The sequence below is a fragment of the Macaca thibetana genome, chromosome 11 (assembly GCF_024542745.1).
Source record: "Macaca thibetana thibetana isolate TM-01 chromosome 11, ASM2454274v1, whole genome shotgun sequence".
Lineage (NCBI taxonomy): Eukaryota > Metazoa > Chordata > Mammalia > Primates > Cercopithecidae > Macaca > Macaca thibetana.
Genome location: NC_065588.1, coordinates 64,999,066 through 65,143,244, shown reverse-complemented (window position 1 = coordinate 65,143,244; position 144,179 = coordinate 64,999,066). Strand labels below are relative to the sequence as shown.

The window sequence follows — 144,179 nt, the reverse complement described above, 5'->3', positions numbered from 1 at the left end:
CACCTGAGAGCTTATTAAAAATGCAGAATCTTGGGCTGTATCCCAGACTCGCTGAATCAGAATAAGCATTTTAACAAGTTCTCCAAATTATTTGCATGTACATTAAAGTTTAAGAAGCCGTACTAAATTTTCCAGGCATGCAAAATTCATGTTTAAATTATTGGCATTTTAAACATGGTCCAAAAGCATTGCTCTGGCCATTATTTTGTAACCACCCAGTGGGTTCATCTTGCCCAATGCCTAGACAGAGCTGATTTATCAAGACAAGGGAATTGCAATAGAGAAAGAGTAATTCATGCAGAACAGGCTGTGTGGGAAACTGGAGTTTTATTATTACTCAGATCAGTCTCCCGGAGCATTCAAGGAACAAAGATTTTAAGGATAATTTGGTGGGAGGGGGAAGGTCAGTGAATTGAGAGTGCTGATTGGTTGGGTTGGAGATGAAATTGTGGGAAGTCGAAGCTGTCCTTTTGAACTGAGTCAGTTCCTGGTTGAGGGCCACAAGATCAGATGAGCCAGTTTATCGATGTATGGGTGATGCCAGCTGATCCATCAAGTGCAGGGTCTGCAAAATATCTCAAGCACTGATCTTGGGAGTAGGTTAGGGAGGGTCAGAATCTTGTAGTCTTCAGCTGCATGACTCCTAAACCATAATTTCTAATCTTGTGGCTAATTTGTTAGTCCTACAAAGGCAGTCTAGTCCCCAGGCAAGAAGGGGGTTTGTTTTGGAAAAGGGCTGTTGTCGTCTTTGTTTTAAACTATAAATTAAGCTCCTCCCAAAGTTAGTTCAGCCTACACCCAGGAAGGGACAAGGACAGCTTAAAGGTAAGAAGCAAGATGGAGTCGGTTAGGTTAGATCTCTTTCACAGTCTCAGTCATAATTTTGCAAAGGCAGTTTCAATTTCATATTGCTGGCAGCAATATACAGTCTGATCTATTAGCAGTTTCTATGTAAGATGAGAGAGCACATTGTTAGGATTTTACCAACTTATATTTTAAAGGTTTCACTTGTGATCTGTTTATTAGAAAACAGTTAATCAGGAACTGATTGGACACAGTTATAATCCAACACCAATTTGGTGGTATTGCAATGACCAAAATGCTGATATCCTTAAGGATTATTTTACATAGTAGAACCTCATATCCAACTCTGCTTCATTTAAATGATATATGAGGTTCTTGTGAACTCCAGAGGAACCCTATCATATCCACATCTAGATCCCCTATAGGGCCTAATAAAGTATTTTGGAGCAGAAGTATAATGACTAAGGTTACGAGCTTAGAAAACAAGGCTGTGCATGTAGAAGAAAAGGAGAATAAATAATGGTGGGGGAAGGGAGGCAAGCAGAAAAAGATGACCTGGATTTCATTTATCTGTAGCCCAGGTGTGATGGGTCCTTCGGAGCCATCTCCTCTAGCTTTGAAAACAGGGTTCAGCCTACATCACATCTGCGCCAAGCAAAGACTGTTCATAAAGCTTCAGAGAACAATGTCAATCTTATCAGATATTTTGTGGAAGACAAAAAGATGGCTTATATCACATTGATAAAAGAAAAACTTCAGCTGAATTAAATTTAAAAGAGTTTAATTGAGCAATGAATGATTTGTTAATTGGGCAGCCTCCTAAGCCAGAATAGGCTCAGAGACTCCTGCACAGCTACTTGGGGGACGAAGATTTATGGACAGAAAAAGGGAAGTGATGCAAAGAAAACAGATGTGAGAGGCGGAAACAGCTGGATTGGTTACAACTCAGCATTTACCTTATTTGAACACGGTTTGAACAGTTGGCTACATTTGATTGACCAAAACTCAGTGATTGGCACAAGTGTAGGCTACAGTCTGTTTACACCTCCACTTGTTATAGTTTATGATGTACAGAGAAACCTTTAGGCTGAACTTAAATATGTCAGGAGGCAGCTTTAGGCTAAACTTAATTTAACAGTTCTCCCCTTTTGATCATCTTTTCAATTTTGAAAGGTTGACCAAAGCTTTAGTCACTGATGTCACTATCACCATTGTAAATGTACTTATTTGGCCTTGGTATTAGTCCGTTTTCATGCTGCTGATAAAGACATACCTGAGACTGGGCAATTTACAAAGGAAAGACATTTAATGGAGAACTCACAGTTCTGTGTGGCTGGGGAAGCCTCACAATCATGGCAGAAGACAAGGAGGAGCAAGTCACACCTTACATGGATGGCAGCAGGCAAACAGAGAGCTTATGCAGGGAAACTCCCCCTTATAATACCATCAGATCTCATGAGACTTATTTGCTATCACAAGAATAGCACAGGAAGGACCTGCCCCCATGATTCCATTACCTCCCACCAGGTCCCTCCGACAACACATGGGAATTCAAGATGAGATTTGGGTGGGAACATAGCCAAACCATATCATTCCACCCCTAACCCCTCCTAAATCTCATGTCCTCACATTTCAGGACTAATCATGCCTTCCCAATAATCCCCCGAAGTCTTAACTCATTTCAGCATTAACTCAAAAGTCCACAGTCCAACATCTCATCTGAGACAAGGCTTCTGCCTATGAGCCTGTAAAATCAAAAGCAAGTTAGTTGCTTTTTAAATACAGTGGGGGTATAGGCATTGGGTAAATACAGCCATTCCAACTGGGAGAAATTGGCCAAAACAAAGGGGCTACAGGCCTCATGCAAGTCTGAAATCCAGCAGGGCAATCAAATCTTAAAGCTCCAAAATGATCTCCTTTGACTCCATGTCTCACATCCAAGTCCCCCTGATGTAAGAGTTGGGTTCCCATGGTCTTGAGCAGCTTTGCCCCTGTGGCTCTGAAGGGTACAGTCTCCCTCCCAACTGCTTTCATGGACTGGTGTTGCGTGTCTGTGCTTTTCCAGGCACACAGTGCAAGCCATCAGTGGATCTACCATTCTGGGGTCTGGAGGACAGTGGTCCTCTTGTCACAGCTCCACTAGGTGGTGCCCCAATAGGGACTCTGTGTAGGGGGTCCCACCCCACATTTCCTTCTGCTAGAACCTCCAAACAAGCTCTCAAAACAATGGCCTCCCGTAATTTTGCTTTAAAAAATTCCCCCTTTTTGATCAGTTTCTTACTTAGGTAAGAGAGTGATCAAAACGTAGAGCCTCAGCGGCACCCACAATTTTGGGTTTCTGGTCTCAGCATGTTATTCATAGGTTATGGTGCCCTCATGTTCACTTACTCCTTTCAGCTCTTGTCATTCCAGTTAAAGAGAGACCATTTGACATTCTTGAGATGGCTTCATGCAAACATTTAAAATTTGTGCTGTATTGAGGGAATACAACACACCAGGGAGACTACTATTATGACTATCAGGAGGATCATACCAAATGTCTGGAGTGTGCTTCTTACCCAGGGTCCACATAAACCAAACCACCTAAAATTAAATACATCAAAGAATGAGCTAGATAAAGAATTGACTCACTTAACTAAGTAGTCTCTTCTTTAATCCCCTACAACTGAATCTCTATAATCTACATTTGATGTATGTTTTCATAGACCACTGAAGTGCCAGCAGCTGCACAAATACTTTTCCATTTAGCCACTAAATAATCTGGAGCAATTCTGTTATTCAGCGTAACTTTCACAAGATAATTTAAAGTCTGTTGTGTAACCATAGCCTTTAGAGTAGAATCTGCTATAGAGCCTACCATGAGGGATACATTTCTAATCATTGCCTCTTTTATTCCAAACCATGGAAAAGGGGACTAACAAATGATACCCTTCTAGAAGATTGAAGGCCTTCAGGCAATGTTCTCTTTAACTCATGGTATGGATTAAGAGGAGTGAACCAATGTTCTATTTCTGACTGATTATGAGGCAACACAGGTACCATTAGCTTTTCATCTACATTGGGCCTTAATATTTCATCTCTCAAGGTATGAGGTTATCCATGTATAAGGCTGGCTGCAAAATCCTTTACAAATGAAAGTATATCCCGTGAGTGCACACAACAGACCCCTCTTTCACTTCTATTGTCCACAGAGTCATAACTAAGGAAAAAATATCTAAAGATAAGAGTCTCATGATAGTAGAGAAGTTGTGATTTGTGATCTTGGGAAAAGCTGCTCACATCAAGGATGCCATCTTCTTCTGGGGAGGAACTTCCCTGGTTAACTTTATCTAAAGGGTTCCAGTGGGTATACAGTTCCAAGAGTGTGGAGGGATCCTTCTTAGTTGTGAGATTATGAACATGAGGTTCAAGGTCCTGAAGTTTTGCTGCAGTGCGGATGGCAAGGGCAGGCTTTCTCTGATGTTCCCAGAAGATCCAGTCTTCAGGTTCTGGATTGTGAAGGGGTTGATTGTCCTCAGTCAGTAAACCATAAAAAGTTTTCTTTACCTAGTGAAAAAATACTGTGGTATAATAACGTATTGTTATAACATCAGCCCTCTTGCATGGGAGACCTTTTATAAAACCAGAAAACATGCATTGAAAATGACAGTTGAATGAAATTCCTCTATAAATGTTTAAATGGCCCATCAGGTAGCTGAATGTACCTGAAGCTTTGATTGTCTTCCCAGTAATATGGGTTTGACAAACCAAACACTGGTCATAAACTATTTTAGTAATTTAGAAGTCACCACACCAATATATATTTAATTTGGATCATTGTATCTTTCCCATGATGAGTCATGGAATGCAGAACTTTTAATAACAAAAGCTTTGAGAACTCAGGAAGGACGAGGCAGCTGTCCTGGTTCTCTGTGATTCCATGCTTAACACTGGACATATGTCCTCTTGAATACCAGTTGTTTCTCCAACTTAGGTGCACAGCACTGAAAACTAATGGGTTATCATAGCTAATTTGACTTAGACCATGGAGTTCATTCAAATTGTATATCTAAACAATTTCAGTATCAGCTGATTTAGCATGAAAATCTGGCAAAGTATTTTCTTGGTATTCAATTAATTTTTGTTCTACTTGGGTTAGCAGTTTTGTAAACCAGTCACTCTTTTCATTAAAGCTCCAAGAATTCTTACCTAGTCCAGATAATATGATTCTAAAGTTATCAGAAACCTGTATTCAAGAGTAATTTTCAGAGTCCTTTCCATTCTTTCATGAATCTCCTAAAATATGCCATATTCTAGGATTTTGCATGCTTGTGAAGTTTTCAGAAACTGCATCAGCATTAAGCAATTAACTGTGGAAATGACTTTAAGTAGTCATAGTTAAAAGACACAATTGACAAGCATATTTGGTTATTTCCATCGTCTACAATAATTTAACATCATAACCATACTTATGATTGATAGCATATGTTCAAACATATTAGAATTTTAGAAATCCCATACAATTTTGGAACATATATTAATAACATTCACTAAAATGTAACCTGAAGAAGGTTGAAACTTGTTTTTAATTTTGACAATGCTTCCCATGTAACTTAACATGTTAAATAGTCTTGTTTACCTCTCTTTTGGATGCTTCAGGGGCCCTCTGTAGTATCCCAAAGTTAGAGGTCAGAAAAGACCATTTTGAAGCTGAAATTTGATTTTGGGAAGCCTGTCAAATATGTTAAAGGTTTAAAACACTTGATATTATGAGATAGAATTCCTGGTCACCATAAGTCATTCATTTAGCCAAAATGATGACTCAAAAATTTTAAAAAGGCAGAAACCTTTACTAACTAAGACTTAGTTTTCCAAACAATCTGTCTCTTGTGTTTCTCTTCTTTTTCCTGTAGCTTATTCAAAAGGCAAACAAAAATATTTGATTATCCTTCAATATCATGCGAAAATCTTGTTCAAAAGAGAAAGCCAAATTTCACCCTTGCATTAGCATACTATTAATGTCAACCCCAATCTTTAATAAATTATATAGGCAAATTTATCCAATCTTAGTCAGCTTGATCATAAGGTGAGATTCTCATAAATCTTTTATAACACTTTACAAATATTTGTTAAAGAGTAGATCAGTGCTCTAAGAAAACCCTGTTGTGTCTTTATTTCAATGTCCAACTTACAGAAAAAACAAGTAATAACCCTTTAAAAGTAGCCAATATGTTCACACACAGAATTTTCTTTCTTTTTTTCTTTTTTTTTGAGATGGAGTCTCGCTCTGTCTTCAGGCTGGAGTGCAGTGGCGTGATCTCGGCTCACTGCAAGCTCCACCTCCCAGGTTCACACCATTCTCCTGCCTCAGCCTGCCATCATGCCCGGCTAATTTTTTGTATTTTTAGTAGAGATGTGGTTTCACCATGTTAGCCAGGATGGTCTCGATCTCCTGACCTCGTGATCTGCCTGCCTTGGCCTCCCAAAGCGCTGGGATTACAGGCATGAGCCACTGTGCCTGGCCAATAATTTCTTTTACAAGATTAATTTTTCATAAATCTTCCACAATTTGCTCATACCTTCAGCTTTATCCTAATTTAAAACAATCCTTTAAGCCTCTAAACTAGACAAAAACTTACCTTCCTGCTCCTTCTTATAATCTTTTGCTAAAAGCGTATTTCACTTTCCTCACACACCTTACATGTAAAACGGTTTTTTCAGTGGTCTCAGTTACATGTTACAATGTTAACTCTTAGCAATTTTTATTTTTGGTGAAAAACCCTGGTAAGTAGGTGATTTTAATTACGTACCAGGTGTGAAGCCTAGGACACCAAACAGAAGTATAGATAAAGTCTGACTCTTTTTAGCATAGCCAGGGGGCTTGGCTAACTCCACATGTCCTTAGAACTTACTTCAAATCTAAAGCAGGCCCCAAAGCAGGTACGTTGAAAAATTTTCAAAAGTCCAAGAAGCAGTTTATTACCTTAAAGTATTTAGCAAATCTAGGCCGGGTGCAGTGGCTCACGCCTGTAATCCCAACACTTTAGGAGGCCAAGGAGGGTGAATTGCTTGAGGTCGGGAGTTTGAGACCAGCCTGGCCAACAAGGTGAAACCCTATGTCTACTAAAAATACAAAAATGTAACTAGGCGTGTAATCCCAGCTACTCAGGAAGCTGAAGCAGGAGAATTGCTTGAACCTGGGAGGTGGAGGTTGCAGTGAGCCGAGATCATGCTACTGCACCCAAACCTAGGAGGTTATTTAGTGAATCTAATATGTGACCTGCCTAACTTAGACCAAATGTCTTTATTTATTTCTCAAAGCTTACTAAAGTCACATGAACTAAAAGGCATTACAGTTTTAATTTTTCTTACAAAATTTTTGATTTAAGTGTTTATTATTTTTAAACCAGTTAATCAGAGCTCTTTTATACACAAATGTCACACACAGAACACATATAAACACATAGAAACACAGAAGATCCAGTAGTTGTAAGATGTTTCATTTGCCAGTTTTAAGTTTCTTAACTGGATTACTGGATTCAGGGTGGAGTCCTTGGAGGAACAGGGCTAAGAAAACTTTCAGTTTCTAGGTCCTAATAAGTAAGCACAGCTGGAAGACAAAACAGATCTCCAAAAATACAGGATCCCAATTTTATACCGGATCCTGTATCCTTTGACTGTGCATTTCATTGCAAAGCCACCCAAAGCTGATCAGCCCATTCTGTGATTAGCACACCCCAATGGGAGTCTTATCCTTGGTAGGGGGTGGGGACATTTCCATACTTTCCAGGTGGCCAAGATCATGCTTCTCTGATCCAATGTGCAAAGAGCTGAGTGTTTCCCCAACTGCCATTTGCCATCCCTAAAAGTATACTTAGCCTTAGATTTTGAGAGAGATCTATCTGCTTCTAATTCCTGGGGTTTCATGAGGAAAACAGAGGTTTTTCCCAAAACGGGGTCTGTGGCACCTCCTCTGTTTTTCCCAAGGAGTCCTAGACTGTTAGAAGTTATCTTAGGTCCTCTCATGTATGCATCAAGAGTGGCAAGAAGAAAAAAATGGAGAAAAACAATTCAGTTGCCTGAAAAGAAAAAAAAAAAAAAAAGATCCAAAAAGAGAAAAAAACCATAAATGCCTTTTAACTATACCTAGGGCTTGAATATCCACTTTTAACTGAGTGTTTTGTTTTGTTTTGCTTTTTTGGGGACAGAGTCTCACTCCGTCACCCAGGCTGGAGTACAGCAGTGCAATCTTGGCTCTCCTCAACCTCTGCCTCCCAGGTTCAAGCGATTCTCTTGCCTCAGCCTCCTAAGTAGCTGGGATTACAGGCGCACACCACCATGCCTGGATAATTTTTTTTTTGTATTTTTAGTAGAGATGGGGTTTCGCCATTTTGGCCAGGCTGCTCTTATACTCCTGACCTCAAGTGATCTGCCCTCCTCGGCCTCCCAAAGTACTGGGATTACAGGCGTAGGCCACTGCACCTGGCCTACGCTGACTTTTAACCAAATATTTTTTTAACCGGATTCTAGCTGGAACAAATAGCAAATATTTCTGGCTTTTGAACTTTACCAAAGGTAACCTCCCAGGTGCTCAGAGAAAGAAGAATTCAAGATGGGAAGTCAAAAGGAGAGGAAGAGAATCAATAAATAGCAATAGCCACTTAGATATCAAACCAGAAAGGACTCATCCCCTAAGCCAGGAATTGAATCCTGGCTGCCATTGAGAAGAGACAAAGCCTTCACCATCAAGCTACAACATTGGGCAGTTTCTGTTGTTTCTTCCCAGAAGGAGCCTAGAGCAGTCAATTTTGAGCTACAATGGCTTTTAAATGTTCACAATAATTTTTAGAACTAACTATCACATGAACGCCCAAATTCCTGTTTCCTGGATGGCAGAGGCCAAGAGAAAGTACCACCCTGTGGTTACAAGTTCAAGCTCACAAGAGCATGAAACAAGACAAGAGGGAAACCTCATCCAGTTTGTTGTTGTTGTTGTTTGTTTCAGGGACCTGCAGCAAAGTTTATAACTGACCAGTTTGCTGGGTTGGCTTGAGCAGCAAGCTTATGGGGCCTAGGCCTGCATTCCATCTTATGGTACCTCTTTTTATGACTGAACGATGCAGAAAGACAAATTCATAGCACAAAGTACACCAGATTTGCTACAGCTTAAGATCAGCCTCATGAATTCTTTCCACATTAATTAAAACTTCACAAGAGATAGTAATTTTTTACCATTCCTACAACCACTTTGCACAGAGAGAGAGGAAAGGAAAGGAAAGGGACAAAAGCATTGCTTGCAGCAGGGTAAAGAAGGCAAGCCACTCAGAGAGGCCAGAGTAAGACCCACCCACTGTAGCGACGCTGAATCAAAAGTTCAGATGGCCACATGTCAGTTGGAAAGGGATATTTTCCAGCAATCCCATCAGCCCTCAAGTTTCCCCCTTTGGGGAGAAAAAGTTTCCCCAGGTCCCATGATCCTGTACACACCTAATTCTGTCACCCACTGTCATCAGCAAATAGTGCAAGACAGATTAATCCAAAGAGAATAACAGTTAACAGCCCATAGTGCCAAATCCATTCTTAACCAAGAGGGACTTTACTGAGGGGAGGGCCTCTAACTCAATCCTCTAACCCAGCACAGGTAAAATGTACTCCACTACTTAGTCAAAGTCAGCCAACTGGTGCTGCAGTTACTTCCTTTGGATTAGAATAGTAACTAAGCCAAAAGGTTAGCAGATTTAATTTTTTTAATCAATTAGTCATTTAAGCTTTTAATTTGCCTTTTATAAAGCCTTCAAATAAAAATACTGAAATATTTTTACAAACTTCTGCATATCAATACACATCCTTAGATGAGACTAATTTGGAAGCCCTCATTTTCTAACACACTTCAGTGCAATGTTGTTCATTTGGAAAGTTCCACTGTAATTTATCTTTAGTAAGATTTTGCCATTTCTTTAAGACTTTGTTGCTTATAGGGCCTAACACTTGTGCATGTATAAGCCAGAAGGAACTCAGTTCTTCAGAAATTAAGGATCTCATTGTTACCTCAAATATTGGCTTTGCTTTCAGGTTCCCTTGATCAACCTAACCAGTGATTTTTTTCCTACCTAAGTGCACAAGAAAAATGAACCAAAGGAGTAGAACAAGAAAATCCCCATGAATTTCTAAAAGCCAAATTTTACACCCCCTGCAATATTGTCATTTACTACTGGTTTCTTTCTGACCCAGTCAGATGCAAGAAGCCTCTAGCTGAATCCAAACCAGTTAATTACTGGACCCAGTCCAGTTTCTTGTCACAACTTCCAAATCCAGTTTGGATCAGAAGCTTGCTCAAAGAAACTCAGAGAGCTAAAAACACAAATCCGTGGAACTTTGGAATCTGAGAGAGAACTTACCACAATCCCCAGCTGCTCCAAGAGATCAATGGACACAATGGGTCCAGAGAGTTCCTCACTTGGTCACTCAGTGCTCCTAGGGGATGTTAGAAACTCTACTTTGGATCCCACTTCTGACACCATCTGATAAAAGAAAAACTTCAGCTGAATTAAATTTAAAGGGGTTTAATTGAGCAATGAACAATTTGCGAATTGGGCAGCCTCCTGAGCCAGAATAGGCTCAGAGACTCCAGCACAGCCACATAGGGGAAGAAGATTTATGGACAGAAAAAGGAAAGTGACGTACAGAAAAAAGAAGTGAGCTACAGAAATAGCTGGATTGGTTACAGTTTGTTGTTTGCCTTATTTGAATATGGTTCAATTAGCTACATCTGATTGGTCAAACCTTGATGATTGGCACAAGTGTAGACTATGGTCTATTTATACTTCCACTTGTTATAGTTCATGATGTACAGAGATACCCTTAGGCTGAACTTAATATATGTAAGGAGGCAGCTTTGGGCTAAACTGATTTAATAAATTTTAAACAGGAAACAACCTAATAAGATTCCCCATTAGACCTTTCTATTATCCACCAGCTCTGGGCTGCCCTAGAACATGTCGCTTAATACATTTTCCTCCCATACTCCTAATTTTCCACATCCCCCCACCCCTTAATCCTTTCCTGTGAGAATAATATGACTGTCTCAAATCTTTCAATTTTGCATAACTCCACATTACTTATACTGTCTTTAAGAAGAATGCTTCACTTTGCAGTCAGGAAAAAAATGATGCTCCAAATGCTGGGCTCTACCTTCCTTATGGGCTGCAGGAGATCAAAAATATTAAATGACTCTGCAGTCTAACCTAGCAGTTGAAGGCTTTGGTTCTGGTGTCAAGATTCCATTCTGTGACCTCATGTAAATTACTTGACCGCCCTCTAAGCCTCAGCTTCTTAATCTGTAAAATGAAATGTCGACCCTGAGTAATAAAGACTACATCTTGGGTAATAAAAATAATGCCTACCTTATGCATTTGGGGAGAGTCATGTCAGATATTATATGACAAGGACTTCTCTAATCCCAGTGCCTAGCCCAAAGTATTATAATAATAATTATTAAATCCCTCCCAATCTTAATCATTCTAAGTATTTGACAGTTTACTAATTGAACTCCAAATACTCATTTAATAAGCATCCATTTAATGACTACTTTTTAATATGTGCGTAGTACTACAAAAACAAATAAGGAGGAAGGAAGTAGGGCAAAATAAACGTCCACTGAGAGCCTTCTACGTGCCAGGCACTTTACAAATCATCTTGTTTACTCCTTCAAATAACTTGAGAAAGCTTTGTGTCCTCACTTCTATGGATGGCACAGAGCTATGAGAGGTTATATAACTTGCCTGTAAGGCACAAATCTGAGCTGGCATCCAGGTCTGTTTCACTCAGGATCCCTTTCTCCTCCACAAATTGCTGTGCCTCACAAGTAGAGTGTATGTCTCAAACTGACCAAACCTTAAATTCAAAAGGAAAAGGGAAGAAAAGAGGGGTCAGATGAACGGAAAGTGGAGGGGAGAAAGAGGGAAGGATAGGAAGGGGGAAGACCGGAAAGAGAATCAGATGCTGAGGAAGAGAAAATGCAACAACAGGGGGAAGCCAAGTAGCTCCCCCACTTCCATCCATTGCAGAGGCTGGTGGAGAGCCAGCCCACTGAGCTCATCCTCATCACCTTAGGTGACGTGTCCCTGCCAAATGAACCAGTGCCAAAAGGAAATGCATCATGTCTGTGATTTCCCACGAACTCCAGCTAACAAAAGCTGATCTCACCCTCTCCTTTTGGAAGCTCCAACAAAAGCTCTCTAGACTTCTAGGTAGATTCTAACTCCCTGTCTTATTTACAATTTAATTTTGTACTGATAATTGTCTCATGTGGGCTCATCTTATTCTCACACCCAAGCTATAAAATATTCAATGCATGCATTTTGGTTTACTCCTCTGTAAGAAGACGGTCACTGATGAAAGCACACTACAAAATTTTATATGACTTCCCTGAGAAGAAACTGAAAAACTCTGCCCAGAGCTTGGGGTAGGCACTCATAGATTACTTGTTGGGGTAGAGAGAGTTACTTAAGAGCGAATAGCATAAACTCTGGAAATATACTGCCAGATATTATGAGGTTATCCTATTGGTCCCATGATGATGGGAGTGTCTGCTGAAGGGAATGAGCCCTTGTCATTGGGAAGAGGTCAGTTTGAGAGTAGAGAACGGAGACTCTGAAAGGAGCTTACCTGGTAGTGGTAGGAGGAATATTTTCTTTGCTCTAGATCTGGCCAATGCTTGGCAGCTTCAGTGTCATGCAATTGCCGGAAGCATTTCTGTTGATGGAGGGTGGCTTTCCTTGTCCCTGGGAGATTACCTGCGAGAGAGCCTGGGAATGTGCCAAGGAAAGGGCCTCGGGCTGGGTCCTGACTCATGTGTGTCTGAATTATGCTCTGTGCCACGTGTCCTTTCATCATCAGTACAGCCTGTCCTGCATTGGATCAGGGAGGGATCCACACCCACACCTGCGTCAGGACGATGCAGGGAAATGCTGGACCCTTTCCCTGGAGGTCAGGTGATGGTGCCAACAGAGGACAACAGGGCTCAGCGGCTGCCGGAGCACTGCCTAGGGCTGTTACCTTGTAATATGAAAAGAAGCAGTATCTACCTCTCGGTTGTCACGAGAATTAGGGGAAAGACACGCAAAGCCACTGGAATTCATATCCTCATTCAACGTTTATTCATCTCATCACATGTTGTAGTTACTTCATGCCAAGATCCAGGCAATAGGAACAGAGCAGTGAGGGAGCCGGGTCAGGTCGCTGCTCTCTTAGTTTATTTCCTCTTGAGAAGTGGGGACAGACAGTAAGCAGATAAACTGTCAGGGACTGGGATGGGGATTTGGGTGCATGTGATTTATGAGGATGTTCTCCTCAGGAAAACCTGTAAAGGGTGAGGAGATCAGGATGGGGAAAGGGAAGAAGCCAAGTAGAGGGGTGCTGTAGAAAAATTTAGCCTGGGCCTGATCCCTCAGGGCCCTGAAGTGCAAATTTCACCTTCAGAGTTGTCCTTGAAGGCAAGAGGGGGGAGCTTTTGTACCCATCTCTGTCAGTCACTGGCCACCCCAGGGTGTTGCAGTAGCCTCCCAGGTAAAGAGGCTCCTTAGGCAAAAGCGTTTCTTAGAAGAAGGCCATGGGTATAAGGCGTTAGCTGCTGCGTGCACAGGAGTAGGGCACATGGGCTGGTCATGGGGCATGCGCAGAGCATCAGCAACATGGGCTACATCTCTTCAGAAGGGGAAAGTCAGGTAGTGGGAACTGCTAGGAGAGGTGGAAATTCAGCGACAGCAGAGAGACTGTACCGTTGCTTTAGACTGCGTGACCATGAAACGGGTGGATTTAGATTTTATAGATTTTGAGACTTAGAATTTGGAGGGACCTTTTTAAAGTAAAAGACTATGAAATCATGAATACAAAGCTAGTACAAACGTGAAAATTTATTCAAAATGAGAAGACAAAGAATTACAAATAAAAGCTAACAAATAAGCATCACAAAATCCAGAAAAAAAAATTAATATTGAATTAAAGTTAATTAAACTTCCTGACAGACCTCTACAATACCTTTTCCTGCATTATTCGACCATATATATTTTGATTACCTCCTTATGTGATAATGGCTTAGTATTTGCTTTTTAGTAAGAGACTAGAAAGACATTTTAATCTTTTCCTTAAAGTCGTAAACCATTTATTGTTAATACTTTTAAAAAGTTTTTGAGCTTCACGACTTGTTATTTGGTAAAATTATGTGAATTTTGAGGATTATTATCAAGATTGGGAAAGCCTCAATTAAGCTTCTTTCATATATGAGCTATAAGCTTTGAAAAGATGCCCCACAGATAGCTTCTGACTCCACACATTTCAAACTCACTTTTGCCAGGCACAGTGGCTCACACCTGTAATCCCAGTTATTAAGGAGGCTGAGGTGGGAGGATCCCTTGAGCCCAGGAGTTTGAGGCCATTCTGGACAACATAGTGAGATCCTGTCACTTAAAAAAAAAAATTGGCCAGGGGTGGTGGCTCATGCCTGTAATCCCAACACTTTGGGAGGCCGAGGCCGGTGGATCATCTGAGTTCAGGAGTTTGAGATCAGCCTGGCCGACATGGTGAAAACCCAACTGTACTAAAAATACAAAAAAATTAGCTAGGTGTGGTGGTGGGCACCTGTAACCCCAGCTACTTGGGAGGCTGAGGCAGGAGAATCGCTTGAACCCTGGAGGCAGAGGTTGCAGTGAGCTGAGAGTGTGCCATTGCACTCCAGCCTGCGCGACAAGAAACTCTGTCTCAAAAATAAATAAACAAATAAAAATAAAAGAAAAAGAAAATAAAACAAACTCACTCTCCTCCCATACTATCCTTGTCTTCTGGTGCTGAATGTTGTAGGACATTTTCATATTGAGATACCTTCCTGTGACGATAATAGGTAGTCGGCAGTGAGTGATGAGTATTTCAGGAAATCATTGCTGTACCAGGGTACCACACAAGGAAGTGACTGCAAAACACTTACATACTTCCCCTCAATTCAATGAACCCCTAAATCAACTTCCCCTTTGCCAGGTCCTCCAATGCCAATGGAAGAGAGGCATGAGGTAGAGAAAATTGGAATAAAAAGAAAAAGTAGCCTTAAGTTTTAACTGATAGTGGTTAAAATATTTTACTTTCACAACATTTACAAAAACACACATACATATGAATAGATCACTAGGGTCCCTCCCAGAACTTACAAAGGACCCCTGCAAGTGAGGGGCTCTGAAATGTAAGCCTCATTGGTTTCACCATAAATCCACCTCTGTCAGTGAGGGACTCTTTGAGGAGGCAACATGTAGCTGAAAGCACTTAAATGACATTAATTGGAGACTCATGGGAAATCTACGGCAGTCTTTGAAAGCAGAGCTCTCTTGCTCCATCCTGAGTCTCAGACTAACTTATACAAGGACAGGAATACAGCACTTCCCCAGGAAGGCCTCTTTAAAAAATAGAAGTTGCCTGTGCCAGAGACCATCCCAAAATTACCGCACTTTGGCCATCCATGCATACAGGGAATGCCTGGTAACGGTCTGAGTGTCTCTGCAGCATTGGCTGGAATCTATAAAGATCTGAAATCAATGCATTGTTTGGCTGCAATTTGCATCCTCTTTTTCTTTGCTGGCTCTGGGTCTCTGGGGGAGGGAGTCCCTTGTGCCTGCCAGGTGCTCTTGATTAGAGTTTGGGGCTCCCATCATTGTAATTATTTGTTTACCTGCCTATCGCCTTTGCAAAAGTGAGCTGTGCCAAGCAAGGGCCCTATCTTATTTATGCTTGCATCCCCAGGGCCTAGCACACAGAGGGCACTCCATTCATGTTTCCAGATGAATACATAATTGCCTATCCAGGAATGTATGAAAGAAAAAAAAATCATTGCACCCATTTCTTTATTTCATCTCAAATTCTCCAAAACAGGTAAGTTAATACTTTGTTCAATTTTGTCAGTAATACAATGCTTGACCCCGAATCACTTAAAAATATTTCTATTTTTCAAATCGTTTGCAGAAGGCATGAGCAAGTTTACATAAATAATTTTCACTGTTTGATAGAAAGCATTCACAAAATCAAGGAGAAATAACACACAATATGCAGTTTTCATTCTGGGTGCTCTGCACTGAAATATGCAACAGATTCTCTTTCTTATTTTTGAGAAGGACAAGAGAGCTGCTTGTCTAGAATCTCTGTTCCCTTTGTCAATAAATAAAAGGTCTTTGTATTTGCAAGGATTTCACATGATGTTACAAAAAAACAAAAAGAAAGAAAGAAGGAAAAGGCGTGTAAAGTTTTCCATAGCAAGTGTGCTCACAAAATTTGCCTGTACCGCTTAATTACAGAGGATTCAGAGGGAAAACCCACAGTTCTGCGTGGTGCTGTTAGAAAGGCTTCAGGGTGTCTGGATGTCTTCCTTGGGGTCTCCTCTTTCCTCTCTATCTTTCACAAATTAAAAAAAAAAAATGTTAATTAAAGCTGAACAGTTGAAGCTGATTTGCAAGGGACTGACAACATCTGACACCAAGCTGAATTAATAGCAGAGAAAATATTTTTTTCCTGTATTGAACTACCAACAGTGTTTAGCAAAAGTGATTTAAATCCTTTATAAAGTTTCTAGAGTTCTTAAATAAACACTGGACTAAGATAAAGGTCTAGTTAACTCCAAATATTTCAAAGGAGTTAAACAATATACATATTTTCTTAAAAGTTAAAATCGAGATGAATCTCAAAACTAGTAAATGAAGATTAACTCTGGATATATAGAAAAGATCTTTATCTATAAATATGTACATTTATAAGGCAAGAAGAGCCTTGGTTTCATTAAGGAAGGAATAGCAGGGGCTGGCAAATGGAATTTTGTCACCAACTGCCCTACTTCTACAGATAATCTTTAATGATATTAAAAGTTTTTGTCTAACTCCACTTAGTTATTTCTGCCCACTGTTGTACAATGTATGTGAAAACCCTGGCATCAGGCTCATTTAGCTCTGCTAAAATAAGTTAGTTCTTATTAATCATTAGTACCTTATTGAACTGACATTTGCATTAGCAAGAATATGAAAGAAAGAACATAGAGTAGGTATGTGGGCTACAGGGGTCAGGAAGGTTGAACACATAAAATGGTATCCTAAGAGCGGTAAAGGCAGCTGTCCCTGGGAGAGAGATCCTCTCCCTGGTCGTGGAACTTGTAGAATGAGGTGGTTCTGGAAAGACCCCCTGGACTGTGGTCATCTCACCCAAGTCATGCCATCCTGAAGGCTTTTCAGGAGATGCCGGATCACCTTCTCCAGGGCCTGTGTTCTCTTCTCTCTCAATGTGGCCTTGCAGTCGTGGTCAAACCCATGGGCTCTGCAACCAGACTGAGGTCCATTGCTCAATTACAATTTCAGCTGTGCCACCTGGGAGGGGGTACTTTTTTGTTTATACATGTCTGCCCCATTAAAATGTAACTTTCTTTTTTTTTTTTTTTTTTTTTTTTTTTTTTTTTTTGATACGGAGTCTGGCTCTGTCGCCCAGGCTGGAGTGCCCTGGCTGGATCTCAGCTCACTGCAAGCTCCGCCTCCCGGGTTTGCGCCATTCTCCTGCCTCAGCCTCCTGAGTAGCTGGGACTACAGGCGCCTGCCACCTCGCCCGGCTATTTTTTTGTATTTTTTAGTAGAGACGGGGTTTCACTGTGTTAGCCAGGATGGTCTCGATCTCCTGACCTCGTGATCCGCCCGTCTAGGCCTCCCAAAGTGCTGGGATTACAGGCTTGAGCCACCGCGCCCGGCCATAAAATGTAACTTTCATGAGGGCAGAAGCTTTCATTCACAGTCATAGAAGAGGGCTCAGTGCGTGGTGGGTGCTCGATACTTAATTTAAATGTATTAAAAGAATAAATGAATGATAAGTGAGTGAGTAGATGAAGTGTGTAACCTCTCTGGGCCTAGTTTGTTCATCTGTAAAACGAGGGTAATAACAGCACTCAGTATGACATCTACACAGGTAGCAACCGGTGTCAGAATGCAGCAACAGGGTTTACCTAGCCAAGGGGTCCTTTATGTTCTTCCTGTTTAGGGAGAATGTGGTTTCAGGATGTGCAGCTGCTGGCAAAAGGGTGACAGCTAAAGCAACTGCAGGTGGGTCCTGTTATGCGTTGTTTAATCATGTTCACTTGGAAACTCACGCTGCTTTTTCAAGAAGGAGATTTGGTCATACAGACGACCTTAGGTCATGCTGTTATTTTTGTTTTCACAGGACAGCCATTTATATTTAATGAAATAAAAGAAACTCAAATAATATGTAATTGAAGAAGGAAGAAGGATAAGAGTAAGACTTTCCAGTTATATCTCATGGCTCTCATTCTCATTTCACCTACACGACTTGGGTGGGAAAATATTTTTAGAATTCAGTATGCTCAGTTGCAAAATAAGTGTATAAACATTGGTATCTTTCCTACATATGGCTCTGTTCGGTTGGAAAAAAATAATGAATATTGTTTTGCAATAGCAAAACTAAATATTAAATACCCATGAATAAATTTGACAACAAATATGAAGGCCTATGTAAAGAATCCTTTACAATTTTACTCAGAGACAAAAAAGGAAACAATTAAATGAAGTGACATAGTTTATTTCTGAATGAAAAAATTCACTCTTATAAAAGCATCAATTTCTAAGTGAATTTAAAAATTTAATGTGAAAATTTCCACAGCATGTTTCTTGAATCTATTCAAATTAATTTTAAACATTATCTGAAAGACTAAACTTATAAAAATAACCCATATCATTTAGAAAAATCAGAAGGATATGGTTAAGGAAGAACTTGTCCTATTAATTACTTAATAAAACATACCATAAAGCTTTAGTATTTAATGTATAATAAATAAGATTGCTAGTCACAACCTCCTAAATTATTTCATAGCCTACTAAGGCTCAAGAACGACAGACTAAAAACATTGGTTTATAAATATCCAAAACTGAGCAGTTTCATTAAATATATTATAATACAGTCATAATGCAGAATATATGCAGTTATTAAAAATAATGTGGTAGAACTATATTGGTATGGAAGGATGTTGACAATACATGGGTGAAAAACTTTACTAGAACAACCCTATTTTGAAAGGAAAAAATATCATATATTTTTATATATGCAGAGAAAAAGCATATGGACAGAAAAGTACCAATATATTAACAACAACCCATTTGTCTCTAGCTGCTGGGTTTATGGGCAAGTGTAATCTTCTTTTTACTGCCTATAATGAATATGCATTAGTAATTAAAAGATGAATTTTAAACGTTTTAGACTGTTACATAATACATAGATTTTGTTCATTATTTTCAGTCTAATGTTCAGGAAAAATGCAGATTTGGTCCTCAATACATAATTAATATCCATTACACGATTCTTTAGCAAAGATATTATAAAGTTATAGTACTTAAAGTATAATAAATAAGTTTGCTGGTCATGACTTTCTAAATTATTTCATAGCTTACTGAGGGTCATGAACTGCAGTTTTATTATATTTTCTGTCATTTGCTTTGACAGAAAAATACGATAAAATGAAACATTCCTAATTTCTTTAACATTAAGTTTGCAGCAGTAGGCAATCCTCAATCAAAATAATCATATTTTTAGCTGCAAAATAGGAAACACTTCTTCCATTTCCTGTCATAGAACTTCTCTAAGAATAAAACAGCTGCTTAGCTATCATTGCCTTTAAAGGAAAAAATGCCATCATTAAACTGCTGCTTTGGGTATTTGAGTCGAGGTGCTCTAGTGGCTATCATGTAACACTGTGCCTCCTGTCACACTACCAACCTCCTGGGCTTGAGTGGGCCATCCAGGCTTGGAGCTGGCTCTAACCAACACTGGTAGAAGTCAAGATTTATTTATGCCGGGGCTGCTGAATAAGGCAGTTACTCATGAGGACATTTTTAAACTGGTACAAGTAAACCCAAGCAACCTTTAAGGGGAGAAGTCACAAACAAACACATGAAATCTGGAGTTGGACATGTGTCTTGGGAGAAGAGACACGGGTGAGGGAAGATGATGCTTGCAGATTTCCAATGTGCACCTCCCTCTTTAGCTGTGGCTGGTAAAGTTACCTAAGTCATTGATTTTCTCCCCTCTAGATGCTGTCCTGAATTTCACTTTTGTCTGCTTTCATAATTGAGTGACCAGAGTAACAGTCTGTCAACCACTCCTCAAAATATTTGCCTCAAGTCAAAAATAGCCTAGAAGAGTTGTTGGTGAATACAAGGCCAATTTCATGCTCTCTTAAAATAATGACACTTCCAAGAGTAGAAACTGAATAAGTTTCATAGTTCATGTCTCTTGTTCTAGACTTCTACATCAGGAAATGTTACAATTTTCAAGGCATATAGATTCAGTGAAAACGAAAAGAAAAGAAAAGAAAGAAAGAAAAGAAAGCTTGAACTCGGGAGGCGGAGGTTGCAGTGAGCCCAGATCATGCCACTGCACTCCAGCCTGGCGACAGAGTGAGATTCCCTCTCAAAAAAAGAAAAAGAAATGTTACAATTTCGCTGTTTTCGGAGTTCATTCATTCTGAAATTTTGTACATCTATAAGTTGAAAGAACTAGATGAGATGGTTTTAAATAGAAGTACTGAGTAAGAACATTCTCTAGCACATTATCTGGCAATATGAGATGTTGTAATACAATGTTAACAGTATACAATGTAAAGACACCAATGTATGCTGTTAACACTGCAACAGTACACATTGCCTCATAATATTAAAAACTCTTATAAACTTCATCTTAATGGCAGAATAATATTCTAAGATGTGATTAGGAAACCATTTTGTAAACCTCATTTCCAATTTTTTTGTTATTTTAAACAATATTATGATTTCTAACTTTATGAAAAAAATTTTCCAAATTTCAGGTCGTGCCTTTAGGATAGATTCACAAAGTAGAATTACCATAATAAGCATTTTAAGGTTACATTGCAAAATTATTTTCTAAAAGGCTTGTAGCAATTTTCATCCCTACCTGCAACGTATCAGTAGCCACTTCCTTGTTCCCTCATTCATATTAGGCATCTCATTTTCAAAAATGAATACATACAAAAAAATTTTTTTAAGTATTTGATACATTGATAGGTTAATAATTTTGTTCACTGTTGTTTTAATTTGTTTTTATTTTTATTTACAGTGAGATTAAACACTTTTCCGTATGTTACTTAGTCATTCGTATTTCCTCCTTTGTGTATTGTTGCACATGCCTTTTGCCTGAAAAGGACCATTTCCATTTCAGTAATAATCAACATTAACTACCATGACGGCTACTATGACAGGAGACCTGATTCAGCTTGGGCTTGGGGGAGGAAGCAACAGAGGTCTGTCTGCTGGAAAGTGACCTTTGAGTGGATATTCAAATGATGATGGTGGGAGGTAGAGAGATTGGGCAGTAGCTTTCCTGGCAGAGGGACAGAATCATTTGTTTTGAGGCAGGTCTGACCTGTGAGTCCAGGGCTGTCCAGAGAATAAGAATGCTGGCTTTAAGGGACATGGGCATTCTGGTCAAATGAAGAACATTTTCATCCATGCTTTGATGAGACAGACCTCAAACTACTATCATACTACTATGATACCATAGATGATGAGTACTATGATATGATTTTTTTTATTATACTTTAAGTTCTAGAGTACATGTGCACAACATGCAGGTTTGTTACATATGTATACATGTGCCATGTTGGTGTGCTGCACCCATCAACTCATCAGCACCCATCAACTCATCATTTACATCAGGTGTAACTCCCTAGACAATGTAGTATAATATAATCTCGTATCAAAACTCAGGGTCTAAAACCTTCTCCCATCTAAAGTGCTACCTTATCATAAAACAATGAATGGTTTTAAGATAGCTAAGAAATGTAATGCCCTACAAATTTATTATAATCATTTCTTGCCAAAGACATTTTCATTTATGCTGATACTTCAAATATAAGGACTTTTAAATTTCCTCTTTTTCCTAAATGCCATAAAAGTAATTGTAACTAACATGTTGGGCCATTACTTTAAGAAATTTTATTTACATAGCATAAAATTCCTTTATGAATGAACAAAATATTTTTTAATTGGATTGTATTGTGGTCCAAAAGACCTTAAAAAAATAAAAGAAGTTGACTGAGCTGAAACTAATTCTTGATCTATTTTCAGGCATCAGTAGAACTATCACATACTTATGGTGTCATAGAGAAGGCAGTCATTACTTTGTTTTCATAAGTTGGGTATTTTATTAAGTAAAAGTACTTTAAATCTGTGCTTTTGAAACTGTGAATCATGATCATGACCATTAGTGAGTCATGAAGTCAGTGGATCAGACTGGCTTTTTTTTTTTTTTTTTTTTTGAGACGGAGTTTCACTCTTGTTACCCAGGCTGGTGTGCAATGGCACACTCTCAACTCACTGCAACCTCCACCTCAAGGGTTCAAGTGATTCTCCTGCTTCAATCTCCTGGGCAGCTAGTATTACAGCCGCACTCCACCACGCCCAGCTAATTTTTGTATTTTTAGTAGAGATGTGGTTTCACCATGTTGGCCTGGCTGGTCTTCAAACTCCTGGCCTCATGTGATCCGCCCACCTCAGCCTCCCAAGGCGTTGGCATTACAGGTGTGAGCCACTGCTCCCAGTCTTTTTTTTTTTTTTTTAAATGAAATAGAATGGAAGGGAAAAGAGCATTGCGTATAATAAAGGTAAGTATTGCTTCAAGTGGGTGTGCCACGTTGCTATGTAAAATGCATCCCTACTCTAAGGCTATGGTCAAACTGGTTTTAAAAGCACTGGAATTCAGGCATGGTGGCTTATGCCTGTAATCCCGCCACTTTGGGAGGCCAAGGCAGGAGAAAGGACCACTTGAGAAGCTCAAGATCACTCTGGGCAGCATAGTGAGACTCTGTCTCTACAAAAAAATAAAAATAAAAATATAATAATAAGTAAAACTTAGTCTAGCATGGTGGCACACACCTGTAGTCCTAGCTACTCAGGAGGCTGAGGTGAATGAATTGCTTGAGTCCAGGAGGTTGAGGCTGCAGTGAGATGTGACTGCACCACTGCACTCCAGCCTGGGTGACACAGCAGGACCCTGTCTCTAAAAAATAATAATAATAATTGTTTTTTAAACATTTTAAAGCACTAGACTTTACATAATAGCTGGTACACTTCTTTTTTAAAAAAGTCTTAAATTATTCTATCCTCACCCCAGCGATTACTCTCCATTAACATTAGCCTTTAATAAGGTAAATTTAAAGTTAAATGTGCTGCTACCATGCGCTAGGCACTGTTCTAGGCCCTGAGGATGCAATGGTAATAAATTGAGATCCTAGCTCTCACACAGTTTCCATAAAATTGGGAAGACAGATGAAATATATGAAATACAGAGTCAAGTTGTTCTACAAGCAACAGAAAAAGATGAAGTGTAATGGCAAGGCAATGACTCAGGTGCAATTTTATGTAGGATGGTCAAAGAAGGCATCATTGAGAAAGTGACATTTGAACAGAGTCCAACATTTAAGTTTTTAATCTAGCATTTTAATGTTATTTTAAATTTAAGTGAACATTTTGATAAATAATAGGTAACAACTGCTGAGATTTAAGATTTTATAAACTATTTCATTCCCTATTATGATGCTTAACTTTTTGTTCATTTGTATATTTAGTCATTTACTCAACAAATATTTATTTTGTGCTTAACCAAGGGCTGGTCACTGTACTGAGCCTTGGGGATTGAGCTGAGGAAAAGACAAACTTATTTCTTGCTCTTAGAAGTGTCTGGCCTCCTGAGGTGTACACTGAGGCAGGAGAATTGCATGAACCCTGGAGGTGGAGGGTTTTTGTACACTGGCGTGTACCAAAAAAAAATAAAGAAAAGAAATTCCCAATTCCAAAATGATAAGTGGATCATTGGGTAGTATAGATTGCAGTTCCCTTCTTGGAATATCAGAGAAGACTTCCTGGAGGAATAATGATTAAATTGAGTTATAGAGGGTAAAATTAAATTAAATTTCAAATTTTTGCACACATCCTCATTTTAAATTTTAGTCGAGGCCACAGGCTTTTAGTGGTGTTTAATAAGAAACTTTTGAGTTGTGACAAAAGTACTTTTAACTTCACTGGATTAGTCATTACTCCCTGATTTTAAAAATACAGAAGTTTAGAGAATGTTTACACACTTGTTACCATTAAATTTACATTAAATCTATAATCATTCTGTACCTTGTAATCATAAACTTAGATTTCCCTCTCTTTACTGAAAAGGGCAAAGAGTGTCCCTGTAACATTCAGAGGTACGTTCTTGCAGTTTGAAGGACGGTTGATTTATAATCTGGAGACTGCAAATGTTGGTACTGCAGAACTGCAGTCTACACTATCGAATGTTGTTGTAGAGAATTGTGTTTGTTCACTGGAGGTTGCAAACTGTGTTTGTCATGTGAGGTTAAACTTGCTCACCAACCCCATGATAATTAACCAGTAAGGCCTCACTGGTGTTGTTTTAATGAACTCAACCACTATAAAGACCTGTGGGTTTTCTTGGCATAAGGAAAGTATTTGAAGCTTTTTCCTTGCATAGTTTATGCAAATAAAAATAAATAGGTAAGGCTAAGCCAATTAATTTCAAGCACAACCCCAAATCTCATTCTTCCACAGGAGTTAGCATGCAAGGTGGAGCAGAAGTGTCTAGTTTTCCAAATCAAGGGAACGGAATGCAGCAAAGTCCTCAAGGCCAAAACCGGCAGGTTTGTTTCAGGAACTTGAAAGTAGTTCAGACGCGAAGCTTCCAGGTGAAGAGGGCAGGTTGAGTAGATGCGTGTTTTCTCTCTCCCTCACCCAAACTTAATCCACTGACGCAATGCCCTCCAAAAATGGCATTTCATAACCACCACCACCCAATTTTTATCCAAAGCATTTATCACTTTCTAATATACTATATATTTTATTTCATTATTTTCTGCCCCCAACCCATTCCCATGGCCATTAGAATATAAGCTCATGGAGTACAGTAATTTTGTCTATTTTCCTTACTAATGCTCCAGATTGAAGATGGGGGAGTAAAGACTGATTGGAAGTTCAAGGCTGAGGCTTATTAATTTTGACCTTTACTCTAGGTCCAAGGTGCTTTGGGTAGACTATTTTTTGACTTCCCTCATCCCCACCCTTAATGTCCATGTTAGTATTTAAAAGTATTTCCCTTTGGACTGGTTGGAAATATCCCAGAGAAGAGTCTTCCAGTCTCCTGCCTGGAGGGTAAGGTATGGGAAACTGTCAGATTCTGGGAGCTGAGTGGGAGAGAGGTCTGGAGTACCTGCACCATGGGCATTAAAATGCAAGTAGACACTACACCTCTGCTTTCCACAGAGGGTACCATTCCTTCATCTATGTCTGGTATCGCTCACTCCAGAGACATTATTTTTGCCCTCTCTAGAAGATAAACCTCCAGTCTTCAAGGGGCTGTAGCCTCAGCCACCCAGTGATCTGGAGTGGGGCAAGAGGTGAGAGAGCCCAGAACTCCAGAACACAAAAGCCTGCCTGCCTTCCTGGGAGGGTGAAGGAGAAAATCACTTTTCCTTATTTCATTGACGAATCTGATCCAACAGTAAACCAGTTCCAAGTATATTTCTATTTTAAATTATTACTCTATACCCTGCCACATTAGCTAATGCCAGTGAAATCCAGGGAAGCTCATTGCTTTACGATCCATTAAAAGAGAAGAGCTCCACCTGCCTTCATAAACATTTGTTCTCTTTTTGATGTGCTTTTTAGGGCATACTAAATAAGAGGCCCATGGTAAGATATTAAATGTTAAGCTAAGCATTGAACTAAAGGCTGAATCTGTGTTCCCAATGGGAGGAGAAGGGTTTGGGTTTAAATGTTTGACATCTTACACTTGTACAACATTCTTGTAGCACTCTGACAAGTATACTAATTATATTTACGATGGCATTATGAAAAATTTGTATTATGTCATCCCATTACTGGGTATACACCCAAAGGATTATAAATCATGCTGCTATAAAGACACATGCACACATATGTTTATTGCGGCACTATCCACAATGGCAAAGACTTGGTACCAACCCAAATGTCCATCAATGATAGACTGGATTAAGAAAATGTGGCACATATACACCATGGAATACTATGCAGCCATAAAAAAGGATGAGCTCATGTCCTTTGTAGGGACATGGATGAAACTGGAAACCATCATTCTGAGCAAACTATCGTGAGGACAGAAAACCAACCACCACATGTTCTCACTCATAGGTGGGAATTGAACAATGAGAACACTTGGACACAGGGTGGGGAACATCACACACCAGGGCCTGTCTTGGGGTAGGGGGAGGGGAGAGGGATAACATTAGGAGATATACCTAATGTAAATGATGAGTTAATGGGTGTAGCACACCAACATGGCACATGTATACATATGTAACAAACCTGCACGTTGTGCACATGTACCCTAGAACTTAAAGTATAATAAAAAAAGAAATATTTGTATTATCTGTGTTTAAGGAAATATTTGTGAATTTGAGGAGGGTAGCTCATTCTCCCCACCCCCATAACCCAGGTTTCCAAACCTTCTCTGAGGAGGTCAGAGGAATTAGAAAAGAAACCCAGGGCCGGGCACAGAGTTCACACCTGTAATCCCAGCATTTTGGGAAACTAAGGTGGGCAGACTGCTTGAGCCCAGAAGTTCAAGACCAGCCTCAGCAATATGGCAAAACTCCATCTTTACAAAAAATACAAAAATTAGCAGGGCATGGTGGTGAGTGCCTGTAGACCCAGCTATTCGGGAAGGTTGAGGCAGAAGGATCACCTGAGCCTGGGGAGGTCAAAGCTACATTGAGCCACGATCATGCCACTGCTTTCCAGCCTGTGTGACAGAAACCTTGTCTCAAAAAAATAAAAATAAAAAAGAAACCCATTTACTTAACAATTTCCCTGGGGATGTTTCTGCACAGCCTCAACCTTTGCTCAGCCCTGGTCCTGAGATCTCTTTTGAAGAGGACCCGTTTGAACTAAAAGTCTACTCAAGTCTTTCACTACTTAAGGTCCAGGACCTCAGCTAAGGACAGCTGTTATGAGGTGAAAGTATTCATAGCTTCAACTGAAAAAAAGGTTCTAAGTCTTTTGGAGAAGCTCTTAAATACCAGTAGATACTAATGTTGCTCTGTTTCCTGTCACAGTGACAGTCTATATGACGCTGCTCCTTGTTGCACCACCCCGTAGTCACCCAGGGAAGCAGCAGAGTCAGAATATTAGTCATTAGCATTCAGCAGATTTATTATTAACTTTTCTACATTGCCTTTCAGACTCAGGAGCAAATTTATGTCCAAGTTAGCTCAGCTCAAGACACAGAAGCAAAAAGCTGATTATTTGTCCTGTCTTCTCTTTCTATCTATGCTTCCAACTTCTGCTAGTTCCCTTCAACAGTCTGGCTGGTAGTGGTTAGGTCCCATTCATCAACTCAAATATTAAGCTATGGCTGTTCACTTACCTAAGTCTATAATATGCTCCATATGGATCTCTGGCTTCAGACATCCCCTCTCTTTCTTCTTCATCCTTCTACCGCAAACGAACCATACCTTCTCTTCTTATTAATATTTAGGACAGGAGCTGTCTTATGTAGGATAGGTCTTATTTATTTCCTTTACACAAGGCAAGCAGAAGCCTCACATAGTGACTGAAGTCACATGTATTTCTGATGAAAGAAAATGAGGTAAAGGGGAAAGGAAGCAAAGGAACTCACAGGAACATTGGAGCTCCATAACAGCATATTCAGTATGTTTACGAAAAGTTTATGGACTCCCTTAACTCTAGCATATGTATACAAAGATTTCATTTGATGAACTTCATTGATCCATGAAGTCATATTAGCAAGAAAAAATAGCCTTCAAGATCAAATCCTTCTTTGCTGGACCTTCCACTAATTCTTCTGGTTCCAAGCTACCAAGTTGCAAATGAGTTGCAATGACAAGTCAAGATCACTATTTAGCCAGCATTTGCAGATGGGGATTCTGGAACTCTCAGATAGATGAAGACACCCTTCTGAAATAATGGTTGATTATTTACCTAATGCTGGTTTAACTTGCTTTTTTAACCTGGCAGCCAAAACACAGTCTGCTGTTGGTAACAATGAAGAAATTCTATTCCGTAGAATTCCTTTTAGGGAGAGCACTGCACTTGTTTCAGATGAATGTCTTGATAAGACATTTCGGGAGTATTTTTAAAAAGACTACCAACCCAAGTGTCCATCAATGGATGAATGGAAAAACAAAATGTGGTGAAGGGAACCAGATTATTCCACCCCAAAATATGCCACTTTGGCATAAGAATTATTTTGAGCTAAAGACAATCAAGAAACAGCAGACAGAAAAACAAAAACTCTCTGCCCTCCCCCTATCTGGCTAAAAGCAGGACATGACTTTCCATTTTTAATGGAAAAACCAAACTCTGCAAAATAGTTTAAAGAGATTTTTCTGAGCCAACATGAGTGGCCATAACCTGGAGAAACACAACCTCAAGTAGTCTTGAGAAAGTGCGCTCATGGCCAAGCACAGTGGCTCACACCTAGAATCTCAGCACTTTGGGAGGCCAAAGCAGGTGGATCACTTGAGGTAAGGAGTTCAAGACCAGCCTGGCAAACATGGTGAAACACTGTCTGTACTAAAAATGCAAAAATTAGTTGGGCATAGTGGTGGGCACCTGTAGTCCCAGCTACTCAGGAGGCTGAGGCACGAGAATCACTTGAACCCAGGAGGTGGAGGCTGCAGTGAGCCGAGATCATTCCACTGCACTCCAGCCTGGGCAACAGAGCGAGACTATGTCCAAAAAAAACAATCAGAGAAAGTGTACCCAAGGCAGTCGGGTTATAGTTTGGTTTTATACATTTCAAGGAGACAAGAATTACAGCTAAAGACATAAATCACTTCATGGAAGGTAATATCAGTTCAGCCCAAAAAGGCAGGACATCTTGAGGTGGGGAGAAGAGCGCTTACAAGTCATAGGTGGGTTTTTGGGATTCTTTAGTTGGAAATTGGTTGAAAGAATTAAGCTTTGTCTAAAGACTTGAAGTCAGTAGAAAGGAATGTTTAAGTTAAGGAGGTTCGTTAACCAATACACTGGGTCAGAGTGACCTGTAGGGATGTGACTTAACCTTTGTCTGGCATGGTAATAGGTCCCGTTTATAATTTGTTATCTTACTGTCACAAAGAGTCTGTTTTGTCAGTCTTATGATCTCTATTTTAACATTAATACTGGTCAGTTGTGCCTAAACTCCAGAAGAGAGGGAGTATAACAAAATGTATTCAACCTCACTTCCTGTCATAGTTGGAAATTCAGTTTTTAAGGTTTTTTGGGTCTCCATGGCCAAGAAGGATCTTGTGTCATGTGGGCTTAGGATTTTATTTTTATGTTATGCATTTACAAAGGTGTCCTCTCCCTTGCCAAGGAAGAGAACAACTCTTAACACAGTTGCCTGATGGGTTTGGTCAGCCCTCTGCACAGACAAATCCAATTTACTGAGATTGTATTATTGCAGTAAAGAAAGAGTTTACAATTAACGCTAGGCTGGCCACATGGAAGATGGAGTTATTACTCAAATCAGTCCTCCTGAAGGCTTGGAGGTTAAGGTTTTTTAAGGATAGCTTGGTGGTTAGGGGACTAGGGAATGCGTGTTGCTGACTGACTGAGGACACAATCATAGGGTTGTGGAAAATGGTCCTCATGCACTGAGTCTGCCTCTGGGTGGGGGCCACAGGACCGGCTGAGTCATGAGTCAGTAGGGTCAGTCAGTGGCCAAAATGCAAAAGTCTGAAAAACATCTCAAAAGACCAATCTTAAGTTCTACAATCATGATGTTATCTATAGGAGCAATAGGGGAAGTCACAAATCTTGTGACCTCTGGCCACGTGACTCCTGAGTAGTAAGGGATTATAGAAACTATATTTTAGCAGAATTTAGGCCCCTCCCATAATTCTAATCTTGCAGTCTTTCATTAGTTTTACAAAGGTGGTTTCAGCTCCTGAACAAGGAGGGGATCAGTTTTAGGGAGGGACTATCATCCTTGCTTCCACATTAAACTAGAAACTAAATCCCTTCCATGGTTAGCTTCCTATGCCCAGGAATGAGTGAAGACAGCCAGTCTGTGAGGCTAGAAGCAAAATGGAGTCAGTCATGTTAGACTCCTCTCACTGTCATAATCTTTGCAAAGGTGGTTTCATTAATCATCGGGACTCTTCATCACTGGAGATGACTCTAGATTCTTTTCAGCCCAAAGACCTGGAAAGGAATGTATATAACCAGCCTTACTAAACCACTCTCTTTTTCTATTTATTTCCCCATATATTTCCTTCCCACAAGTTACCACCCTTAGGAATCCCCCTTTTCCTTTGTCTTGTCAGTCTCTGCAATGTATCAAATGTACCACTCTTTGTCAAAATGCTGTGTCACCTCTTAGGTCTAACTGCTTCTCTGCCCCTTCACTTTTCTAGGAAGGCCCCTGTATATACACGTGATAAACCTTTCCTCCTGCTAATCTGTCTTTCATCAGTCTGATTTGCAGGGCCCCAGATACTGAACCTAAGAAGGTAAAGGAAAACATCGTTTTTCTTCCCCCACAGTGGTATATGCATACCATGAACTATTATTATTTAGCATTTAAAAGGATGGAAATTCTGACATATGCTATAATATGCATGAACCTTGTGGACATTATGCTAAGTGAAATAAGTCGGTCACAAGAAGATGAATACTATATAATTCCACTGGTGGGGTGTCTAAAATAGTCAAATTTTTAGGGACGGAAAGTAGAATGGTGGTTGTCAGGTGCTAGGGGGAGGGGGAAATGAGAAGTTGTTGTTTAATAGTCATAGAGGTTCAGTTTTGCAAGGTGAGAATGTTCTGGAGATTAGTTATCTAGGGGCCAAGGGAAAAGTTCCCCTTTGCCCTGTGAAGTTTCACTGAAAAATCAACTCACAAAAGGCAGACTAATAGGAGAAATAACATACAAATGCATTTAATGTGTACATGGGAACCTTCAGAATCAAGACAGGGGAAAGTGCACATTGTTATGTTTAGGTTCAACAAAGTATGTAGAGCTGTGTAGAAATATGACTGGACAAAAGGGTATGATGTAACTTTAACAGATGGAGTAAGGAAACTCAGCAAGGCCTGTCTGTCTAGATTCTTGACATCCCTGAGCAGCATTTCTTCCTTCTGGGTATGGGACAGGACCCTTTCTGGAATGGAGGTCTTATGACTTACAGTCAAACAAGGTAGGTCTGATCATTTCCTTATGGCCAGTTTTTATACATAATGTAAACCAAAAGTATCTGAGACAGGTCCCAAGCAATGTAGAAAGTTTATTTTGCCAAGGTTAAGGGTACACCCATGACACAGCCTCAAGAGGTCCTGCCTCTGTGCCTAAGGTGATCAGGCCACGACTTTGTTTTACACATTTTAGGGAAACATGAGACATCAATCAATACATGTAAGATGTGCATTGGTTTGGTCCAGAAAGGTGGGACAACTGAAAGCGGGGACTTCCAGGTCATAGGGAGATTTAGAGATTTTTGATTGGCAATTGGTTGAAAGAGTTATTATCAATGGAAAGGAATGTCTGGGTTATGATAAGGGATTGTGGAGATGAAGGTTTTATCATGCAGATTAAGCCTTCAGAGAGAACAGATTGTAAATGTTTCTTATCAGACTTAAGAAGTCTGTTCTATCAATAATTCTAAAAGGGAGGAGGGTATAAGGGGGCATGTCTGGCTCCCCCTTCCCATCATGGCCTGAACTTGTTTTTCAGGTTAACTTTGGGATGCTTTTGCCAAGAGGAGGAGTCCTTTCAGATGGTTAGGGTACTTAGAATTTTATTTTTGGTTTACAAAACAGGTGTATGAAAAGTTTGATAATATTTTTAGGTTTTATAACTGGCTTTGAGGAAAAGGGGTTTTGGTTTCTAGGACCCACCTGGGGAAGAGGGATTCTAGTTTCTATGGCTGCCCTGGGGGGAGAGTGGGACTGAGAGACAGGAGGCAAGCAGGAGAAGATCGGAGAAAACCTTTCGCTTCTCAGGCTGCTTCTGAGGCCTTCATTTTAGGGTATTGTTTTCCACGTCCCAACAGTGACACAACAGTGTGACTGTACTTAAGACTACTGAACTGTAGGTTTAAAAATGGTTATGATGGTAAATTTTGTGTTATGTATATATTACCACAGTTTTTTAAAACCTATTTTAAAAAGACCACGAAACACTTTAAACATTAAAAATAATCAAATATTTTTTAAATTACTGATTTAAATATACTTATGATGGCTTTTCAACCTACACAGTTGTTGTTGGGTTTTTTGTTGTTGTTTGTTTGTTTGTTTAGTAGAGATGGGATTTCACCCTGTTGGCCAGGCTGGTCTCAAATTCCTGATGTCAAGTGATCCACCTGCCTTGGCCTCCCAAAGTGCTGGGATTATAGGTGTGAGCCACCATGCCTGGCCCATTCAACTTATACAGTTTTTTTTTTTTTTTTTTGAGACAGAGTCTTGCTCTGCCATCTCAGCTCACTGCAAGCTCCGCCTCCCGGGTTCACACCATTCTCCTGCCTCAGCCTCCCGAGTAGCTGAGACTACAGGCGCCCGCCACTACGTCCAGCTAATTTTTTTTTTTTTGTATTTTTAGTAGAGAGGGAGTTTCACCATGTTAGCCAGGGTGGTCTCGATCTCCTGACCTCGTGATCTGCCTGTCTCGGCCTCCCAAAGTTTTTTTTTTTAAATAAAAAATACATAAGCCAGGCACAGTGTTGCACACCTGTAGTACTGACAACTCAGAGGTTGAGGTGGGAAGATTGCTTGAGCCCAGAAGTTCAAGGTCAACATTGGCAACATGGTGAAACCTCTTCTCTAAAATAAAATATATATAATAAAAAATTTAGGCTGGGCACTGTGTCTTGCATCTGTAATCCCAGCACTTTGGGAGGCCCAAGGAGGGTGGACCACTTGAGCCCAGGAGTTCAAGACCAGCCTGGGCAACATGGCAAAACTCCATCTTTACAAAAAACACAAAATCAGCCAGGCATGGGTGGCACGTGCCTGCAGTCCCAGTTACTTGGGAGGCTAAGGCGGGAGGATCGTTTGAGCTCACTGGAGGTTGCCATGAGCTGAGATCACACCATTGCACTCCAGCCTGGGTGACAGGGCAAGACTCTGTCTCCAAAAAAAATGTTTTTTAAGACTACAGGTATTTTCATTATTTTTCTCATGACTCTTCTCATCCTTCTGATATTTGTACCTCAATCCTCAGACCACTGTCCCTGTCACCAGTAAGTGGACATTAACAAATTTCCTAGTTTTTTACTGGGGATGACAGTTCCCAATGCTAAGTTGCATAGCCTTTCACCTGCCTGACTGGTATACTAAAAAATCAACTCTCAGTTGTTACAGGCAATCATCAAGATTAATAGAAAATACGTTACTCTTTTCACCTGTTCAGCAGATAGGACAAAGTAGGTGCAGAATGGTTAATTCACCTGAACAAGTCATACCGAAGGTCTCAAATGAGGGCTTATACAGGGTCAGCTTTCTGGGCTTGAGACCTGTACAGTCACAAAGGTTGCCACACTTAGAGGAGCCCCATGCTTGTTTAATGTTCTGCTGTTATCATCTTGACATTCTATATATATATACACCCACACACACACATATATATATATATTTTTGTTTTAACAAAACACTCCATATTTTCATTTTGCACTGGGCCCTGCGAATTATCTAGCTGGTCCGGGACTTAGGTCACTGATCTCAAAATATGATGTTCTAGGCTCAGCAGTGGGAAGGGTCATACAAGTAAAGAAGCATTATCCCTTTTATCCAAGATTCAGCGTAGCTATTTTATACACAATGGACATACAGATTTTGCTGTAGAGCACTGCAATACTAACACTAGAATCCACCATTTAAAGGGAAGTTAGAGCCCTCAATAGTTACATCCAAGTTTCAGAGAGAAATCCCCACAAAGACGGATATAATTTTCCCATAAATATTTACAAGTTTTAAATAGTTGGATGTTAGTCACCCCATTTATCTTGGTGTTTCCTTGTGAATGAAGCCCATCCAATGTCTACATCGTATTGAGAAAAATCTATGAAGTTAATGCAGAAAGAGGAATCAAGAGTGCCAAAAATAAATGTTTCCATCCTGAGCCAAAGAATGAATCCCTTGTGCATTCATATGTTATAGAAAATGTGATTCCTTTTTTCCAGTTTTACAAGGCCAACACCTATCAGAAACACAAATTCTGACTTTTACTGACTTAGACTAGGTCTCAAAAGCCATAAAAAGGCTGTTCATGGAAATGAACAAAGAATGTATTTGTATCTTTATCTGAGAAGTCATGCCAGAATCCCTCTGAAATCAGCAGGGTAACATTTGCTTTTACATTTGTATGTTTTAGTGAGTTTTATAAACCCTGAAGCTAACCGACTTTTCTTGTAAAGTAGAGAAGTAAACTGATTTGGGGAGAGATGCCTGGGGATACAGCAGAGTTGAAATGTTTGTGCCTTGTTTATTAAACATGATCATCCTCACCAGAAATTACCATAGCATCAGGTTTCCCAGAGGTTTTGAGGGCTAGAGTTTGTGCTTCACTTCTTCCTTATTCCTAAGGCACCTAACGCGACGCTAGCATGTGAGAAGTACCCAGCAAACCCTCTCTTCACCCTCCCCCCAATTTTGGCCTCTCGTGGGAAAACCCCCTCCTTGCCCATGATGTTTCACCCACATCTGTCTCGACTCGGCAATGCCCCCATGCAGCCAACTTTTCATATTCTCTCTTTCACACTTTCATTATAATGTATTTGTCCTTGGTCCCGCTGCCTTTGATTTCTAAGATAAAAATGATTTGAAAACTAACTCAGTCTTATGTTTTGAAGAATTAGTGTATTAACAGCATAGCACAAGACCTCTATTCTCCTTTAGGTAATTTTTTTTTTACAATTACAATGATATTTTAAGACAGTGACCAATGCAATGAATCTAAAAGTTGGAATGTCTTATTAGGCAATGGGGATTTTGAAACACTTCTGAGTCTCATCATTTAGATTGCAGTCTATGGAGAGGACTGGCTCTGTTTTTTTTTTTTTTTTTTTTTTTTTTTGAGACGGAGTCTTGCTCTGTCGCCCAAGCTGGAGTGCAGTGGCGCGATCCTGGCTCACTGCAAGCTCCACCTCCTGGGTTCACGCCATTCTCCTGCCCCAGCCTCCCGAGTAGCTGGGACTACAGGCGCCCGCCACTGCGCCCGGCTCATTTTTTGTATTTTTAGTAGAGACGGGGTTTCACCGTGGTCTCGATCTCCTGACCTTGTGATCCGCCCGCCTCGGCCTCCCAAAGTGCTGGGATTACAGGCGTGAGCCACCGCGCCCGGCCAAGGACTGGCTCTTTCTAAAACATATTCATTCATTCATCTAATCATCAAACATATCCTGAAGACTCACTCTGTGCCAGGGACTGCTGTGGGTGCTGGGATGGAACACTGAACAGGATGACCAGGACCCTTTTCTCATGGCACTTACATTTGGAGGGTGGTGGTGGCAGGAATATATGAATAAGGAGAAAATATTTAATGATAGTAAATGGTATGACGAAGATAAGACAGAGATGTGCAAGGAAATGACAGCTGGGCTGCAGGAACTGGGGGCTACATCTAAGTGGTCAAAGGTCTCTCAAAGAGGATGGCATTGAAGTTGAAATCTGAATAAGAAGGAACCAGACACGGGACAACTTGGAGAAGAATGTATCTGGCACAGGGCAGAGCTTGTGCAAAGGCCCTCGGGTGAGAGACAGATCTGTGTGTTCAGGGCACGTGTGGCTATAATGTAATGTTACCAAGGGAGGAGAGGCAGGCGGGGCTAGTTCATGTAGGGTCTCAGGGTCCAGGAAGGAAGAGGCTTTGGGTTTGATTCTGAGTGTGACTAGAAGCCCCTGGAGTGAAAAGGACATGTTCTGATTATGTTTTAAAACACCCCTCTGGCATCTGAGTTATAACTAGACTACAGGTAGCAGAGAGGAAGCAGGGAGGGGATTGGGAGAGAGACGATGGCATCTCAGACCAAGATGGCAGCACTAGAGGAGTCACAAACAGCATTAGGAGATATCTTGGTGATGGAGTTAACAGGACTTCCTGATGTATTGCATTGGCTGGGGTGGGTGGAGAGTCAAAGACTCCTGGGGTTTTGCTTTGAGTAACAGTGTAAGGTGGTTTCATTTCCTGAGACAGAAAAGCCGAGGGTGGAGGGGACTGGGTGGAAGGGGTTTGAGGGGAAAACCAAAAAAGTCATTTTAAAAATCCCCTTTTTAAGTCAGGAAACAACAGATGAAGGAGAGGATGTGAAGAAATAGGAAAGCTTTTACACTGTTGGTGGGAGTGTAAATTAGTTCAACCATTGTGAAGGACAGTGTGGCGATTCCTCAGGGATCTAGAACTAGAAATACCATTTGACCCAGCAATCCCATTACTGGGCATAGACCCAAAGGATTATAAATCATGCTACTATAAAGACAAATGCACACGTATATTTATTGTGGCACTATTCACAACAGCAAAGACTTGGAACCAACCCAAATGTTCATCAATGATAGACTGGATTAAGAAAATGTGGCACATATACACCATGGAATACTATGCAGCCAGAAAAAAGGATGAGTTCATGCCCTTTGCAGGGACATGGATGAAGCTGGAAACCGTCATTCTCAGCAAACTATCACAAGGACAGAAAACCCAACACCGTATGTTCTCACTCATAGGTGGGAACTGAACAACAAGAACACTTGGACACAGGAAGGGGAACATCACACACCGGGGCCTGTCATGGGGTGGGGGGTTGGGGGAGGGATAACATTAGGAGAAATACCTAATGTAAATGACGAGTTGATGGGTGGCAGCAAACCAACATAGCACATATATACCTATGTAACAAACCTGCATGTTGTGCACATGTACCCTAGAACTTAAAGTATGATAATAATAATAATCTCCTTTTTAGTACCTAACATCCAGTTAAAAGAGAAGTCATGACTCAATCCTCAAGAAACATGGTTATATGGAGTCATTGCCTTATGTGGGCACAGTATGCATTTAGGAAGGAAGAGTCTGTCTTCTGGGAAAGTGTGGAAAATCCAAATTGGACAGAGCTCATTGAAAAATGCAAGATTTCAGTCACCAGAGCTGTATTTCTCAACTGCACTTTGGAAACTTTTGCCAGCACATTCTTAAGACAGGGAGCTTGGAAGGGAATTTGAATCGTGGAGATGCTGCTAAAGGAGCAGTATGGTGCCCCCTTAGCTGAATACAGAATCACCAGAGAGCTGTGTCCATGACCACTTTGGTTTTTATTTTTTATATTTTCTGAGAATCACTTCTTGGTCACAACACATCATAGACACCATTTCTGGAATACAGGTTTGAGGATATCGTGTCAGCAGCTTCAAGAAGAAGAGACTTTCTTGCCAGCACATAAAATGATACTGTCCTCTGGGAACCTGCTTTGAATAGTGGGATTCAAGGACATGAGACCTTCTTGCTGGATTTTTATGACACAATCTCTTCATGATTTTACAAATAAAGGAATAAAATCTAGATAAGATGATGTCTACCCTTCCTCGGGGTGCTCTGCTGATTGTCTGGCGATGGTGTCAGGGCAACCAAAGACAGGATAAAGGCCGAGGAGGGTGTTTGTGCCCTTATGTTTTTAGCACCATTGTTCACAGGACTTGTGAGAGGATTCTGGAACCAATAAAGGGGTAGAAACAGGTACCTGATTCATAGGTGAACTGGAACAAACAGGAATGTGCCAGACCTGTGTTGAAGCTAAGCCATATTTATTGCAATGTTGAAGATTCTCAGAAATCAAATTTTATGTCTATCCATAAGTAAAATGGAACTGCCATTAATAGAGCTTTTACAACGTAACATGTGAACAGTGATTTGGTGCTCTGAAAAAACACGGAATGAAGAGTGGGAAGGAAGGTTCTAACCTTTGGCTCCTGATAACTTGTTCTGTGATGTGGAGCAAATCATTAACCTGTCTGTTTTTTACTGGGCAAATGGGGATAATCAAGCACAGGTCCTTCGGCCAATGGGTTGTGATGATTAAACAAGGTAATTTTGTGCAAGAAGTCCAGGTTTGGGAGTCAGACAGACCTAGGTTTGAATCCAAGTGCTGGTGATGGCAGCGGTGGCCTGTCTGGAGTGGCTGCTGCCATGATGCCAGCTGTAGTGGGGGAGGCGTGGCTGGGGCAGTGGGCTCCATGGAGCCAGTGGGAGCCGGGAGCAGGCCCTTCCAAGTGGGAGGGATGGGAGCTCCGCCCTCCTGGGTGCAGCTGCAGCCGCCCAGCCCCGGCTACAGACCCTGGCATCCCTGCACTCTTGGGGCCCAGGAATTCCCCCTGACCCTGCAGGCTCAGAGGTGACTGGTCCCACTGCCTGGCCTCTCCCCACTCCTGGCACCCGTTCCAATTTTAGAGCAAACTGTGGCCAAACCTGGGTGCTGTCATGATTTGGCCAAGTGTGCATGCTCTGAAGCACTGACATGCCAGCACCCTGCCACCTGGGACCCTCCAGACTTTGGGCACTGACGAGCATTGGAAGCAGGCTAAGAGGGGACTGGGTGTGGGTCTGCAGGAGCCCCTTAGCAGGAACAGCCTGGGCACTGTGGGTGCTGCAGAGGGCAGGTTGATGGTGGCAGGAGGCAGACAGGCTCCTGGGTGGAAAGCGGCAGGTACCCAGTGAAGCCCCACCTCCAAACTAGGGATGGCCTGAAGCCTGGGGGCTGGGCTGTCAGTTCCACACACTGGAGTGAGAACTTATGGTGCTTTTTCTGGGACACCCATGGCCACCCATGGACCAATCCATACACACTTCCTCCCCTCTAAAGCCTATAAAAACCCCAGACTCAGCCAGACTCAGGCAGACATGGGACGACCTGCCTGAGGATAGGAGATACCTGTTCCAGGTCTCTTCTCAGCTGAGGGTTGCACAGACCTCAGGACAACCTATCTGCAAATGGGAGCTACCCACTTCAGGTCTCCCCAAGAACTGTTCTACCACTCAGTGAAGCTCCTCTCTCCCTTGCTCACCCTCCAATTGTTTGAGTACCTCATTCTTCCTGGATGCAGCACTAGAACTCAGGACCCACCAAGTGGCAGGACTAAAAGAGGTATAACACAAACAGGGCTGAAACACGCCCCCCCACACACTCACCATGTTGTAAGCAGCAAGAAGAAGAGAAGAGTTGCAGCCCTTCGGGAAGCGCAGACCTAGGGGTTGCTGAACCCAGGACTGTGACACCCAGGGTTCTGCGGTTCCTGGCATCTCTAAGCTTCCAGGTACCACTATGTTCCCCTCATCCAGACAGAGGTGCCTGCAGCAGAAGCCATGTGCAGTATGTCTGGTCCAGCCACAGCCTCACATGGAGCTAGCACCTGTGCCAGTGCCTGGAGCTGCCTGCCCTGCAGTAGCAGCCAGCGTGCCTGGCTGTGTGCAGTGGCTGGACCCTGCGCTTGCTTGCCCACACACCCCTTGCTGCTCCACACCTGGCTCATGTTTGGCAGGTGTGGAATCTGGGCCAGTAGCACAAGCTGAGCCTGCTGGTCTGAGTGAGCAGAAGGAGCCCAGCAGGCCCAAGTAAAACTCAGGCAAAGGTGCCGCCGGCCACAAAGGCTTCCAGCAGGAAAAGTGACACCCCTAAGGATCCTGGGACACTGACACTTACTCGCTTAGTGATTGTGGATATAATTTTAAATCTTTGTGAAGCTCATTTTGAAAAAATTGTAAAACAAAGTACTTAGCATGCTGCCTGGTGCATAGAAGTCCAGTCAGTGGAAGCCATTATTATTATGTGAAACATTTCGAAAATGTACTTTTCAACTGTAATGTAACGTGGTATTACTGTTTGAAAATTAGAGGCAGTAGTTTGCATTTCTCATGATCAGAAGCCAAAATATAAACACACACTACCTAAGAAAGCTAAAAAAAAATTATTTTTTTAGATGTTGAGTTTGAGAGGCCTATTAAACATCCAAGTAGAAATGTCAAGTGAGCATTGAGATATGTCAGTCTGGGGCACAGAGGAGAGGTCAGGGATGAAAATTTAAATCAGGGGTCACTGGCACATAGATAGGAGTTAAAGCCAAGGGACTGGATGAGATTATCTAAGGAGAGGGGAACACAGAGAAGGCAAGGAGTCAAGTAGGCCCTCACTTGGGGAAGGAGAGAAGTCAGCAAAGGAGCCTGAGAGAGATAAAAATCCAGACTGTGTGTGTCTCAGAAGCCAAGAGAAGGTAGTGCTTCACGGAGAGGGAGTGTAAACTATGTCCAGTACTGGTGAGAGGCTGCCGCAGAGGCAGACAAAATATGTGCTCCTTGGAGGTCTTTGGCAACCTTGAGAGGGCGGTTTCAGAGAGATGGGAACAGAATGAGGGGACTGAAGGAATGTATGTCATACGCTTCCAGGTTGGGCAATACCCCCCAAGTTGTGCTAGACTAGCAGCATACAATGTTCTTTAAAGTTTTAATTTTTTTTCTGAATGATGTGGCACAGAGAAAATACACAACGAAAACATGTCGTGACATTTTTATCACCACCTACATAGCTCATGAATCTTGAAATGTCATGAAAGAGCTCCTAAATTAACCAGCATGAATAACTTTATGGGGTGGCTCTCCAAGACATCATGAAGGAATAACTAATAAAAGCAATTGTAAAAAAGCCTAACAAAAATAGAAAATCTGGCTGGGACTAACTCACGCCTGATGCATTTCTATGTTGTAATGCTGACAAAGCCACCATAAACACACAGCAATGACTTCTGTGGTGAAGGCATTTATATTACAACCCATCCCACAACTAACAAAACATTTCTCTAGAATTGTGACAGACTTTTATTTCACTCGTCACAAAGTGCAGCTGGAATCGTATCATGTCCCATTTAATTCAACGAATATTTTTGTTGAGCAGATAGTAAACGGAAGAGGCTGTGCCTGCCACTGAAGGAGACACACAGATGAGTCACAAGTAGCCCTTGACTTCAAAAAGCCAGTGAGAACTCTCTTTGCCTCCAGGCTGCACTACCACCAGGGCAGGGACGGAGCCTGTCTGGATTGTCACTGTTACACAGCACCTGGGCAGAGAAGGCACTCACGGCAATGTTTGTGAATGAATAAATGAATTCAAAACAGAAAATGATAAGTATATCGAGTACATAGTAGGTATTTAATAAATTATGGAACAAACATCTTAGGACATGTCACAAAATAAGGAAAAAATACATACAGGGATATAGGACTGTCAGAAAAGATTACTGAAGAGATTGTGGCTTCTGAAATAGGCCCTGAAAGCAAGATAGAATTGCAACAGAAGAGTCAGGAGGAAATATATTCAATGCACGGAAATAAGAAAGAACTGCTTCTGTAAGATTTTTAACCACAAAAGGAGATCCTTGGGTTCTACCATTCCTGCTTAAAAAAAAAAAAAAGAAAAAGAAAAAAAAACATAACTGCTGAAGGAGGCTCGCCATTACCGAGGCACATGAAGTGTACTACTTTGAGCTCCTTTCTAATGTTGAGCCAAGTATTCTGTAGGAGCAATGGGTATGAATGTCCCATGCTGGCCCCCACAGTTATAACTTACAGGGAAGGCTATTCTCTACGAGCCAGTACCTGCCTCCCTGGCCTGACATTAACTTCTTGGGAAATAGCGATTTTGGTTAGGTCACCTGTAAATTTTGGATGAAAATATTCTACCATTCAACCTTAGCCAGAATCACACAGATAGGCCAGGGTGTATGTAACACAGGCAACAGAGCTCAAGCCTCGTGTTCTCCAGATCCACCTGTAGGCACAGGGCAGGGATACATGGTTGGCCACAAAGGGTTTCTCTTTCTACTTGCTTCTAGGAAGAAACTCAGGCAGGCATCAAAGACATCTGCAGAACTAAGCAACAAAATGAAACCTCCATGGAATCATGCGCTGTCCTCCATCTTCCCAACAATCTGGAGAAGGCAGAGACCCTGTGGGAGGCATGAAAAGATTATAAATAGGACATACTAGGGGAAAGTCTCTATCTCTTCTCTCTTCAGCTGGTGCTGTATCTCAGAAATGTCCCAAATAGGCGCTGGGATGAGGGGAGGGGGGTGGGCAGAGCCAGCTTCATAGGTGTGGGGCCTGCCCGATCACTCAGAGCCCTCTGCTTAGAAGGGCCCCATGCTTTTAGTGCAATGCTGTCACCACCTTGAAATTCTTAATAATTTCATTTTGCACTGGGTCCCACAGATCACGTAGCCAGTCTTGGAGATGTGGGGCTGGCAAGACCTAGCCTTCAGAGAAAAGAAAGTTCAGACTAGACTCTCACCTGGGCTTTAAACTTCTCTTTCTCTGCCCAAGTACTCTCAATGCCAGAACAAAGTAGCCTCGTACTGGCTAACCTGAGTCTAAGGGAAGAGCAGGGAACAGCTCTCCCCAGCGGAGGCATTTCCTTGAAGGTTCAAATTTATCCTAAGAAAAAACCCAAAACATACTTGCATTCTGTTCTATGAAATATCTATTAGGTACATTTTTAAAATAAGATAGACTTTCCCCCAAAAAAGCAATCCTTAAGTAGCATTGATGCTTCAAAAAGATATACCCTTATTATCACTTGGATATGAAGTCCTTCTGGCCCCCAGATAATCTCAAATGCCATAGCACAACATGGCATAGCACAGCATGTCCCGGAGAGGAGAGAGGAAACTCCAATTCAGCAAAAACCCACCCACGGATTGCAGCTTCCTCCCTCCCCTCACATGGTTCCCCATAGCCTTTGCTGGCACATTGTGTAACTCATGGCATCTGGCTCCTTTCTTTCTGCCCTTCCTCCTTTCCCTCTTCTTAGGAAGTCATGTTTACTTGCTAGAATACTGCCCTAAAATAGGCTTGCATTTCCATTCCCAGTCCAGGGTGTGCTCATAGCCAGTCTAGGTGGTTCCAAGAGGCCTCTGGGCTCCTGGTTGCTCTGCTCCCTGGGCTCTGCCACCTCCCAGTTTCCATGCCTCCTCCCTGCTCTGGACACACGACCCGCTCGCTGGTGGTGGGGGCTGGCACGGCCAGCACTTGGCATCTGCAATGTGAACCCTAACGATGATGAGAACCTCCAGGCTCTCCCTTGCCTCTCAGCTTTGCACACACAATAACGTCTTCCTAAAATGACAGATTTCCATCTGTCCCCGGGGCCCAGTGTAGACGCCACTTCCTCTGGGAATCCTTCCTTGACATACTCCTCTCCCCTACTCACCACCAAGATGAAGCTAGTCTTCCCATGCTACTCCTTCTTTTCCTTGTAGGAATACTTACCACACTGTACTTACTACACTCTGGTTAATTTACCTGTATCCCCAGCTAAACCCTAAGCATGATCGGGTCAGGGACATGCTTGCCTTGTTCTCTAGTATATTCCCAAAACCTGAGAGCCCCAGAAACGTTGTTGAATGCTGCTGAAGTTTGAGAATTGTTAAGTGATTTTTATTTATTATATCACAACAATCCTAAAAGGAAAGGATTAGTGTTCTCGTTTAACACTTGAGGAAAGTAAGGCTCAGAGAGGTTGAGTGAGTTTCCCAAGATCACACAATTGCCAAGCTGTCAGACTTTAAAGTCCATGTGTTTCATTCCATGTTCCAGAATTCAATCAGAGAAGCAGAACCACTGGGAGTGATATAGACTAAGGGATTTGTTTTAAGGATTAGATCTTATGCAATTGTGGGAGCTCATTAAAAGTTCTGTGATACGGCTTCTGCACCTGGTGCTTGGGTCTGCAGTCTGCAGGGAAGATAGTTGGCAAGGAAAGATGGACATGAAGTTGGAGAAGGTAAAGACAAACTAGAGCCTGTGGGGATGAACTGGGCCTCCAGACAGACTGGAACCCAGGATGGTATCTCCCCACCTCCAGGCCTACCACTTCCACATAAGGATCACTTTGAAGAACAGCGGCACCTTAGTCAGGAATAAATACATACCTGGCCTGGGGGTCGCGGCAGCTGAAGGAGGCAATCTGGCAGGATCTATAAGAGCTGGTGGACCCAGCTGCTGCCCCATGCCTCTCAGGTGAGCCAGCAGAGAAGCAACAATGTGTGTGAGCTACAGTGGCTCTAGTGCCCTGGACTGACCTTCTGAGCATGAAAAGAATAGGCACTTAACTCCTACCTTCCAAATCTTGGACAAAGCTTCTGTGTGACCCAATCAATCCACAACCATGCAGGGAAAAAAATTCAGGGAAACCCAGTTCCAGTTTAGCTAAATCAACACAATATAAATCTATTTCCCTTTCCCTCCTACTTGCTTTACTGTTACAAACTACAAAATAAGATTTCCATTCCCTGAAATCCAAGATTTATAACACTAACATATAACATAATGTAGTATATTAATTATTTCCTACCTTTTTCAATACCCTGTTGGCGTGCATTGGGCGAATGAAGATATACCTTAATGGTATATCTTCTTGAAGCGTCAATGCTACTTTATATTAATTATTTACCACCCTTCAAGAGCTATCTTTTTCTACACAGCAGTTATTCACCTTCTTTTAGAACATGCACCTTAATTTCCCTCTGAGGAACCAGCCCTGCCTCCACTCTTAGTCAATATGGTTTAGGAGTGGCTGTCTGCCCCCTCACTCCAGGCATGAGCCCGTGAACAAGGCCCAAGCACACTGCATCCTCTGGCCTCAGAGGGTGGCTCAGGCACAGGTGCATAATCTCCATTCACCCAATGCAAGCCAACAAGACCTAGCTGACGCTTTGATTTGACTTCGAGGGAAGCAGACTCTTTCTTCCAGGTCTTGACCTGGAGAGGAGAGGCTGTCTGAGAATGGAGCAAACACAGTGAATGCAATGCCAGGATCTGAAATGAGAGAAACCAGGTCTGGGTGCTATCATTTGAGTTCCTGAACATGCCGTTCTGAAGCCAGCCTCACCTGCAGTTTTCCATTGCTGTGCCTCAACTGTGTTCACTTACTTGTGCACCACCAGCATGATCCATAATTCAGCAACCTAATATACCTTCCTTGAACACTTACTGCAAAACCTCCATTGATAATAGCAACATTTACTGAATGCCAGACACATTGTTGAGTGCTTTATGTGGACAATCTCATTTAACCCTCGCAACATCCTTATGAGGTAGGTGCTACCAATTATCCACATTTCTAAAGAAGAAACTGAAGCTTACAGGAGTTAATGCCAGGAAGAGGATGAAGGTGGTAAGTGGTGAATTCCTGATTACAACTTTAAACACCGAACCACAGTCATGTTGGCACTCAGAATTTGAATCCTTATCTACTGGGCTCCAGAATCTGTACTTTTTAATTTATTTACTTATTTCTGAGACAGGGTTTTGCTCTGTTGCTTAGACTAAAGTGCTGTGGCACAATCACGGCTTACGGCAACCTTGACCTCCTGGGCTCAAGCGATACTCTTGCCTCAGCCCCCTGAGTAGCTGGGACCACAGGTATGTGGTCCAACTAATTTTTGTATTGTTTGTAGAGATGAGATTTCACCATGTTAGCTAGGCTGGTCTTGAACTTCTAGACTCAAGTGATCCACCCACCTCAGCCTCCCAAAGTGCTGGGATTACAGGTGTGAGTCCAGAATCTGTACTTCTAACAAAAAAAAAAATAGTTTCTAATACATGCAAAATACTTGATAGGCCTGATGAAGGATAAAGGAATAAAGTCTATTTTGTGTCTTCAGGGAGCTTACCATTTAGTGGAGGAAATATGTATTCCCACAGATAACTGTGGGGCACCAAGTTCTGAGTACTTTTACCTCCACTCCAATCTGCCACTGGCTACTGAGCAATGGTCCAAGGTTTGAGCATCATATTTAGCCACAGTATATATTGGCATGTTTACTGGGTTGTGTGGCAGCAATAAATGGCCCGTGAACCAAAAGATGCAGGATTCTAGCAAGACTTTTTACTTCTGGAGCAATTCCAGGCTTCCAAGTCCTTACTGAATTACCCTTCATTGCAATTTATCTTATTACGGAGATGATGAGAGTCTAATCATTGAGACTATTTATTCCTAACTTTGTAGCTATATGCAGGCAACCAAGCTTCATTCTGACTGGGGGTTACACTAAATTGGATTTTAAAACCCAGTTCTGCAGTTCAAGAGAGATGATAAATGGAGTACAGGGACCTCCTCCCTACCCTCCCCCCAAAACCCCAAAGCCTTCCCAACTCCCTATATACTCTAAAAGACAGACCCTAGAAACTGAAAAACACATAATCTGATGGGCTGATCAATAATGCATTAGTTTTATTACCTGAATATCTTGGGGTTATTTTTTCATGCCAGTCTCTTATGTCAAAAATTCTCATTTCCCTAATGCCTACCCCCTCAGGCCCTCATCTCTCTTCCATCTTCCTCACGAATGATAATTTAAGGTCATAAAACAGATAGTTTCAATATGAACTTTCAATATAAACTCCAAAAAATAAATTGTTAGCAGTATTTATCTGATCCCCATATTCTAGCTATTACAGTCAGATAATAAAATCCAGGGTGCTCAAGGGAACAGATTAAGGGGACAATTAGAAATTACTTAAGTTTCAATGTTGCTGTTGACTCTGGTAAGGCAAAACTAAAATAACTCATCTATAGCCTGAATGTCATTCCCAATAGGAGTCAGATAAAAGCCTATCTTGGCAAAGCCGGAGGTCCTTAAGGTTTGGGTCTTGTTTGTTAGACTATTTTGGATCTTGAGAGTTTGCTTTAGGATGGGGAACAGCTATTAGAGCTGTTTGGTGAGTGGGGATGCTAGAAATGGGTTGAAATTATGACATTAGTATAAATTTTTATAAAAATCGAATTTCCAGACTGGGCAACATAGCAAGACCTTGTCTCTACTAAAAACAAACAAACAAACAAACAAAAAAAGCTGGCCATGGTGGCACACACCTGTAGTCCCAGCTACTTTGGGGGCTGAGGCAGTAGGAGCCCTTAAGCCTGGGAAGTCAAGGCTGCAGTCAGCCCTGATTGTGCAACTGCACTCCAGCCTGGGCAACAGAACAAGACCCTGTCAAAAATAATAATAATAATATAGATAAAATAGTCATTATATAAAATTTATTTATTTATTTATTTATTTATTTATTTATTTATTTTGAGACAGAGTCTCACTCTGTTGCCCAGGCTGGAGTGCAATGACACAATCTTGGCTCACTGCAAACTCTGCCTCCCAGGTTCAAGTGATTCTCCTGCCTCAGCCTCCTGAGTACCTGGGATTACAGGTGCATGCCACCACGCCTGGCTATTTTTCATATTTTTAGTAGAGATGCAGTTTTGCCATGTTGGCTAGACTGGTCTTGAACTCCTGACCTCAGGTGATGTATGCATCTTGGCCTCCCAAAGTGGTGGGATTACAAGCATGAGCCATTGCACCCAGCCTCAAGATTATTTCTAATGTGTGCAAAGATATACGATAAAAACTACCTGAATATGTAAAATAAAACATACTATTTCCTCTGCCTGGATTTTCTATTTCTTCATCCTTCAAGTTTCAGCTTAAACAAATCCATCTTCTGGAAGCTTTTTTGACCTCCACTTAACCCCATTTCAACTCAATGAGCACCTTCTGTGCTCTTGGATGCAGGTTTCTGATGACTTTGGAGGTTGTGCCACTGGAATAGAGGGGAAAACTGCTAGGACTTTCATGGAGAGCTTATGTGTTCAAGAATATTGAGCAGAACAGGAGTTACTTTCATGGACTGAGCAAATAGAAGACCAAAATAATATTTTTATGATTTTTTGCTTAAAACGTTGCTTATTCTTTGTGTTTTTCAGAGTCAAGAAAACTTTTTTATTTGGAGATATTTATAGCTTTTAACAACTGAGTAAAATATACTCCAGTGAGCACAATTTGGAGCACATTTCTTTCTCTCTACCTTACTTCTCTATAATTTGGAAACTGTAAGTATACTTAATTTACGGTAACATAGCTATTTGCATACGTTCAGTAAGCATCTGTTTTCTTTTGTAACAGGACACTATTAGAGACACTAGTTATTTTTCCAAGGCTTTGACTGGAATGACATGTTTTCAGACTTTTCAGACTGCTTTGAGGAATTGGGGTTGAGCTCTAGAGCCGATAAAAACCCCTTGGAAAAACTGGCCACCTTGTTTTTACAAGGTTCCTAACCCGTGGTAAGTAAAAATGTCCCTTTCTGATAGGCCTAGGAATCCCAAGTTATTTTGGTACCTCCAGAAAAGAGGAATTCATTCAATTCATACAGGTATCTGCAGGCACAATGAAATCTTTGTCTGGGCTCGAGATGATTTTAAAAGGTCTAATCTGAGATTCCTTATGAAAAAAAAGATCCAGCAAAGCCAATTTTTAAAAAAGATCTATATAACAAATAGTTATTCATGCTATGTTTTATGCAAACAATTAGGCCTAGTATAAATAAGACTAAAGCTTATTTTGCAAATAAATTGGTCCCGCTATGATTTGTCTTTGGTAAAAATGGAAAACTGGAGAGAGAAAAATTATGTCTCAAAAAAAACCTATAGCATGCCTGTTATTAGATTCTAGCCTTGGCTGGGCACAGTGGCTCACACCTGTAATCCCAACATTTTGAGAGGCCAAGGCAGGAGGATGAATCACTTGAGCCCAGAAGTTCGAGACCAGCCTGGGCAACATAGGGAGACCCCATCTCTACAAAAATTTATTTAAAAATTAGCTGGGTGTGGTGGTACACACCTGTAGTCTCAGCTACTTAGGAGGCTGAGGTGGCAGGTTCACTTGAGCCCCAGAGGTCAAGGCTTCAGTGAGCTCTGATCATGCCACTGCACTCCAGCCTGGGCAACAGAGTGAGACCCTGCCTAAAAAAAAGAAAAGAAAAGAAAAATTCTAGCCTTGTCCATTGTTTTTGAGCCTATATTAATGACTCATATCTGATTGGTTCTTGGGGATATTCACCTGAATCCCTCAAGGCTTCAGCTCAGTTCTGCAAGGACTCCTGAAGCTAAGACTTTCACACCTTACATTAGGTCTCTTGTAGTTTACTGTTCTCTTAAGTGCTATACTAACGATGTGGATAAGAATACTAATGTTACACCACGGAATACTATGCAGCCATAAAAAAGGATGAGTTCATGTCCTTTGTAGGGACATGGATGAAGCTGGAAACCATCATTCTCAGCAAACTATCGTGAGGACAGAAAACCAAACACTGCATGTTCTCACTCACAGGTGGGAATTGAACAATGAGAACACTTGGACACAGGAAGGGGAACATCACACAAATAGGGCCTGTCATGGGGCGAGGGTGTGGTGGGGAGGGATAGCGTTAGGAGATATACCTAATGTAAATGACGAGTTAACAGGTGCTGCACACCAACATGGCACATGTATACATATGTAACAAACCTGCATGTTGTGCACATGTACCCCAGAACTTAAAGTATAATAATAAAAAATAAAATAAAAAAATAAAGTGTTATCAGTTTAAACGAGTATTAATTTAAAAAAGAATACTAATGTTTTTATTATACCAACACTGGGGACCCAACAAGGCACCTGGGAATATATACAGAAAACTGCAAAATGGTTTCACTCCTCTTCCCCTGGGGGCAACCCTTGCCCCAACTATACCCCTGTCAACAGGAAGAAGTTAGAGCCGCTGTCAGCCTTTTCCCACCTCCCCAGCTCACACCTCAGGACTGAGGTGTGCTGAAGCACAAGGGAGGGAACTGAAACCGTCTTTGCAAAGATTATGACAGCAAGAAAAGTCTAACATGACTGACTCCATCTTGCTTCCAGTCTCACAGGCTGCTGTCCTTGCTCATTCCTGGGGGCAGACCGAGCTAACCATCAGAGGGATTTAGTTTATAGTTTCACCTGGAAGCAAGGATGATAATAGTCCCTCCCTAAAACTAATCTCCTCTTTGCCCAGAGAGTGAAAACTAATGAAAGGGCACAAGATTAGGGTTATTGGAGGGGCCTGAATTCTGCTAAAATATAGGTATAATTTCATAATCCCTTACTGCTCAGGAGTCATGTGGCCAAAGGTCACAATATTTGTGACTTTCCCAATTGCTCCTATAGATAACATCACTATTGTAGAGCTTAAGATTGGTCTTTTGAGATGTTTTTCAGGTTTCTGTATTCTGGCCATCAACTGATCCTACCTGGACTCATGACTCATGACTCAACTGGTCCTGTGGCCGCCACCCAGAGGCAGACTCAGCTCTTGAGGACAGTTTTCCACACCCCTGTGATTTATTTCCCAACTAATCAGCAGTACCCATTACCTAGCCCCTTGCCCACCAAACTATCTTTAAAAATCCTAACCTCTGAGTTCTCAGAAAGACTGATTTGAGTGGTAACTCCAGTCTTTCTGCTCTGCTGCCTTGTCATTTCTTTACTGCAATTAAAAAAAAAGAAAAAAAGAAAAAACAAGACGAAGGAGTCAGGCATGGTGGTGTCTCATGCCTATCATGCCTGTATTTTGGGAGGCTGAGCTGGGAGGATGACTTGAAGCCAAGAGTTTGAGACCATCCTGCACAACAAAGTGAGGCCTCATATCTACAAAAAATAAATTAGCTGGGTGTTGTGGCATGTGCCTGTAGTCCCAACTGCTTGGAAGGCTGAGATGGGAGGACTGCTTGAGCCCAGAAGTTCAATGCTTCAGTGAGCTATGATTATACCACTGCACTCCAGCCTGGGCAACAGAGCAAGAACCTGTCTCTAAAAAGAAAAAAAAGTAAGCACGTTCTGATAGTATGTCTCATAATATCCTGTAATTTTCTTTTTGTAATATGCATCAAAATGGTAACAGAGTGACCGCTTATCTCTGTATCGTCTTTCCCAATACAATATGAACTCTATCAAAGTGAGGACTATGTTTCTCTTTTACACCATGGTATTCACGGTGCTTAGCATATTATTAGATGTTCATTAAATAATTGTTAACAGAAGGAATGAATGAATGAATCATGAGTCATGAGGAGACAAAAGAATTTGTTTGGCTATTGTCTGAGTATATTTATAATTTAACTTTCCAGAGGTCATTGTTGAATAGATATGATACATGCTGTTTTCAAAAGGGTCATTAAAAAGTAAATGATTAGAGGAACTTACAAATTATTAACTATCTTCAAACAGTCTCTTTGTCACTCTGCTATATATACATTTTTCCCTTCTTCCCACACTCCCCGCCCTTTCTTTCTGCTACAGGTGCAGAGTATTAACAAAGATGACAAATTCTTTCTCAAATATACAGTTTTTTAAATCTAAAAATAGTTTTCTCGACATTTGAAACAAAGCTAGAAAAGAAATAAATTTCAGTAAGTATATTGTTTCCTAAAGAGACAAGAGTATGACTTTCATCTGTTGTTATGTCAGATTGTTTGATATCACAAAATCCAGATTAAATGCAGCTAAATAGGACTGCCTTTGCTTTGGAAATCGGCCTTATTAGAGCCAAGAAGTTTTCTTGCAAATCTATAATATAAACAAAGTATAGTAGGAGAAGTTAGCATTACTTTTGCACTCAAAGATCATGAGTTGAAGAGAAAAAGTCACTGTTGTAACAATTGCTTTGTAATTGTAAATTATCACAAATTTATCATTGATAAAGATCTATTCTACTATTGGAAATATGTTGGAAGGAGCTGTGATGTGGAAATAAATAAGATAAATGTAAACATATACTATCTGTTGTTCCCTTTCTATCTTGTTCATCTTCACTAGATGGTAATAGTAATAAAAATGAATTCTGCTTGGGACTTATAAAGCATTTATAACATGCCAGGCACTGTTTGTTCTAAACTCATTGTCTATGTTAACTCATTTAATATATGCACTGTAAGGTCACCATAATCCTCTAAGATCAATACCATGAGTTAGCCCATTTTACACAGAAGGACATGAATGCACCAAGAGGTGCAGTGGCTTGCTCAGGGCACACAGTAAGTGACAGAGCTGGGGTTTAAAGTAAGATGGTGTGGTTCTACAGACCTTGCTTTTAATAATTTACTATTTCAGTTATTACATATAATCTATTGACGCTCTATTCTTCCTAGAATAACACTTATAAATCAGGAAGCATGCACTGAGCACTGACCTAGATGCCATGGGGGAAACAAAAAATTGTACCATTTGATGCTTCACTCACTCTGTTTGGGGTATCTTCCTGAACTGAAATTAATTTCAAATGTTTAGATTTTTCCTGACATTGTTTCTCAGCTGATGTGTTAGAACATACTGGAGTGTCAAACTTTGATCTGATTACACTTTAACTTTGCTTCACCAACAGTAGATGGAATGTGAAGCTAAGAAGGTCATTTTAGGCAGTACAGAATGTGGCACAAACCACTAAGGGATAAGACACAAGAGGCAGGAAGTAATATCATGCCAGCACCTCAAGAAAGATCATAGGTTTCTTTGAACATATGAAATTCTTTAGTGGAGATTTTTGGCTCTTGTAGAATGTAAGCTACCCAAGGGCAGAGATTTGTTCTGTCTTGTTTACAGTTGTATTCCCTAGGAGCTACTGCAGTGCCTGACACAGAGTAAACAATAAGTAATTGATAAGGAAATGAATGAATAATTAAAAATCAGAGAGTGGGGCAAAGCAGAAATAGGTTTACTCTCACAGTGACATAGTGCCAACGAGGGACAATAGTGTAATAATGGTGCATGATTTTGTAGTCGCTGCTGTGTATTTTTATATTCTGCCTAAAGTGTGCTTTTTGATTATTTAGATAGCATTTTTTCAATTCTTTTCTTTCTTTGTGCCGTGAAAAATTCTAGGATTCAGAAATTTATCATGAATATAAGTGTGTATACAAATCCTTTCTAAATCTCTCAAAGGAAAGCTAATGTATTTACAGTTGCACGTCCAAAATAAAAGAACTGCTCTGTTTGGTTTTTGATAGACAACTTGCATAACAAACAGAAAACACAGTCACAATTTCTAGAGAAATGCTTATTAAAAAGACATACAGTTCTAAAAAACAAAGTCTACTAATAAAAAAATAAAGGAACAGTTTTTAAAAGATGCACAGCCCAGACTACAGAGTCCTTGTTTTAAACAGAGAGTGTTTGAGTTGAGATATATTCTTTCAATCTCTGAGTGCCACTGTTTAGACATCACCCTGTGGTAGTTTAGGGAAAGGATTGTCTTGGACCTTAACAAAAACCATCTAGCTTTTCACTAACAATTTTCTTATCTCTAGCTATAAATAGCAATCTTTCATTCTGAAGAATTGCAAGGTCACTTTCTTTTTTTATTTTTATCAAAAACAAGCAAATCCAATTTTGCTGGGGGTACTGATCTGAGTTGGGGGAGCTAGTTTGAAGGAGGTAGGTTTAGTACTGGGGGAGATCCCAGCTTAAGATAAATACCTAAACTCCCTCAGATACATGAGAAGCAGCAGACAATAGAAAGAATCATTGAGCAGCATTAGTATAAGGCATTATATTCTACATGTGAAATTTCAAGAAAATGTGTCTTTAAGGCCGAGGCAGGCAGATCACTTGAGGCCAGGAGTTTGAGACCAGCCTGGGCAACATGGTGAGACCCCTATCTACAAAAAATAGCCATGTGTGGTGGTATACACCTGCAGTCCCAGCTACCCGGGAGGCTTAGGTGGGAGGATTACTTAAGCCTGGGAGGTTAAGGCTACAGTGAGCTGTGATCACACCACTGCACTCCAGCCTGGGCAACAGAGCCAAACCCTGTCTCAAAAAAAAAAAAAAAAATCAGCAATACCTGGTACAAAATGTAGTAAGTGTAAGCTATTGTTATTGACAGTTGTAACAGCAGAATAAACAGAGGAATAGGTGCTGTTTAAATGTTTGATGAATTGATGAGTTGGTGTGGAGTTAAAATAATAATAGGTGACATTTATATTTTACTTTATGAGGTACTGTTTTAAGCACTGTTGCATATATTATTTCATTTAATAACCCTATGAGGTAAATACTATGATTTTCCCAATTTTATAGACAAGATTTTATAGATGAGAAAACAGAAGCTGAGGGGAGTTAAGTGATTTGCTCAAGTTTAGATAGTCATGGAATTGGGATTTGAACTTTGTTTACCTGTATCCACATAGTAAGTACTCATTATATAGACATTTGCTAGGAGATGGATCCTTAGTAGGAAATTTTTTTTTTTTTTTTTTTTTTTTTTTTTAGCAAATGCCCTTTCCCCTTACTTTTTCTTAATGCACCTCCTTGAGGTTCAGATTTTCTTGACATTAGAGTAGTAACATCTATTAAGGTTTACACTTGGCTAAGAAGAGTTAGAAGACCACCTGACTGTTTTCAATAAGCTTTACTTTCTTCTAAAATCTAAGCCAATGTGTTTTTGACACTGAAATGTAACAGTCAAGTAAAGTTATCACTTCACCCACAAAGTCCCTGAAACAGGAAACACAGCATTCAGCAACATTTTTCTAAATGTGGACTTAAGAAATGTGTGGACTTAAGAAAACAACTACCAACTACTAAAAACAGTAATTAAACTACCTTAATAACTATTAAAACTCTCTCATACACATACACACACTCATGCAAACATATGTTAGCAACAACAACAAAACAGCAACAAAAAGCTGTAGGAAAGCACAAATAAACAGAAAGACATGCCGTGTTCATGGATTAAAAGATTTAATATTGTTAAAAGTGCCATACTAGCCAAAATAAACATATTTAATGCAATCCCTCTCAAAATCCCAATGGTATTCCTTTGCAGAAACAGAAAAAGAAATTCTAAACTTCAAATGGAATCTCAAAGGACCCAAAGTAACCAAAGTAATCTTGAGAAAGAAAAACAAAGCTGGAGGCATCAGACTTTCTGACTTCAAAACATATTACAAAGCTACAAAAATCAAAACAGCCTCAGCTGGGTGCAGTGGCTCACACCTGTAATCCCAGCACTTTGGGAGGCCGAGGTGGGTGGATCACCTGAGGTCAGGATTTCACGATCAGCCTGACCTATATGGTGAAACCCCATCTGTACTAAAAATACAAAAATTAGCTGGGCATGGTGGCATGCACCTATAGTCCCACCTACTTGGGAGGCTGTGACAGGAGACTTGCTTAAACCCTCCCAGCTACTTGGAAGGCTGTAACAGGAAACCGACTTAAACCTGGGAGGCAGAGGTTGCAGTGAGCCGAGATCACGCCACTGCACTCCAGCCTAGGCAACAGAGCAAGGCTACATCTCAAAAAATAAATAAAATAAATAAATAAACAAATAATACAAAAAGTAAAAAATAAAACCAGCCTCCCCGTCCCCGGTATCAGTACTAGATGCCAGTAGCACACACCCCTAGTCATGGCAATCAAAAATGTCTCAAGATAGTGTCAAATGTCTTCTGAGGGCAATACTGCCCCCCGTTAGGAGCCACTGATCTAACCAATCTGCTATTGTTTGACACTTAGGTTGTATCTACTTTGTCACAATTTAAAGCAGCAGCACCTATGAAGCTCCCAACATATACATATACATATATATATATATACTCAGCACATCTTCAAATTACTTCTGTAGCACAAAAATAGACAAATTGACCAATGGAACAGAAATAAGCCAGTCACAAAAAGACAAATATTGCATGATTCCACTTACATTAGGAATCTAAACTAGTCAGACTCTTAGAAAGAATGGTGGTAGCCAGGAGCAGGAGAGACAGGGAAAAGGTGAGTTGTTGTTCAATGGGTATAGAGTTTCAGTTTTGCAAGGTTTGAAAAAGTTCTAGAGCTCTATTGCACAACAGTGTGCATAGAGTTAACACACTGCACACTTAGAAACAGTTAAGATGGTAATTTTATATGTTTTATGCCACAATAATTTTAAAAATATAGAAAGGACATGATCTCAGAACTTTTATAATAAAGAACAAATTGCAACCCAATTCCAACATGTTAAGGTGTTCTCTTCTTGTTTCAATGAGAGCTGCTAAAAGTCTCAGTGTCTCATCTAAGCAAGAGGAACCTCACAGTGCCAAATCCCCCAGCCCTTCTCATTTGGATGATGGTTCTACTCAAACATTTGGAGACCAAAGCCCGAGTTGGTAATAAGAAGGATGTGTTGCTTGGCCTGGTGTTCTGGGCATATATATTTCAGGAGAACCTTTGGTAGGTAGGGATTAAGGATTGGAATCATAGGTCCTAACAGAACAATGTCTTCACACAATTAACACATAGTTCACACACTAGATGAAAATAAATTCCAAGTGGATTAAAAATATAAATCTGGGGGAGGGAGAGAGGGATGAACAGGAAGAGCACAGGGGATCATCAGGGCCATGAAATTATTCTGTATGATACTGCAATGTTGGCTACATGCCATTTTACATTAGTCAAAACTCATAGCATATGCAACGTAAACTATAGATTTAGTTAATAATAATGTATCAATATTGGCTCATCAATTTTAACAGATGTGACACACTAACGCAAGATATTAATAATAGGGGAAACTGTGTATGTGGGTAAGGCAGGAAAAGGGCATATGGGAACCCTATACTTTCTGTTCAATTTTTCTGCAAATCTCAAACTGCTCTAAAAAAATTTAATTTTAAAAAATGAGATGAAAGAAGAAAAAGTAAATGAAAAAATAAAACTACCAAAGAAATAAAAATAGAAGAAAATATAAATTATTTTATAATTTAAGAATAAACTGTAAGAATATGTCAAAAACTATGAATCCAGAAGGAAAAGACTAATACACAACCAGAAAAATGAGCAAAAGCTATTAATAGACTATTTTTTTTAAAGAAGAACAATAAATGTTCAATAAGACTATGAGAAACTGGGCGCAGTGGCTCACTCCTGTAATCCCAGCACTTTGGGAAGCCGAGGCGGGTGGATCACGAGGTCAGGAGATCGAGAGCATCCTGGCTAACACGGTGAAACCCTGACTCCACTAAAAAAAAATACAAAAAAAATTAGCTGGACGTGGTGGCGGGCGCCTGTAGTCCCAGCTTCTCGGGAGGCTGAGGCAGGAGAATGGCATGAACCCAAGAGGCGGAGCTTGCCCTGAGAGGAGATCGCGCCACTGCCCTCCAGCCTGGGAGACAGAGCGAGACTCAGTCTCAAAAAAAAAAAAAAAAAAAAGACTATGAGAGAAATGTTCAGTCACATTAATACTAAAACTTAAAATTATGAGATTTCATTTTTATCTATGAAACTGGCAAATTTTTTAAAAGAGATAATAGTAATCATGAGAGGCCAAACAGGCATGTTCACACATCACCGGTAAGGACTGTAAATTGGAATGACCTTTGGTCAGAAAAAATTTTCCAAAACTTGGAAAGCAAAATATGATTGCATAATTTGTTTTCATGTTAGGCATTGCCTAACCAGTCCATCTAAGGTGAATTGAATCCTGACTTGTTATTATGGATTTGCACATTTTACAACTGCAAATTCAAATGTTAGCTTGTAGAAAAATGGTGAGATGCTATATTTTTGTCCAGTGGAGATATAATTTCTGTCCTGCACAGATGGAAATAATTTCTGCTCTGTAAAGATAGCACCAAACGTTATGGTTTATCACCCTGTAAAACATTAATCAGATTTATATCTAATTTAGCAATAATGTAGAATGATTTTAGTATTCTCTTTTTTATATATTTATGCACATATGTATATAGGATGTATATTTATATGTGTATATCATATATAGTACATATATACATAATATACATATGTATATAGGTATGTGTACACAATACATATACTATATGTATGTAATACTATAAGTATATACATATGTATATATTATGTATACATGTATATGCATCATATACATTATGGGATGTATATATACATATATACATAACATATACATATGTATATATTATAGATATATGTACATGATATATATACATAGATATATGTACATGGTAAATGTATATACACAGATACATATGTATACATATATAGATATTATGTACATATCTATGTATATACTTATAGATATACATACATAATATCTATGTATATACTTACAGATATATTTATATATCTATGTATATACTTACAGATATATGTACATAATATCTATGTATATATAGTTATATATACACATAATATATGTATATACACATATAAATAGAAATACATAATATATGTACACATATAGATATGTGTGTGTGTGTATATATACACGCATATTTTCTCATGTCTTTCTTTGAACTGGCTTTGTTATCCTACTGGTTTCCTCATTAATAAGTTAAAACTTGACTTGTGCTTATTCTATATTTGTGTGAGAATGCTTTTTAACATTTAAAAAATTATACATTTGACATTTTATATGAGTATAATTTGGCCAAATATTTTAAGTCTTAAAAATGTACATGCTTTTTAACCTAGCAATTACATGTCTAAGAATTGATCCTAAGGAGGTAATGTGTGCTCAAAGATTTAGCTCTGAGAATGTTTATAGATGTGCTGTGTATAATAATGAAATACCAGAAACAAATATTCCACATTAGGGCACTGATTAATACCTAAATGTGTGTGTGTGTGTTTGTTTTGGGGTTTGGGCTTTTTTTTTTTTTTTTTTAAGACAGTCTCATTCTGTCACCCAGGATGGAGTGCAGCAGTGTGATCATGGCTCACTGCAACCTCAAACTCCTGGGCTCAAGCAGTCCTCCTGCCCCAGCCTCCTGAGTAGCTGGGACTACAGCGTGTGCCACCATACCCCGCTCCTAAATGTGTTTTAAGAATGGTTGTTTCCAGGTATGTAAAATTTGTAACTTTAAATTTTTTCTTTTATCTTGTTCAGATTTTCTTGTGACACTTTCAAAAGAAAAAAGTTTGAAAGTCACAAAGTCTAGTTACACTGTTCTCATTCTTGTTGACATCTATTGAGGTACTTAGCCCCCGACTATAGTTGTTCCCTCTGTCCCAGTTCCTGCTACTATCTTAGGGAAATTCAGAGTCCTTAAACAGAATTGATCCAATACTCTGGCTTTTTCATTCCTTAATTTCCCATATCCAGTGATCTTTACCTCCTCTTCACTTTTGTAATTCACTCTAAGACATTTAGATTCTGTTTTCATTCAGAATTAGTCATTGGTCCTCTCTAACACTTTTCTGCTTTTTCCTCCGCTTTGCAGAGGAAATGCCTTCATTTTTTTCTGATTTAAAAAAGCAATGCATGTTTGCTGGAAAAACTTTTCAGAAAATACAGAAAGATTTTTAAACAAATTAAAACATTGCAACTAGTGGATTAGCGCTCAGCATGTTGGTAACCTTAGAAACATATTGCTGGGAATAGGTTTTCTTGTTTGTTTTATCTAAATGAGATCTTACTATTCATTTTACTTTTATTATCTGCTTCTTGCCTGAACAATTTATCTTTCCAAGTGAATAAATACAGATCTACATTGACATTATGAAAAATAATTAATCGTACAGCTATAATATTCTTTAACCCAGGGTGTCTCAACTTCAGCACTATTGACATTTTGGGCTGAATAATTCTTTGTTGTGGGAGGCTGTGTTGTGCATTGAAGGATATTTAATGCCTCCCTGCCCTCTATCAGTACAGTACTAGATGCCAGTAGCTCCCATCCCTAGTTATGACAATCAAAAATGTCTCCAGATATTTCCAAATGTCTGCTGTGGGCAATACTAACTCAAGTTGAGAACCACTGATCTAACCAATCTGCTATTGTTTGACATTTAGATTTTATCTACTTTGTCACAGTTTAAAGCAGCAGCACTGATGAAGCTCCTAACATATACAAACTCAACACATCTTCAATTACTTTTATAGCATACATTTCTAGCAAGGAATGGCACATTTAAAATTTTGATGTCTATTCCCAGACTTCCCTCCAGAAAAATTGTATTAATTTAGAATACCATTGAAACAGCATAAATGTCATTTCCTGAGATCCTGTCTACTTCCAGGTATTGTCAATCTTTTTAATTTTGCTTTGTGATAAGCAAAACAAAATATTACTTTACCTTTTTAACTTATAATTCTTTGATTGCTTACCAGGTTACTACGTTTATTAGCTATTTGCGTTACCGCTTTTATGAACTGTTTATTTGCTCATTCTTGATTTTGTCAGAATTATTAATTTCTTATTCCAGTTTATAATTTTTCTCATAACCTGATTTAAACCTTTCTTCTTATAACCTTTATAAGGCTTCCTGTACAGAAGTCATACATTTTTATATTTTTAAATATTTTTATTATGGTTTTACCTTTAATGGCGCCATGCTTAGAAAGATCATCTCTAGGGCCAGGCCTGGTGGCTCACGCCTGTAATCCCAGCACTTTGGGAGGCCGAGGCAGGCAGATAACTTGAGGCCAGGAGTTCGAGACCATCCTGGCCAACATGGCAAAACCTCATCTCTACTAAACGTACAAAAATTAGCTAGGTGTGGTGGTGGGCACCTGTAATCCCAGCTACTGAGGAGACTGAGGAAGGAGAATTGCTTGAACCCGGGAGGTGGAGGTTGCAGTGAGCTGAAATTGTGCCACTACACTCCAGCCTGGGTGACAGAGCAAGACTCCGTCTCAAAAAAAAAAAAAAAAAAAAAAAAATCACCTCTAAAATCTCTAAACTTCAGTATTTTACTCTATTAGGCAAACCTTTTATTTTGCTGTTATCTTTCATACTCTAACACTAAATCTTTTTTCTCTCTAGACCAGTGCACCTTAAACTTGAATGTACATATACATCATCTGGAAATCCTATTAAAATGTGTGTTCTGATTCAGTAGGTTTGGAGCGCGGTGAGAGATTCTGCATTTCCAACAAGCTCCCAGGTGATGCCAGTGCTGTCCCTGGCTCGCACTCTGAGTGTTACTAGCTCCTAAACCTTCAGCACTCAGTCTTCTGTACCCCCTACCTCCATTCTCTGACTCCTTCCTGAAGTTGCTTCCCTTCCTACCTAGTGTGAACCCCAGTGGCAGCAATTTCAGCTATAGCTCATCTCTGTTTTTCCAGAACAACAATCCTGGCAATCTCCATTCCAGTATTGATGAAGCCACCATTTCTTCCAGTCTCCAGCCACAGCACCTTGCAGGAAAACAGATAGTGTCCATAAGATACGATTTCTAAGGTACATCAGCAAGCCTTCACTTTGCTCACACTCGGTTCCATTTCCCATTCCTAGAGTAACTTTGCCTAAAGTTAATCTCCTCAAGCTCTAGTCCCCCTCCTCTCAGACCTCTTAGTCAATGAACAACAATGAAAGGAGAACTTCTTTAACCCATCCAGTGGAAATAACATTTAGCATAGTGACTACTGCACAATTAAAAAACAAAAACAAAAAACAACCAAAAAAACCTACTCAAAGACTAAACAATATCATATTAAGATTTTCCAACTCTTGGGCCAGGCAAAGTGGCTCACTCATGTAATCCCAGCACTTTGGCAGGCTGAGGCAGAAGGATCACTTGAGGCCAGTAGTTCAAGACTAGCCTGGCCAACATGGTGAAACCCGGTCTCTACTAAAAATGAAAAAGTTTGGCAGGTGTGGTGTAAAAATACAAAAGTTAGGCAGGTGTGGCGATGCGCGCCTGTAATCCCAGGTACTTTAGAGGCTGAAACACAAGAATCGCTTGAACCTGGAAGGTGGAGGCTGCAGTGAGCTGAGATTGCACCACTGCACTCAAGTCTGGGCAACAGAGTGAGACTGTATCTCAAAATAAATAAATAAACACATAATAAAGCAACTTCTCTTAAAAAAAAAAAAAAAAAAAAAAAAAAAAAAGATGGCTGGGCGCCATGGCTCAGGCCTCTAATCCCAGCACTTTGGGAGGCTGAGGTGGGCAGATCGCCTGAGGTCGGGAGTTCCAGACCAGCCTGGCCAACATGATGAAACCCCGTCTCTAGTAAAAATACAAAAATTAGCCAAGAGTGGTGGCAGGCGCCTGTAATCCCAGCTACTCCGTAAGCTGAGGCAGGAAAATTGCTTGAACCTGAGAGGCGCAGGTTGCAGTGAGCTGAGATCAGGCCGATGCACTCCAGACTGGACAACAGATCGAGACTCCATCTCAAAAAAAATATATATATAATATATATACTTTTTATATATAAATATATTATATATATTACATATATAATATATATTTATATATATATTTTATATATATTATATATATTTATATATAAAATATATTTTTTCAACTCTTGGAAAATTCCCCTTAAAGAGTTATGAATTAAGCTGGTTATTTAATAAACACTTCACACTGTTCTTACAATGTGCCTGCCAACTTTATTTAGGCAGGTACAATTAAGACTTCCATTTTATAGACCAGAAAATAAGGCACAGAGTCGACACAGTCACTGACTGTCCGTGCAAGAATTGGCGCCCATCCCGTGAGCGCCTCAGCTCTTTAACCACTCTTCTCTGCTGCCGCAGAATCACAGGAAGTCTCAGGGAGGCCTGAGAACTCAATTCTAGGAAAAGTATCTGTATCTGTAAGAACGAAGGAGCAGGGAATCTAACAGTTCTCAGCTCTTGAAGGCACATTAGATTCATTCAAGGTCCTCTTTAAAAATACACTTTCTTGGGCCTCCATGAGAAAAACTCTATTCAATTAGTTGGGGGCTTGCATCCGTATTTTTAGTCTGTAAAAGAGGAATGTTATCTGAAATCAGTGGTTTTCAAACTTTTTGTATCCCCCGGACCTTGACACGGGCCCCAATACCCTGACACGGTTACCGAGAATCCAGGAGAGAGGGAGAGAGAAGTGAGGAGAGGGGGAGAGAGAGACGGGGAGAGAGATAGGGGGAGAGAGAGAGGGGGAGACAGAGGACAGAGACGGAGTGGGGGCGGGGGGAGAGAGAGAGAATGAGAATGATTTTTTTAGAGAGGTAAAAAGGGCTGGCCTTCGCCACAAACCACCTCTCAGGTTTAAGTGAAGCCTTCGTTATCTCCTGCAGAGACTGTGCCATCCTTCCAGAAATTAGCATTTTAGGACGAGAGACCTGGAATTGGCCTAAGACTCAGGTGCAGGTGGGGGAAGCATCGGATTTACAACAGTGGTCCTGCCTTCTTCCATGTGACTTCCAGTTTTAAATTCAATTCTAATTTACTCAAATCCCACCCACTATGTAAATTGGTAGGAAAATATCCTGCACTCTGCACTTCGTGGGATTTAAAACTTCCACACAGGCGCGCGTTCTTTCTTGAAGCCCCGCGATTGCTGAGCCTCGCTGGGCAGCTTGGCACCGCTGGGAGCTTGGCTCGCCCTGCCAGGGCCGACGCAGCCCATCCCGCAGGAGCCCGCGCGGGGCTCAGGGCACCCAGGACTCCGGACGCGTCCCGGCTCCAGGTGGGCCCCGGCACCGCCAACCGCAGGAAACCGGCCGAGTCCTAAACTTCTTCCAAGTAGCTGCAGCCAGCGACAGAGAGTGTCCCTCAGTGGAGCGTCCTGTGGCTGCCCAGGCCACAGCCACGGCCGAGGCGATGACACACTTCTAACCTGGGGCGCCAGCAAAGGCTGTCCGCGAGCGGCGACTCCATGTCCCGCAGCCCTCCGCCCCGTTCCGCCGCCCGCCCCCCGGTACCGGCAGCAGCGCCACCAAAGGGCACACCGCGCGGGCGCCGGCTCTGCTAGGTGCGAAGGCGGCTGAGGCCCCGCCCGGGAGGCACGCGCGCGGCTCCGGAGTGGGCCGGAGGGACGAACGGGGGCGGGGCCCAGGCGCGCCCGCCCCCTGACCTGGCTATAACACCCGGCCCCGCCGGGCAGCCGCGGGCGGGTAGAGGTGCGCGCCTGGGACTTGGTGAGGCTGGGGGCTCGCGGGGCCGGGCGCAGCTGCGGCAGCTGCTGGGCGGCGGAGGCGCCGGGAGGAGGAGGAGCGGGGGACGCCGACGGCTGGGTTGAGGGCACCGAGGCTGCCCGTGCTCCCGTTCCCGGTTGCACGGCTCACTCCCGAAGGTGTTGCTTCCAGCTTTTGCCTCCTTAAAAGGCAGGAAGCGTCAGTGTCGGGAGACCCTGAGACCTGAGTACCGAGCCGTAGGCGGTGATGCCCCCGCCTGCCCTCATGTGTTCTCAGGTTCTTATTTTTGTTCATCTCTAGAACATGAACTTCCCGTACCTCTGGCTAGACCTGTTGCTGCCTTTGGTAGCTGCGCTGGATTTCAACTACCACCACCAGGAAGGGATGGAAGCGTTTTTGAAGACTGTTGCCCAAAACTACAGTTCTATCACTCACTTACACAGTATTGGGAAATCTGTGAAAGGTAGGGTCCGTCTCTGCACACTTTCCCAGACCCTTAGTACTCCCTTTCAGTATTCATTAAGTATGCCCCAGCTTCCTGTCTGCTCTTCCATGCACCTACTCTGAGTGGCACAGAACGGGTCAACCGGTACCACGCGTGTTGGTTGATTTCTGCTTTTGTTTGGAGGAATAGTAGGAAGAACTGAATTTTACTGGACTTGTCCTTTGTAATTCAGTGTCACTGAGTCCTTTGCATTATTGGAGTTCTGTCTTTTTGGATCTTGCAGACATTGGTTATTTGGGATGTGTGTTTTAGTTCCTTTTCGAGATAAACTCCCAAGTAAATCCATTTATCCGTTTCAATTCCCCTTTGTGTGGGCTTCTTTAAATATGACTTGGACTGTTAATATCATTTCTTCAAGTCTCTTTTAAACTGAAATAATGCAGTTTTGTTGGTAAGATTTCTATGTCATATGTAATTAGTCTTTTATTTAAAGTTATGCAAAACTATCATTTCTGCAAGGTTCTTTTAATCTAAGTAGTACAATTCTGTTGGTTAGATTTGTGTCATGTATAATTAACCCTATGGCTTAAAGTTATGCAAAAAAGTGGTTCTATTATTAAAGGCTGTTTTCAAAATGTATCCATTTAAAGAAGACAATGCTAGACAATGAATATACATTAGTAGTGATTGAAACTCTTACCAGCATTTTCATATTTATCATTAATAATTTATTGTTCTAAGTTAGAAACTACATAAAGTTATTTTCATTTTTATAGACAGCAAGTTTGAATCAAAGAAATTAAATAATTTGTTCAAGGTCTCCCAGATGGTGAATTTTATAGTCAGCACAGGCATCCATTCAGACAAGGCAAATAATTTGATCAGATATCGTTATTTCTTTTTTATTTCTTTTCTTTTCTTTTCTTTTCTTTTTTTTTTTTTTTTTTTTTTTGAGACGGAATCTCACTCTGTTGCCCAGGCTGGAGTGCAGTGGTATGATCTCAGCTCACTGCAACCTCCACCTCCCGGGTTCAAGCAATTCTCCTGCCTCAGTCTCCCGAGTAGCTGGGATTACAGGAATGCGCCACCACGCCTGGCTAATTTTTTTGAATTTTTAGTAGAGACGGAGTTTCACCATATTGGCCAGGCTGGTCTCGAACTCCTGACCTTGTGATCCTCCTGCCTCGGCCTCCCAAAGTGCTGGAATTACAGGCGTGAGCCACAGTGCCCAGCCGAGATATCATTATTACTTAATCATCTTTTATTATCCTGATGTTCCCAAAGAGGTTACCAGAAAACTTAGTCCTTAAATCAAAAGTTTCAAAAAATTTATGTAATTTGGATCTCAGCTTTTTGTAAGGTGTGTTCAAACTCTACCTGGATTTTAGCTCTGAGCTTTTGAGTCAATTGAGAGTCTCATAATTACCATATTCTTAATCATTTTTCAAAAAAATTCAAGGCTATGGCTTCTATATTAAATAAAAAGTATTATATAAATGTATTTATGTACAATGCAAAGTCAACATCCTGGACTGTGTGTAATAGTAACTTTGTTTTTAAACAGCATTGCCAAAGAGTTGGTGCCAGATTACTCTGTATTACTCTATAATCCAAAATTATAGAGGTTGGGTGTGTGAGAAATCATATCTTGAATCAGCATACATATTCAGCCTTCTGAAATCATTTTCCCCTAGGGCTAGAGTAGAGCAATTTAAAAAGATCTAGGAATACTAATTTTATTAATTAAAAAATATATAGAACACAACCAGCTTGAGTTATTGTTCAGTCATCATTTCAACCACAAGACGATGAGGATGTTGTTAATTTTAAGTACTAAGTGATTTGGTAACGTTTTGTATTTTCAAACACAATGTGCTTGTGACAGCTGGGGGCTCTCTTTCCTAATATGAATCAGCAATTGTGATCTATCCTGCATGATGTCAAACCACAATCACAGTGAAAGTTAGCAGGCTTAATTTTTTTTTTTTTAATTTTTACCTTGTATGCACTCTTGCGGTTAAAGGCTTGAGGAGTTATCATGTAAAAATGAAATCTGGCACTACTGTTTAAATATTTGTGTTGAATATGTTGTTCTGAATAATAACTCAGATTAAGAAAAATCCCAAATCTGCCATTTGGCTCCAAGTGGTAGATTAAACTGTATGCCAGTAACTGGGAGTCAGTTGCCGAAATGTCACTGCACTTTAGTGTGACAGTTGAGAGATAGTGCTCCTTTGTTGGTGCTCTTTTTCACTAGATATTTTCCCTAACCATTCTGCCTTCTGGCGTAAGATAAGTTTGCTTAGAAAACAAAATTTATGACCAGGCCCAGTGACTCATACCTGTAATTTCAGCACTTTTGGAGGCCTATGCGGGAGGATCACCTGAGGTCAGGAATTTGAGGCCAGCCTGGCCAACATGGTGAAACATTGTCTCTACTAAAAATACAAAAAATTAGCTAGGCGTGGTGGTGTGCACCTGTGGTTCCTGCTACTAGGGAGGCTGAGGCAGGAGAATAGCATGAACCCAGGAGGCAGAGGTTGCAGTGAGCCAAGATCATGCCACTGCACTCCAGCCTGGGCGACAAGAGTGAAACTCCATCTCAAAATAAAAGAAAATAACACAGAATTTATTATACATGTGTTATTTATTTATTTATATCACATGTATTAACACGGGCAGTCTTACCCAGAAAGGAAAGTAATATTCCTACATAACCAAATACATGTTTAGTTTTTGTAAAAACTTAAATATATGTGATATGCCTATGTAAATATATGCATATCACATATTTTCTTTGTTGTAATTGTGGATTATATTCTGCTTGTTTTTTCATTTCATGTTATTTCCTTATATATTTCCATGAATTGACAAAGTCTGCAGATGTGAATTCGTTGCTGTATAGTATTCTATCCTCTTGATTATGTGAATTTTCTTAGTCATTCACCTCTGAGCATCTGTAGAGTTTTTGGTTAACTCTGTTATAAACAGGGATGCTATAAAACCATTGATACCTATCATGATAATTACCTTCTATTATTATTGGTTATTTTTACAAACTTTTTTATTTTGAAACTTTTAAAACCCACACAAAAGTTAAGCACACAGATACCCAGCTTCAGCCATAGTAGACCATATTTCAATTGAGTCTTTTGAAGGAAGTCCCACTGCCTCGCGACATAGTAAAGAAAGTCTTAGGTGAAACAAGAGATGCAAAAAAGTACTGATGACTTAGTTCAGAAAAATCAGAAAAGGTACAGTGTTCATCAGTTTGTTCATTCAATCCTCCATTCAATTAAGGAAGCACCTCCCATTTTTTGCCCCTAACCCCTTTGTCTAGAAGGATGTCTGGCACATAATCAATAATCTATATCTATTTATTTAATGGATCGAATATTTGCTGAGCAAAAGCCATGGGAGGCAAACAAAGATGTGCGTCATTCATTCCCTGCCATTAGGTAGCCCATTTTCAAATACAAACATATTTACTGTGCATTTCTTAGAGTAGTCTCTCCACATACACCCCAAAATTAGTTTAGGAACATTTTATTATTTTTTTAAAAAATGAACCCTTGTGTTGAGAGTTGACTTTCAATAGATAGCAACGAAAGAGCTGCTCTGCTACATACAAAACCCCAAAGGGCCATTTTAAATGAGATTTCCTACTATCTATTTTAAGAATCTTGTCTTGGCTGGGTGTGGTGGTTCACGTCTATAATCCCAGCACTTCAGGAGACCAGCCTGGGCAACATGAGAGACTCCATTTAAAAAAAAAAATTTAATTAACCAGGCATAATGGTGCATGCCTGTGGTCCCAGCTACTTGGGAAACTGATGCAGGAGAATCACTTGAGCCTGGGAGTTCAAGGCTGCAGTGGGTCATGATCGTGTCACTGTACTCCAGCCTGGGCTACAGAGCAAGACCCTGTCTCAAAAAAAAAAAAAAGAATCTTGTCTTGCCTCTTGCTAAGTCTAATCATCATTGTATCTGAATATGGTAGGTGGGATAATAACACCTTCCTTACTAGTAATAATATTATTAGAGATTTTTTAAAGCCAGTCAAATTTAGTAGTCTCTGTTATCAAGTACTTTCCATGTCGTAGATAGTTTAATACATTATTTCAATCTCAGCAACTCAAAGTAGGCGTTATCCTCATTTATAAAACAGGTAAAATGAGGCACAGAGAGGTTAATTAACTTGCTGAAGATCACATAGCTAAGTGTTAGAAGATTCAAACTCAGATCTGCCTGTTTCCCAAGCACCTCTCTGTTCTCTTTTAAAAAGCAGCTTGACACAGATGGGGATGATTCCATGGAAGTTGAGGTCATTAGTACAGGGTTTTAGGATCATGATTTGGGCACATTTGACCTGAAGGTATAGCTTCTACCAAGGATCTAGAGCTGTTCAATTCTGTAGCCATTAGCCACTAAGCAATTGAGGAGTTGAAATATGACTAGACCAAACTGAGATGTGCTAGAAAGTGGCTTTGAAGACTTAATACAAAAAAGGAAAATATTTCACTAATAATATTTTATATTGATTACATGTTGAAATAATACTATTTTAGATATGTTATATAAGAAATATTTTTTAAAATTAATTTCAAGGCCAAGAGCAGTGGCTCACACCTGTAATCCCAGCACTTTGGGAGGCTGAGGCAGGTGGATCGTCCGAGCTCAGGAGTTTGAGACCAGCCGGGGCAACATGGCAAAACCCCATCTCAACCAAAAATACAAAAAATTAGCTGGGCATGTTGGCATATGCCTGTCATCCTAGCTACTTGGGAGGCTGAGATGGGAGGACTGCTTGAGCTTGGGAGGTGGAGGTTGCAGTGAGCCAAAATTGTGATTGTGCCACTGCACTCTAACCTGGGTGACAGAATGAGACCCCCATCTCAAAAATAAATAAATATATAAATAAAATTTAATTTCACCTGTTTCTTTTTACATTATTAATGTCACTAGTAGAAGATTAAAATTATATATATGACTTGCATTATATTTTGATCGGACTGTGCTGCTATAGAGTACAATTTGTTATTATTAATTTTTTCCTGAGTACAAAAGGATTTCTAGTTCATTTAGAAAATTTGGACCATACAACAAAGCACCAAAAAGAAAATGAAAATCTCACCGTCCAAAGGAAACATTTAGTAGACTGGAATCATGCTACACAGTTTTGAGCCTTTTTACCCCCCTGAGTCAAATATCTTATTTTGTTCATCCATGCAAACATGTTATGTCTAAAACTTGATTTTAAATTTCTGTTTTGTGTCCTATCAATAGATATATTATTGTTTATTTAACTTATGCCCACTGGTGAATATTTAGTTCGTTTCTAAACTTTCCCTGTTATAATCAATGCTATAGTGAACATCCTTGTGGCTAAGACAGCAAAAATCTGAGCACAGTTTTTGGAACCACCCTGCCCAAGTTCAAATTCTGGATTCTCAGTTTTGTAGCTACGTGATCATGGATCTTTAGAACAATTCCTGGCACATAGTAAGTGCTATGTAAAAGCTGCTATTATTATCATAGATACATACCCAAAAAGGAAATTACTAAGTCTAAAGCAGTTTTAAGTATTTGATATACATACCAAATTGCCTTCCAAAAAATTGTGTTGATTTATAATCTCTTGGGAAATGCATATTAAGAAAAATAAAACAACTCTTCTAAAACTTACACTAGTCATAAATCAATACTATCATTAGAGCTTTGAAAGATGACTGTAGTATGTATTTCTCATTGATATATTTTAAGTATGAGGGAGAATTTATTTCTCTTGCATCTTTCCCTAAGAACTCTCACCTTCCCATAATCAACAGACATTTACTGAATTCCTCTACTAGGATTCCTATACCATTTCAGATGTTCAGAAATCTTCCTAACATTAGTCAAGATTCTTGCTCCTAAAAGGAAAGTACTGTGTTCACATACACAGATCTCTCATGATCACTTGCCCTGACTGGATAGATTTTAGCTGGTGATTTACCCTCAGAAAAGAGCATTGTATGTAAAATTTTGGCACAACACTTGGTCATCCGTCACACTCTGCTCATTTCCCAAATATGCTCGTAAAACCAGTTTGCTTGAGATCCTGCATAAAATGCCTATTGTGATGCAAATGCTGACATATTGAGGATGAATATCAAGAAAACCACTAAAATCTAGGAACTTCAGCTATAATATACATGTTTGTGATTTAAAGTTATATGAGTTTAGTAAGCCTTTCCCCTTTAACATAATATGCAGAGTCCCTTTCCGAGACATTTATCAGCTATCAGCCTTATTCTTATTCTTGAAACATTCAGGGTTTCTTAAAGACACTGCCTTCTTTTTTTTTTTTTTTTTTTGGTATGGAGTCTCGCTCTGTCACCCAGGCTGGAGTGCAGTATCACAATGTCGGCTCACTCTGCCTCCCATGTTCAAGCAATGCTCCTGCCTCAACCTCCTGAGTAGCTAGGATTACAGGCGCCCACCACCGCGCCTGGCTAATTTTCATATTTTTAGTAGAGACAGGGTTTTACCATGTTGGCCAGGCTAGTCTTGAACTCCTGACCTCGTAATCCGCCCGTCTCAGCCTCCCAAAGTGCTGGGATTACAGGTGTGAGCCACTGCACCCCTCCTATCACTTATCTTTTCATGCTTACATTCTTCATGTAAGCATGAAAATTTTAGTTGTGTTTTTTTTTTCAGTAGAGGCAGGGATCTCACTATGTTGCCCAGGCTGGCCTCGAACTCCTGAGCTCAAGCAATCCTCCTGCCTCAGCGTCCCATAGTGCTGGGATTGCAGGAATGAACCACTGTGCCCTCCGCCCACAATTTTCTAATGTCCTCCACAGGTGTAAGATGAGCTTACAATTATCTGAGGCTAAAACCAAGCTTTTTTTTTTTTTTTTTTTTTTTTTGAGATGGAGTCTCGCTCTGTTGCCCAGGCTGGAATGCAGTGGCCGGATCTCAGCTCACTGCAAGCTCCACCTCCCGGGTTCACACCATTCTCCTGCCTCAGCCTCCCAAGTAGCTGGGACTACAGACGCTCGCCACCTCGCCCGGCTAGTTTTTTTTTTTTTGTATTTTTTAGTAGAGACGGGGTTTCACCATGTTAACCAGGATGGTCTCGATCTCCTGACCTTGTGATCCACCCGTCTCGGCCTCCCAAAGTGCTGGGATTACAGGCTTGAGCCACCGTGCCCGGCCTTACCAAGCTCTTTTTTATAGACAAATACAAAATATTTCCCCCCATAGTTTTAATATATACTGAACTTTTCAGGGATGCCACTATATGTAAATTGAGGGGAAATTATATTTTGTTTTGCTCTCAACATGACTGAGAGATATTTCATATTCAGAAGATCCTGACAACAGTGACAAAAGAGCCAAATCAGTCTGCATTTGTAATCGATGTGTTCACGGTGCCTCTCAAGTATAGATACAAGCATGTGACTTCTTCATTTGTCTTCCAGTGGAGTGCCCAAGTGTTTGCATATGGATACCATATTTTATGTAAATTGCTTTCTTTTTTATTTCTGCTTTATATAATTTGAATACTATATTGATCTTTTGAAATTGTGTATGTAAATGTGTTAGAATTGGATGCCAGCATAATAAAATAGAAGTTGCAAAATATTGGATATGAAAACAAGAGGCATCATCTGATAGGGTTAAGAACTATTGGTGTAAAAGCACAAAGAGAGCTGATAAGGACCCACGTCAAGTTCATGTAGCCAGCATCCAAAAGATGCTTAGTTTCTGTTCTTAATCCCTGAACGTGTGTGTCTGATAGTAACACTGTGGTGACAGCAGTATCTAGAGTTGAGATGTGGTAACTGCCATTAGCCCTGATTCCTCCTTTCAGTTTGTGTGTTTAGAACACCCCTTTCTCTAAGAGTGCAAAGAAAGTAAGATGTTAAAAAAAAAAAAAAACCTTAACGTGAAATTACCCCCCAAAAAACAAAAAACAGAAAACCACACACACATACACACACACACACACATTATATCAAATACCAACATGCATTTGGGTTAAGGGAAGGAGACTAAGTCAAATTTAGTCAAATCTTTCTGCTTGGAGCTAGGCCTGGTCCTGTAGTCCCAGCTACCTGGGAGGCTTACACAGGAGGATCAGCTGAACCCAGGAGTTTGAGGCTGTACTGCACTATGATCGCACCTGTGAACAACCACTGCGCTTCAGCCTGGGCAACACAGCGAGAGTCTATCTCTTTAAAAGAAGCAAACAAACAAGCAAACAAACAAAAAACACTTCTATCTAGTGATGTCAAGCAGTTGACATTCTTCCTAGAAATTAAATGTAATACTGTGTAGTAGTTTGTGAAAAGGTTAGTAAGTCCTAATTTGAATTTGTGTTAAAATAAAACAGACACAAAATGCACATTAAAAATGTTTCTCATCTCTGTTCTCTGAGGACTGCTGCATGTCACAGGTTTTAAAAACACACATTTTCTATCTGTGACCTTTCACATACATACCTTTGTCAAGCTCAACTGGAGGGCTTAATCTCCACTGCATCAAAAAAAAAAAAAAAAAAAAAGCTGCCAACTTCAAACAAATTGCCTTGGAGGTGGCTTCACAGAGTTATCATGCACTTACCCGGAGTTGAAGATAACTACCTTGACAGTGGGGATACAAAGGCAGTAATGATAGTGCTTACTACCCCAGTCTTTAGCCTATCATGGAATTCAGGAGAAGCCAATTAAGTAATCCTTCTGTTTGTTTAAAGAACTTTCCATTAGTTGCTTCTCCCATTTTTAAATTATTCTGATGTGAATGTGTGAAAACTAGAACCCCACTTAAAAATCACAACTAAAGTAACAAGTATTGACAGTTATTCAAACACATAACTGAGCCTCCTTTCCCACATAATGCACACGCACATATACAAATACAGGCAGGTGAAATTTAGCATAACATCATGTTTTTAGAGCAGGAATAAATGTTAGAGACCATTTCATCATTTATTAGGTTAATTGAAACAGTTCGAAATGTTGCTTCCTCCAGAAACCTTTTTCTATTCCCCTGGGCAGAGTCGGAATCTCCTTGCACACCTCTTCTCCTCTTGCACATCTTCCAGTAACTCTATGTGCATATACAGGCCAAGGACCAGGCTTTGTTCAGCTTTGTATCCTAGGCACTAAGATGTGATTATTACATGTAACAGATACTCTCAGGGACAAAGATGTAGAGTTATTATATGCTTATTAAATGAAACATATGAATGCAAATATATTGTATGTAGTATATTAAATAATACGTAAGTATATAGGATGTACATTTTTAGATATACTTTTATATTGTTACATATATTGTATGTAAGTTTTATATACTTTTATATAGTTACCTATATTGTATGTAAGTACTACAGTCCCTCAAGAAAATGACATTGTTTTCTTACAAACTTTTTGTTAAAATTAGTTTTATATTAGTAGTAAATAATATGATAGCTTAGAGAGGTAAAATTGGGGAACCCCAATTATGCCCCAGTTCAAGATAAGTCTCTGGCATGTAGGGAAAAGCCTCAGAGAAGTTAGGGACTTTCAGGCAGTGAAGGACACAACTGAATTATTCACTGGCTAGCCTAAAATGGGTCTACCCCCCCTCCCTTGCCTTCAGCCCCCCAAAACACTAACCAAACATGTAATAAGAAAAGAGTAATTATAGGAGGTTCACCACCATTACCCTCACCCCTGCCTTCATTAAGAAGTGTTTAGGCCAGGTGCGGTGGCTCACACCTGCAACTCCAGCACTTTGGGAAGCTGAGGTGGGTAGATCACTTGAGGCCAGGAGTGTGAGACCAGCCTGGCCAACATGGTGAAACCCTGTGTCTACTACAAATACAAAAATTAGCCGGGCATAGTGGCAGGTGCCTGTAATTCCAGCTACCTGGGAGGCTGAGGCAGGAGAATCGCTTGAACCCAGGAGGTGGAGGTTGCAGTGAGCTGAGAGCCGAGATCGCACCACTGCACTCCAACCTGGGTGACAGAGCAAGACTCTGTCTCAAAAAAAAAAAAAAGTGTTTAAATAAATGCCTCTGGCTTTATTTAAACAGTCCAGGAATAATTCAAGGGTCTGTCACAGACTTTTGACAAAGAAAAGAAGGTGGGAGGGATCATGTGAAGAAGGCCTTGTTCCCCCAAGAGTTAAGCAGGGGCCAGATGCAGTGGCTCAGGCCTGTAATCCCAGCACTTTGGGAGGCCAAGGCAGGCCAATCGCTTGAGGCCAGGAGTTTGAGACCAGTCTGGCCAACATGGCAAAACCCCATGTGTACTAAAAAAATGCAAAAAAAAATTACCCAGGTGTGGTGGTGTGCACCTGTAATCCCAGCTACTCTGGAGGCTGAGGCAGGAGAATCGCTTGAACCCAGGAGGTGGAGGTTACAGTGAGCCAAGACTGTGCCACTGTACTCCAGCCTGGGCAACAGTGAGTCTCTGTCTAAAACAAAAACCAAAACAAACTTAAGCAGAGATATGAAACCTTTCCATTTTAAGTGTGTTTTCCCCCCTCCATACTCAGAAATGTACACATTTTCGGTGAAGGCAGATGATATGTCTAACTATTCTTGCTGTGAGTGGTTCAGAAGGGCACAGCTTTGGAAATACACAGATGAACTGTTGAAGGTAGTTTCACCTTAAGTTTTAGTCCTTGTTAACTATTGATTACCTTGTCCATTGTTGGTGACTCAGTTGAGCCCACTCTTTAAAATCCTTTTCACAGGGGATACTCACTCTTACAAAAATGTAGACACCTGGAGACATGTGGGAAGCATAGGGTCATTTAACATGTGGCGATTCTACAGCAGTTTTCTCATTGCTTAATTAGAGAGACTTATTTACAGCTTGTGTTAGGCTGTTCTTGGGTTGCTAGAAAGAAATAGTGGGTAATTTATAAAGAAAAGAGGTTTAATTGGCTAAGGGTTCTGCAGGCTGCACAAGCGTGGCCCCAGCATCTGCTCAGTTTCTAGGGAGGCGTCAGGAGGCTTTTACTCATGGCAGAAGGTGAAGCAGAACCAGGCACGTCACATGGTGAAAGCAGAAACAAGAGAAAGAGGGGGTGGAAGGTGCCACACACTTTTAAACAACCAGATCTCGTGAGAACTCACTCATTATTGTGAGGACAGCACCAAGCCATGGGAGGGCCACTCGCATGACCCAGACGTCTCCCACCAGGCTCCACCTCTAACGTGGGGGATGACATTTCAGTGTGAAATTTGGGGGAACAAATATCCAAACTATTCACACCTTACTAATAATGGTAAATGTGCACAGTTAAATTTCAGATAAAGGTTGTTCAATTGGGGCAGACATTTAATTTTTTCCATTGCTCTTTGGGACTCAGATAAATAATCTTAGTGTGGTAGAGATAAGCCTAGCTGGTTTATCATTTGTTACTGTAAGTTCCTTTCAATTTATGAAGAAACAGAAAGATAAATTGGGAAATGTCACCCACATTCTAGCCGTAACAAACTTTTTAGTTGGACTTGGCCATCTTTTGAGTTTTAAGAACATGTACTTCTAAGGGTACAAAATGTGTTTCCAAACTCTGTGGCAAACAGTTCTAGCATAACACCATGTCAGTCCATTGCAGAAATGTCCAAACATTTTTTACACTGAGAGCTCTTTGGTCAAATAATTCTTGCTTGGAAGTAAATCCCAATCTGTGTGTGCCAGGCACTGTATTAGGCTAGAGACAGAGTCGTGAGCAAACAGCCTCTCTGCTCTGATGTTTCTTACACGTGCTAGTGAGGGAGGCAAATGAAAAACAAGGCAAGTTCAGATTCTGATCATTGCTATGAAGCAAATACATAGTTTAACTTAATGGAGAGTGACAGTTACTGTGGAACATAGGTTCCATGAAGACAGGGAACCTATCCTGTTTGTCACTGTATTTTCAGTGCCTAAAACATAGCAGTTACTGTTTGAGAGAGTGTTGTATGGAAAGAATGACAGGAGGCCTGCCTGAAAAGGTGGTAGGTTGAAGCGGAGATCTTAAAGGTGACAATCAGCTAGATCTTACAGCCTGGTTACAAAGTGCACAACATGCAAGTGATGTGCAAAGGCCTCGAGGTGGAAAGAGTAGAACAGAAGTGAGACCAGGGTGGCTGGAGCCCAGTGAGCAAGGGGAAAGTGGTCTTTGAGGAAGTTGGAGGGTACGCAGGGGACAGAACATAGAGTACCTTCAAGCCAATTCTAAAATGCAGAGTTTGAATTCTGTTCTGAGAATAATGGGAAACCGTTGAAGGGTTTTAAGAAGAGTGATGCAATCTGATGTGGGTTTCAGAAAGATAACTTTAGCTACTGAATACAGAAAATGACCAGTATAGAAGCAGGGAGAATAATCCAGTTACAGTAATCCTGGCAAATGTTGATGATGGTAATTTGGATTAAGATGCTCTGATAGGAATGGAGAGAAGTGAAAGGATTGGAAATCTGTTTTGGAAATAAAACCAAGAGTACTTGCTAATGGGTTGAGTTGGATTGGATTGGATTGGATTGGATTGGATTGGATTGGAGGAGGAAGGTGTGTGAGCAGAAGAGGAAAATCAAAGATGACGCTTAGGTTTTGTGCTTGACTGAGTGTATGAAGTGTTCTTACGTTAGATGGAAAAAACTGGAAGAGGACAGGTTTGGGATGAAATCAAGAGCTCTGATCCAGACATTTTCTTTAGAAATTGTGAACTCCTCAGGAGGGTATCCAGTAGAGACAGCTGGGTATGTAAGTGGAGCTCAGGAGAGAAATTTGGCTGCAGAAAGAAAGTTGGGAGTCATCAACATAGAGATGGTATTGAAACCTGTGCGACTAATAAAACAATCTAGCAAGAGAGTAGAGATAAAGAAAAGAAGGCCAGAATCGAGCTATAGCACCCTCACACCGTTAGTCTGGTAGAGTAGAGGAGCCAACAATGGAGATGGGAAAAAATTAGTAATGAGGTAGAAGGAAAACTAAGAGTGGTGGCTCAGATGTCAAAAAGGGGAGTGGCTCAAGAAGGCGGATGTTTGGGGGAGTACCATGACCACCTACTACTGATTTGCTGGAAGGACTCACTCACAACTCAATATAAAATCATATTCAAGGCTAAGATTTATTACAGCAAAGGGTATGGTGCAGGAACAGCAGGATATGGATATATGGTGGCAAAACTAGAGAGGTCAGAGTAGACTTTCTTGTCCTCTCTCTGCAGGGATCACACGTTTCTCAGGAATGCATGTTTCTCTCCAGCTGTAAACTGCAGAGACATATGCAAAACGCCTCCACCCAGGAAAGCCCACTCAAGTCTTAGGAGTTCAGAGCTGGTCAAGGGAACTGGTCGTGTAGCTATGTAACCAGCCAGGATGCAGACCCCAAACTAGGTACTAGCACGCATCAGGAATCTTCACGTTAACTTTAAACAATGATACTGTCTTGATATATTTTGACCACTGCCTTGAGGGCACAAAAATAACATAACTAATTAGTAAGCATTTCAGGGAGTTTAGTGCTCAGGATTTGGGTCAGGGTCATTGCTGTGACTGCAGGTGTTCCCAAAGATAAGCAAGAACTGAGTAAAACATACTGGTTAAGTTAACTCTTTCTTCTCGAGGTCATGGTTAATGTTGAATGCAGGTGAAAGTCAAAACCTGAGAGCCATAAAGTTAATTTCTATATCCCAAAGTATAGTTAGTGAAATTATATTTCTCTCCAGATAGATTCGTTCCACTTATTTAGTAATCATGTATTGAATGCCTAATATAGTTTGTGGCATGTGCTAGCGTGAGACTATAGAGGTGAAGAAGTTAGACATGGCCCCTGCCCTGAAGGAGTTGACAATACAATAAACGCAGATGTCATTAGCTGTGTGCGAGAATATGACAGAGGTCTCATGGCTGAGACCTGAAGGATAAAGAGAGATCAGCCAGGTGAAAAGGGAAAGGCAAGGCAATAAATAGCATGTTCAAAGTCCTAGAGGTGAAGAATCATATTGACTTTGAGGAGCAAAAGTTCAGTGTGGCTGGAGGGGAGAGAGGAGAAGGTGAGTATGGAGTAGATTATGGAGGACATTACACAGGCTGTTAAACACGTTTTGCTTCATCCACAGGGAGATATAATCATCCTAAGGGTTTTTGCTTGATAGAAAAATGACAGATTTGTTTTCTTGACTGAAAAATTTCTGATAATTTTACAATTAGTTTTGCATTGCAACAGAGATTCTCGCTCTCTCTCTCTTTTTTGTTTTGTTTTGTTTTGTTTTGTTTTGAGACAGAGTCTCACTCTGTTACCCAGGCTGGAGTGCAATGGTGCGATCTCGGCTCACTGCAACCTCCACTTCCCGAGTTCAAGCGATTCTCCTGCCTAGGCCTCCAAGTAGCTGGGATTACAGGCATGTACCATCATGCCTGTCTAATTTTTGTATTTTTAGTAGAGACAGGGTTTCACCATGTTTTCCAGGCTGGTCTTGAACTCCTGACCTCATGATCTACCCACCTTGGCCTCCCAAAGTGCTGGGATTACAGGCATGTGCCACCATGCCCAGCCCAGAGATTCTCTTTAAAGAATATGGTGCAGCAATCATTTCTGGAACAAAAAGTAGTGAGAAAATACAAACACACAAGGGAACATAAACCAGAGCACCACAAAATGTAATATTAAGTGTGTAAAAATAGTAACAATTCCTAAGAGCTATCAGTGTGAAAAGTTTTAATTTGAATGCCATAATTGAATGGAATTGTTCATTTAACCTTCAAGTGAATTTATTTTTATGTCTAAAACTTATTAGAAGTGTTTCAATGGTGATTATATGTAGTTTTCTTTTCTCTTTTGCCTTCAACAGAGCACGTATCATACAGAAAGGAATGATTTTTTTTTAATCAGCAATTTTGGAGACAAATTCTATGAATGTCAACCTTATGTAGAAACTGATAAGCATTAATTATTCAGAATGTAAAGTGGAATGCCAGAGTGTTAAGGAACTGACACCTCGATTTAAGCATAATTTTGGAATATTATAATTATTATAAATTACAACCACTTATATTTGAGGTAGTGTGTAACCACTGTGTGCATGAGCAGGAACTTGAGAGGGAACGTATCCTGGTCTCATTTTCTAGGCAAGCCATTCAAGAGGAGCAAAGAGAATGGGAAAATGAAAGCAATGCCACTGCTGATCATTGAACATCTTTATGTGCCATGCAGTGTGCTAGGCCCTTTACACATTTTCCTCCTTTAAGCTATTTAAAAACTCTGTGATAAGTTACTTACATTCCCATTTTATAGGCAAGAGCAAATAGATTTTACAGATGAAGAAATTGACGGCCCAGAATGATATCTTGGTAGTTGACAGATTTGGTTCAGTAACCCAAATCTGTCTTTTAGCAATTTATGTATTCATTCAGCAAATATTCATTGAGTTCCTACTGTCTACCAGAACTTTTGTAAGGGGATGCAAAGAAGAACAGACCTGGGTGTTCCCCTTTAGGAACTAGGACGGTGGGCCTTACACCCAATTGCCATAATGGGAAAAGCATTGTAATGGGGCTTTGTTGGTTACAGTGAACAGTGCAGTGTAGGGATGCTTTGTAGCCTGGCCTACAGGGTGCTTGGTAAAATTGAGAAAGGCTTATCAGGGAAGCTGATGTTTGAACAAAGGTTTGGATGCTACCAGGCAGAGAGATGGAGGTGGTAGGAATTCCAGGTAAAGCGACTAGGAAAACACATGCTGTGCTTGGGCGGCAGGAGCAGTCCAGGGAGGACATGGTAGGATTGCACTCCAAGAAGCCTTGTTTGCCAAGGAGATGAGACTTCCCTTGTACCTGCGGCCAAGAATAAGAATTTGATGGTGATTTCTAATGTATCTTAGCATCTAAGTTCCCTTAATTTGTGCTCATTGGAAAACACAAAGTTTTAGAAGGCTTTTGTCATTGTGGTTTAAAAGAAAAAAAAAACAGATTGTTCAAAGAACAGTGATACATAAGGAAAGTATTTTGACTCACGTAATTTCTCACTAAAATTGGCAATATTTGTAGCCCCATGGGAGCTATGTTTCCATAGGACATTCTGTTCGCTGTCCTTGGGAAGCTATCTAAAAAAAGAAAAAAACACAATAAAAAGAGGTATTTGGGGATCGGTAATAAAAGTTGTATACTTTATTGAATGTTTTACTGTGTACTAGCTAATTATCCATATTATTTTCAATCCTGACACCAACCCTGTGAATTAGGTAGTATTATCCCTGTTTTACAGATAGGAAAGTGAGGCTCAGAAAAAAGTGACTTGCCTGAGACTACTTAGCCTCTACTACTCTAGAGCCTGGTGCCTAGAGCCTGGAGGCTTCTGTGGAGGTGTCCTAGGGCACTTCAGCAGGTGAGGAGACAGGACCGTTTGGGGACACATTCCTTAAACCAGAGCAGCTGATTCTATGAATGCCAACCTTATACAGAAACTGACAAACATTAATTTTTCTGAATGTAAAGAAAAATGCCAGAGTATCAAGGAACAGACACCTAGATTTAAACATAATTTTGGAATATTGTAATTATTATTAATTACAACCACTTATATTTGACGTTGTGCGTAACCGCTGTGTGCTTGAGCAGGAACTGGAGAGGGAACATATCCTGGTCTCATTTTCTAGGCAAGCCATTCAAGAGGAGCAAAGAGAATGGGAAAATGAAAGCAATGCCACTGCTGATCATTGAACATCTTTATGTGCCATGCACTGTGCTAGGCCCTTTACACATTTTCATCCTTTAAATTATGTAAAAACTCTGATAAGTTTTTTTAAGTATTCAGACTTTTGTATTAAGTTGGAAAACCAGTACTGGAACCTGGGGGTGGAGGTAGGGCAGGGGTCTTCTGATGACTGGCCTTGTGCTCTTTAAGCTCCGCTAGCTATCCCACTTTGAAAAGAATGTATGAAACACAGTTGCAATCATGCATACTCCATCTCCAAAGAATGGATTCATTCTTCATGCCATGGTATATTGACTATAATTTTCTGTTTGTAATTACCCAGATTCTAAGCCTGTTTATAGAATTTATACCTGAGGAATGGAATGGTGAGGATTTGAAGAGGCTGCAGTCCTTGAGGTTTTCTTTGATAATAATATCTGTAGCTGCATCAAACACAAATTTGACATTCTATGTATCTGTAACACAGGTCATGTGACTGTAGATTCTTTTGATATCTTTTTGCATACTGAGGTCAAGGAACTGGCTCTTGATGTAATTCCTCGCATCCTCATAGGAGTTGTTACCATCATACTCTGGAAAACAAATGCTGAGATGGATTAACTTTTTACATTGGGTTTCCACGTGGGATTTTATAGGAATAAAGGTTCCACTACCAGCACTGAGTAGCCTGAAGTCTGCCGCATTGACCAGGAACCTTTGCAAGAATAAACCGAGGATGTGCCCTCAGCAGGTGACTGTGCTAGGCTCTCTCAGGGTGCCAAGGAGTTTGAGTCCCCATCCTTGGGAGTGTAGTATTCTAGTTGATGTACACATGATCCTTTGCAAAGGTTCAGAGCCCTCTGAAACCGATCAAAATTGCATCTGTTAGAAAATATTAAATATATTCTACATATCAAGCCAAATACTGGGAGTTGTGTAAGCAACAGAGTATCTTGGTAGATCACGTGGGTGTTGGGTTAGGCAAAAGATCCCACTGTTGACCCTCCCCACACCCACATCCTTACTGTGCTCTGGGCAGAGTTACTCTATCTCAAAATGCCCAGAAACCCTTAACTACCTCTACTGATTTGCCTGTACTCGGGAGCCTCCTTCTTCACAGCTGAGATTCAGACTTCATTGAGGGACAAGGTGAATGAGAGGGTAGGGAACAGTAGGGGGCAGAATCTGGTCATCAGGAACTTTGGACTTTCCAGTGAGCACAGACTGAGATACCTCAGGTGCTAGGACTGCAGCACCCCTGGAGGAAGACGGTATACTAGACAACAACAAGGCTGATTGGCAGGACAGCATCTAACGCAGCATCCTTAACATCTGGGAGGAGATCTTGGTGCCATGTAGGGACACTAGACCCTGTCCATAGCAGCCCCAGCTCCTGTGCATCCTGGGAGTGAAGTGATCGGGTCATGCAAGCAACTACATCAGTCCTCATCACTGGGATCCTGATTGCTGCAGAGGGGAAGGCTTTTCCCTGTGTGCTGGAGATGGAGATAGAAGTGTATTAATGGAGGAAAACAAAATAAGCTTTTACATCTGCTAATTTAACAGAATCCCAGGCTGCCAAAACTCTGAGGCTTGCTCAGTCAGCGGTCCAAACTGTATTTCCTCTAAGGGACAAATTATGAGCTGCTATAAAGCTACATGCAGTCTAGTGAGAAACCATTCAATTCTGAGGGGGAAACTCTAGGGAAATAGAATAAGTTAAAGGAGTAGAGTGTGCCTGTATGAGAAGGCAACTCTCCTGGAGTTTGAGTTCCAAAACTCAGTGGGCTCGTAGGTCATGGTGTGACCCTAGAGGTCCTAAGTGACCAACGAGAAGTTTAATAATGCCTTTTCTTATACTCCCTCTTTTTGCACAGCCCTTATACCAAGTTATCATCTGGCAGTCATTTTAAATATAGGTTTCTAAGTTAGGCGGTAGGGTCCAAATGAAGTGTTTGGCAAAGTCATCTTAATTTTTTAAAACTCAGTATGAAAAAGATACTGGTATCAGGCATTGAAATTGAGGAGCTATCAGAATAGGGAAGAATTCCCCATTTATGCCCATACCCACAAACATACAAATATTTATAAACAATAATGAGACAGGCAGGCGTGGTGGTTTACACCTGTCATCCTAGCACTTTGGGAGGCCGAGGCAGGCAGATCACCTGAGGTCAGGAGTTCAAGCAGCCTGGCCAACTTGGTGAAGCCCCATCTCTACTAAAAATACAAAATTAGCTGAGTGCGGTGGTGCGTGCCTGTAATCCCAGCTACTTGGGAGGCTGAGGCAGGAGAATTGCTTGAACCTGGGAGGTGGAGGTTGCAGTGAGCTGAAATCGTGCTATTGCACTCCAACCTTGGCAACAAATGCGAAACTCCGTCTCAAAATAATAATAAGAAGAAGACAGTTTATTTTTTCCCCTTTGTGGGGCTTTCTAGCAAAAACCAGAAAACCTATTAGACAAACTTTAAAAGACCTGTAACACTATAATAAGACTGTTTAATAATGGTTGAGAACACAGAGCCCGAAGAACAAAGATTGCCTGGGTTCAAATCCTGGTTCTGCTATTCAGTAGCTGTGATCTTGAACTACTGTCTTACCCTATCTGTGCCTATTTCCTATTTTGTAAAATAGAAATAATAGTTCTACCTCATAGGTTGTTGACAGGGCTAAATAAGTTAATAAATATACAGTACTCAGAATATGATTGGCACATAAGTGCTATGGAAGTATATGCTATTCTTACTGCTATTACATATACTGTGATATTTGGCAGCCTTGAAGTGTGGCCCTGCCGTATGCTTTGTGTGTAAAACCCTCAAACTACTGTTTATGGAGGGCATCTTTGATGCCAGGCACAGGGCTAGGCAATGTTCCTGCTTGTATCTCAGTGAATCTACACAACACCCTATGAGGTAAATACCAATTTACAGCTTTAGAGACTGACTTGCCAGTGGTTAAGCAACTTGCCCAAGGCCACAAAGCAAGTACCTGGTAGATTCAGGACTGGAGCTTCAAGTCTAGAGAGCTTGGCTCCAACCACAGCTGCAGTTTGGGCTGACCTTGTTCCTGCCAGCACACTTTGGGACCTGGACCATACAAGTTATAGCATCCTGGACAGACCCACTATTTTATAGAAAAGGAACCTGAGGCCCTAGGATTAAATGAATTGCCAGAGGTCACTCTCCAAGGAGACTCTGAGGTCCAGATTAGGAAACCTGAAGTAATGTTGAAGCCATGTCTTTCTGCATAAGATCCAACTGCTTGTGGTATGTCTGGCAAAAAAGACTCGGGTTAAAGTCAGATACCAAATAACATATTTCATTGACATCTATCATGTTTATGCCCAGATGCTGTATAGCAAATCATCCTTTACTTTAATTAGCTTATAGTTATATATTCGAGAAGGTGAATGAACAGAGAAAAATAAGGTTTTTTTTTTTTTTCAACTTCTAAATTTGCTTGGGAAAATCCTCCGTGTATTTTACAGGTTTAAAAATCATGTTTAACGATAATGTAGTTATCTTAGGGAAAAGACCAACCCGTTTTTATCACTCTTTATCACTGGGCCATCACAGATGAGAGCTTTCTATCTTATGGAATCATTTGCACAAAGTATATATGAGGATATACAGCATTGTATTTGCAGTGTTTCTTATAATAGTAAAAAAATGAAATGATACAGTCATCCAGTTAATGCCACTGAGTTGTACACTTAGAATAGTTAAATAACAGATTTTATTGTATGTGTTTTGCCATTTTTTTAAAAAAAATAATAGTTTAAGAAACTAGTGAATTGTATACTTTAAATGAGTAGATTGTATAGTATGCAAATTATGTCTCAATAAAGATATTTTTTAAAACCCATACATTCATCCATAGAGAATTGGTCAGATTATGCCAAACCCAGTCAATGGAGTATTTTGCAACCTTTTTTAAAGAATTAGGTAGATTTATATGTTTTGACATGGGAAGATGTCCAGAATATATTGTGAAGTAAAAAAAAGTTGATGTGCATTTCCATACGCTATATACACACGTCTACAGTTTTGTCTTATAAGTAACACTCTTGTAAATGTCATTATGCAACTTGGCTTTTTCCCTTACATGTGTTATGTTAGAGGTTAGTACATATAGAGATACCTCATTTTTTTAACTGTTTCAAACTATTCTTTGGTATAATTTTATCTTACTTTATTTAATCATTTCCATATTGATAATTCTTTAGGTCACTTATAACTTTTAGATATTTCAAAGAATGCTGCAATAGATACCGTTAAACAAGCGCATTACCTCCTTAATTTCCCAAGGTAGGCATTGCTAAATCAAAAAGTACATGCATTTTCCCCCCCAAGTTTCTTTCTTTCATTGATGCTCTTCCTCTTCTTCTTCTTCCTCTTCCTCTTCTTCTTCTTTTATAGATAGATATATACTTATAGATAGATATATACTTTAAGTTCTAGGTTACATGTGCAGAACGTGCATGTTTGTTACATAGGTATACACGTGCCATGGTGGTTTGCTACACCTGTCAACCCCTCACCTACATTAAGTATTCCTCCTAATGTTATCCCTCCCCTAGCCTCCCACCCACCGACAGACCTGAGTGTGTGATATTTCCCTCCCTGTGTCCATGTGTTCTCACTGTTCAACTCCCACTTATGAGTGAGAACATGTAGTGTTTGGTTTTCTGATCTTGTGATGGTTTGCTGAAAATGACAGTTTCCAGCTTCATCCATGCCCCTGCAAAGGAAATGAACTCATCCTTTTTTATGACTGCATAGTATTCCATGGTGTATATGTGCCACATTTTCTTAATCTAGTCTATCATTGATGGACATTTGGGTTGGTTCCAAGTCTTTGCTATTGTGAATAGTGCCGCAATAAACATATGTGTGCATTAAAAGTATATGCATTTTTGTGTTTGATGGACACTGACAGATTACCCTACAAGAGGATGTATTATTTACACTCCCAGTCCCACGTGAGTATGTACATTTCCCCACATCCTAAACAACACTAATTTTTTTTCCATTCTAATGGGTGAAAAAAAAAATCTCCATTTTAAGTTGCATTTTCACTGAGCATGGTGGTACGCACCTACAGGTCCAGCGACTTAGGAGGCCGAGATGGGAGGACTGTTTGAGGCCAGGGCCGGGAGTTCAAGACTAGCCTCAGCAACATAGCAAGACCCCATCTCTACAGAAAGTTTTTTAAAAACTAGCCAGGCATGATGGTGCATTCCTGTTGTTCCAGCTACCCAGGACACTGAGGCTGGATGATTGCTTGAACCCAGGGCCGTGGTCCCACCACTGTACTCTAGCCTGGGTGACAGAGTGAGAACCTATCTCTAATTAATGATTAGTTGCATTTACATGATTGAAAATCAGAATGAACATGTTTTCACATTAATTCATCATGAAATCAACATTGAGGTACCGCCCCAGAGGAACAAACACAAACCCCTGCCTCTGTGGGACTTCTGTTCGACTCTCTTGGTCATTTCTATCTCCTCGTGCCATTTGCCTGTTTTTCTATTTATTCATGCTTTGTTATATGTGTGGCAAATATTTTCACCTCTTCTGTGGCTTGTCTTTTAAGCTTCGTTTTCAGTATCTTTGGCCTTACAGAAGTTTTTAATTTTTATGAGGTCATATTCATCAGTCCTTTTCTTTATGCTTGTATGTTCCATGCCTCACTTAAAAAGGCCCTCTTTCCCCCAAGGTCATAAATATATTCTATACCTTTTTCAATATTTTTATGATTTTAGTTTTTACATTTAGCACCTAACTCCATCTGGAATCTATTTTGGGGAATAGAGTGGTATGTAGATAGATTTCATGTCTGATAGTATATATTTTTGAGTGCTCAAATTTTTAAAAAGTATGTATGACTTTGGTAAACAGAAAGAGCCATGAGGAGTTTGAAGAGACACTCAAAAAGTGGATATCCATTCTGGGTGGGCCCAGGAGCTTGCAATTTTAGCGGATACCTCCAGAGAAAAGAGAAAATGATGGAAAAAAAAAAAAAAAAAGCTGTGTCCTGTGGAGTAGATTCAGGTCATAATGGCTGTAGGTAGAGACAGAGCAGAAAGAGTAGCCCTGGACTGGCCTTGTATCCTGGTAGCTACAGCACCTTAGGAAATACATAAAATACATGAAATGTCACAGCTTTGCAAGAACTAGAAGACAAGCCAGAATGAATCACGGAAGGGATTCTTCAGTGTTTCTACTTGTAATAGAATTTTTAATCCCTCATCTGGTACAAAAATGAGTTTGAGATAATAACCCATTTAAAAATAACCCAGGCTGGTGCAGTGGCTTACGCCTGTACTCCCACTACTTTGGGAGGCCGAGGTGGGCCAAGCACCTGTCAGGAGTTCATGACCAGCCTGGCCAACATGGTGAAACCTCGTCTCTACTAAAAATACAAAAATTAGTCGGGCGTGGTGGCAGGAGCCTGTAATCCCAGCTACTTGGGAAGCTGAGGCAGGAGAATCACTTAAATCGTGGAGGCAGAGGTTGCAGTGAGCCCAGATTGTGCCACTGCACTCCAGCTTGGGCAACAGAGTGAGACTCCATCTCATAAATAAATAAATAACCAACTCAGCCCTGGATTAATGATGAATTTTCATTCTGGCTAGCGAAGGTTAGCAAAAGTGGACGACTATGTGTAGGCATGTCAATTAACACTTTTTCAATTCCAGAAAGAGAATGTTGTGTGGCAGAAATATGGGTACAAATGTGCAAACCTTCTATAGATGATTCTTTAAAGGCAGGTGGAGTGGGAGCTGCTGGGCTAACCTACCCCAGATCACTGCACTACCTTTCTTCCCTTGGCATGAAAACCATATGACCCCTTAGTGTCTGTTTGCACTCATGAGTTCCGAAGTTCCAGTGCATCTGTCAAACACATATGTTTGCTTACTGTGCATGTTGTTCTAAGTGGCTCTTCACTGCTTGTGACAACCCTATGAGGTACAATTATAAGCCTCCTTTTACACATGAGGAAACTGAGGCTCCAGAGAGTTAAACATAATTCCACAAGCAGTGGCAGCATTGGGATTTGGACTCAAGTTGTCTAGCTCCAGGTTCGCAGAATCACCCTAATAATGTTGCCTCCAAATTGGCTATTTCAGCAACTGCAGTGTTCAGGAAAGAATTATACTCTGATGAGCCTTCATGAGGCAGGGTTGAAAAACCTGTGTTAGGAAAAGATACACCTCACTGGTTATCAGACCATGCTAGAAGGAGCCTCTTTAAAGTCGAACAACAGAGCCACTGCTCTGGTGCAAGCAGCACTCTCGCCCAGCCCTCTGACCTCAGTCACAGTGTGAACTCTGTAGTTCCTGGCAAACGTTAGCCATGGGGTCAAAAATGGAGAAGCGTCCTTCAGGTATAACATGTGGTGTGTTCATGCAGGGATTTGCTCTGTTTAGGCTTAATTCTGGAAGGCAGGGTTCTTAATTTGGTTCACATTCCCTGACGGAATACTATGCAGTCCTGAGAATGAATGATTTACATTTACACAACAGTGTGCATGGACCTACCACGGGGGACAATGCCTGGAAATAGGCACAAGGGTGCTTTGAGGTTGCTGTCTACACAAGTTTGTGTTTAGTTTATGAAAATCCACAGTGGCGCCTGTAATCCCAGCACTTTGGGAGGCTGAGGCGGGCAGATCACTTGAAGTCAGGAGTTCAAGACCAGCTTGGTGAAACCCTGTCTCTACTAAAAATACAAAACAATTAGCCAGGTGTGATGGTAGGTACCTGTAATCCCAGCGACTCAGGAGAGAATCACTTAAACCCAGGAGACAGAGGCTGCAGTGAACCAAGATCGTGCCACCGCACTCCAGCCTGGGTGACAGAGTGAGACTTCGTCTCGAAAAAAAAAAAAAATCCAGAGTGAGCTCTTGAGCATATAGCTTTCTCTGCATATTGTATTCCATGTATTCATTGTACTGGTTCAATGTACAGTATCCTATGTATATTGTTATTTCACTAACGAGTGTGTTCTTAATAGTGTGAATTAGAGTCAGCTGAGGTATTTGTGAAAAATGCAGACTCCTGAACTCACGCCTCAAGATTCCTGTTCTGGATGGAACCCACGAGTTTGCATTTTTTCCAGATACCTCAGGTAATTCTGCTGCAGGTCATCTGAAGACACACCTGTAAGAACATAGCAAAGCTACAGACCTGGTCTGCTGTTGATGTGCTTAATTCTGGGCATCAATAGGACTCTCTAAGCAGAGCAAAAGAATGACTTGAGAATGACTATGTTCACACATTGGGATGGTAGGAAAACAGCCTGGTGCACTGCAAGGGTAACACCATCTTGAAGCAACACTGCCATGATGACCAATGCTTGAGTCCTGCATGCCAAGGTGTTCCTGCAACAAGGCCAAGAAACAATGCCTGTGGCACAGATAACCCCTCATAAACATGCTTATCTGACTTCCCCAGTGGTCACCAGTGTTTCCCAGGAGGATCTGAGACATGACCAGCTGTCTTTATTCTAAACACTTGCTATGTAAAGGATCCTTTCTGGTGGGTGGACACAGGGGCTCACTTTCTGGAGCAGCCCAATACATTGCTTCTATTTGTAAGTCCCTATTAAACGTTTTTTTCTGAGGAACTGGATCTATCAGCCTCTTTCTTAAACCTCTTAGCTCCCTCTGCCTTTGTGGGTAGGTTCACATAGACCTACTCACCAAGAAACAAGGCTATATCTTACATGTATCCATGATTTTTTTAATGCACAAAAATGCAAAAACACTATATAAAATAACTACAACAAGATTTCTGTGAGCCAGGTACAGTGGCTCACACTTGGAATCCTAGCACTTTGGGAGGGTAAGCCGAGTGGATCACTTGAGCCCAGGAGTTCAAGACCAGCCTGGGCAGCATAGCGAGACCCTGTCTCTACAAAAAGTAGCTGGGTATGGTGGTGTGTGCCTGTAGTTCCAACTACTCAGGAGGCTGATGTGGTAGGATTCTTTGAGCCCAGGAGGTGGAGGCAGTGGTGAGCTGAGATCACACCTGCACTGTAGTCTGGGTGACAGAGTGACACCCTGTTTTAAAATAGAGAAAGAGAGAAAAAGATTTATCTGAATCCTTCTCATGCATATCATGAGAAATGTTTTAAAATGTTTCTGTATTTTGGCCAGGTGTGGTGGTTCGCGCCTGTAATCCCAGCACTTTGGGAGGCTGAGGCGGGTGGATCACCTGAGGTCAGGAGTTCGAGACCAGCCTGGCCAGCATGGTGAAACCCCCGTCTCTACTAAAAATGCAAAAATTAGCTAGGCGTGTGATGCATGCCTGTAATTCCAGCTACTCGGGAGACTGAGGCAGGAGAATCCCTTGAATCCGGGAGGTGGAGGTTGCAGTGAGCTGAGATCACACCATTGCACTCCAGTGTGGGTGACAAGAATGAAACTCCATCCCCCCAAAAACCCCACGTTTCTATATGTTAATGCACAGTTTAAAAATGCCAGGCCTGGCTCTATTCTACTTAGGTTTATGTTCATTAGATAGGAGTCATTCAAGTATGACTGAATCACCGTGAGCATCCTCCCCTCTCTCTTCTTCCCCTTCCACCCACGTGCCAGGCTGTGGTTCCGACTGCCTCTGCTTTGTCACTGGGCCTCTGTCATGTGATCTTGTGCCCACCTCCCTGTGTGTTAAATGGAGAGAGTGGCTTGAACAGTACCCTTATGGTTGGTCTTCAAGAACTCATCTAATTCTGAATGGTGGTTGGGCATATCTGAAGGTATTAGCAATTCTGTTGCTCAGCATTGCTGATGTATTGAGCAATGTGAAAACCTTGGCGAATCTTGTTGACATCTTCCCCTAAGAATCTGCCTCATCCTGAAGCCCAACCATTTGACTCTGTGGTAAAAATGAAGTAACTTGAGTTAAGATCCGTGTCTACAGATTTCTCAATCTCAATTGAAGTAAATAGATGCACATTGTCAGAAAGGACAAAGCTGGCCACCATGTACTGCAAACGATGGGCACAGAGTTGTGATTGTCCCAGCAGACTTGAGATGAGCTAGGGATTCATCGATCCATTATGAGAAGGTATCTGTTATAGTCAAGGGTGTCTCTGGAATGGCTTCTTATAATTATTTGGACTTTCTACCAAGGTTTCTGTGTCACAGCCTGTGGAAAAGTAGATTCCTTTCAAGAGACCTGACTTGCCAAGCTTGGTGGTTCACGCCCGTAATCCCAGTGCTTTGGGGGGCCAAGGTGGGGGATTGCTTGAAACCAGGAGTTTGGAACCAGCTTGGGCAACAAAGTGAGACCCGGTCTTTACAAAACATTAGCCAGGTATAGTGACGCATGCCTGTGGTCCCAGCTACATGGGAGGGCAAGGCCGGAGGATCACCTGAGCCCAGGAACTCCAGGCTACAGTAAGCCATGTTCACAGCACTGCATTCCAGCCTGGGCAAAAGAGCAAGACCCAGTCAAAAGAAAGAAAGAATGAGAGACAAGGAGGGAGGGAGGGAGGGACGGATGGAGGGAAGGAGAGACAGAGGGAGGGAGGCCTGACTTGTATATTTATGTGCATGAAATCAGTTCTAGGCCTCTGAATATGGCACTTGGCCCATGCTTTCTTGAGAATAGTTTGCCAGTTAGCAATGTGCCATGTGACCAAGCTGTCTCATGTCCTTTGTGAAACTGGCAGAGCATAAATTATTAATTTAAAATATACAAACTAAGATCAAGATAAGATGTGATTTAATGGTTGGGTAAACTCAAATGGCTTATTAACAGCTTCATTTCTTCATGCGCCTTCTGAAATGGGCATTTCTCAACTTACATTTTAAGGTAGGCGCTAATCTGAGATGCAAGTGAATTATACAGTTTGTCGAAGCCAAAGAGTTGGACTTGGGAGATTTTCTGACCTAAAAATGTTCAGTGGTGGTGCCCGTGTAATCTTGGGCCTACTCTTACAAACAGTTCAGAGCCTTAGCATTCAATGTTGGTCCTTTGAATATATTGAACATAAGCTACAGTTTACGGGTATGAGAGGGCATTATTGACTGAGACTTCAATAGTTCCAAAGGGGGGAAAAAAGAGAAAGATGGCTTTATTGAAGCTAATGTCTTCAGCTCAGGAAAAAACATGTCATCAGCCAACTGTAAATGCACAACTTGAGAAATTTACCAACTCTCATAATAGGTTCAAGTTTCTTTGTGAGCATGTAGGCCTACTTGCTGTTAACAAAGTAACATTGACTTTGTTAACAATGTTTGCTAACAATAACATTGTAGGCAGTTAAGGTCTCAAAGCTCTTATAGATACAAAAGAAAATAAACTTACAACTTCCAGAAAGCATCTTCTCATCGATGAGTCTAAATAATGCTCATCTATTGGAGAAGCAACTTGTTAATAGTGACTTTTTGTCACTTTTGTAGGGTGGGGAGAGGGACACGGGAGATGAAGCTCTTACTTTATTTTGGGAGTGAGATGTCTCAAGTTCTTTATTCTAAGAAAAGTAAACATCAGTTGCCTCTGAGGTAGTAATAGAAGGTCTGTCTTACATTGGAGAGACATTAACCTTAGAGTAAAACAAACAAAAACCCAGTTCAAAGCCCAGGCTGTCTGAGCCCATCTCCTCATTTGTAAAATAATGATACCTGCCTTACTTACCTCATGGTGTTTCTGCTGAGGATTAAATGAGAAAACACTTTGAATATTATGTAAAATATCAGTATTTTAAGCAGGTATGATTTCCCGAAATCTTTGCGTTTTTCCTCTGATTCCATGATTATGACATCATTTAAATATGCCACCCCTCTGCTATCCTAATACCCCAAATCTCAGTGAAACACTGGAAAAGTCCAAAACCAATAGAGATTTCTGCTAGAGCAGATCCCCTTGTTATGCCCCTTAATTAGTGATCATCGTTAATGGGTCTGCTGAGAGCATCATTGCCAGGTGCTTTGATAAGCTAAAGAAATCTGTTAATAATTTCTTGAGGCAGGGTATTTCAATGTGTGGAATACTTGGGTACTAGTTCTTGGGTTTTTTTTAAAGTAACGTATTTATATTTGTATTGACTTTGCAACAGCAGGTACAGCAAATTTCCCATGGTACCTTGCTACAGAAATTAGTACCCACTTATAGTTTAAATTATGTAGAATCATAGTATGCTCATATTCTTCTTGACTATCTTAAAAATTAATAGAAACAAAAAGGTAAACAAATCTCATATTTACCAGTCCTTGGAAAGAAGTCGAGTGATTGTCTTGTAGCTTCTCAAGCTTGTTATCAAGTATGTGTTATGATTTTGTTAAAGGATAAATTGAAAGGATTCTTAAAGCAACACATGTCTGGTCCTGCATTGATGCATATTAAGTAAAGTAGAGCTCCTCAGTTGGCATTCCCAGGCTGGGTGACACGCAGGTGCCTCTTTCTGATACTCTCCTTCTCGGCCCCTGTACCATCCCCTCTCCTCTCCCCTTCTCTCTCCTCTCTCCTCTTCTTCTCCTGTAATATTCCTGCTACTTGCTCTGTTCTACCCAGAGACTGAAGGGGAGTGGTGATCTAACTGAGACTGAATAAGTCCAAACATTTATATCCCTTCCCCTTTATTCCATCCAAAGTCCATCCTGAGGAAGACATGGAGGTTATGATTAAACTTACCCAACACCCAAACCGTACTGACTCCTTATTCTTATGTTAATCACTTGGCCTTTGCTAGATGAATGACTGAGTCACCAGAAGTCTCAATGATCCCATAAAAATTGTATGATTTTGAACTGTTTTTATAGCTTTGCTAGTTGTAATAAAATTTTTCAAATAATTTTTTTCCAAATAGAGAGATTTAATAAAGCTAGTGTGTTTGACCAGGTTTTGGAGAGTTTACATACTAATTTCTTAACCCCTTTCTAATATGGTTAGTATAGCTCTGTGTTTTCATCAGGGAGAAGCAGCCTGTGGATTCCTCACCTTGGGGCTTCCATTCTCCCTCCAGGTGGCTTCACCTTTCAGGTGAACAACCCTGACCTCTCTGGCTCCTAAATCCCACCCTTACAAGCTGCAGGAGCCAGTGCTTGGGAGCATAGTTTCTTACCTTTACCTTTTTCAAACGTTTCCCCCTCCTCACCAGCTTTTTTTTAAAGACTTTATTTTCCTAGAGCAGTTTTAGGGCAAATTTGCTGTACCTACTGTGGCAAAGTCAATACAAATATAAATATTTACTTTGAAAAACCCAAGAACCAGTACCCAAAATAAAAAATTATCTAAAGCAAAAATTGAGAGGAAGGTACAGAGATTTCCCACACACCCCTTGTCCCTATCCCCACACGTGCATAGCTTCCCCCATGATCAATATCCCCCACCAGAGTGGTACATTTGTTACAACCAATAAACCTACACTGAAGCATCGTTACCACCCAAAGCACATACATAGTTTACATTAGGACTATGATCCACTCTTGGTGTCATACATTCTAGGGGTTTGGACAAATGCGTGATGACATGTATCTAGGACAGTTCCCCTGCCTTTTGTTGGCATTGACCGATTCATATTGAACCAATTTTATGTCATTGGTTGATTCCTAATGAACCATTTCCTTGTCTACAACAAGCTCTTGGCTTGCCCTCTTACAGTGATGAGTTGGAGTCTCTCCACGACAGAACCAGACTGGAAATTCTTATCATGCTTTCCAGTCTCATTAACACTGAGACAGTCAAAATCTATGTGATGTCCTCAATAATTTTGGAAACAGGCCATGTAAGAAAATGTTGTGGAAGATGTGTTTATGGTTAATGATTCAACACAGTTCACAGAGGTGACTTGGCTTCCTGCCCTGCCCTCATGGCAACATGCGGCTTCCCAGTTCAGCACTGTTCTCTGCTATTAGGGCCTGCGAATTCTGAATGAGATTCAGTCCTTGGAGTTGAGAAGGTAATTTACCTGATGTTTGGTGGTGTGAATGTTTGTGACAGTTTTCGTGCTAATACATTCTGAAGGACATGTTCTATCAAAATAGCCCCTTCTACTTTCTGAATCCACACTTCAGTTTTCTTTTTAACTTCAGTGAGTGTGGGTCTGTTTGACCTGATGTGCAGATCTTCTGGCGCATACATTTCTGCTGTCTCTCGGCATAACAAGTTGGCAGTCTATCCCTATGTTATGTACTCTGTTTATATTCAAAATTTGTCTTTAATTGGTCTGATACTACATCATCTGCTGGGGCCAGTAGTTTGTCATCAGCCAATCTGTACATACACCTGAGGCCCTCGAACACACACATACTTACAGTGTTTCTGGCACTATTTTTAAAGCTTGTTAGAATTAAATGAGACAGCGCGACAACCCCATCAGGGTAAGTACTGTTAATCCCACAATATGGATGAGGAAACTGACTCATTTAGAGGGATTAAGCAATTTGCCCAATACCACATGGCTAGTAAGTGACAGAGCTGGGTTTTAGCCCTGACACTTTGACTGTGGAACCTGCACGTTTCATCACTATGTCAGATGCCCTGAAGAGGATACTGCATATCATCTCATCTCACATGCCATGTTCAGGCAGATGATGTGCTGCTCAAATACTGGTTTTGATGTCTTTAGTAAACTACTGCTCTATTTTTAAGATTTAAATCTCAAAACAGTGGTACTAGTGAGAAGTAGTCCACCTTTGTTAATTCACCAAATGTCCCGGTTAGGGAAACTAATTTTGGTAACTTCAAAGCCTCTCCTGCTACTGGGAGCTGAGCATCCTTCACTGTGGACTCTCACTTGCTTCACTTTAGAATGAGAGCTTTTTAGGGTAAAACTCAGAAAGTAGGATGAATGCAAGAAAAGCCTTTCTTCTCCAGAATAGCTTATGGGGAAACTAGTAAATTAATTGCCATTATTCCTTGCCACTAAAGGATGAGTTATTATGGTAGCAATAAATAGACAATAGGGCTGTGCAGACCTCCAAAAAACTGTCTTTTCTGGGGTCAAAAGGGATCTGAGTTAACCTCTTCTTAAATTACAGCTCTGTGACACCTGCAGGCACTCATAACAAATAAGAACACCAGGCCAGGCACAGTGGCTCTTGCCTGTAATCCTAACACATTGGGAGGCTGAAGTGGGTGGATCGCTTGAGCTCAGGATTTCGAGACCAGCCTAGACAACATGGCAAAACCCCGTCTCTACAAAAAAAAATACAAAAATTAGCCAGGCGTAGTGGCTTATGCTTACAGTCCCAGCTACTCGGGAGGCTAAGGTGGGAGATTGACTTGAGCCCTGGGAGGTCGAGGCTATAGTGAGCCATGATTGCACCACTGCATTCCTGCCTGGCTGACAGAATGAGACCAATAGGGCAGGAAGAAACAAAACCTCAACACTGAAGCAGAATGTCCCTGACATACTGTAAAAAGAGAAACCTCAAATGGACAATAAATGTATAGTGCTAGTTGTAATTATTGTGCCTTTTTTTTTTTTTTTTTTTTTTGAAATGGAGTCTTGCCCTGTCGCCCAGGCTGGACTACAATGGCGCAGTCTCCACTCACTGCAATGTCTGCCTCCCAGATTCAAGCGATTCAGTTGCCCCAGCCTCCTGAGTAGCTGGGATTACAGGCACACATCACCATGCCTGGCTAATTTTTTGTATCTTTAGTAGAAATGGTGTTTCACCATATTGGCCAGGCTGGTCTCGAACTTCTGACCTTGTGATCTGCCCACCTTGGCCAAGAAATCTCTTTAAGTATTCATTTGTACTTTAACATAATGCTTGATCTCGCTCTTATTATAGCTGAATTGCCCTCCAAAAAGATGATCTGATTATGTTTGACCTCTTCCCCAAGGGACCAAAAAGGGAAGTTCTCAGCTTTTTATAGCATGAGGCCCCTAGAGGTTTTCACTTTGGGGATTTAAAAACAAGTTTCCTGTATCTATATGAAGGCGGGGCGGGGCTGGGGGGACCCTAGAGGGGAACATAGAAAAATTTTAATGATTGGGGCATGATAATTATGTCCAGTTTTTAAAACTCCATTCTTAAAAATGTCTTATAATTTATAGGTTAAAAATTAAAATGTTTAGAGGAAGCGGGACAGGTTTATGAGCCTCTGACCTGGGAATGGAGTGGGAGGAATAGAGAAGGTGGAGTTGCAAGAGGAGAACGGCAGAGGAATTTCCTACAGTCTTCCTGTTTTTGTTGATGGTTAGTGATTAATGAGACAGGCTGTTCTGTTTCTCTGGGAGTCTTGACTGTCTTGAAGAAAAAGAAAGAAAATGTATTGCAACTCAATGCAGCTTCAGATTTTTCCTCTTTTTTTTTTTTCCAATTAAAAAAGCAACTATCCCTAATTTAGGAACTGAAATTCCCAAACCTCCCCATTCACCTATTCGGGAAGATATGAAATGGAACTTAACATCTACATTTCTTGGGTGTAATATCAAAACTTTAATGCCATGGAGATGAACGTGTAAGCAAATGAAACTGTATTTTCCCATAATGTTGGAAGAATCTTAACTTGAAGCCAGACATTTGGTTTGGATCTTGGCACTTTCTTGTATGGAAGTATTCCAGGAAGGTCCATCGACTCTTGATTTGATCTAGAAAATTGGGTTCTTTCCAGAGCCCACCCAAAATGGCACCTCATAGACTAGCCACGGACTTTTCCATCAATACTGGAAAACAGTTTCCTCTAATCTCTGGACCAGGGGTGACTCGGACTCCAAGGAACTTCCTCAGGTTTGGTTGTTATCTTATCCAATCATCCATTCACTCAGCACACATTTATCAATCATTTGCTAAGTATACGCCAGACACTACATTAGGATTTTGCAAACACAGAGATACACAATCCTTTGCTTGCAGGAAAACCTTTGGTTTCAATAAGTGATAGGAGAGGGGTTGCAGGGGTACTATCTATGAAAGTTCAAAGGAAGCATCTAACTTAGGGTGGTAGGGGATGGGGCTGAGCAAAAGGATCAGGAAGCTTTTAGCTGAGCCTTGAAAAGGCAAGGGGAGGTTGGCCGCTTTGATGGGGTGGGCTAAGGACAATCCATGCAGAAGAAAGAGCAGGTATTAAAGGTGTCAAGGCAGGGAGTTACCTCCTTTGGGAACTACACATAATGAAGAATGGCTAGGGCCTGGTATATGGGATTGGGGTGGGAAACCCAAGGCAGGAAGAAGACAGATCCCAAGAGGTCTGGTGTGCATGCTGAGGGGATCAGGTGCCATCGCAATGCCATGGGGAGTCATTGAAGGAAAAGCAGTTAGAGCCATGGGATCCAGTTCATATTTGATCAATCACCCAAACAAAGGAAAGTTTACTCAACAACATGCTTTCATTTGGACTTCATTTTGTCAAAGCGTGAAAGTGATGTCAGAAATATAAATGAATGTCTTGACTGTGCACCACCACATCCAGCTAATTTTTGTACTTTTTGCAGAGAACTCCTGACCTCAAATGATCCACCTGCCTCGGCCTCCCAAAGTGCTGGGATTACAGGTGTGAGCCACCTTGTCTGGCCTAAAACATATTTTCTAAGCTTTCTTTACTTCTGGGTCACTTCCACAAAATTTTATGGTTCTGGAACCCCTGTCTGAAAAAGCACAGGTATCAGCAGTAAGTATAATGAACATTCACTAGAGGGAAAGTCATTTTGGTTTGGGTTGGTTATGGAAGCAGTGTCATATGAAAAGGGCTGGACTATACTGCAGAAATAGAAGGCCCACAAATTGCTATGGCTTATAACAGAAAAATAAAGATGTAGATCTCACTCATATGTCCATTATTGAACAGTTGTGACTCTGCTCCCTGTCACCTTCCCTCCAGGACCAAAGCTGACAGAGCACCCTCTATCCAATCATTGCCTGTCTTGTGTCAGAGGGAAAGGAGATGGCAAATCAGGCATCGGCCCTTACAGCTCTGCCCAGAAGTGGTACATATCATTTCTGTCCACATTTCACTGGACAGAGCAGGTCACATGATATGCCTGAGTTCATCAGGGCACCAGATGTTGGGCCACCAATAGTACAGCCCACCACCAAGGTCTTTACTAAGAAGGTGACCTGGGCCTTGGGGAATGGCCATGATTTACCTGGTAGACACAGTAGGGGAGCAAAAGGAAAATATGATAATATTGTTATGAAATCAAGACTTAACCACATGAAACCTTTTTTTTTTTTTTTTTTTTTTTTTTTTTTTTTTTTTTTTTGAGACTGAGTCTCACTCTGTCACCCAGGCTGGAGTGTAGTGGCATGATCTTGGCTCACTGCAACCTCTACATCCCAGGTTCAAGTGATTCTCATGCCTCAGCCTCCCAAGTAGCTGGGTTACGCACACCACCATGCCCAGCTAATTTTTGTATTTTTAGTAGAGACAGAGTTTCATCGTGTTAGCCAGGCTGGTCTCAAACTCCTGACCTCAAGTGATCGGTCCTCCTTGGCCTTCCAAAGTGCTGGGATTACAGGCATGAGCCGCCATGCCCGGCTGTGACACCCTTAGAAAACTAACTTCAAGGCAGAATGCTTCACAGTGACAATTCTTGGGATGCCACTTTATAGAAATATTCTGGAGAGAGAAAAACCCAGGTGAGTCAGAGCAGTCTGGGGGAACTTCTTAGAACCAGGATTCTGTGGGACTCAGAGGATTTTAAAAGGCAGAAAATCCATTGAAGTCATTTTAGGCTAAAACAACATAAAGAAGGTGGAGCTGTGCCTTGGGTACTAGGGTGCAGAAAGGAACCCACCTTCTGCAGGCACATTTGTGGTGGCAGGTAGTGGGAAATTCAGGTGGAGGGCAGGTGATCGAGGACCCTGAATACCCAGGGGAAGAATCTGGATCTGGATGTTATGTGCCAATATTTATCAATAAAAAGCAGTCCTGGAGATACACCAATAATTTTTGATATGTTACAGTAGATGCTAATTGAAACCTACTATGTGCCAGACACTGTTAGGTTAGCAGTGAACAAAACCAGCAACCTAAACAAAATGGTGAACACAACAGGCAATGCCCTTGTGGGTTACATTTCGGTTGAGACAGACACTATATAGATAAACAAATATACAATCTCAAAGAGTGAAAAAGTTGTGAAGAAAGATGACACAGGATTAGAGAGTGACTAGGGTGTATATGGTGGCAGTGGTGGTGGTGGTGCAGCCAAGGGGTGGGGTGGATGACAAGACAGCTGTGAAGACTGGTAAGCATGAGGTAGTCCCTGGTAATAACCAGCGCTCCACGCCCTACCCTCAGAGTGCCATCGCAGGGTTAGCATACTCCACTGAGTAAAGCTTCCTTGTCCAGGCGATCAGTTAGAAGAGCCAGGAATGCTGGGCCCAAAGAGGTGGGCCAGAGAGAAAAGTGCAGGGGACATAGTTCCCAGATCCATGCAGAATCCCTGGGGACTGCTGAGTCCCACAACCTCCACAAGGCCCAGGGTTATACTCACACAGCAGGTGGCCTCATTTTAGACCCCACACCAGAATCTGTGCAACGGGAAATTCCAGTGCAGCAGAAGTCGGAGTCAAATGCCTGCCTATTTCTCGTTCCATTTTGGGATGCCTGAACAGGGAAGCCTCCTGTGTTCCTCTCACTCCCATATTAAACTGAACTGCAAAACTCATGGTTCTAAGTAGATTTTAGAATTGACCCAGGCAGAAGAAACAGCCCAGCCCCTTCATTACTTCAGAGCAGAATAGAGCACTTACTCTTATCACAGCAGCACAAGACCCCTGGATCACCTGACTCCCTGAGACCCTTCCTTGACAGATTCCCCTGTCCATAAACAAAGTCAGGAATTCCCAGCCCGCTATGCAGAATATGACAGTTAAGCTTTACTGGGATCCTGTGGCTGACCTGGGGCAGGCTAGAGGGCATCGCATCTGACAGGCTCTCAGCTTTGCAAGTTCAGAAACAGACTGGGTGTTCATGTGGACTGGCCTAAACTGGAAACTCTGCAGAAACCCCAGTGCATGCTGGGTGGTTTGCCATGAAAAAAGGTGCATGTCCCAGAGACAGGGTGTGTATGGTGCAGATGGATTTTGTCCATGTCTTTCCTTCCCTTGCCACTCTAGCCAGCCTACTTCCTTTTTTCTTTCTTTTTTTTTTTTTTTGGTCAATTTTTTTTTTTAATTTTACTTTAAGTTCTGGGATAAATGTGCAGAACATGCAAGTTTGTTACATAGGTATACATGTGCCATGGGGGTTTGCTGCACCTTATCAACCCGTTATCTAGGTTTTAAGCCCCGCATGCATGAGGTATTTGTCCTAACGCTCCCCCTCCCCTTGCCCCCCAACCCTCCAACAGGCCCCGGTGTGTGATGTTCCCCTCCCTGTGTCCATGTGTTCTCATTGTTCAACTCCCACTTATGCGTGAGAACATGCCTACCCTACTTTCTTTTTGGTTTTTTTGTTTATTTTGAGACAGAGTTTTGCTCTTGTTGCCCAGGCTGAAGTGCAACAGTGCAAACTCTGCCTCCTGGGTTCAAGGGATTCTCCAGCCTCAGCCTCCCGAGTAGCTGGGATTACAGGCATGTACCACCATGCCCAGCTAATTTTGTATTTTTAGTAGACGGGCTTTCACCATGTTATCAGACTGGTCTCGAACTCTCAACCTCAAGTGATCTGCCTGCCTTGGCCTCCCAAGGTGCTGGGATTACAGGTGTGAGCCACCACGCCTGGCCTACCTACCCTACTTTCTTAGCCTATTTGCTGACTAGCATTCAAACTGAGTGGAGGGAGAACTCCTAACAGCCTGATCCCAGAAGTGCAGCTACTCCAGATTCCACAGCTCTGGAGCAAAGTGACTAAGGCTCACCTGTAGTCCTTAAGTGGAGAGCAATTTGGGATGTACCAGCTAATCAAACAAAACTGAGGCAGCAAACAATAGCCATCACTTCTCAAACCATCCTCATCGTGCCCCTCGACTCCCTCCTTCCATTTCCAGTTCTCCCCAGAGGGGAGACAGACAATAACCTCAACAACAGAAGCCAGTACACAGCAAGCTTGCTTCACACACTCACATTTCTTTTGTTTTTCTTTGATTTTTTTTCTTCGATGTTTTCCATTTTCCATCTCTGAGGTGATTAGCAGTACAGCATAGTGGTTAAGAACACAGCAGAGACTCCATGGATAGACTACCCAGTCTTGTCCTTTGTTACAATGGTTCTTAAGCTTTCAGGCGACTGGGAATCACCTGGAGAGCTTATTAAAACACAGATTTCCAGCCGCATGAAGTGGCTCACGCCTGTAATGCCAACACTTTGGGAGGCCGAGGTGGGCAGATCACTTGAGGTCAGGAGTTCGAGACCAGCCTGGCCAACATGGTGAAACCCCATCTCTATTAAAAATACAAAAATTAGTTGGCCGTGGTGGCGCACATCTGTAGTCCCAGCTACTCTGGAGACTGAGGCATGAGAGTTGTTTGAACCGAGGAAGTGGCAGCTGCAGTGGGCCATGATTGCTCTACTGCACTCCAGCCTGGGGGGACAAAGCAACAAAGCGAGACTCTGCCTCAAAACACACACACACACACACACACACACACACACACACACACACACACACACACACACACATTACTGCTCCCCAACCCCAGAGTTTCTCTTTCAGCACGTCTAGGGTGGAATGCAAGGATGTGCGGTTCTAACCAGTTCCCAGGTGATACTCATACTATTGGTCCCGCGACCACACTTTGAGAACCTCTGCCTTATGAAGTTCCCAAGGACTGTTGAATTGTGTATGAAAGGATAACCCTATATCTACCATTTGTGGCTGTTAGGGTTAAATGAGTGAATATACATAAAATGCTTTGAGCTGTGAATAATAAAATGCAAGCATAGCTAGTCTGGAAACCTCACCCATGCCTTTTGTCTCTGTTTTGTTTGTTAACCTCCATTTGTTTTGTTTGTAATAAACCACTTAGCCAGGTACCTCTTCCTCTCCTTCAAATACAAAGGGCGTGTGAACTTTGGGGACTGAGTGTTTAAACTGACTAAATGATATGTGATTTTCAACTCTTCTGGGGATTCGCTCATTATTTAATGTGGGTTTTGCGTGCCGTATGTGATAAACTTCTTGTGTGTGGGGTATAGTGGGAATGTGCATACGTGAAATTGATGTCAGATCTTTGGATCATTATTAGGGAAGATAAAAGGAACTCACACTACAGTGCAGCCTTACAGCAGCCTTGCCAATAGGGCTGTTATTCCCACTTACAAGGAAGAAACTGAAACTCAGTTCATTGAGGAAACTCTCTCAAGCTTGGACTTAGGTCAAAGGTGACTTGTAAGGATACACAGAGAAACATGCAAGCCTGGGAAACCAGCTGATCTATTATTCTGTGTACCAGAACTTTATGTATCAGACCAAACACACAACAAGCCTCACGAAAAACTGGAATGTGCTTCACATCACTGCGGCTTTGTCCCAGTGACTGGGCCACCCAAGGTCTCTGCTTCTCCCTAGGCATGTCCCATTGAGACTCTCCACACAGAGATAGTCTGATGGAGTTGTGACATTAACACCCAAGGTGGAATGTCCCAGTAGGGTAGCCTTGGATTCAGGTGTCTTGTTCTGTAATCAGTCATAGCCAGGAAGAAAGCCCAGTCTTGCCCCAGGTGCAAACCACAGCAACACGATGCTGAAAGAACTGCTGGGAACTTTTTCCCCAGAGTGGGGTTGACTTTGGCCTGTTTAGTACTTTCAGGGACATTGAGGCAGGCTTAGATCCTCAGAAGAGCACAGATTTTGGAATCAGACAGACTTGGATTTGAACCCTGGTTCTGCCACTTAAGTTTCCTCAACTATACATTGTGGCTATCACACACCTCACAGGTATTGTGAAGATCAAATAACATAAAGTGCTTAGCAGAGTGCCTGGCACATAGTATCTGCACTTTTGAATGACAGGGTTGGGTATTTTTTTTTTTAATTTAAAAAACTGGAAAGATAGAAAGGTAAAAATAATTAATTGGCTTTATCATCCTATCGTTTAGTCTCTTATCCCTGACAGTGTGCCATTTTCAATCCTGCTGGGATGCATTCGTTATTATTATTAATTTTTTAAGAGACAGGTCTCGCTGTTTTCCAGGCTGCAGTGCAGTGGTACAATCATGATTCACTGTAACCTCCAACTCCTGGGATCAAGGGATCCTTGCACCTCAGCTCCCTGAGCCTAAGGTTGTTGTATTGGTTGGAACCCCGAGGGCGCGCCAACAGACAACAGGAGGCGGTGTAGAGCAACATGCTGTTTTAATGAGCGCCTAGGTGCACGCGGCTGAGGCCTAAAATGGCGTCAGCCCCAAGTGAGGACAAGGCAAAGGTTTTATAGTCTCCTGTAAACAGGAAGTGTCCTAGTCTGACGTAACTGCCATGTTGTACCCGGATGGCCTGTTTCTCGATCTTCAGGGGTACATGTCTTCCGGCCAGGGTAGGTGTCTTCCTGCTGGCTGTCCTCCTGCTTCTGCTGTCTTGCTGAGGCACGATGCTGATGCAAGTGACCTTGCGCCTTGGAACTGGGCTTGAGAAGGGAGGAGTTATTCATCTTCTTAAGCTTTCAGGCCCTGGGGAGAATGTTACAGTGTGTAGCTAGGATTACAGACATATGCCACCACACCCAGCTAATTTTTAAAGTTTTTGTAGAGATGGCATCACACTATGTTGCCCAGGCTGGTCTCAAACTCCTGGCCTCAAGTGATCCTCCCACCTCAGCCTCCCAAAGCACTGGGATTACAGGCATGAGTCACCACACCTGGCCTCATCCATTATTTAAGGTTTTATATGCTACGAAGCTATAGGTTTTTAATAGAAAGTCTGTTTAACATGGTTGTGATTATATAATTTTGCATTCTTTTTCACATTATAAAATATTTTAATGTTATAAATTCTGTACATAATTTTAGTGAACATGCTATAGTTTACATAAAATTACTTATCATTGGACACCTAACAATAGAGAATTGACTAAATGGTAGTGCATTCATATAATAAAATATTAGTCAGCCATTTAAAAACGTGGATTAGAAGTATATTTCTTTTTTTTTTTTTTTGAGACGGAGTCTCGCTCTGTTGCCCAGGCTGGAGTGCAGTGGCCAGATCTCAGCTCACTGCAAGCTCCGCCCCCCGGGTTCACGCCATTCTCCTGCCTCAGCCTCCCGAGTAGCTGGGACTACAGGCGCTCGCCACCTCGCCCGGCTAGTTTTTTGTATTTTTTTAGTAGAGACGGGGTTTCACCGTGTTAGCCAGGATGGTCTCGATCTCCTGACCTCGTGATCCGCCCGTCTCGGCCTCCCAAAGTGCTGGGATTACAGGCTTGAGCCACCGCGCCCGGCCTAGAAGTATATTTCTTAACATATAAACATGTTAACGATTATATGTAAAATGAAATGATTGTACCTAAATATCAACTACCTCTCAAATCTGTCTGGAAGTTTTCCTACCTCAGTCTCAGCAACTTTCAAACTTTAATGAGCCTCCCAGTCACCAAAGGAGCTTGCTAAATGCCAGTTTCACACTTTACCCCAAGAGTTTGATTGAGGCTGGGGCTCAGGAATTGGCATTTTTACAAAGATCCCCAGTGCCTCTGATGTGGGAAAGGCACCTCACCTATTTCTGCCTGTTGAAGCTATACTTAATTTTCCAAGCTTCTCCTTCTACTTTCTCCTGAACTCCTATAGTATTTTGTAGCACTTGTCTGCTTTCTTGTCTTAGAGATCTTAACGAACGCTTCTAAATTATAAAACTTTTCCTGATCCTCCAGGCAAACTTAGTTGTGCACTTATGTCACAGCCCCAGGATTTGTGTTAAACGCTGCGTGAGTTCCTGAATATAGATAAACTTCATTTACTTAGTGGTGGAGAGAGAGAGGCTGAGTACTTCAGAACTCTTTAGAACGCCTGTTTTAGCAGGAACTTTTGGGAGTAAAGGTAGTCTTTCTAACCTTGATTTAAAACAAAAACAAAACTTTGTTTAGATTACTTCTTACCCTGACAGTCATGTTGTGAAAAGTAAATAGTTTGTCCTTTGTGCATTTGCTCTGGTCTAGACCAGAGATAGCCAGTAAGTTGGAGAGGGCAGTTAAAACCCTTCAAGAGGCCTGTCATTCCAAAGGATAGTGTTCTTCAGGTCAGTTGGTTGGTTTTCATTCTCAGACTGTATCGCTGAGGTTGTTCAAGGTAAGATTCTCATCTTGCAGTTCACTTAGGGGCCACTCGTGCTAAAATTGAGATTGAATTACTCATCAAAGTGCTTCTTCATTTAGATTTTTATCAGTGTGATTTCCCTCCTTCCTTAAACAAAATAATATTGGAGATCCATATCAAGTCAGGTTTATGCCATCTTCCATTATCTTTTATGTAATAGGCCAGCTTGCAGATGCATAGTTATCAATAACTATTGATAAATATTATATTGAGATGATACTTAATTTTTTCCTTGCTTGTAAGTGAACTAGATCATATTCTGTACAATTGGTTAACACAAAAGAATTCCTCAGAAACAAACTTTAAAAGCCAGGTGTAACAGCTCACTCATGAAAAGTTCCTTGTTTCATATGAAAAAGGTAACTTTGTAGAAGTAAAGCTGCAGACAACAAAGAATTGACAGGGTTGGGGAATGGAAGGTTAATGAAATTGGTTGATCAAATGCTTCTGATGGGGAACCACCAGATGTAGTAGTGTGCTTGTCCGCGTGGCAAACTCAGAATCACTCTTCAGAACCTTGTGTAGAGGCATCATCTGTAAAACCCTACATCCGTAAAGCTTTTCATCAGCCCCCTCCTTGGAAAAAATTACCCATTTGCTTTTTTATTCTATGCCCACAACAGTACACTACACACACATCTATGATATGTCACACTCTGGTATATGCTTGTGTGTTGCTATTCTCCGATAGACCAGAAATTCGTTGGGCATAGAGCATGTGGCTTATGAAGAGACAAGCAGTTTTTGTTAGTGGGAGGAGCACTAGAATTGAAGTCAAATAGACTGGAGTTCAGTTCTTGGCTCAGGGACTCAAATCACAGCCTCTGATTGGCAGTGTGATCATAAGCCCTTTACTTAATATTTTTGAAGATCAGTTTTTTCATTTGTAAAGTTTGGTTAATAATCCGTCTCAGTGGGTCATGACAAGGGATTACTTGAGATTACCTGAGCCTAGAGCAGCACACATAATATCTGCACAAAGCAAATCCTCAGTGAGCTTTCGTCTCTGCCCTTTCTTGCCCAAATCAAATAGAGCTAAGACTTAGATGCTTTCTTTGGGTTGTGGTTCCCAGTTCACCTGACAGTACTCACACATATTAAGGATGCTCCCAAGGGGCTGTGTCACATCAGCATTCAAATGCAGAATTCAGGATCTCCTACTTTAAAAACAATCTCCCTTCTGAGTCACTTTTTTTTTTTTTTTTTTTTTTTTTTTTTTTTTTTTTTTTTGAGACTGAGTCTTGCTCTGTCACCCAGGCTGAAGTGCAGTGGCGCAATATTGGCTCACTGCAAGCTCCACCTCCCGGGTTCACGCCATTCTCCTGCCTCAGCCTCCCGAGTAACTGGGACTACAGGCGCCCGCCACCACGCCCAGCTAATTTTTTGTCTATTTAGTAGAGACGGGGTTTCACTGTGTTAGCCAGAATGGTCTCAATCTTCTGACCTCATGATCCGCCCGCCTTGGCCTCCCAAAGTGCTGGGATTTTGGGTGTGAGCCACCGCGCCCAGCCCTGAGTTACTTTTATTGTTGTTTTTTCTCTTTCCTTGTACTGTGAGTTATGACACCCTCCCAGTCAACCATCAACTAGGATTTAACTTTGTATAATTGTGTAAATTAACAAGATCCTAGGAGGCTCCAGGATCTCAGAGACTCCAGGATCTCAGAGCAAAGTATGTACACATTTTAGAAGAATAACATCTACATCCCCTAATAAGTCTTCAGCTTTTAAAAATCACGTTCTAAAATAATAAGTGAAATATTTGTGCTGAATTGAAAGGGTTTCCATAAATTCTGGCAGTAAACGAAAAGTGTTTTAAGCACGGAGCTATTAGTCATACAAACTTAAGTCACCATGAAACATTCAAACGATCAAGTGGGGGAAGCAGCATCCTGTTTCCTAGTCTCATTCTCCCAGAGTTCATTTGTCATTTTAAGAGACAACTTACTTTTCCATCTTTTCTTCTTTTCCTGTAAAGGTAGAAACCTGTGGGTTCTTGTTGTGGGGCGGTTTCCAAAGGAACACAGAATTGGGATTCCGGAGTTCAAATACGTGGCAAATATGCATGGAGATGAGGTACGTATGTGGTTCGAATTTCTGAAATGTCACGAGAGAAGCTTCCCCTACGGTCTCTTGAGCTCTGTGTAAATGCTACAGAGGAAGCTTGGGAAGTCTCCAGCATGCATTGTAGCAAAGAAGCAAGGCCTGGAGAGGTCTTCCTGTGAGGCCTGTGGGAAGTTAAGGAATCAGGGTCCAACAACCACCACAGCCAAATGGTTGTGTACCCAGCGCCCTGTCAGAGTAGCTGGAGCTTGTTTTGTGTTTGGGGCCGAAAGAACAACAGTTCCCCAGCCCTGAACTTCTGCCAGCCAATCCCTGCAATCTCCTTTCTGGGTTGAGTTTTCCAACCTCCTGGTCAGCGTGAAGGTGACCCAGCAAAGGAGCTGTATTATATCCGAACCCACAACCAGATCTGGCTTTTCAAATGCTTTTGTTACTCTCTCTCAAATCTAATACTCAGGGTGTTCAGTGCTCCAGTTTAGACAATCACACTTGGGATTCTCCCCTACTCACCATTCAACAAACACTTGGCTGGGTGCAGTGGCTCATGCCTATAATCCCAGCACTTTGGGAGGCCACGGCAGGCAGATCACTTGAGGTCAGTAGTTAAAGACAGCCTGGCCAACATGGTGGAACCTTGTCTCTACTAAAAATACGAAAAATTAGCCAGGTGTGGTGGCGCGTACCTGTAATCTCAGCTAGTCGGGAGGCTGAGGCAGGAGAATTGCTTGAACCCAGGAAGGTGGAGGCTGCAGTGAGCCAAGATGGTGTCTCTGCTCTCCAGCCTAGGCGGCGACAGAGTGAGACTCCATCTCAAACAAACAAACAAACAAAACACACACACACACAAAACCACACTTTTAAATTCCTTAATAATATCTTGCCTCTTTTCCAACTTAGCAGGGATAAACTCTACTTTTAATTAATTTTTAGGTTCCTCAAAATATCATTTACCACTGTTACCTACACAGCCATTCTTGCCAGGCAGTTGAAGATGTTCACGTCTATTTCTCACCTTGCTTCCTCAGCATATTTTGAGACCATGGCAACCGAAATATTTTCTGTTTACCAGGACTCTATAAAACTGAGCAATCAAAGAGTTCCCAGCCATCACAATAAGGAAACTTTGCGCAGGAATATGGGTATTACACTGTAAAACACAACTTGTAACTTTAGGGACTTTGTCATTTACATGCATATTCCAATAAGTACTATCTGCTGACTTGTTAAAACACTTCTGGATTTGCAATAGTGCAGGTGGCACGCTCTAATCAGTGCTGAGCTTCCTGTTCTGACTTAGGCCTCCCCAAACTCTATAGGAACCGGATCCAGCTTTCATGGTACACTCTGCCTGCCCTTGCCAGGCATGCTGCCCAACCTGTCCTGCTGAGAGAGGATACTTCTTGCAGCTGCAGCTAAGATGCAAGCACCTGCCCCTAACAAAGGAGTAAATCTTTGAACTCGCTTTTGGGATGGGTGCAAGTTTAGTCCGTCTGTGACTTTTTGAGCATAACAGGCGGTTTCTTTAAAAAAGACGATGTTGCGGCCGGGCGCAGTGGCTCAGGCCTGTAATCCCAGCACTTTGGGAGGCCGAGACGGGCGGATCACGAGGTCAGGAGATCGAGACCATCCTGGGTAACACAGTGAAACCCCGTCTCTACTAAAAATACAAAAACTTAGCCGGGCGAGGTGGCAGGCGCCTGTAGTCCCAGCTACTCGGGAGGCTGAGGCAGGAGAATGGCGTGAACCCAGGGAGGCGGAGCTTGCAGTGAGCTGAGATCCGGCCACTGCACTCCAGCCTGGGTGACAGAGCGAGACTCCGTCTCAAAAAAATAAATAAATAAATAAATAAATAAATAAATAAAATAAAATAAATAAAAAAGACGACGTTGCAAGGAGTCTGACCAAAGTTGGTTTTAATAAAACAACTGTTCATTACAGACAGCAACTCAGACTGCCTTTCCCTTTTGCTATCTAGTCTATTGATCAAGGTCCCTCAGAATGCTTTTTTCTTTTCTTTTTTTTTTTTTTTTTTTTTCTGAGACGGAGTTTTGCTCTTGTCTCCCAGGCTGGAGTGCATTGGCATGATCTCGGCTCACTGCAACCTCTGCCTACAAGGTTCAAGCAGTTCTCCTGCCTCCTCCTCCTGAGTATTTGGGACTACAGGCATGCACCACTATGCCGAGATAATTTTTTTTTTTTGTATTTTTTTTTTTTTTTAGCAGAGATGAGGTTTCACCATTTTGGTCAAGCTAGTCTCGAACCCCTGACGTCAGGGAGGCCCCGACGTCAGGGGCCTTTGGGAGGCCCACCTCAGCCTCCCAAAGTTCTGGGATTACAGGTGTAAGCCACCACACCCAGCTCAGAATGCATTTGTATTTAGTAGTTTATTTATTGCTGGCATTTCAGAGGTTCCAGCCATCTACTCAGAAATTAGTCGTCAGAACTGAAACTCCCAAAGATAAGCAAGAGTCCTTTCCCTCACCTACCTCCAAATTTGCTTATTCTTTCCATGCACTCTCCTAAATTTCTGGCATCTTGCTGTCTGGGTAGTTGGTGTATTGTTCAAATCAGGGCTCGCGAGTGCACTCTGATTCTTTGAGAAATGCTGAGGGCAGAGACTAGGCAGCGAGGAAAAGTCCCAGTGTATTTTGGGGTGGGAATCTGAAGCACTGTTACCCCCTTATGTGTCCCAGCTCATGGCAATGTCTGAGGGCTCTATGGGGCTAGTAAGAAATTTATTATTCTGAATTTGAGAGCTTATCTATTCTGCCCTCCCCATGCCGCTAGGAGTTGAGAAGTCCTTCTGAATACAGGATCTAATGACCCCCTTTTTCCTCCCATAGATCTTTTGAAATTGAAAGCATTTTTAAGAAGCAACAGAGCTAACATTTTTGGGCAGTGGTTCTTAACCTTTTTTGGATGTACTCCTTGCTATTCTCTTATAAATTTGACCTCTGACTTCAGGGCCTGTGGATTATCTAGGAGTTTATGGACCTTAGGTGGAGAATCCCTGCAGGGAACACATACACACTGAGTGTCAGGGTGGACAGAATTGGCCACACTATTTTTTAAATGAGACCCCCACCCCCACTGTGTGTGTGTGTGTGTGTGTGTGTGTGTGTGTGTGTGTTTCCACACTTAGTACCATGGCTGGATGACAGGGAGCATCAGCTGCATCAGGGAGACTCAGCTCTGCTGATTACACCTGCCATTTTCCCCCATGTATTTTTATTTTACTTATTTATGCCTTGTTTTGGAATTGGGTCTTTTTTTAAATTAGAAATTGGTGGCCAAAAAGCATATGAAAAAGTGTCTAACGCCGGGCGCGGTGGCTCACGCCTGTAATCCCAGCACTTTGGGAGGCTGAGGCGGGCGGATCACAAGGTCAGGAGATCGAGACCACGGTGAAACCCCGTCTCTACTAAAAATACAAAAAATTAGCCGGGCGCGGTTGTGGGCGCCTGTAGTCCCAGCTACTCGGGAGGCTGAGGCAGGAGAATGGCGTGAACCCGGGAGGCGGAGCTTGCAGTGAGCCGAGATCGCGCCACTGCACTCCAGCCTGGGCGACAGAGCGAGACTCCGTCTCAAAAAAAAAAAAAAAAAAAAAAAAAAGGCCGGGCGCGGTGGCTCAAGCCTGTAATCCCAGCACTTTGGGAGGCCGAGATGGGCGGATCACGAGGTCAGCAGATCGAGACCATCCAGGCTAACCCGGTGAAACCCCGTCTCTACTAAAAAATACAAAAAAAACTAGCCGGGCGAGGTGGCGGGCGCCTGTAGTCCCAGCTACTCGGGAGGCTGAGGCAGGAGAATGGCGTAAACCCGGGAGGCCGAGCTTGCAGTGAACTGAGATCCGGCCACTGCACTCCAGCCTGGGCGACATAGCGAGACTCTGTCTCAAAAAAAAAAAAAAAAAAAAAAAGAAAAAGTGTCTAACAACCCTAATCATCAGAGAAATGCAAATCAAAAACCACAATGAGATACCATCTCATACCAGTCAGAATGGCTATTAATAAAAAGTCAAAAAATAGCAGATGCTGATGAGGCTACAGAGAAAAGGAATCACTTATACGCTGCTGGTAGGAATGTAAATTAGTTCAACCACTGTGAAAAGCAGTGTGGTGATTTCTCAAAGAACTTGAAACAGAACTACGATTCAACCCAGCAATCCCAATATCTACCCAAAGGAATATAAATTGTTCTGCTATAAAGACACATGCACACATATGTTCACTGGAGCACTATTCACAATAACAAAGACATAGGGTTAGTCTAAATGCCCATCAGTGGTAGACTGGATAAAGGAAATGTGGTATATATACATCATGTCATACTATGCAGCCGTAAAAAAAGAACGAGATCATGCACCTTTGACCTTATCCTAAGCAAACTAACGCAGGAACAGAAAATCAAACACTGCATGTTCTCACTTATGAGTGAGAACTAAACATTGAATACACATGGGCACAAAGAAGGGAACAATAGATATTAGCACCTAATTGAGGATGGAGGTTGGGAGGAGGGTGAGGATCAAATACCTACCTATTAGATACTAAGCTGATTACCTGGGTGATGAAATAATCCATACACCAAATCCCCACAGCACAAAATTTACCTGTAGAACCAATCTGCACATGTACTCCTGAAACTAAATGTTAAAAAAAAAAAGCAGGCCAAGCATGGGGGCTCACGCCTGTAATCCCAGCATTTGGGGAGGCTGAGGTGGGTGGATCACCTGAGTTTAGGAGTTCAAGACCAGCCTGGCCAACATGATGAAACCCCATCTCTACTAAAAATACAAAAATTCGCTGGGCACGGTGGCGTGCACCTGTAATCCCAGCTACTCGGGAGGCTGAGGCAGGAGAATCACTTGAACCCAGGAGGCAGAGGTTGCAGTGAGCCGAGATCGCACCACTGCACTCCAACCTGGGCAACAGAGTGAGACTGTCTCAAAAAAAAAAAAAAAAATTACAAGATCAACATATGTTCATGTTAGAAAAAGTATAAACAAAACATTATATACTGACCTTCCCAAAATTAGTGCTCCTAATTTCTTATTTATTTTTCCAGATATTTGTGTGTGCATGCACTTTTACCAAAAGAGACTATGCTATTTGCAACATTTTTAGGTAAATACTAGCTACCTTTTTGTACCAATAAATCTTTATTCTGTCTTTATCTTATCCCCTACTTTCTAGTTTCTCCAATTGTCCTCAAATGTCTCTAAAATTACCCAAATCAGGATCCAGTCCTGGCCCATGCATCACATTTAGTGGATATATTGGATCTCTTGGATCTCATTTAATCCAATGTATTTTTATTATGATACCAGGCTTGATAAAGAGCCTAATCAGTTGTCTGCCCTATAGAATGTCACATATTCTGGACTTTTGGTTTGCTTCTTTATAGTATCATTGCAGTTGTACCTCTAGTCCCTGTCTTTACTTCAAAGTGGAAATTAAATCTAAAGGTTTGTTGAATTAAGGCAAAATCTTTTTGGCTAATACACATCTTAGGAATTGTGAAGATAGGTTCATTTGATTGATGCTGAGGGTTCAGGCTAATTCACCTGGCTACACTCAGGAATGCCAAAAGCAAACTCTGGGTTGCAAAATCAACTTAAAATGGCCCCTTTTCAGCCAAGTATTGTTACAAAATAAGTAAAGTTAAACCCACTCCGCATTTTGCATGAATTTCCCGTATTCTGTTATTCTCGCAAAGGTCCTTGTTCTACTAGGATCATGGCTCCTACTGTAGGTGTTTTTTTTGTCTTCAGTGACCTTCCATTGTCTCACATGCTTTCTATGGCACAGGCTCACTATGCCACATTAATCAGGCTGGCAAGTTGCCTCCTCAAACAGTGCTTTATAAGAAAATAATAACAATAGCTAACATTTCTTCAGCACAGATGACTATAAGTGCTTTTTAGGCCTCGTTTCTTTTGATCACCTCTGCAGAAGGCATGTTTATTAGCCCCATGTACCATGAAAGGGGCCCAGGTTTGTGCTTGGTCACCAGCTGTGGGAACCCAGAGCCTGAGCACCAGGCCTTGCCCGGCTGTGGATCCACTCCTTTACTCTCTCTTCTCTGTTTTTAAAATGTTCTGTTTTATGGTTTTAGTTATTAAGTATAGATCTATGATCTATCTCAAATTAATTTCACTTGGATGGATACTAAGTTGTTCCAGCACCATTTGGTGAGAGGATTTGGGCTTGTTGGTTCTGTAAAAAAGTAGCAAACTCTCAGAGGGCAACACTGGAAAAAGTATCTTCCAGTCACCTACCTGTCCCTTTCTTTCCTCTACTCTTCACTTCTCTCTCCTTGATTGCTGGGGAGCTAACAGACAAAGCGCTCATGGTGAGCCTTTGTCACCGATGTTTATTCATTTTTCAGAGCAGCATGGCAGAAACATTTCTGCGGTTCTTTCTCATTTTAATAAAGACTAGTAGGTGTTTTTCTGGTTCATCCAGGCACACACATTATTTGCACACATATTGGCATGTTGGATTGAAGCCTCAATTCTAGGTTTAATTTACACAACCTCCTAATTTACATCACTTGACATACCTATAGTTGAATCTTTTTTTTTTTTTTAATTGGAAGGGTTGATGCCAGTGCAGGTTGAATGGGGTTCTCTACCATTCCCTTATGCTACAGATATTCAGATTGCCTGGGAATGGGGTCCTTGTCTCCTCACCTTCCCCCATCCCCTCATTCTGCTCCTGGCTTGCTGCATAGTAAACTATAACCAATACTCTAAAATCAGAGTTATGCTGAAAACTGGGACCATGCCCTGAAACCAGGAGCATCTAACATCCTCAGCCTGAGTGTGGATGCAGAAGAGACGCCTGGGAAAATCTTCCCCAGCCCTCCCTACTCTTTGTTTTGTGCCTGTCTTCTATGCTGTGTTTTTCAAATTTTGCAGAAAAAAATACTTTTCTTGGGTAATCTCTAGGTTGGTAAGACAGCTCTAATTTCTGCCTAATGGAAATATTGAAGCAAGGCATGACTGTGTGCTTAAAGAATTGTGTGCCCAGGCCAGGCATGGTGGTTCATACTTATAATCCCATCACTTTGGGAGGTCAAGCTGGGGAGGTTGTTGAGGCCAGGAGTTCAAGACTAGCCTGGGAAACATAGTAAGGTCTTGTCTCTAAAAAACAAAATATTTTTTTAATTAGCCAGGCATGGTGGTGCATACCCATGGTCCCAGCTACTCAGGAGGCTGAGGTGGAAGGATTGCTTGAGCCTGAGAGGTTGAGGCTACAGTGGGCCATGATCACACCACTGTACTTCAGCCTGGGTGACAAAGCGAGACCCTGTCTTAAAAAAAAAAAGAATCGAGTGCCTAGAGTTTTAAGCCAACTCTAGTAACATTAAGCAAAGTATTTTAGGTCAGAGCCTAAGTTCAAACCCATGTTTCCTTGACTTCAGGGCTAGTGGTCTTAATCACTGTACTGTAGAAGTAACTGTTGAATATGTTTGTTAAATAATTTAACTAAATTGCAATTATTTTTTCTTTTGGAGTTGGGGTCTTGCTTTGTAACCCAGGCTATAAAGCATTGGTGTGATCATGGCTCACTGTAACCTCAAACACCTGGGCCCAAGCAATCCTCCTGCCTCATCCTCCCACGTAGCTAGGTCTAGAGGTGTGTGCCACCACACCAGGCTGAGTTTTTTATTTTTTTGTAGAGATAGGGTCCCACAGTGTTGCCCAGGCTGTTCTCAAACTCCTGGCCTCAAGTGATCCTCTGGCCTTCGCCTTCCAGAGTGTTGGGATTATAGGCTTGAGCCATTGTGCCCAGCCTAAATTGCAATTCTGCTTTTTTGGGGAGGTGGGGGATAGGAATTTTTTTTAAGCTTTCATTTCTTAAAGATCAATGAATTATTTTTACTGTGATAGACTTGATATAGGCTTTTGTAACTGCCCAACAGATTCATTTTGCCTGTTGCCCAGATAGAGCAGATGTATTAAGACAGGGGAACTGCGATAGAGAAAGAGTTTAATTCATGCAAAGCCAACTGAACGGGAGACCGGAGTTTTATTATTACTTAAATCAGTCGCCCCAAAAATTCAGAGGCTGGGATTTTCAGGATAATTTGGTGGGTAGGGGGAGAGACAGTGGGGAGTGGTGATTGGTCAGGTCGGAGACGAAATCATAGGGCATCAAAGCTGTTCTCTTGTGCTGAGTCAGTTCCTGGCTGGGGGCCACAAGACCAGATGAGCCAGTTTATCGATGTGGGTGGTGCCAGCAGATCCATCCAGTGCAGGGTCTAAAAAGTATCTTAGGTTTTACAATAGCGATGTTATCCCCCTGAGCAACTGGGGAGGTTTGGAATCTTGCGGCCTCTGGCTGCATAACTCCTAAGCCATAATTTCTAATCTTGTGGCTAATTTGTTAGTCCTATATTCAGGAAAAGGCTATTATCATCTTTGTTTCAATGTTAAACTATGAACTATGTTAGTTTAGCCTATGCCCAGGAATGAACAAGGACAGCTTGAAGGTTAGACGCAAGATGGAGTTGGTTTCATCAGATCTCTTTCACTGCCATAATTTTCTCACTGTGATAATTTTTGCAAAGGCAAAAATTTCACTTTTGAAAAATTCACATCACATATAGAATTTTACGTTTGTGGCATTGGTTTATAGTTTATGGTTTTCCAGAAATATAGGTTGAAAAGAAAAAACATTCCCTGGATAATAGTGGCCATATTTGTCAACCTAAAAATAAAGAGATAAAGGATAAAATTTTCAACACCTTCCAGGTATAAAAGACAGTTTATGAGATATAGTTTGCATGTCTAAATGTTTTACTTAGGGGGTATTTTAATGGTTTTCACAGACAGTGGCACACAATATCTGAAATTATGGCCGTTCTGGAAAATCTGGAATGTATAGTCAACATGCAGTAGAGGTTCCCAACTTGTCATTAAACCAAAACACAACATTAAAGCTTGTCTTTCTAAATGCCACTTCCCAAGCTCCTTTTTCTACCACTATCCCAGGTGATAGCAAAATGTCCTCAGTAATGCTATGTAGTTTGCATAATTAAGTTCTTTCTTTTTAGATTTAGGCAGAGCTCTTTGTTTTCCAGGTGAAATGTCTAATTCATTTTAAGCATGTTTTAAATTAATTAACTTTTTGGTGAGGCTGGGCCAGGGTGACCAGATAGCCCGAGTCCCTGTCATGAGCAGAATTGTTAGCCTGTACCTCTATAAAATTTGTTCGGTGTTTAAAAATCCTTCAGATAAAAATAGCTTGATCATTTGTATATCTCCCCTTACAAAGCACCTTAAGTCCTTATGTGAATTTCAGAAAGTTCTTCCTCAGGATAGTCCTGACCTTATAATGAATTGCCAACAGTAGTTTATTCACAATTATTTATTGAATACATGATAGACAGGAGCTGGACAAGCTATACCAGGAACACAGGGATACAGAGAAAAACCATGAGGGTCCCTGACTTCGGGGCTTCAATGGTGGAGTTGGAGAAGGGGAGGTCAGTCAAGGTCAACCAGGTGATTGTAACGTGTGTGACCCGCATTAGATAACGCAGTGTCATGGTGAACCTAGACTTGGGAGGCCAAGAAAAGTATGCTAGATAAATGTCATGTTTAGGCTGATATTTGAAGAAGAAGAATTAGCTCGGCGGGTCAGACAAATAACTTAAATCTATAACACACACACCACTGTGGAGCCCCGTAGCCCAATGACTTTCCCGCCAGAAGCTGCATCACAGTTAAACAGATTCCATTGTTAGGATAGCTGAAGATTCTCTCTCTCTCACACACACACACACACACACACACACACACACACACACCCCCACAACACTGTCTGGGTTGTGGATTGTTCCTTCAAAAATTTTTTTCTATTTTTTTATAAACAATCTGTGAAGAACCAGAACACTCATTTTTATCTGTGTGGCAAGTTCCAACTTGGCTGAATTGAACTGCAGCTGATAGACAATGCATTTTCTGCTTTCTGGGTGATTGCCATTTTAACCACCGGATGAAGGAGATGGAGTGAGTCTCCGGAGGCCCGTGTGTCCATCAGGCCCCCGTCTCTTCATGACGGCTTCTCCCTGAAGTCTGTGCCCTCACAGGAAGGAAGCCAGCATGCTGGGTGAAAGGCTGCCTGGGCAATTGGAGACTCTTTTGACCACATTCTTTTTTAAAATTTGGACTCTCCAGGGTTTCCTGTCAAAGACTTAATTTTCAATGAAGGGAGGTTTATACATAAAACATGAATGAGTGTTTGAGACATTTATATTAAGGTTGGGAAGAATTAATTTGAATAATATTTGGCATAAATCTGCTGTTACAGAAGCAGGAAAAGTTGGCCCAAAAAGAAAGGAGGATTTTGTTTAACTGCCTCTGAAATTTCATCTGTTTACCTCAGCGTTTAAAAAATTATCTGATGCTTAGTTGGTTCTTTATCATATTTTCCAGATTTTTATTTACCCCTGCAGTTGAGAACTTGTGATTTGTTGTGGAATATTGAGACACACAGAAAATACTTTGGTTACATACTTGTTTCCCTGAAAGAATCATGATTTTATTATTTTTGTAAAAATGACATAGGTTTTCTTTAATTTAAAAAGAATAAGAGGAAATAAAAATCATTCAGAATACTGTACCCAGAAATAGCCATCATTAATATTTGCCAGACATCATTCTAGACATCTATATATTTCTGTAGTAAGAGAATGAGAGGAATTAAAAGAATATAAAATAAAATGTGTCATATATTGTATGAAATTGTATTTTATTTGAATGAACAGAAGAATAAAACTGAAGTGAAACAAAAATAATTGGTGAAATTGATACTTTCTCAAAATAAGAAATTGATGATCACATTTTTCTTTTTTTTTTTTTTTTTTTTTTTTTTTTTGAGACAGAGTCTCACTGTTGCCTGGCTGGAGTGCGGTGGTACAATCTCAGCTCATTGCAACCTCCAACTCCCAGGTTCAAGCAATTCTCCTGCCTCAGCCTCCCAAGCAGCTGGGATTACAGGCACCAGCCACCATGCCCGGCTAATTTTTGTATTTTTAGTGGAGATGGGGTTTCACCATGTTGGCCAGGCTGGTCTCGAACCCCTGACCTCAGTTGATCTGCCCAGCTCAGCCTCCCAAAGTGCTGGGATTGCAGGCATGAGCCATCGTGCCCAGCCCCAACTTTTATATTTCGTTCTTACCCATACTCCCAAGACTGCTTAATCCAATTCTGTATCCAACAGAATACCAACTCAACCTAGCTCCTAATCATGGCTTCTTTACTCTTCCTTTTCACTTTCTTTTGGTTGGGTGAATTTCATTGCTAACTCATGTCTTGATTATTTGCATGCTGGAGAATGTATGGTTCAGATAGCTAAGAGAGAAATTCACATTTAGAGTCACATGGGGATTCTGATATCATTTCCTCTCTTTTCTTGACTTGGGACTCACATAGGTCAGGGATTTTTGCCGATTGAACCATACTATGGCCTCTAACCAGCATTTAGACATTTAAGGAACTATAGGACTCCTGGTCACTTCCTCCTCACCTTCCTGTACCTATTACTCCCCAAACCCTTCTGAGAAAGCTCCTTAAACCAACTATCCTTTTCACATTTTTTTTGTTTTGTTTTGTTTTTGAGATGGTGTCTCACTCTGTCACCCAAGCTGGAGTGCAGTGGTGCAATCTCAGCTCATTGCAACCTCTGCCTCCCAGGTTCAAGCAATTCTCGTGCCTCAGCCTCCTGAGTAGCAGGGACTACAGGCACCTGCCACCATGCCCAGCTAATTTTTGTATTTTTAGTAGAGACGGGGTTTCACCAGGTTGGCCAGGCTGGTCTGGAAGTCCTGACTTTGGGTGATCTGCCCACCTCAGCCTCCCAAAGTGCTGGGATTACAGGCGTGAGCCACCATGCCCGGCCCCTTTTCACATTTAAAGTTACTGTCACAGTTTTATGTTACCAGCTCCTCCCCACTGGCTTTAGAGCAGGTCATCAGTAGCTCATCGAGGTTACTTCCAAAGGTGCTGGACCTTCAAAAGCCTGTTATATCTTAAAATTGGAACCCAGTGTGGGGTACAAGTGACTTTTTTGGTTATTAGCTTGTAAGAACTTTTTCCAGTGACAATTTTGACTACAAAAACAAAAATCTGACTGGGCGCAGTGGCTCACACCTGTAATCCCAGCCCTTTGGGAGGCTGAGGTGGGCAGATCATCTGAGGTCAGGAGTTCGAGACCAGCCTGGCCAACATGGAAACCCTGTCTCTACTAAAAATATAAAAATTAGCCAGACAAGGTGATAGGCGCCTGTAATCTCAGCTACTTGGGAGGGTAGGTAGGAGAATTGTTTGAATCCAGGAGACGGAGGTTGCAGTGAACCAACACGGTGCCACCGCACTCCAGCCTGGGTGACAGAGTGAGACTCTGTCTCAAAAAAAAAAAAAAAAAAAAAAAAAAAAAATCAAGGTAGTAGAAGAGGAAGATAAAAAATGAGTAGGAAAAAAGTTGAAGTCAGGATTGGAAATAACCTCACTCTAAATTTTTTTTTTTTTTTTTTTTTTTGAGACAGAGTCTCGCTCTGTCTCCCAGGCTGGAGTGCAGTGGCGCGATCTGGGCTCACTGCAAGCTCTGCCTCCTGGGTTCACGCCATTCTTCTGCCACCACGCCTGGCTAATTTTTTGTATTTTTAGTAGAGACGAGGTTTCACTGTGTTAGCCAGGATGGTCTCGATCTCCTGACCTCATGATCCACCCGCCTCGGCCTCCCAAAGTGCTGGGATTACAGGCGTGAGCCACCGCGCCCGGCCCTCACTCTAAATTTTATGGTGTCTGTGAATCTATAATTCATATATCCCAAGTTTTCTTTCTTTCTTTCTTTCTTCCTCTTTTTTTTTTTTTTTTTTTTGAGACAGGGTCTCACTCTGTCACCATGCTGAAATGCAGTCGTGTGATCTCAGCTCACTGCTGCCTCAACCTCCTGGGCAGCACAAGTGATCCGCCTACCTCAACCTCCTGAGTAGTTAGGGCTACAGGTCTGTGTCATCATGCCGGCTAATTTCTTATTTTTGTAGTGATGGGATCTCGCTACATTGCTCAGGCTGGTCTCGAGCTCCTGGGCTCTGCCTTAGCCTCCCAAAGTGCTGAGATTACAGGCATGAGCCACTGCCACCAGTCCCAAATTTTCTTAGTCCCAATTTCAATTATTCTATGTTCATTAGAATAGCAGATGTTTAAAGTGTGATCTCTTTATGTGCCAGTGAGGGAATCAAGTGAGAAGTGGTCATCCAAGGATCACTTATCCTTTGTTACAATGTTGAAATCCTACAGTGAAATCATGACTGGAAATTCTTCTGAGGCTCCATGAAATCTTTTCTTGCACAGCGTCTATATGAATGTGCCTGCAGCACTCTCCTGCTTTTCTCACCTGCTGCCCCTGAGTTCTCATTTACTAACCCCTCAACAACATCCATTCTTCTGAAGCAGATTCCTTGAACCTAGAATGATAGGGAGAACTTGATGTAGTCTAAGCAGATCTTCCTATGATAAGGCTGACATTTAAATTACTTTTTTTAAATAAGGAAAATAATGAATCTCTCTCCTGGGGAGAACTTATAAAGCAAGATCTCTTACAGGCCTTCAGTTTCCCAGGCCTTATTGATATGTAAGCTAATTTTAGGTGGATATGACAGTTTTTAACATTTTAATAGTCATGCTTTTACTTAATGTATATTAGAAATATATATCTAGAAAAGTGATAATGATATGAAGTTTCTTGTTACAAAATAAAAGATAGTATATAGATAATATGCAGATATGGCAAAGAGTTATGAGGATGATGTACAAATGACTAAAGTTTCAGAAATCAGAAATACATAGATATGGCCAAAATTGCACAGATGTGCAACAGGAGAACCAGGAAATAAGCAAATGTAAAAGTCAGAAACCTACTTAAATTATGCTTGTTACAAACTTGGATTTTTCCCTATTGAAATCTGTAGTCTGATACAATAGCGCACATCTGTAGTCCCAGCTACTTGGGAGGCTAAGGTGGGAGGATCACTTGAGCTCAGGAGTTGGAAGCCAGCCTGAGCAACATAGCAAGACCCTGTCTTAGAAAAAAAAAAAACAAAACTACAATGCGATGATTCTAAGTCGGGGTTATCCACCAATACATACATGATAAGCTTCATATGCACCATGCATTCTCAGGGAAATACATGATTCCTGTGCTTCTCTGTAACTCGACCTCTTGCTCTACCACTCCAGAAGATACCTTGGAAGGCAACCAAATGAAAAATGTTATAATAAGAATCATTATTCCATCTGGGCGCAGTGTCTCATGCCTGTAATCCCAGCACTCTGGGAGTCTGAGGCAGGTGGATCACTTGAGGTTAGGAGTTCAAGACCAGCCTGGCCAACATAGTGAAACCCGTCTCTACTAAAAATACAAAAATTAGCTGGGCATGGTGGCACATGCCTGAAATCCCAGCTACTCAGGAAGCTGAGGCAAGAGAATCACTTGAACCTAGGAGGCGGAGGTTGCAATGAGCCAAGGTCACGCCACTGCACTTCAGCCTGGGCGACAGAGTTGAGAATGTCTCAAAAAAAAAAAAGAAAAAGAAGATGCATTTTCCACTCTAATTCGTTTTTGCAATGTGTAAACTATTTACAAATAGATACTTTAACTCTTACTAACATTTTTCAGCACACCCTATGACTGCTCACCACCTGATTGCCACTTGGCAGAGCATAAGCATGCTTGAGAAAGAATGGTCTTACAAACCAGTTTGGGTCTGAGATACCATGTGTAGAGACCCCTGTTGGGGAATTTGCGCTGTGGGAGTGCTTTCCTTATTGCCTCTGACCTAATAATGTCCTCTTTTCTCTTTAACACATACAGACTGTTGGGCGGGAGCTGCTGCTCCATCTGATTGACTATCTTGTAACCAGTGATGGCAAAGACCCTGACATCACAAATCTGATCAATAGTACCCGGATACACATCATGCCTTCCATGAACCCAGATGGATTCGAAGCCGTCAAAAAGCCTGACTGTTATTACAGCATCGGAAGGTAAAGAGGGGCTGGTCTGTCTGTACTTCAAAACAAGCAACGCAACAAAAAGGCTCCCGTCAGGCACCTGTTGGCCTTGGCAAGAGGAGTTGTGTCATGGTGAGAGCCCTCAGCCGGTGTCATGTCGCTGATGTGCCAAAGCTCAAGACACATCAGGGTTGCCCCTGGCTTGCAGGAAGAAATGCAAATAAGGCTACTTTGCACGGGTGCCCGCCTAGCCGCTCCATCTTCATTTGCCGCTCCCTCTCCCTCCCCTGCCTCCTCCCCTCGGGGCCTCCTTCCTGGAACTACCAGGTGCTTTCTCACCTCGGCGTTTTACACACACCATTTCCTCCCCCTGCCTAAACAGCATTTCCTCCAAGACTCTTTCTCCCGACCTGTCATACACTAGATTCCCTGATAAACTCTCAGATCACCTGGCACTTTACTGTCAGAGCACAACTTTTAATATCTGATTTCTTGCTTCATGTCTCTCTCCCCACTACACTGCAAGCTACCTGCAGGCAGGAATCCTGTCCATTACGTTTGTCGTCGTTAGATCCCCAGTGCCTGGCAGAGTACCCAGGCCCTTGGTAATGACTGGTCGATTTATTAGGCCAGTAGTCCAAGAACTAACCATAACCAAGAGGGGGTCTTGAAGAAGCTCTGATTTAAATGGTTTATTTTGTTTCAAGCTGCCTTGGGAGGTTTGGAATTTCTCAGATGTCTAATGTACATTCATATGTATGCAGTTTATACATATGTGTTTGCTTTACGAAAGCTGAACAAAATCTCACCACTTGATTCCCTCCAATTTTAAGTTTTTCTAGCATATTTAAACATGGCCGTTCCACATTTCACAAATACTTTTGTGTAATGTGTTTACTGTTGTTTCTGTTATCAGTTGCCACTTAATGAACCACCCCAAAATTAGCGACTTAAAGCAACAGCCTTTTTCTTTACTGTTGATTCCGTAGGTCAGGAATTTGGGCAGGGCAGAGCAGGGATGGCTATTCTCTGTGCCACAGGTCTGGGGCTCAATTCTGGTCTTTCTGAGACAATTTACCTGGAGCCATGGACTCTCCGTGGGCTCTCTACGTGGCTACTATTGGGATCTCAGGGTCCTAAAAGGGAGCATCTAAGAGCAGAAGTCCCAAAATACAAACACTTACCAAACCTCTGCCTGCATCACAATAGCTAGTATCTCATTGGTGAGAGCAGATCACAAGGGATGAGATGCCATGGGGTGTAAGTGCCAGGTGTGGGTCATAGCAGGCCACCAGGGCAGTTATCCACCACACCCATACTCACATTTGGAAAGACACCTGGAGCCTAAACCAAAGGGCAAGACACTGTAAGAATCCACTCCCTCATGCCCTATCAATAAGCCCTAAAATATTCTTTCTTTTAAAGGGAAAATTATAACCGGTATGACTTGAATCGAAATTTCCCTGATGCTTTTGAATATAATAATGTCTCAAGGCAACCTGAAACTTTGGCAGTCATGAAGTGGCTGAAAACAGAGACGTTTGTCCTCTCTGCAAACCTCCATGGTGGTGCCCTTGTGGCCAGTTACCCGTTTGATAATGGTGTTCAAGGTAAGCAGGTACGGGCCCGCGTCTGGCTTCCTAAGTCCAGAGTGGGGCTGAGACTCTCTGCCTCTGGGTGGGGAATCAGCTCTCCCTTCCCCACTTAACTTCTCCGGCACGGTGAAAAGAGCTTCGTGTTCCCAACCCTAGCCATCCTTCCTGGAATTCTTCAACAGCAGATGGGCAGTGTGGCCGAACTGACAACCCACAGCTGGACATGCATCAGTGAATTAGTGAAATTTAGATTCTAGAAAATACGATCTAGTCAGATTTTGATTCTCTGACAAGAGACAACATGGCTAAAATAACATAAGACTGGAACAACTCATTTTTTTTTTTTTTTTTTTTGCTAATCATATGGACAATAATTGTTGACTCTTCTTAAAACTCTGTGGGATGAGGACCCAAAATATTACAGTAGCTTTAATTCACCCCCATAATACCTAATGAAATTGTCTTTACCTCCAGAAATTAGCAAGAGTGACTAAGAGGACACTTAATTTTTAAGCTGATTTAGGAGTTTGGATTTGTATCTGACTTATTTGGGGGCTATCACCTTGCATATGTTTATTATAAAGTAGAAAGAAGAATAGAGGAAGCATTCATGGAGGTGGGTAAAGGATTTCTCTCTAGGGAAATTAGAGCATCGGTGTGTGATGTGATTATGTCTTCGCTAATATGGTGTTTGTGTTTCCTCTTACTCTTACTGCCCCTCTTGCAGCAACTGGGGCATTATCCTCCCGCAGCTTAACTCCTGATGATGATGTTTTTCAATATCTTGCACATACCTATGCTTCAAGAAATCCCAACATGAAGAAAGGAGATGAGTGTAAAAACAAAATGAACTTTCCTAATGGTGTTACAAATGGATACTCTTGGTATCCACTCCAAGGTGAGTTTCTCTTCATTTCTTCCATTCCCCTTATTGCCTTCACCCAGAAGTACCAGCTGGTTTATTTTGATCCAGCAGTTGTTAAAAGAACTTTAGGCACAATAAGCCCTTCACTGTGTCCTTATCAGCTGATATCATAAGGGCAGTGGGTGACTGATCGCTTGAGAGATGCTCAGACATGTTTCTCATTACCAAGGGCCGCCTTCATTCAGTCAGTCACTTATTCTGTGTCTGCCTACTGTGAGCCAGGAATTGTACCAAGAAAGATGAACAAGACACACACCTCACCCTGGAATTGAACAGGGGAGACAGACACGCAGATAAGTAATGGTGATAGCAGTGTAATTAGAATAAAAACAGATTTAGAAAAGGTGCAGTGTACCCCAAGGGTGCGCAGAGCCAAAACACAGTAAGGAGTAGTGAAGACCTTGGAGAAATGTGATACTTACATCCCATCTAACAGGGACAGCTGCTACTAGATCTAGCTAATTATTGCCATGCAGCCTTGGGGAGCCAATACTGCCAGATCTTGCAGTTTGTAAAAAGAAGCTGGATTTGTACATGAAGTATCATGATTTTAAAGCCATTTTGCAGGCTCAACAAAAGAGCTCTTCAGACAGGATACAGCGGGAGGAGGGCCCCCAGTTCTTCACCCTTGGAATAAGACGGCCAGGTAAGGGGCAGGATGAGATTGCTGTGTAGGCAACATGGAAGGAGAGAGATTCTTATTAGAGGGAATAATATAAACAGAAACCCGGGCTAGGAGGGACCTAGGATGGAAGGACAGGAGGAAAGACGGTGGACTGGAACTGGATTTCCATGCCTCAGGGGAAAACATTCCCTTTTAGACTAGTTAGCCTGACCCCACCAACAGCAAGCTGCAGCGTGCATTTCTGCATGCAGGCCACTTCCAAAGGTGCCTTCCCTAATTGTCACTTTGGATACACAGGCTTTCAGGTAATCTTGCAGCACAAGCTGGTATTTTTATGCCTGGGTGGCTCTCTGTCAGTTTTCCAGGTAATATAAATAAGCATAGACCACAACTGATAGGCAGTAGGTTCAGGCAGCATTCTAAACGTCTCTCTCGTGTCCAAGATACAGCCCCCTCTCCTACCTTAGGGCTCCTGCATCGTCCCTGCTCGCCACAATTTATAGCTAAGAAAGGGCCCATCCTGTCCAGTGGCCAAGCTATCCTTCATGTTCACTGTCTAACTTTCTAAGGCAAATCCAGATGTGTAGGAAATTGGCTAGGAGCGATTGCTGCTGGTAATTGTTCCCAAGTGTGCCTGTGTGTGAGCTATGTATCCTTCTCAGACGAAAAACAGGTGAAGCCAGCTGCCTTGAGGAGCCCAGAAGAATGTGCCTGGCCTGGCCTGGATGTTTTGTTGGCCAGGCCTGACCCGCCTTATCCAGAGCTGCACTCTCCACGCTTGGCAGTCTCAGTCCTGGCTATTTGCTAGGGATCCATAATGCATGCCTGTTTTGCTATTTAAATTTTTTCCACCTGAGACACGTCCAGCCACAGGCTTTGTCTTGTTTTCTTTCCTCTCTTCTTTTTCCTTCTACTACTTTTTGGTGAAAATGAGGTCAGAGAGAAATACAAAACCTGCAAGGTAAGTAAAGGAAATAGAAAGGACAGAGAAATTCTTCCTGGCTGGAATCTGGGCCGACTGGCCTACATAGATATTACTTAATATTTAAGTAATATTTTTATATCATATTTTGACCACTTTCTTAGCATTAAATTTTTTTTAAAGAAAAAAGCTCTTTTATTTTTGTTTTATTTTTAGAGATAGGGTCTTATCATGTTGTCCAGGCTGGCCTTGAACTCCTAGCCTCAAGCAGTCCCTCCCACCTTGGCCTCCCAAAGTGTTTGGATTACAGGCATGAACCACAGTACCTGGCCTAAAATTTTTTTCTAGTTCAGTGCTTCCAAAATATCCTGATGAAACTGAGAATACATATTTTCTTGGGCAGGTATCAAGTGTAACAAATTAAAATCTGTCAGAAACTACTTCCTCAAAAGTTACTATATTTCGTCAAATCCAAGATACTGTTGATTATAAAACCCAGTGTACCACCAAGAAAGAAAATAAAATATTTTCAGTTAAACTAAAGACATGATGTTTTTAGCCATAAAAATGTTTAAGACACATCCCAATTCAGAGATATTAAAGTATAAAAAATGTTGCATCTTAGGCCAGGTGCAGCAGCTCACACCTGTAATCCTAGCACTTCGGGAGGCCAAGATGGGCACATTGCCCAAGCTCAGGAGTTCGAGACCAGTCTGGGTGACATGGTGAAACCCCGTCTCTACCAAAATAAAAAAAAAAATTAGCCTGGCATGGTGGTGCACGACTATAGCCCCAGCTACTCAGGAGGCTGAAACATGAGAATTGCTTGAACCCGGGAGGCAGAGGTTACAGTGAGCTGAGATCGTGCCACTGCGCTCCAGCCTGTGCAGCAGAGCAAGACTCCATCTCAAAAAAAAAAAAAATGTTGCATCTTAGAAAATGTAAAATGAAGGCCACCACGGTGGCTCATGCCTACAATCCCTGGGCGACAGAGCAAGACCCTGTCTCAAAACAAACAAACAAACAAAATAGCCAGGTGTGGTGGCGCACATCTGTAGCCTCAGCTACTTGAGAGGCTGAGGCAGGAGGATCGCTTCAGCCCAGAAGTTTGAACTTACAGCGAGCTGTGATTGCACCACTGCATTCCAGCCTGGGTGATGGAGTGAGACCATGTCTCTATTTAAAAAAAAAAAAAGGAAAAACAGAAAAAGAAAGTACGAAATGATTATAACCCTTTGAAAGCAGGGGACCAGAGGAGAGAATTGGAAAGTCAGCATGAGCAGTGGCAGCATGGGCTGCACAGGGGGCTGGGCCTTTCACCTCTGAGAGGCAGTGCAGCATTCTTTCTTTGATCCCCAGGAGCACTCTGGCATATTGGGAAGCCCACAGGGGCTGGCGGAAGGTGGCCTGCAGTCCAGTGTCTGCCATTTACTGGCCGAAACCCCTGGGCACTTTGTGCTTAACATCTGTGATCACGTTTCCTCATTTGTAAAGTAGGGGCAGTTGCTGTGAGGATTAAATGAGCTGATACGAAGCACTTCATACGGTACCTGGCAATAGTGAATGTTGGCCATGATTCCCCCAAATTAGTGTGCTTAGCTTTACTTAGTAAGTGTATTTATAAAGGATTTGTAGAAATATTTTTAAAGGAATCTTATTCTAGCTTATATCCATTTAAAATGTAATTTAAGAAACAAATGAAATTCAAAGAATCGCTTTTGTGATGTAGGATTTCAAAAAATAAAAACACAAAAGGACGCTTCCTTCACCCCTCACTTAATTTTGGTGCACAGTTGAACTTCAGTCAGCTCTGATCCAGTTACCCATATGGGGATATTTAAGATTGTCTGGTCATGCCTGGGTAATAAAATGTCAAGCCCTGATTTTACAAGCTAATGTGTCAAATTCATCTTTTCCTGTTTACATGTAGCTGTCTGATTCACTTGTCCCCAAAAGGCACGTGAAACTTGGCTCCACTCCAATTTTAGACCCTAACAAAAATTAAATATGCTTGTGTTTAGGTGGAATGCAAGATTACAACTACATCTGGGCCCAGTGTTTTGAAATTACGTTGGAGCTGTCATGCTGTAAATATCCTCGTGAGGAGAAGCTTCCATCCTTTTGGAATAATAACAAAGCCTCATTAATTGAATATATAAAGCAGGTGCACCTAGGTTTGTAAAATCTTCTTATTAATTCCCTAGTAATACAAAATAGAGCATCTGGCAAGACCTCTGGGTTGAGTAAACGCAAGCCTTTATTTATGCTGTGTAGTTACAGCCTCGTTTCAGTGCCAGATCTGATGGTTAAGAATTCTCTCTGTGTGAGTATCTGCAGTGTGTGAGAAATGCAGTGCCCGCTCGTTCATAGAAAAGGAAGTATGATGCGTGTTCCTTTCATATGAGGGTATAAAAATCCAGAGAACCAGCCAGCCGTGGTGGCTCACGCCTGTAATCCCAGCACTTTGGGAGGCTGAGGTAGATGGATCACCTGAGGTCAGGAGTTCAAGACCAGCCTGGCCAACAAGGCAAAACCTCATCTCTACTGAAAATACAAAAATTAGCTGGGCGTGGTGGCGCACACCTGTAGTCCCAGCTTCTTGGGAGGCTGAGGCAGGAGAATCACTTGAACCTGGGAGGTGGAGGTTGCAGTGAGCCGAGATGGTACCACTGTACTCCAGCCTGGGCGATAGAGTGAGACTCCGTCTCAAAAACAAACAAACAAACAAACATCCAGAGTCTTCCTAATTTTACATGTCGAATGATCTAGAAATCTGGCAAAATATCAGGAAAACAGGCTTCTACTCTGTTACATCATGTCCCATTTAGAAAAATACTATGTTTGCTTGTCACTCACCACACAGTACCAAGGACCCTGAGAACACTGGACATACCACTTTGCATTTTTTCCAGAATTGGGGTGGTGAGCTAGCACCATTGCCTTCAACCCCTCTTACCTCTGAACTCTGCTAGATGTCCTGGTGCTAAGAATCTTGCCAGCCTGTTTCCTGAAGGCTGACTGGCCCTTATCACAGATAGACAGACTAAATGTGGCAGAGAGTGGTAGCTCTCAAACATGCAGCAGACGCACTGGGAGGGCTTGCTAAAACAGATTGCCAGGCCCCAACCTGGAGTTTCTGTTTGAGTAGGCCTTAAATGATTACTGCCTTCCCACATGATGCTGATGCTGCTGGTCCGGGGGCTATACTTAGAAAGCCATTGTACTAGAGAAACACACTACTTGAGATGATGGAATCTTGTGCAGTTCAAGTTTATTAACCAGGTGGTGTTTCTTTGGGCAAGGTGTGGAAGGCTCTTCTATATTTATAGAGGTAAAGTTATCTTTCTCTATTCAGAATGGCTTGAAGAGAGAAATATATCAGGAATGGCATAATAGCTATGATACCACATAGAGTGTGTGTGTATGTGTATGTGTGTGTGTGTGTGTGTAGGTGTGTGTGCGTGCATGTGTTGAAAAGGTTTGCTGCATGGGCCTACTGCATAATTGCATAATTCCTGGAATTTTCTGCATGATTCACAGCAAAGCTTTCCTCCTGCTACAAAGAAGATGGAGAAGGATGAGGGAAGGTAGCACAAAGCCAGAGGGCTAAGTGCAAGGATAATTAAGGACCCTTCCTGGGCCACACATCCCTAAAAGGGATGCCCCTGCCCTCTTTCATACCTGTGTCCCCAGCCTCCATCCCCTGAACTGAAGAGGAGTACACAAAGATTACTGGTAAACTCACAGCGCTATGTCTAACTGGCTGAGTCGTTCATGGACTAGGTTGACTCCCTATGATAGGGGATGTTATGAAGTATCGTTCTTTCTCACTAGCATCTTAACAAAGACTATAAACTTATTATTGGAACTTTCACCTTCATTATGTCATCAAACGTTGTCTTGGGTTCTCTCTTGCTTAGTATTCTGGTATTTCTTTCTCCACTGGATTTTCCTCATGAGGCATGTCATGCATTAATCTAACATTTCTATTATATTTCTACTTCTATTGATCCTTTAGTTTGTTAATCTATTACTAGTATTATTATCATTATCATTAGTTTAGAGACAGGGTCTCATTCTGTCACCCAGGCTGGAGTACAGTGGCGCAGTCATCGCCCACTGTAACCTTGAACTCCTGGGCTCAAGTGATCCTTCTGCCTCAGCCTCCCAAGTAAGTAGGACTACAGGTGCACACCACCACGTCCAGCTAATTTTTTAAAAAATGTTGTATAGAGACAGAATCTTGCTATGTTGTCCAGGTGAGTCCCAAACTCCTGGGCTCAAGCGATCCTTCTGCCTAAGCCTCCCAAAGTGCTGGGATCCCAGGTGCGAGCCACCGTGACTGGCTCTACCTATTTTCTGAAATTCATTCTTCACCAGTATCAACATGGTTATGGGGATTCAAGTGAACATCAGATATGCTCTGTGTAACTGCACCACTATTTTCAGAACCTCAGTCTAGCTATAAAGATTATTTACCAAGCACTGAATTAATGTGGGCTTTGAAGAATCATGTTGATGTAATATTGCCAGGGAAAGAGCTTTGTGAACTGATAAATAACATACAAATTGCAGCATACCTATTGTTATTATTTTTAATAATTTGGAAGGCTTACCAGTCCATTTGCACTAGGTTTTGTTTGTTTGTTTTTGAGACGGAGTCTTGCTCTGTCACCCAGGCTGGAGTGCAGTGGTGCAATGATCTCGGCTCACTGCAACCTCCGCCTCCCAGGTTCATGTGATTCTCCTGCCTCAGCCTCCCAATTTGCTGGGATTATAGGCACCCACCATCATGCCCGGCTAGTTTTGTATTTTTGTAGAGACAGGGTTTCACCATATTGGCCAGGCTGGTCTTGAACTCCTGACCTCAGGTGATCCGCCGGCCTCGGTCTCCCAAAGTGCTGGGATTACAGGCATGAGCCACCATTCCCAGCCCATTTGCACTAGGTTTTATAAAGAATGTTTATCTACCTGTCTCTATAATCAGATGTAAACAACTCACTCAAAAACATATATTGGCACATCAACCCTGCCCCCTTGTGGTTTAAGACAGATGCATAACATGGTTTAATAATGAAACCATATTTCAAAATACCAATACAGTGTGGTTATTATTCCTCCCTACTAGTACCCAATAAGAAACTACTGAATATTTTGTTTGTGAAGAATGGCAGCAAACACCCCTTTATTGGTATGGCTCTGGTTTAAGGACATTATTGATATTTGTCAAGCTGCATTGCATTTACTGGTTCCATTATACCAATTGCTAGGATGCTTCTGTGTTTCTGAGGTTTTGACCCATCTGGAAGTCTCTGAGCCACCTTGTCTGGGAAGGAAAGGCCTTCTGCTTTAGTGGAAGGGCCTTGCCAAGAGGGCAGAGGCTTAGGTAGAGCCCAAGCTGTTTTGTCATCTGGCGATGTTTGCAATCTTGAGCAACCGCTTGTCTGTAGTGTAGTCAACAGAAAGTTGAGAGTAATAGCATCGGCCTTGCCTCCCACCAGCCTGTTGTAAGGTGTCAGTGGTGTTATTCTTTCAGCTAGAACTCACTGCAGACTTCAGCTGAAACTCGGGCCCTTGGTGCCGTGTTGTCCTGCTTAGAGGATGATTTACTAGGTTCAAGTTGAGTTGAGGGTGTCGGCAGACATTATGACCAAGGTAGCAAAGGAGGGCAAGTCTGAATTCTAGAGGCTTCGACTGTCTTGCTCTTCCCCATCTCTGAGGAGAAGCAAAGATGAGCCAGATACGGTGTTACCTGCTGTGGCCCTGTCTCTCCCCTGGACTCCTCAGAGCAGATCTGAACCCAGAGAGCAAGGGAATAGCTCACAGCATCCAAAAACCTAAGTAACTTGGGCCTAAAAGAATCTGGTATGTGCTGAGTTCCAGAAGCCTGTGGGCCACAGATGTGGATCTATCATCACATCCAAAATAGGAGGCAACTGTGACCATGCGGTGGGGACATGGGCACAAGCAAGCAGTCTCCTACATACTGTCCCAGCTCCGACTCTAAATCGTGCCCAACAAATGCAGAATTCTAGTTCTTGCCCATTTCCAAGGGAAAATGAGCTTTACATTTCTCCTGTGTGTCTCCCCATCTGGACACAGAATTTGTGTCTCAGATTTTATGTCTTCTCATTTGTGTAGTATCTGAGCGGTTTTCAAATTTTCATTTTTCTTTTAATATAATAGTGTTGGCTCTCTCTGCGTCTCTTGGGGTCTACCAGCCTTTTTTCAATGTTTCAACTTCAGCATATAAAAATAAATAACATTTTCTGGTAAAACAATTACTTCCCTCTTAAGTGAAAGGTTTGGTGGTGTGTAGACAAAATATTGTAAAGACATAAACAAGCTAAAGCATGCTTTTATTTGGCTGGTGGGAGGGGTTTTCCTTTGAATATAAATTCCATACATAAGCATGGTCTGTGTTTGCCCAGTAAGAGTGATATTCACATACACCAGGCTTCCATAGCTGGAATAACCATCTTTAGGTTTAGGTAAGAGTCATATGAAAGTGAGTCTTTGGGCCTGTAATCCTGGCACTTTGGAAGGCCGAGGCGGGTGGATCACTTGAGATCAGGAGTTTGAGACCAGCCAGGCCAACATGGTGAAACCCTATCTCTACTAAAAATACAAAAATTAGCTGAGTGTGGTGTCAGGTGCCTGTAATCCCAGCTACTTGGGGGGCTGAGGCAGGAGAATCGCTTGAACCTGGGAGATGAAAGTTGCAGTGAGCTGAAATGGTGCCACTGCACTCCGGCCTGGGCAACAGAGGGAGACTTCAATTAAAAAAAAAAGAAAGCGAATCTTTGGGTTATTAGGGGATGATGAATGAGGGTCAAATTGGAATATAAAGACTTTCAGACATTTCTTCAAATGCAAATTGTTCTTCCTTTTTCTATCTTTGAGGGTAAGCAGACCGCAGGTTAACTGGAGCTTTGATTCAGCTGTAGCACACACTGATACATAGGTGATGTTCAAGTACCTGAGGCCGTCCAAAATCACTGTCATGTGACTGTCAAAAAAGTCCAATCTGTTATTAAAATGTAACTGCTTCTAGCCAAGAAGAAATTTGCTGCCTTTTTTTAAAGGGTACCATGACATTTTTTTTTTTTTTTTTTTTTTTTTTTTTTTTTGGTGTCTTCTGCCAAGTACTCATCACTAGTACCCTGAATTCTATTTCATCCTTTTTTTTTTTTTTTTTTTTTTTTTTTTTTTTTTTTTTTTTTGAGGCAGAGTCTCACTCTGTCGCCCAGGCTGGAGTGCAGTGGCAGGATCTCAGCTCACTGCAAGCTCCGCCTCCCGGGTTCACGCCATTCTCCTGCCTCAGCCTCCCGAGTAGCTGGGATTACAGGCACCCGCCACCTCGCCCGGCTAATTTTTTGTATTTTTAGTAGAGACGGGGTTTCACCGTGTTAGCCAGACTGGTCTTGATCTCCTGACCTTGTGATCCGCTTGCCTTGGCTTCCCAAAGTGTTGGGATTACAAGTGTGAGCCACCACGCCCGGCCTCTATTTCATCATTATATCCAATGTTAAAGAATGGTGTAATGTTAGCCGGGCACGGTGGCTCACGCCTGTAACCCCAGCACTTTGGGAGGCTGAAGTGGGCGGATCATTTGAGGTCTGGAGTTCAAGAGCCTGACCAACATGGAGAAACCCTGTCTCTACTAAAAATACAAAAAAGGCTGGGTGTGGTGGCGCATGACTGTAATCCCAGCTACTTAGGAGGCTGAGGCAGGAGAATTCCTTGAACCTGGGAAGCGGAGGTTGCAGTGACCTGAGATCGCGCCATTGCAGCCTGGGCAACAAGAGCAAAACTCCATCTCAAAAACTCCATCTCAAAAAAAAAAAAAAAAAAAAAAAGGTGTAATGTCAATTTCAATGATAGCTTTGCTTCGTTTGTTATGCACTTGATTTTCTTCAGTTTGGTTGGTTTTGGCGAAGTCAACAAAAAATACAAAAAATGCCAACAGACACACCATCCAGCACAAGCAACCTTGCTGAAACGCATGGATTTTCTAAGTGGTAGGGAGACTGTAAACTAGCTCAGAGCCCTGAAGAAGGAAATAATATGCATAGCTTCTTCCCTCACATATTCCTGCTTTGTGGAACAAAGTTGAAGTAAGACTCCAGAAATTCATCTAATATATGCTTTTCCCCCCTGCATAGTTTTTCTTAATCCAAATAAGAGGAAAGGAAAGAAAGCCAGACCTGGTGGCTCACACCTATAATCCCAGCACTCCAGCACTTTGGGAGGCCAAGGTAGATCACATGAGCTCAGGAGTTCAAGACTAGCCTGTGCAACATGGCGAAACCCCACTTCTACAAGAAAATACAAAAGTTAGCCAGGTGTGGTGGTGTGTGCTTGTAGTCCCAGCTAATTGGGAGGCTGAGGTGGGAGGACTGCTTGAGCCTGGGAAGTCAAGGCTGCAGTAAGCCCTGATCACACCACTGCACTCCAGCCTGGGTGGCAGAGCAAGACCCTGTCTGAAAAAAATAAGAAGAAGAAGAAGAAAGGAAAGAAAGAATTAATGTTTGTTGATCCTCCTGTTCTGTGTTACTTACATTTAATCTTCACAACCATCCTGGGTGGTGGTATATTATCCCCATTTCATAGGTGATAAAATTGAGGCTTGGGAATGTTTAGTGACTTGAGAACTAGAATTCAAATCAAAACCTGACTGGTTCTTTCTGTCATACCAAGCTATGATGATGGGTACACGCTATGCTTATCACATATCAAAGGACCTCCTAAGGGGGGCACAGTGTAAATAGCTCTTCAAAATAATGCCACTGAGGCTGGATGTGGTGCCTAACACCTGTAATCCCAGCACTTTGGGAAGCTTAGGCAGGTGGATTGCTTGAGCCCAGGAGTTCAAGACAAGCCTGGGCAACATGACAAAACCCCACCTCTACAAAAAATACATTAATTAATTAAATAAAACAGAATAATGCCACTGAAACCCAAGGAATAAATGCATAATCAGGTTACCAAATTATTACCAGTTTATGATTGGGTACTACCTAAAGATCAAAAGGATATGTCTCAAGCAGTAGGAATAAATATAAATGGAACTGTGTTTAAAAAAGAGGCCAAAGAGAAACACACGATGTGAAAATAGAAATTTACATCATTGTATAGAGAAAGGGAGAAGGAAATGTGGCATTTTCCTCCTCAGGAGGCAAAAAATGAAGAGTCAGGAATTAAATAGGAAAGAAAGTATAATAAAAGGCAACCTAGGTTAGATAGAAGTTTGTTTAAAGTTCAAGATAAATATTGTTTTGCTAAATGCCAACATTTTTTTTTTCATTTTAACCATTTCTGGGGGAAACTGTTATGTGTGCCTCATATTTTTCTGCCCTAATAAATAATTATTGAGCATAACTGTTTCGGGAGAGTTCAAGGTCGCCTTACTATTGTAAGAGAACTTAGTTCGTTCTCATTTATGTTATTGGGGGCTTAGGCAGCTTCACCTTAAGGTAATACGATTTGACCCTGGAGTAAACAAACTAGACGTGAAATGTAGGATCTAAAATAAGAAAGGTCTTAAAATATAAATGGCCTTTTAAAAACCGTACTCCTGAAATTTTGAGAGGGGCTCTGGAGACTATCATGGGTTGACGGCTAGCTGGGCCACTTCGTTGGCTGTGTGAGCTTGAGGAGGTTATTTTAATAAGCCAGAGCCTTCGTTTTTTTCATCTGTAAAATCATGATAATAATTGATGACACAGAGCTGATACGAGAATTTAATGAGAAAATGCACATTTAGCAGTTAGTACAGAGCCTGGAATATACTAAGTGCTCAATAAATACTGGCTGCTGTTACTGGTCCATCGATTCTAGGCTTCCAAGAAGCCTTGGGATTATAATTTTGCTTCCCATGTAGTTTGACCACAAGACAAAACTATTGAGTCCCTTGCGTAGGTAAATATTTTGTTGTAACTAATACATTGACACCGTTTTTATTTAGGATTTTATGGAATCCACCAATGGTTGTAATAGTTTGGTGATTGAGTAAATAACTTGGAAGTGACAGGAATGGATCTTAGGTTATCATCTGTGTTCTCTCACTGTGATAATACATGCTGATATAAATGGACTGTTCAACAACAAACAAATTTAAGCTATAAATCAAATTAGTAATTTTGACTATATTTTAAGTTACATCAAAAATAAGTTTTCTTTTCCCTCTCTAACACTTAATATTAACTCAAAACTGAGTTAGCTAATAAATATTGCATATATTGTTCTTAAATATTTACAAGAAATTTTTATATGCCATAAAATATGGCATTAATATTTAATTTTATTTTTGTCTTGCAGGTGTAAAGGGTCAAGTTTTTGATCAGAATGGAAATCCATTACCCAATGTAATTGTGGAAGTCCAAGACAGAAAACATATCTGCCCCTATAGAACCAACAAATATGGAGAGTATTATCTCCTGCTCTTGCCTGGGTCCTATATAATAAATGTAAGTATGCAATGCTAGTTATTGTTATTAAAATATTATAGAACTCATAATACCTATTCACCCAGAAGGAATCCAAAATAAGTCTAGAAAGTTCAAAAGTAGATCCATCAAGACAGAAAGAAAGGATAGTGTCAGACTTGCAATTGGAGTGAGTGGAAGAGGTGGAAATTATAGGGAAAAAAATATAAAAATTCATATTTTTTCCCTGATGGCAATTATTTTTTTAAATAGAAGCCAAATCCTATTTCTTGTGATATCTTTCATGATTAAAATGTAACCTCATTAATAAAAAAGAATAAGCAATGTAGCAAAGGTAGTTTATAGTTTCCTGGAATACAATACAACACCCATTCCATTGGCATACACTTTCTACTATAAAAAATGAATTGGGAAAAGTTCCTTAAAATTCATTTTATAAGTGAAATCTGATCCACAAATTTTATCACTATATTCAGCAAATGATAGACATATTTTGCAGCCCTTTTTTCAACTGATGCAAGTAAAATTTCAGTTTTTAATTCCATAAAACACATATTTCTGAGTCATTTTATCCTAAGACAGGAAGGCCTGGACAAATCTGAGCCTGAGTGGATTTATGTGAAAGAACTAAATGAAGAAGTATTGATTTAGTTGGCCAGATTTTGCCTCTTTCTCTTTGATGTGACTTTCTCTGAGAAATCAAAGATTCTTCTACTTTGCTTAGTGGGTCTCATGCCAATGATAGCAGTCATTCTAGATAGAGCTAATCCTGGGAGAAGATAGTCATCTATTCTGTCGTGAAAACTGAGTTGGCATTTTATTATTTCATCTTGATGACATCATGGAAAAAACATGGTTTTTAGTTTATAAAATTCAGAATTCAGAGCCTCCCTGCTCCGTGGGTTCTCCCCAAGGTGCCTGGATGTGAGGCTTATCAATTGCTAATGCTTTTAGGAATTTCTACCCCTACTGAGAAAATGGACAGAGCTTGAAAAATCTCAACTCACTGTGAATCTTTGTCTAAAAAGGCCCTTTATTTTCCTCCTATTTACTGTGATATTTCTATTCTATTTAAAAATATGGTTTTCCTTGTAGTGAATCTAATTACTTGCATGCAACCTCATAAATAAGCCACACCTTTAGAATAAAGTTATGAATTGTTAATTTCCCATTAGTTAGGCTAACACAGTACACAATGACTGTAGGTTATTAGTTCTGGGACAAGATTTGAAGGTAAGACTCTGGACATTGAATGAATGTGTAAAATACATACCAGTGAGTGGTTATGTAAATGTCATTCCCCATTTTTTCCCTTCTCCACCATATATAATAAAAGCATTTCTCAGTAGACATTGCCTGTAGTTAGTTTAGCATTTGTCTTACTTGTCCTGATCATTTCCTCCACTAAAAAATAAAAACAAATAAATAAAAATGCCTAACCGAAGATTCAGGCTGATATGAACAAAACCAGGTAAAATCAGCCTAACTGAAGATTCGGGCTGATATGAACAAAACCAGGTAAAAATCAAAGCTTTTAAAGGAGGCTGGGTGTGGTGGCTCATGCCTGTAATCTCAGCACTTTGGGAGGCTGAGGCAGGTGGATCACCTGATGTCAGGAGTTCAAGACCAGCCTGGCCAATGTGGTGAAACCCCGTCTCTACTAAAAATACAAAAAATTACCTGGGCATGGTGCTGTGCACCTGTAATCCCAGCTACTTGGGAGGCTGAGGTAGGAGAATTGCTTGAACCTGGGAGGCAAAGGTTGCAGTGAGCCAAGATTAAGCCCCCGTACTCTGGCTGGGTGACACAGTGAGACTCTATCTTAAAAAAAAAAAGAAAGAAAAGTTTTTAAAGGAAGCAATAGACTTGTAGATCAGCTGAAAAATTAGTAAGTTGGGTGGGTGACACAGTGAGACTCTATCTTAAAAAAAAAAAGAAAGAAAAGTTTTTAAAGGAAGCAATAGACTTGTAGATCAGCTGAAAAATTAGTAAGTTGAGAAAATAATTCTACTTGTAAATAATCTTGATACAAGGAGGATGTTAAATACACACTTGGGACAAAGGAAAACAGTTAACTCTTTACCTTTGTGCCCCATGAAAAGGATGGTGGCAGAAACATCTGCTGCTTCCTTCTCTTGACTTACATCGCCAGATAAGGTACCTGTCTGTCCTTATTGCATTTTGTAATTCTTGGCAACGGCATTCACAACACCAGTCTCTGTCAACAGGCATTGGATAACTCAGCCTGCAGGACCAAATCTGTTGCTGGCCCAGAGGTCTGGCAGATGGTTACATGCATTGCACAAAGGCTGCATTTTAGTGATGGATATCAGTGTTTTCAGTGTGGGCACCACGAAACATCTTAAGTCACTCATATAATTGTCTCTTGTTTCTTCTCAGGTTACAGTCCCTGGACATGATCCACACCTCACAAAGGTGATTATTCCAGAGAAATCACAGAACTTCAGTGCTCTTAAAAAGGATATTCTACTTCCATTCCAAGGGCAATTGGATTCTATCCCAGTATCAAATCCTTCATGCCCAATGATTCCTCTGTACATGAATTCGCCAAGCCACTCACCGGCAACAAAGCCTAGTCTGTTCTTATTTTTAGTGACTCTTTTGCACATATTCTTCAAATAAAGTAAAATGTGAAACTCAACCCACATCACCACCTGGAATCAGGGATTGCTCACTCCAGGTTACTGCAACCCCACTTCACTTTAGTGGGACCTTGACTGGAGAAACTCCACGATCTTCCTGAAGAAGAGAAATGGATGTTTCCAAATTCCATAGTAAGCAATATGTGGTGATAATGAAAGGAATGATTCAGTCTTGATGATGAATGGAACACACTTACCTAACAAGTACTGCTCATTTACACTCAAATTAATCTTGAAGTAGTCTTGAAATTTGTAAAAAAAACTTGAGAAGCAAAAAGTGCCTGCAAAAAGAAGATCATTTCATATACAGAGAACCTGATGAATATAAGCAATGAAGATGAACATTTATTGATCTTCTACATACAAGATGTCACCATGAGGCCAGGTGCAGCGGCTCACGCCTTTAATCCCAGCACTTTGGGAGGCCAAGGTGGTCGGCTCACCCTGAGTCAGAAGTTCAAAACCAGCCTGACCAACATGGTGAAACCCCATCTCTACTAAATATTAGCAGGGCGTGGTGGCAGGCACCTGTAATCCCAGCCTCTCGGGAGGCTGAGACAGGAGAATCGCTTGAACCCTGGAGGCGGAGGTTGCAGTGAGCCAAGATAGCGCTACTGTACTCCAGCCTGGGCGACAGAGTGAGACTGTCTCAAACAAAACAAAACAAAAAAACACCTCACCATGAGTGCTGTATGTGAAGAGATACTAAGTGCCATATATAATAAGTTCTCAGAGAAGGGAGAGATGATCATAGGACTGGGAATTGTTTTGCAAATGTTCTAGGAGACGTGAGAGAAAATACATAACCATGTCTCAGTGGCCCGAGAAAATACAGGCCCGAAGGGATAAGATTGTGTCTCTCTACAGAGCCTCAAAGCATACAGGTCAATTAAGTAAGCTCCTCTCCCTCCAGAGCCAAGTGTCCCTAGCTTTTGGCACCTGGATGCCACAGTCCTGTTAGGCTGATGACTCCAAAGGTGTAACTCTAGCCTCTTGCCTGAGCTTCAGGCTCACGTCCCACTGCCGACTGGACACATCCACCTGGATGTGACTCACAGGTACCTCAAACCCATCATGTGGAGCTCCTCATCCTGTTCCCCCTAGAGCTGCTCTTCCTGCTGCATTCTCTCTCTCAGTTACTAGGACCACCAAGCTAGGAACCTGGGAGTCATCCTTGATACTTTCTCTTTCTCCTTAATCCTGTGTATTCAGCAAGTAACTAAAAGTTGGTGTTGGCCGGGCACGGTGGCTCACGCCTGTAATCCCAGCACTTTGGGAGGCCAAGGCAGGTGGATCACTTGAGGTCAGGAGCTCAAGACCAGCCTGGCCAACATGGCCATCTCTGCTGAAAAAAAAAAAATACAAAAATTAGTCGCGTGTGGTGGCACATGCCTATAATCGCAGCTACTGGGGAGGCTGAGGCAGGAGAATCACTTGAACCCAGGAGGCAGAGGTCGCAGTGAGCCGGGATTGCGCCATTGTAGTCCAGCCTGGGCGAAGAAGCAAGACTCTGTCTCAAAAAACAAAAACAAAAAAAAAAGATTGGTGTTAATTATAAATATGGACGAATTCTGCTCTCTGCTCTCCATGGTTGTCAACACTGCAAAGTTGAGACCTCGTATCTCACCCACACTGCTGCAACAGCTTTACTGGTGCCTTGCTCCCAGCCTTCTCCTCCTCGGTCCATCCTCCACACAGCGCTGGGGAAGAGGAGCCACTGAAACAAAAGTCAGCAACTGGTTGTAGTTCATAAACACAGAGCTGTTTGTGTCCCCTGTATCTGGAATGCCATTATGACCCACTACGTTTTTTCTTTCCTACTCCCCTTAAAACTCAGTTCAGGTAGCAGCTCCACTAGGAAGCCTTGGCTGACCATAATCCCATTCAATTCCATTCCACCTCTTCGCAGGCAGTCTGGGGTTAGGGACCCTTCCTCTTTGCTCCCCAAAATAAACTGGTTATCTCTACTATTGGATTTACAACATTGTATTTTAATCTTCTACTTCCATGTGTGCCTTCTCTAGTAGAATGTGAGCTTTTTGAGGCCAAGGTCTGTTTGAAAAATTCATTGTTATATCTTCAAAGCCTAGCACATAGTAGGTACTGAATGAATGAATGAATGAATGAATGAATGAACAAGGGGTACCAGGAGACTGATACTCCCAGTCCTTCCCAGAAGCGGCCTAGGGCTTTGAGTCATTTTATGAAGCTAGGTCTTATGCGTAGGCAATCTCCGGCTCACTGTGAACACTGACAGAAGACTGTTTTCATGTCTGTAATCAAGAATTCCAGATACATTCCTTTTACTGGACCTTGAATTGACCCTAAGGTTGGTAGTAAAGGTATTATGTTTCCTCTTAACAGCACTACAAACTACCTTTTATTATCAGAAAAAAATCTTACCATTAGGACTCAATTTGAAGTACTAATGCTTCTCAAGTTCTCCACTATGAGAGTTACCCGATATTAAACCATTACCTATAAGAATTAAGGGAGAAAGCAGTAAACAGAAAAGAAAAAAACAATAGCAACTCTGGTGAGCAGATTCCTTCCTTCCTTCCTTCCTTCCTTCCTTCCTTCCTTCCTTCCTTCCTTCCTTCCTTCCTTCCTTCCTTCCTTCCTCCCTCCCTCCCTCCCTCCCTCCCTCCCTCCTTCCTTTCCCTCTCCTCCCCTCCTCTCCCTTTCCCTTCCCTTCCCTTCCTTTTCTTCTCCTTTCCCTCTCCTCCCCTCCTTCTCCCCTCCCCTTCCCTCCCCTTCCCATCCTTTTTTCTCTTTTTTTTTTACTTCATCCCCAGTGTCATAGTAATACAGGCCGATTTCTAGAAGTGCGGTGTATTACTCGTGGAAAGTGAGTTGCCTTGGTTCTTACTTTCAGTTGAAAGTTCTACGGGATCTAGAAATGAAACCATACTGGCAGGAGAGTGAGAACCACAAGGAATGAAGAGCTACAGAAGCATTTAGGCCATTTCTATGCCAAGCTTATTCTACATGCACAAAATTATACATGTTAATATAAACAAAATTTGGAGGCTTCTTTAAACCATTTATGAAATCTGGTAACTTGTGCAGCAGCAATAGATAACCAAAAAAAAAAAAATCTCATAATAATCTGAATATCTTGATCATTTTTATTTAAAGAAGTAGTAATTTATTATATACTTGAAAGTACATAATATTGCAAAAATGACTTTGGTATATTACAAATAAAACTACATAAGATGAAACTTGATTTGCTGTCAAGACCCAAACAATTTTTCAACTGGGCATTGAATTTTAACTTTTCTAAGATAGCAATTTTTGAAGGGACACAAACTAAAATCTGAATTCGTTCATGAGCCTTAATGTAAATCTCTTGCTGAAATAACGTTTTTAAAAACAGAATTTAGTATCAGACTCAAAATCATTTAAAGACTAACAAAACACAATCATGGTATTCTGTGGTCAAACCAGGTACCCAAACCACCTCCCTGCCCAACACCTTTCCTGCTGTTTCCTTCCCTCTTGGGCTGGTGGTTATGCCCCTCCAGCTCTACGTTCAGCTATAATTCCTTTTATAGAGAAACCAACATGATACACACTTTCATGATGGGAGGAAAATGTGGGAGTGAAATGATATTTAGAAAGCAGCAGTCAGGCGTGGTGGCTCATGCCTGTAATCCCAGCACTTTGGGAGGCTGGAGCAGGCAGATCACTTGAGGTCAGGAGCTCGAGACCAGCCTGGCCAACATTGTGAAATGCCATCTCTACTAAAAAAAAAAAAAAAATACAAAAGTTAGCCGGGCGTGGTGGCGGGCGCCTGTGATCCCAGCTACTCAGGAGGCTGAGGCAGGAGAAATTGCCTGAACCCAGAAGGTGGAGGTTGCAGTGAGCCAAGATCGCATCACTGTGCTGCACTCCAGCCTGGGTGACAGTGAGACTCCGTCTCAAAAAAATAAATAAATAAATAAATAAAAGAAAAGGCAGAAGCCCTGGATTCAAACCCACTACACATTCAGTTTCCTTAGCCATAAAATGGAAACCCCACCCCACCCCGGCTGAATGGTGATTCTGACTGTTAGAAATAGCGGTAAG

General features: G+C 41.5%; 1 protein-coding gene, 2 long non-coding RNA genes and 1 other non-coding gene across 5 annotated transcripts; 1 reads left to right on the top strand and 3 right to left on the bottom strand.

Annotated features, from left to right (window-relative positions):
- Window positions 1-2,001: 2,001 nt before the first annotated feature.
- On the bottom strand, window positions 2,002-12,565 carry LOC126930022 (uncharacterized). The gene is made up of 3 exons (XR_007717433.1): window positions 12,451-12,565; window positions 10,182-10,304; window positions 2,002-4,350 (listed from the first exon to the last, which is right to left on the bottom strand). It is a non-coding gene; the product is annotated as an uncharacterized LOC126930022 (long non-coding RNA).
- Window positions 12,566-63,071: 50,506 nt separating this feature from the next.
- On the top strand, window positions 63,072-141,455 carry CPM (carboxypeptidase M). 2 transcript variants are annotated; one of them, XM_050750075.1, is made up of 9 exons: window positions 63,072-63,125; window positions 63,874-64,036; window positions 107,817-107,914; window positions 122,791-122,963; window positions 124,356-124,540; window positions 125,253-125,423; window positions 129,019-129,171; window positions 137,318-137,466; window positions 139,846-141,455. In XM_050750075.1, exons 2-9 carry the CDS (start codon window positions 63,877-63,879, stop codon window positions 140,086-140,088), a joined length of 1,332 nt encoding a protein of 443 aa, XP_050606032.1. In that variant the 5' UTR covers window positions 63,072-63,125; window positions 63,874-63,876; the 3' UTR covers window positions 140,089-141,455. The 2 variants fall into 2 exon arrangements, with proteins under 2 accessions (XP_050606032.1, XP_050606031.1); XM_050750074.1 differs by lacking the exon at window positions 63,072-63,125 and adding an exon at window positions 63,525-63,576.
- Window positions 83,104-83,165, bottom strand: LOC126931873 (U7 small nuclear RNA). The gene has a single exon (XR_007717982.1). It is a non-coding gene; the product is annotated as a U7 small nuclear RNA (small nuclear RNA).
- LOC126931707 (uncharacterized) lies at window positions 121,275-124,063 on the bottom strand. Its single transcript, XR_007717905.1, has 3 exons — window positions 124,009-124,063; window positions 122,067-122,163; window positions 121,275-121,384 (listed from the first exon to the last, which is right to left on the bottom strand). It is a non-coding gene; the product is annotated as an uncharacterized LOC126931707 (long non-coding RNA).
- Window positions 141,456-144,179: the final 2,724 nt, after the last annotated feature.

What these genes read in the sequence shown, in the direction of transcription:
- CPM (XM_050750075.1), top strand. Translation starts at nt 63,877, where the DNA reads ATGAACTTCCCGTACCTCTGGCTAGACCTGTTGCTGCCTTTGGTAGCT. An exon ending in TGTTATTACAGCATCGGAAG is followed by an intron (nt 122,964 to 124,355) that starts GTAAAGAGGGGC and finishes TTTCTTTTAAAG; the next exon opens with GGAAAATTATAACCGGTATG. An exon ending in TATAAAGCAGGTGCACCTAG is followed by an intron (nt 129,172 to 137,317) that starts GTTTGTAAAATC and finishes TTTGTCTTGCAG; the next exon opens with GTGTAAAGGGTCAAGTTTTT.